General features: G+C 32.5%; 6 protein-coding genes, 2 long non-coding RNA genes, 2 other non-coding genes and 1 pseudogene across 11 annotated transcripts; 3 read left to right on the top strand and 8 right to left on the bottom strand.

The window, feature by feature from the left end:
* The first annotated feature begins 8897 nt into the window (after nucleotides 1–8897).
* LOC123660394 (CD82 antigen-like) lies at nucleotides 8898–10004 on the top strand. Its single transcript, XM_045595487.1, has one exon. The coding sequence runs from the start codon at nucleotides 8898–8900 to the stop codon at nucleotides 10002–10004; it is 1107 nt and encodes a 368-aa protein (XP_045451443.1).
* Nucleotides 10005–22803: 12799 nt separating this feature from the next.
* On the bottom strand, nucleotides 22804–67809 carry LOC123664650 (pseudouridine-5'-phosphate glycosidase-like). The gene is made up of 8 exons (XM_045599168.1): nucleotides 67726–67809; nucleotides 36241–36494; nucleotides 33478–33700; nucleotides 29486–29619; nucleotides 28489–28690; nucleotides 27002–27133; nucleotides 26388–26671; nucleotides 22804–22981 (listed from the first exon to the last, which is right to left on the bottom strand). Exons 2-8 carry the CDS (start codon nucleotides 36463–36465, stop codon nucleotides 22964–22966), a joined length of 1218 nt encoding a protein of 405 aa, XP_045455124.1. The 5' UTR covers nucleotides 36466–36494; nucleotides 67726–67809; the 3' UTR covers nucleotides 22804–22963.
* LOC123664634 (EF-hand domain-containing protein 1-like) lies at nucleotides 44209–118794 on the top strand. Its single transcript, XM_045599155.1, has 15 exons — nucleotides 44209–44396; nucleotides 45593–45809; nucleotides 53378–53533; nucleotides 92292–92455; nucleotides 102171–102267; nucleotides 103155–103242; nucleotides 107946–108096; nucleotides 109737–109806; nucleotides 110316–110432; nucleotides 114559–114781; nucleotides 115657–115817; nucleotides 116265–116473; nucleotides 116849–117050; nucleotides 117613–117765; nucleotides 118480–118794. Exons 1-15 carry the CDS (start codon nucleotides 44209–44211, stop codon nucleotides 118729–118731), a joined length of 2448 nt encoding a protein of 815 aa, XP_045455111.1. The 3' UTR covers nucleotides 118732–118794.
* On the bottom strand, nucleotides 81412–81485 carry Trnan-guu. The gene has a single exon. It is a non-coding gene; the product is annotated as a tRNA-Asn (tRNA).
* On the bottom strand, nucleotides 87374–89007 carry LOC123664657 (annotated as a pseudogene).
* Nucleotides 89444–90152, bottom strand: LOC123664643 (prostaglandin E synthase-like). The gene has a single exon (XM_045599162.1). The coding sequence runs from the start codon at nucleotides 90083–90085 to the stop codon at nucleotides 89633–89635; it is 453 nt and encodes a 150-aa protein (XP_045455118.1). The 5' UTR covers nucleotides 90086–90152; the 3' UTR covers nucleotides 89444–89632.
* On the bottom strand, nucleotides 91408–91481 carry Trnan-guu. The gene has a single exon. It is a non-coding gene; the product is annotated as a tRNA-Asn (tRNA).
* Nucleotides 115603–116989, bottom strand: LOC123664668. Its single transcript, XR_006744863.1, has 2 exons — nucleotides 116875–116989; nucleotides 115603–116453 (listed from the first exon to the last, which is right to left on the bottom strand). It is a non-coding gene; the product is annotated as an uncharacterized LOC123664668 (long non-coding RNA).
* Nucleotides 118795–119696: 902 nt separating the features above from the next.
* On the bottom strand, nucleotides 119697–138773 carry LOC123664619 (probable Golgi SNAP receptor complex member 2). Of its 2 annotated transcripts, XM_045599140.1 has the most exons (4): nucleotides 138479–138773; nucleotides 138242–138347; nucleotides 135610–135790; nucleotides 119697–120084 (listed from the first exon to the last, which is right to left on the bottom strand). In XM_045599140.1, exons 1-4 carry the CDS (start codon nucleotides 138607–138609, stop codon nucleotides 119876–119878), a joined length of 627 nt encoding a protein of 208 aa, XP_045455096.1. In that variant the 5' UTR covers nucleotides 138610–138773; the 3' UTR covers nucleotides 119697–119875. The 2 variants fall into 2 exon arrangements, 1 of the variants encoding a protein (XP_045455096.1); XR_006744857.1 differs by lacking the exons at nucleotides 135610–135790; nucleotides 138242–138347; nucleotides 138479–138773 and adding an exon at nucleotides 123865–124157 and having other exon boundaries at nucleotides 120043–120084.
* On the bottom strand, nucleotides 127258–129180 carry LOC123664628. Its single transcript, XR_006744858.1, has 2 exons — nucleotides 128732–129180; nucleotides 127258–127584 (listed from the first exon to the last, which is right to left on the bottom strand). It is a non-coding gene; the product is annotated as an uncharacterized LOC123664628 (long non-coding RNA).
* Nucleotides 138774–139571: 798 nt separating the features above from the next.
* On the top strand, nucleotides 139572–140492 carry LOC123660384 (neuronal membrane glycoprotein M6-b). Its single transcript, XM_045595478.1, has one exon. It carries the CDS (start codon nucleotides 139572–139574, stop codon nucleotides 140319–140321), a length of 750 nt encoding a protein of 249 aa, XP_045451434.1. The 3' UTR covers nucleotides 140322–140492.
* The last annotated feature ends 3687 nt before the right edge of the window (nucleotides 140493–144179 follow it).

The raw sequence follows: 144179 nt of genomic DNA, 5'->3' as shown, positions 1-144179 counted from the left end.
AAAATATTTAATCATTCAACATTTCAAGATTTATCACCATACCTTACCTACTTCCTGCTGATTTTTTCCAGCAGTTGGCCTGTTAACTTTTGGGTGTTTATTTGTATTCGTGTTTTATCTTTCGGCTTATAACAATATCATATTAAATTTGTATTCTAAAACGTGTTTCTGAAAATAGCTTACAATTATGTAATACTGTAGAAATCTGCGACGGCTGTTGCCCTATTTAGCAAACCAATGCTTTAATATTCACTGGTCGAGATCGACGCAGGAAGAGTTATAGTGGACAAAAATATGGATAACAGTCTTTTTTTCTATTTTTTTTTAGATGTGCGATAACCAAACGAGACGTACGTGCTAAGAATTCATAACAAAATCTTTGAATGCCTTGTATTTATATATATTAATATTTTCATCCCTATTTCTTTTTGTCAAGTCATAGCTTAACTAAATCTATTCAACTTTTTGACTTTTTTTTAAATACTGTGTATAACGGTGGTCCCCAACCTTTTTTTGGTCAGAACCACTTTTATATAATTCTTATTAGCAGGGATCTCTATGTAGGTATACTAAAAACAAACTGTAATAATCAAACTAAAACTTTAATTTAAAACTCAATAAGAACTTACCTTGCAGTTGCATATTCAGTTTATTTAAGTGTGTGAAAATATCCACAAAGTAAGCCAAATCTATCTGACATGCTTGATTAGCAAATCATTAGTTTTTTTTTGTCAGCCAGAAAAATCTCGACATCTGTTCTCAGTTGATATAATCTTCCCAACACTTACCTTTCGATAGCCATCGAACTTCTGTGTGAAAGAGAAATGCCTCATGATTCATTAAACTGTCCATTACAATGCACAATTTAAAAAAAAAAGCGTGTATTTAAGCAGCTGCTTTTGAAAACATTTCCAGCTTTTATGGTAAAGTGTACCATTAAGGTATTAAGGAAGAGTCTTAGAAATTAACGCCTGGTGATGTACTCGTTTCATACAGTGCGTTGTTATACCTTAGGATTTTTTTGTTTATTACCGTCAGAACGTGATCCTAACGTGGCCGGAGTACCATATATGCAGAGGGCAACGAGTTTATCCCACATAATATTGTTTCTCACAATATTCCGATAGTTCATGACGTCGATACCTTTTGATGTGTTACCAATTCCCGTGAAACACACCCGCGCTATTCTCACTCACTGCATGGCAACCAATGGCTCACTGCCCGTTAAATTTAAAATCACTCGCAGAAAATATTTTGGCTTCTTAAGATCAATGGTGGTCCGCGTACCACTTGTTAGGTACCATTGTTGTATGAGGATTTACGTAAAAAAAATACGCATAAAATAGGGAAATTTCAAAAAAAGTAACGATTGTTTCAACTTCACGTATTTGACCGTTAGCGGAACTGGACAACGTCTCTCATGTCAGTTCGTAGTCAATACTTTTGAGAAACCATTAACAGCTGAGAGCGATCATTTTTATTTTTAACTTACTTGAAAAAAGGAGAAGGTTAGTTAATTCGACCGTATATATATATATATATATATATTTATGAACCGATTTTGATAATTCCTTTTTGTTGGAAAGGAAATATCCTAAGTGTGGTACCATGATAAGGAAACCAGGATCTGATGATGGGATCCCAGAGAAATCGAGGGAAACCCTCGAAAATCCGTATAATTTTTTACGGAGTGTACCGATTTTGATGATTTTTAATTTAAGCGAAAGCCGATGTTTATCATGTGGTCACATTTAAATTTCATCGAGATCTGATTACAACTTTTGGAGTAATCTCTGATAAGGCGTATTTAGTTGACAATTTTTACTACCTACGTTGTATAACTTGTCGATGTAATTGAAATCGGTTTTTTTTTCGTTTGCCAGCAAACGCAATTATAAAAATGTACATTTTCAGGCAGTTTTCCGTAATCAAGTGCCCTTAAAACGAAAATAAATCTGTAATTTATTGTAATGGTGGAGAATGTTCATATTAGTTTACCTTCTTGAATGTTGACGTCACTATAAAAAATCATATTTCCATAGAAATTTTAGAGGTTGAAGTATTCAAAAGAAAAGTATATTTTCAGACTTTAATTATTAAAATAGTCGTGTATCAAGAAAACATTACGTTTTGGACTAAATTGTTTATATTGAATAATCTCCTGAGTATTCCCCTTAATAGCTTATACCTTTCCACGGAAAGCAGTCGAACATATTAAGGAACATTTAACGGATTTTACCCCTTCGCATTAAAGTAAATTATTATAAGTCAGTTTCAGATTAAAGTAGTCCCTAGTAGGTGATATTCCAAAAAAAAATCGCTGAAAAAAATGAAAGAATCTCTGTATTCATTTGCGTACAAAGCAATGAAATAAGCGTAGTTTCTTAAACAACGTTGGTAGCATTGAATGTCAAGTTGGTACTCCTGACAAATGTTTTTTGTTGTCGGGTTATATTTTTAGCGAGCCTCGGGGAATTGAGGAGTGACGGTATAGCGGGTCAACACTCGGCAACACTGACTTCTGAATATCAATAAAGAGGTGAAAAAGATGAGTGTCGCTTCGGGCTTCGTGCTTTGTACTATTTACCACAATTCTTGTGTATAAAATGTTAGATTGTAACAATTGGCACTTAACTTGTTTGATTTGACATTGACATTTGAATTTAAGGCCAAGAGATTTTATGTACATAATAGCCTTCAACTGCACTATTTCTTCATTCATCATCTTCTTCATCTGTACAAATAGAACTGTACTCGTGTAAACGCGTGTAACTTCCGAACGACTGTACCAAAAAATCAATTATTTTTTGCTTATTATTATCAGGACAAGGTTTGCATAAAATAAGTTAAAAAAGACCGAATTTAATGGTCACAAAAACGTATGGCGGTATTAATTTTGACGGGTAAGATTTATAATTTACTTTATTTGTGGATAATCTTTTTATTATTTTTTTTAAATTTTAATTTATTTATCAAATAAACAATATTGTACATATTTAATATAAATAGCATTAAAAATTATAATTATAATTTTAATTTAATTATAATTTTTATTATAATAAGTAATTTCTAAATATTTATAATATCAAAGACCTAACGTAGCTTGAACATTGCATATAACGTAAAAGTTAGAAATTATTTCGATAATTTACCCCACCATGTTATTGACTCCGTGCTCGGTACTTTATTCCCACTTATGCGAGTGACGTGGCTTTTACAAGATGACTCTCTTATTCCTCTCGACCTAAGCAGTTTGCAACTAATAATTAAATATAAATTAAATAATAATATACAAGCTTCACTGTCTTAAACCTTCGTTAGATAATTTCTAAATTATGCGTTAAATAAATGAAAAATAATGATTAATTAGATAACTTTTATTTCGTCATTACCATCACCTTGGAACTTAAAAAGCCGACCGGTGGCGGGATAACCATCCAACTGCTGGCTTTGAAATACACAGGCCGAAGACGGGCTGCAGCGTCATCGGTGCGACAAAGCCCGCCTGCCCACCATGGTGACTATAGACAAAACACAAGAGTTCGCGCAAGTTTTGGCGCGAACTTGGGGAGTCCTATGTCCAGCAGTGGACTGTGATGGGCTGAAGTGACCAGTTAGATCAGATCAGATCAGATCAGAATATGGGCTGAAGTGATGATGATGAACAAAAATGTATGTAAAAAAAAAAGCGTAACTGAGAAAGCGTTTAATTAATAATATTGTAAACGTTATTTAAGTTAAAAATTTCCTTTAAAACTGAGAAATATTACCAAGTAAATGTCAACTGAAATTCGTATCGAAGCAGAATTACATGGAAGCATACAAGTTTGGTACAATTTCGAGAGATAAACGCTTGCCCGAGACGTTGTGGCCCGCTTTCAATAACCCATTCGTACAACAAACTATCTACGATCTTGATCGTCCCAAGGTCCGCAATAGAAACGACGAGCTTTAACGTGTTGGCAACTGAGATTACAAACGCTTAAGATTATCTGCTGGTATAATGTCGAAAGTTTTATTAAATGTTACATACACATTATGATCTAATTTCGTTCTATCTAATTTAGTTTTACAAGTTTTACGATCATTTCCTCAGTAAATTTGTTATTTAATGCAAAATGGTATTTTTACACCGCACTGAAATGACAGGAAAGCAGACAAAATGAGTTGTAGGTGTCTTTATGAGAGAAACGGGAGCCAAAATAACTATATTTAGAATTTTTATTTATTTGTTTTGTTCCAGAATTACAAAAATTTTGCTGCGTGAAATTGAATTGAATTTCCATAGTAGTGATTCTGGACTTCTAAGTAAAAAGTATAATAAATTTGTTGTAGCTTCGTATGTTTTATTCTTACCTATGTATTCGTTTAAAATTGGAATTATTACTCCATAAATATTTATTTGTAGTCGTTTGTACATATGATATGAGTCAATCAGACAAAGTAGTTAGTTTAAAATAGTTTTCATATTGTTATTTTAAGTACATTTCGTTAAAAATGTTAGTACATATTGCCGACGATCCCAAATGATGTCGATTTTAAAACAGGGTTGGAAGAATTTTATGTTTATTTAAACCATATTATTTTGCTTTTTTTGTTATTGATTGTTGAAGGTCATAAGGCTGTAATTTATTACGATTCAATTACTTGGGTTTTCTTCCTACAATTATTAATTCCCAAAGTTGTCTAGTAATTTTTTATTCGTAATCTTGTAGCCGGACAGCAAAAACTTATGAGTTTCTGTTTTAAGATTATCAGGAACTTCATTTTACAAGATAAATCATACCGAAATACATGTATACATGTGTAATATCAAATACCTATGATGTTTTATGATGTATCCATGGTATAACTATATAGTATAATAAGTAAATAAATAAATGAATAATAATTTCAAAAATAAATAAATAGTAAATGTAATGTAACGGCGTTTGGTGTTTGTAAAAATAGTGATGTAGTTACAATAAAAATTGCGTATAATTATAATCATTATGTTTACCATAGCTACAAACAAATAAATATACATTTTCTTTTATAGTATTACACAGACTAGTCTCCACAGGATTGAGTATGCAAATATACCTAGTACGACTGAATCGCACTAAGTGGATTAAGTTGTAGTAAAGTACGTCATTTTACTAATACGCAGTGTAAAACTTAGTTAACATAATTACATATACATTACTTAGCTTTATATGGAATGTTAGATTTATTTAAACAAATGATGAATTCTAAAAATGAATGAATTCGGTCACACGCCGACACGGTCAGTCGGAGACGCGGGTTCGAATCCCGCTGGAGCGGTCAATTTTTGATATGATATTCAAAAAATGTTTAGAATTCCTAATGTGTGGGTACACAAAAATAAAATCGTACATATTAAATGATGAATTGATTCGTCATTAATAGTAGGCGTCGTTTTCATGTAAGATCTGTTAAATGTTTTACTCATTAAATTAATTACATTATTTCCATAAAAATTTAATGTTTTAAAATATTTTTTATGAAAACGTTGTTGTAACAACAAAGAACATAACAAAGTATTAAACAATTTAGATCAGTCGCTCGGATGTTATGCTTGTAAGTGTGATACATTTTTATTTATTTAGATAAGGTAAATATCAAATTTAGACATAGAAAAGCTATATGAATTAAGTAAATTTAAAATCCTTTGTCAATTTTTGTGTTGAAAACTTCTTAAACCGCGTTGGGCGCTTTTTGTCAGGAGAAAATCTTATGGGTTCGCGTACCCAAATGCTCATGAGTAGCGCATCCGTAGCGGCAGTGTGCTGTACGGGTTAGACGCTTTTTGGATGGGTGAAATTTAGTGCGTTCCCGTCACCGACATGCTTATAGCAGTATATCTGTAGCTATACAGCTGACGTACTGTGCAAAATTAGTGCTGTGTATATCTCATAAGTGAAATTAATTGGATTAAGTGAAAAGTTCAATGTGTATATACTGTGTATTTTTGTGTGATTATTATTTGAATTGTTTAGTTGTAAATCATTATGAAATTTCTAAGTTTTCACTTCTATCGCCAGCCTCTATAATTGCCATTTTTTTTTATTAAAGTTACTTATTGGTAGGTTAAAAAATTTCAGTAACTTTAATATAGTCGAAGTCTGGCGCTGACAAAATTAAATGTAAAGCACGTACCTATGCATCAATAATAATTTGCATATAAATAGTTTCAGTCTTTAGAATGGAAATTGTCGAATGATGTCGCTATCACTATCAAAATTGGTAACGGACATTTTTTAATTAAAAATGGCAAAAGGGATGATAGGAAAATACAGTTCCGAGAAAATTTCAATGATATTTGTCGTGATATTCTTTAAAATATCCTTATAAGCTATCTTCTTACTTAAATATTTAAATTATCATAACCTATAGTACTTCTAATAAGTATCAATATTTATACAATGATGTAACACTTATCAGATGTGTGTACATGTATGTAATAAAGGGGCGTTTTTTCTTGTTATAATAAACTGATATTGAAGTCATAACGAAACATGAGCCTAATCTTTTATATATCCAATCGATCACTATTACTTAACTAAGTCATTTTTATAGACAATATATGCCCCTCAGTTGTCAGATTCATAGTGATGGGGACAAGAAATAAAATAGAATTTTCACGCAATTGATTTATTTTAGCGATACATCATCATTTAAAAATACGATATTCGTCGATATTGACGATTTTTAAACATTTTCTAAACCAACGACTAAATTAAAACACAATCTACTTATAGGTAGCGATGCTTTCTAGTGGGGTCACTTAGGAATTTTAAATATTTTTACAGTTTAACAGTTGTAGCTAAACTTGATGTCTCGAATTTAGGTCAAAGTAAAAAAAAAATAGTATTTTTATTTTATTTTAATTATGACTTTTCATAAAAAAATATACTCCGCAGGTTTATGAGCATATCATATGCAGGTCATGCTTAGTTTTCATTGGTACGAAGAACAGGTTATATTACTCTTTAATGGAACCTCATCTTGAAAATGTACTAATAGATACAAACACTGACGCTCAGATATGACATGATATATGGTGATAGTGTTAGAATACTAAGACGTAAAATTTGTTTCAGGCCTCGTACTGGACTGGTAGGAGCATTTCAGAGGCTTTCGCGACCTCTTCTGTGACTAGCCAGGCTTCGAGCACAAGGCACGGGTGGCGGATTGTAAGAATAATTAATACCTCATTACAGCAATTATTTTATATCACTTTATAGTCTCAGTTTAGATTAGTTCAAGGATACCAGAGCCCAATAAACTATTTCTGATGAAATCATAATGTTTCCCGTTATTGCTAACAAAGTTAAAGCATAATGATTATAAAAAGTATTTTACACTATATTGGCTGCAAAATAAATTACTTTAATTTAGTTTTTTACACTTTAGTTATCCCTGGACAGGTTTCTCTGTCTATTATTCTCAGCAAATCCTTTCATTTGATACTCATAATGTAGGAAAACATATAAACTTAGTCCGCCATCTTAGAAGTCTGTTATATTTGATTTAAAGTAAAATTACTTTGTTTTTCGAGTTACTCAGCTCTCAGTATGCCTTTTTATTTAATACTCATTTTGTCGGAAAGCATAAAAAAATTAGTTCGCCATCTTTACAAGTCCGCCATATAGGATTTGGAATAAATTCATTTTTTTTGGTGAGTTATTCTACTCAAGCCCTATTATTTGGTAGCAATATTGTAGGAGTGCATTAAAAACAACTAGTCGCCAGCTTTAAAAGTCTACCATATTGGATTTATAGTGACGTCACTTCATGTCATCAGTTATTTTCAACAAGCCCTTTCAGTTGGATCAATGGTGTGCATTAAAAATAACTACTTCACCATTTTGGCTGTGGGCGCCATGTGGGATTTAGAGTTACGACACATAGATAAACAACTAAGGTTTAACTCTATCTACATAGAAATAATACATATATGAATAAACACAAATATATATTACACTCAGACTCAGACGGGAATCGAACCCACAATCCCCGAAGCAGAAATCAGGGCCATTACAAACTGCGCCGACAGGCTAGTCAAGATTAGAACATTATATATTAATTTGTATAAATATGGAACTAAAAGTAGCAGTAAAGCACGAATTAGATTTTTATGGAGGTTTTTATTATTTTGATTGTACCTGTTGCGCTGGCGGTTGCGGGTTTGATCCCCGCACATGACAAACATTTATATTGGCCATACAGGTGTTTGCCGTGGTCTGGGTGTTTGTGCAGTCCTTGTGGGTCTGCCCACCGTGCCTCGGAGTGAACGTTAAGCCGTCGGTCCCGGTTGTTATTATGTACACCTGATAGCGATCGTTACTCATAGTAGGGAATAAATCCGCCAACCCGCATTGGAGCAGCGTGGTAACTCGTGGTAGCGCGTAAGCTCTGATCCTTCTCCTGCATGGGGAAAGAGGCCTATACCCAGTAGTGGAATATTATAGGCTGCAAGCTTAAGCGTTTTATTATTTGTACTAGTGTAATACTTTTCGTGCCTGTCATTTGGACATTCTGTACATACAAATATACATACTTAGATACGTTCCTAAAATCTTCTTAAGACTATTTATCAAGATGTAAATAGATCAGAGAAATTCTACAACAGGTATAAATTGGTATACTTAATGAAGAAAAACGTTTAACTTATTTTTCTGTGGGCATTGATGGGTTAAAAAAAAACTTGTGACTTGATTTGTTATAACAAGATGCCTACATTTTTAAGACTTGTGTTGTTCTTTTTATAAGCGTATGTCAGTTGTAATTTTCTATTGTTCCTATTAATGAGATGTCTGTATTGCAGAGGCGTGGGGGGCGGCGCGTGGCGGCGGCGCGGGCGCGGGCGGCGCCATGACGCGGCGCCCGCCACCATGACGCTGCCGCCGCCCGCGCGCCCCGCGCACTACCCCGCCGCGCATCGCGCAATGCGCTATTACCGCATCTGGATCTACGCGTGCAACGGGGCACTGCTGCTAGGGGCGCTCGCGTTTTGTGCAGCAGCGGGCCGCGCGCTCGCAGATTATCGTCGCGCACTAGTGCCGGGACTAGGCGCTGCACAGCCTGGTTTTCTTTACGGATACGCAGCGTTACCCGCGCAAGCTGGCCTTCTGCAACTTTTGGGTTGCTTGGCTGCTCTGCGACTTTCAGAACGTATGCTGAACGCCTACTGGCTTGCCCTGCTAGCACTCCTCGTTGGGGACGTTGCGATTGGTGTTTACTGGGCATTTAGATTTGAAAGAGTTTGCCGTGAGTTACGACCTCAACTACGCATCCGGCTTGCAAGGGACTACGACTTAGACGCAGACTTTGCAGAAGCTTGGGACCGATTACAAAGAGAACAACGTTGTTGCGGAGTTACAGGTCCGGCAGACTTTACAGCATTTAATCGAACCACATTACCGCCTAGTTGCTGTCGAATACCCGCTCATACTCCCGCTGTTACTCCGGCCACATTAGCTACCACCTCTGTCACGTCGACTGTACCATTCACACCGGTGCACTGTGTGCCACACACAGCCGCTTGTGCTGAACGATTGCTTTCTTGGTTACGAAGAACTACGGATGCGTTATTTGTTTTAGGATATTGCGTTATAGCATTTTTAAAATTGTGCTTCCTTGGAATATTGCGCTACGAAATAAAAGAGATGATACAAAAAATCAGAATATTACGCAGTGAGCTCGGTGCGGGTGAGTTTTTAGAAGGAAGTCCGATGCATGGAGGACCTTTATCTCAGACCGTTGTAGTTAACGCTGTGAATGCAAATGGAGGTGTTCGCACTCACGGCGGTAGTCCAGAGCGAGCGGGAGAAAGGGAAGCCCTTCTCGGACGGGCATCGGAACCGTGTTCCCGACGAAGTCTACATGATGAGCCACTTGGGCCAAAAACAGTCAATGGAAACAATAATTGCGAGATGCGTGAGTTAGCGCGAGGAGAATACCGACCCCTGGCAGCTGATAGTGCAGCGACTCGAATCTGACTAAGATGTTACTTGGAGCGGTTGTTCGGGCGTCGATGGCGCTCATTTCCGGCAGATGGCTTTGAGGTTGAGCCCCCGATGACGCGCGGTGTGCCAGTGTGCGTGCGCCGATCGGGGGCTCGCGTGCGCCTCGACCACCGCCGTCACACACGCTCCGAATTCGAGCTTTAAGTGTGCGATCGTCAACCGATGCCGGCACAGCCGCTTCTACCGCGGTGTAGTTATCACCGCAGTCAATTGAATTAACTGTTCGTGTGACTAAGTGTATTTTATGTTTATAATATCATAGTATGTACATCAGTCCCAGTTATGTATGAAAAGTAAATGACATTACATGTTGTTACTTTAGAAGAATTGTGATCTGTGTGAACTATAAATTATTATTAAGTGGCAACGAGAATTTTAGAAATGGGATAAACCGATTCCACGAGCAAAGCTTGTGTTTAGTTCCTATGCTTGGCAGTTGAAAAATGTTATTATTTGAGTTTTAGTAATTATATATATATATATATATATATATATATTTGAATACTTATCGTAAAGTAATAGATGAGTGAGACGATACGCGTTTAGCAGTAAAAGGGCGGTAGTGTATGTTATTTGAGAGAGGTACGTATCGTTATACCCAAAATCGTAATTTGTACCAAAAACAAATATTAAATATTTATTGTATTATTTTAGGTATAAGTCAGCTTTTGATTGTATACCAATAATATATTTCAATTATGTGTACTTTAGCTAAGGTTTTACCAAATTATCTTTTATCAATTTAATTAATTAATGTTATTTAGATTTTATTCATTGTTTTCGTCTGATCATTAGTTGGTTCCTCCCCAGTAAAAAGCATTTGAATTTGATTAGGCTTTGTTAGCTACGTTAGACTTCTATAGAAATTACAACACCGTTGGGAGTTCATTGCGTTTCCTTATATATAATAGTTTAGTCGAACCAACTATTGATCCGAAATTTATTCCTTAATATCATTATAATAATATAATATCAATGATTGTAAATAATAGATCAAATATGTAATACGTGTAGTATGCGAGTTGTGCATGGAAAAGTTGACAAAATAGTACTGATATGAGCTTAAACGACGTAGTGCCTAAGTATAAAAGCTTATAAATAAACAGATTAAATTGAATAACATTTCTAGTAACAATTTTCAGTTCTCTCATTTTTTTAATAAGCAAAAATTTATAGTGCGATTTGGTTTTTATTTTGTTTTATCAGGTCATGGGAGCATTTACGTATTAAATGGCTGTGTAAATAGGTATAACCTATTTCTCCTTAATAATAAATAATTAAATCTTCTTGTTCGAAATCGTTAACTATAATTGGGTTGTTTCCCTTAAAACAATTATTTGTTCGATGAACGATAATTGTTTATTTTATCATTTATAAACTTGAAATCTCGTTTTCTTTTCAAGTATTTTTACAGTCCGTGTATTATACATTTTTATATGAATAATTATTACAATTTACATAGACGGAAACAATCCAGTTAAGAAATTGTAAATGCAAAATAGAAAGCGGACAAAAATGTTGGTTAAAAATGCGGATTTTAAGTAAGTATTTATTAAAAAGGCAGATGTTTAATGTTGTTTAAATTTATAGTAATAGTATTTGCTACGCAGTGCCATGAGTTAGAGAGAAGCGATAATTTACAAATAGCTATACACATACTTGGATAGAAAGAACTAGCATGACTCTAAACACATGTTAACATAAAATTTTGAATTTGTACGATTTTATTTTTGTGTTACCCACACATTAGGAAATTCTAAACAATTTTTAATATTATATCAAAAATCGACCGTTCCAGCGGGGATCGAACCTTCATCTCTGACTGACCGTGTCGGTGTTCTAGCCAATTAAGCTATGGAACGATGTACCCGCTGTCAACGATTTTCATTGTAATATGAAACTTTGAATAGTTACGAGTTTCTGTAAAGAGCTCACTATAGACGGCGCCACGGTCACTTAGACCGAATATAAAATCATCATATCAAAAATTTCTATCTAGCGGGTACATCGTTCCATAACTTAATTGGCTAAAGCACCGACACGATCAGTCAGAGATGCAGGTTCGATCCCCGCTGGAAGAGTCGATTTTTGTTATGATATTAAAAAAATCTATAAAATTAAGAATTTGTAAAAGAAAAGAACCAAAAATAAATACAACGTAGTTAAGTATTACATCGCTGACCTAGCTCTAACGACGTGCATGACTAGTTCTTTCGCCTGAAATTGTCCCGTGCGTTGTACCCGTTCCGCAGCCCTACACATACATTTGTACTATTATGATGTAACTTTTTAGAATGTATTGTAATGACTATTAAAATTAATGTTTACGTTCGCTTAGAGTAGGGATAATATTTTGTGAATTTATGCAGAAAGATAGTTTTTTAATATTGTTGTCACTGAATGTACCAATCTTAATAAAATTTGTACCAATATTCGGAAAGTTGGATAATTTGTAGCTAGGATCAAATCTAAATCCTGCATCTCTTCCAAATGGTAAAATACATGTGCCTTGGCTTATAAAATTCTATTACCGATTATGTGTTTGTAAAAAATATACGAAAAATACAAAGTAAAATAAATATTTGAACTTCATCGTTGACGTCTCTAACAATAAACACTTTCCACACCTTTTATATAAAAATAAGAAAACATTTTTAATATTTAGTGGAACTATCGAGCTGAATAATTCTTAATTTACCGTCAGTCTTGTTTAAGCACCTACTGACAATCAAAAACAATGTTTTTGTTCGATATAAAACTGTTTTAGTAATTGATTTTTTTTAATGAATTACACAAAGGATTTTTTTTTTGCAATTCAACAGCCCTGTGAGTTTTAGAATGTTTTTGATGTTTAAAATCGTAAATAAATGTGTGTTTCAAGGATTTATACGAGTAGTCTTGTTACAACTTTCCGAAGGTACGCACTAGGCGACTGAGAGCTAATATTATCATAATAAATGCATTAAATAAAATATTTGTTAAAACGTTGTATTATTTCTGAAGCCCCGCAAGTTTGTAATGTGATTTACGCATTTATTTATATTGTCACAAAGCCTTACGCATGTCTTTAATCCTTCACTCCTCTTCTATACATCTATACGATTAAATAAAATGGGAGTTTCTGTTTGTAATATTAAAATAAACCCTTTTTACTAAATGCTTATGTATATATACATGGTACATGTACCAAAATAACATTTTTTATAATTTTTGTCTGTCTGTTTGTTCGGGATATTCACTGAAACGGCTGGACCGATTTTCACTGGCAGATAGCTGATGTAATGAGGAATAACTTAGACTACTTTTATTTTTGATTTTGTTTTTATAACTGCGAACTGAACAATAACTATTTTGTTAATACCATGCTAACGAAGTCGCGGGCACAGCTATCTTCTATATAATACGTTAAACAAAAACTTTGTACCACTTTTTGCGAAAATTGCGCGGATGGAGGAGTATGAAATTTGGCTAGTTTATGTAGAGAAGGAGTGCAGAATGCTTATATCTTTTTTTTTTAAATTATGCATAAAAATACATTAAATCAATAAAAATATCAATGCACTCACTGCCATGTATTTGACACACACGCATAAGTAAGGTCTGTTTTTTTGGAATTGTCCTAATTGGTAAACAAATATGGCGTACTTATGACCACAGACAATTAGAGTATAGTGTAGCTTAGTGAAGTGACACAAAGAGCAAATGAATGAACAATATCAATAAGCCATAGACAAAGTAAAATTAATTTTACATCGAAATATTTAATGATACCATGTTGCTGAAATTATTTCAAAAACTAATAATATATTAAATAATTTTGTTAATAATTAGTAAAGGTACAGAATTACGAAAAAAAATATTAATCGAGCATCGAGCATAAAAGGCAACAAAGGGGACTGTCCATTTTGGCCCAAGGTGAACAGAATTCATACAAAAAAACAAATATACCAATAATTTTCATAAATTAAATCATGTTTATTCGTGAATTGCAGTTTTATCAATATAAACTGATGAAAAGTTTATTTAATAAGTATTTTAATTCATTAATTATATACTTCTAGTTTATTTTCGGTTGGTGATTTGATTACAACACGTTGCCAGTCTTAAACAAACAATTATTATTAACGAACAATTGATTTTAAAATATTTTTAAATCAATTATTTGTTAAAATCGATTAAAAGTATTGTTAAATCGAATTAATAAGAAAAAAGTCTAAAAAAGTCTATAAAAGTGTATTTAGTAAAAAAACATTTAACTTTGGTGAAAAATAAACTATTTTAGAAACATTGTTATTGACTAAATAAAAAGCAAGCAATTAATTATATTACATTCGATTATCGATTTAATCGATTTATTTGTTTATTGATAATATTATTTATTATGGCAACCCTAAACTACAGACTTTTGTTTCATACATTCATTTGACTTCGATGTTGCTTTCATGGTGATATAGCAACCTACTGTAAGGTTTTCCGTCAACCGAGAATTCATCACTACTGCGACGTAAAATACACAGTAGGCATATTCATAAGTAGGAAAATATATTTTGTATTTATTTTATATGTAAACAATAAAGGTCAGGCAGAGAAGCCATAAAAAAATATTATTGCAACTGCATGGTTGGTCGACGGACAGTAGGTTGTTGTGGCCATGTCATGAAATTATTTGGTTTTTGGGCTGAAAAAGGTTTCAAGATTTTATAAATCTACCTGCCTAGTTTTTAGATAACATTCTGTTAACGTACGAATCCGATTAGTAAAACAAAAATAACAAAACAATGATTTTTTATTTCAGAAACCTTCTTGTAATTATCCACAAAAAAACAAAAAATGAAACACCTGGATACAAAACTATATCATTTTTCTAATTCATACTTGTTAGTACTACTAACTTAATATATAATTATTATTCTCAGTGACTGTCCACTCGGGGTCGAAACCCCCATACAAAGTGGACAGTCCCCTATATATTTCGTTTATGTGGTATGGTCGGTAAAAAAAGCCAAAAATAAAATTTACAACAAAATAAAGGGGCCGCCTGTGTCTAAAAAAAGTCGACCCTATTAATATTATTGTCACATTATTTGTATTTACTATGAATAAAAAACCTTGCGCCGGCGGCACACTCTCTCTAACATCTAAAAAAAGGACTAATAACATTGTACTCCACGAAGCTCTCATTGGGTAATCTTAAGTCTCATCCTAAAGTCTCAAAATTTTTTCCTGTGAACTACAGTAAACGTTCATGCCGTTGCTATGTGGTATACTTTAATATTATATGGGATAGCATTAAAAATGTTCAGGATGAAATTGATATTCAGAAATATTCATAATATAAAATAAAACCTTTACAATGAACACTTTACCATAAATGATTGACATTTGCAATATTTTGTAAGCATTTTTTTGTGCGCTTAACATAAAAAAAGAAGAAAAAAAAAAAAACAATTAATAACAAAATACAAATAAATAACAAATCGCTTTACTGTAATATTATTTAACAAGTTATAATTCGTGAAATTTTAAAATATAGTTAAAGAATATGGCCTATTTTATCGCTCATGCTGTTCATTCACTTATACTCATTCACTTCTAAAAATATTATGACCACATCCCTATTTGCCTTATAAAAAAAAGATATTGAAATGTCATATTCGAAAATATTAGTTATCTGTGCTCTCGGAATTCGTATTTTGTAGTTTTTATGTGTTTAAAATGATAAATTGATATTTGTTTTTAGTGAAATAAATAGTAAATGGAGTTTTACAAATGTCCGTAAGCTAATATGTTGTGAAAGTGAGTGATAAATGCGGAAAAAACGTGAATTACGATTGACAGCGGTTTGTTTACCAATTAGGACTCTTCCAAAAAAACAAGATTTATATATACACTTTTTTTTATTATTATAGAGGTATAGTTTTTGACAACAGAAACGTAATAAAGTTTATTTATTTATTACTTTATTGTACAATCAAAAGTAAAATGCAAAGGTGGTCTTATGACTGGTAGTGATTTCTTACAATCAACCCGTTTATAAAGGTAACATTTGTAACAAATAACAGGCACACGGTGCACTTTATTATCTACATAATATAAGATTCATATATACATCATATGCAATACACCAAAACTATATTCACATATACATAAACGTACACATATACAAAGGGGTTGTTTCATTTTTGGCCAGGTCTTTGTACAGTATTCGAAAAAATAGTATAAAATCATAGAAATTAAAATAAAATATGCATTTAAGTAGTTTTACAGTTTAATTAATTTAGAGGTAGTTTATAAAATTGATAATTGGGTACATACGTAGAATGATAACTCTCGAAGTGCATCCACGCCATCTACCTATGTATTTTTGTTATCTATGTTAGATGAAATGTCACTATTTAAATAAATAAGACATTGAAATATCCGTCTCAGCCCCTTTTCACAACCCATTACTAGACACAGGTCTCCTCAGAATCGACTTGTTGTTGGATGCGTAGGTACCAATTGTTTTAGTTATTTATAATTATGTAAAATGTCATCATGACATTTGTGTACATGTCATTGTCAAAAAGGATGCCAAGTGGTTGCAATTTTAATTCTTAATGAGATGGGGTCTGCCTTCAAGTGTCAAGCGGGTTGGTTTGTTCTAGCAAACGTTGTTTCTTTCTTGGCATTTTCTTGTGTATACAGTTTGGTTTTTGGTTGTTTAGATTTACGTATATATTTTGTGTTGTCGCGGTATATTGGTGAGTGTTTATTTTTTGTTTCGTATGTTCTTTTTTTTCTTTTTAAATCATGGAGGATAACGACCCTCCTGATCCACCGGCTCCGCCAGACAAAAATGCCTCTGATTTTTGTTTTACCCCAATCCTGTCCGCTCCACTATCATCTTTTATAGCAGTTGAAAACGCAGTAGGCAAAAAACGCCCTCTTGAGTCTGTCAAAGATACAATACCAAATAAGCAGGCTAAGCAAAGTGATTACAGAATCCGCTATTCCAACATGGACAAGCCTCCTTATTTAGTGCATGTGTCTCGCAATGAAAGTGACCCAGCAGCTAACACTACTTTAAACCCTATAAAATTTGGTCAATTCCTAAAAACCCATAGCTTCCCAGGTATAGCAAATGATGGCTTAAAACGAGTGGGCCGTTACAGAGTCTCTGTAACCTTCAATACCCCTCAAGATGCCAATTCATTTATGTCCCATCCCTTAGCATTACAAAACGGATACAAGACTTCCATCCCCACCTACAACATCACTCGAATGGGTGTCGTAAGAGAAATTCCCGTAGACTGGTCCATAGAAGAGATTGCAGAGAATCTGGAAGTCCCACAAGGATGTGGTAAAATTATAAAAGTGCGTAGGATCAACAGAAAGGTAATTAATAATGGCATTCCGGAGTGGCAACCAACACAATCTGTGATTCTTACTTTTGACGGACAGACCCTACCTACCCGAGTTCTCTGCTTCTATATGGCTCTAAAAGTTGAACTTTATAAATACCCAACTATCCAGTGTTTTAATTGCTGTAGATTTGGACATACAAAAACCCAGTGTAGGTCAAAACCAAGGTGTTATAAATGTACCAAAAACCACACAGGGGAGGGATGCCCGAGCACAGTAGATGACCCCATTTGTCTTTATTGTTCAGGAGGACACACTGCTATAAGTAAGAGTTGTCCTGAATACATAAGACAATCAAATATTAAACTGATAATGGCAGAGAAAAATATTTCTTATGAGGAAGCATCCAAGACTATCCCTCCATCATATAGATCATATGCAGATATCGCAAAGTCTACAAATAGTTCCTCCCCTTTAAATATAAACCCACCTCATAGAACCCCCTCAATCCCTATAACTTCATTTAAGAAAACTGTTTTTGCCACCCGTAAACAACGCCCTGGTGTATCACCGGGCTATGATAAACAAGCGCACCAAGATATCTTAAACGAATTTAATATGCCTGAACCACAAAATGGATGTGCATTAAATAATACTCCTACAATAGATACTGAATCTTCTAATATTAATAACCTACTTCTAACATTATTAGTAGATATTATTAGTAAAAATGAACTTACAATAACAGACCACGTAGCAACCAAACTCATCTCAATTCTAAATAGTTACAATGGACCCACTCAAGTTTCTTCAGTGGAACGCTAGGAGCATCCAGAACAAAAAACACGAAATTATCCACCTCACAAATAATCTCAGCCCCGCCATTATATGCATTACAGAAACTTGGTTGAGACCTGATCATCGCTTCTTCCTTCAGGGTTTTTCATCATATCGTGATGATCGATTAGATGGTTATAGGGGATCGATGATCCTTGTTAATAATAAATTCACACCCACTCATCTTATCATCCCTGGTCACAATAGCAATGACATAAATATTGTTGGTATAAAAATAAAAGATATAAGTATTCTTTCTATATACCTCCCCCACCCAAACTCTTCTATTCTTCCTTTTTTACGCGATGTCTTTTTGCTCTTTCCTCCTCCGCTATTAATCCTAGGAGACTTCAATTGTCATAATAGTATGTGGGGATCAGACACAAATGACTCCTTTGGCAGTGAACTAGGAGAATTGCTCGAGGAGTTAGGTCTCTGTATCCTTAATGATGGCCGACCTACAAGAATGACTCCTCCTGGACAAAGGAAGAGTTGTGTAGATCTAACAATATGTTCAAACGATTTAGCAACTCTTTTACAGTGGAACATTCTAGATAGTACATTTGGTAGTGATCACTATCCTATTATTACTTGTTATCCGTTAAGATGTTACCCCCAACTTCCACTTCCACCCCTACTAAAATATAGGATGTCTGGCGCCAACTGGGACAAGTATAAAAAACTGTTGGAAAATAAAGTTCAATCATTACCTCAAATCACTCCAGAAAATCTTAATGTGTGCTACAAGGAGTTTTGTAAGGCTGTTTCAGATTCAGCTGATTTAAATATTCCCTTGAAAAACTCAGCAACCGGTAAAATACCATCTCCCCCCTGGTGGGATAAGGAGTGCACAGAGATGATAAAATCTAGGAAAAATGCAGAAAAGGATTATAAACAAAATATGACAGATAGCAATTTAATAAACTATCAGAGAATTGCTGCCAAGACAAGACGTGTTTTCCGAAGGAAAAAGACCCGCCGTTGGCGTCAATTCTGTGCATCTCTCTCACCAGATACCAGCTCCAGTATAGTTTGGAATCAAATAAATAGATTTAGGCACGGTCTCTCTTATCGAAATTCACCTGGCATTTCTGAAATTGTAGCAGGAAACCTTTTTGATAAAATAGCTCCTCCATTTGCTCCAAATCTTGATGATCTCTCTCACACAGATCATACCTTTTTAACATCATCGCATGCCATAGATCACCCTTTCACTATGTTTGAGCTCCAATCTATCCTCTCTCGTGTCAAAGATTCAGCTCCGGGAGTTGACGGTTTCCCTTACTTTTCCTGATAAATGCCGGCAAAATTGTTTTAAAATATTTTCTAAATTTAATTAATGCTTTTTTTGATTTTAATTACATTCCTAATGATTGGAAAACTCAAATAATAATCCCTATTTTAAAACACGGAAAACCACCTGAGATAAGTGATAGTTACCGCCCCATTGCTCTATCGTCTACCTTTTCCAAAATATTTGAGCATCTTTTAAAAAACCGTCTGGAATGGTTTGTAGAAAAAAACAGTTTACTTTCTTCCTCCCAGTTTGGTTTTCGAAAAGGTCTATGTACTACAGACAGTTTAGGCATTTTTGTTACTGACCTCAGAATAGCTTTCTCCAGGAATGAATATGTGTTGGCTGCGTTTCTTGACATTACGGCTGCATACGACAACGTGATTCTTTCTGTACTCAGGTACAAGCTACAACAGCTGAGTATCCCAGAAAAGATAGTACGGGTACTATGCAGTATTTTAATGTGTAGAGAGGTCATGCTACGGGTCCCGGGTCAGAACCTCGGTACACGCCTTGTATGGAAAGGCCTTCCTCAGGGATGTGTACTCAGTCCTATCCTGTATAATCTTTATACTTCTTCTCTCCATCTCTCACTTAACCCTGACTGCCAAATACTACAATATGCAGATGATCTAGTTTTATACATTTCTTCGACCTCAATCTCCCAAGCTTCATCGTCATTACAAATTTCCCTCGACTCACTATCACTCTGGCTGGAAGAGAGGGGCCTTCAGTTGTCGGCTTCAAAGAGTAACGTTGTAACATTCAGCAGGAAGAAAAATATACCTCTAGTAAGTCTGAAGATTGAAGGTCAATCTATCCCAGTTTGTGATTCGGTAAAATTTTTGGGCTTAATTTTAGATTCTAAACTAACTGGGACCAAACACATAGAGCACATAATTAAAAAATCAGAACGTAACTTAAACATAATAAAGGCGCTATCTGGAGTCTCCTGGGGTTCTCACCCATTTACTCAAAAAATTTTATATCATGCCATAGTCAGAAGTGCCCTGGACTACGGCACCTTCCTCCTAAAACCATCAAATAAATCCTCTCTTAGAGCTTTAGACTCCTTACAGTCTAGGGCACTTCGTTGTGTCCTCGGGTGTATGAGATCTACCCCCATTAATGCACTGCAAGTAGAGTGCGGTGAACCACCCCTCTTTATCCGCTTTCAGTTTTTATCTGATCGTTTTTTAATCCGTGTAAATGCTCGCTCCGATCATCCACTTAAGAAGAAACTTGAGTGTCTATACAACCTCTGCCTTACCTCTTCCTATTGGCATCATAAACAGACTCCACTTTTAATTAATAGTTTTAAAAAACTGCGCTACGTAGAACAGGACTCTCCTATCCAAACATTTCCGAAACTGTGTTGGCATGAATTTCCGTATGAGGTGATAACATATTCAGCTAACGTGTTAGTCAACCTTGGTTTCGCCAAAGAATCCCCCCATAATAACATCCTTTTTACTTCAGAGGTAGCCACTAGATGGAATAACAGCCACTTATTCTTTACTGATGCATCCAAATTGACAGAATTAGGAAAAACAGGTGTAGCTGTCTATTACCAAAATTCGAAAATTGCCCTACAATTTCAATGTCCTCCCCATTCATCTGTATTTACTGGTGAGTGTGTGGGTATATTAGAGGCTTGCCTATTTATAGAGAGCCATAATATATCTAGCGCTGTCATCTTTTCTGACTCAAAAAGTGCCCTGGAATCCATTATTATCAACCCTATTTATAATAAATTAAACAGTGATATCATCTTAAATATTAGAAACTCTCTACTCAAAAGTTCAAGTAAAGGCCTAAACATTACTTTAGTTTGGATCCCAGGACACTCAGGCATTAGAGGTAATGAGGTAGCGGATTCTCTTGCGAAGCAGGCTACTTTCCAGCAGGTGGACAATAAATACTATAGGTATCAAACTTACGACATCCTCAATCTTCCTCAGAGACAAGCATACCAATCTTGGCAGAACGACTGGGATAAGACCAACAAATTAAAAGGAAGGTTTTATGCCTCATTCCAACCCATCATTCCAAGAAAACCATGGTTTTCAAAGTTCAAAAAATTGAATAAAAAATCTGTCTCTATTTTATGTAGAATTCGTTTAGGCCATTGCTGTACCCCAGTCTTTCTAAATAAAATTAGAATAAGAGACTCCTCTCTGTGCGAGTGTGGTTTTGAAGAGGGGTCCCTCGACCATATTTTCTTCGCCTGTCGTAACAACTCATTCACTATATACAATCTTCTTCCTGAATTGAACATCCCTCTTCCTATGAATTTTTCCTCTCTACTAAACTTTTACAACAACCCCGAATTGGTATTTCTCCTATCCAAATTTATTAACATTAATGACATTAAATTATAATTTTTATGAATTTGAGGCAAAGACTGTATGCTATTTATTGCAATAAATAATTATATTACATGGTTAGATATTAATAATTATATTACTTTTTGTAGAGTAGAATTATGTTTAGACCCTACCCTAGATGTATAACTCCCTGATAATTACTAAAATATTTGTTATGTTTGTCTGCAGGTAACAAAACCCAAACAATTGTTCTTTCTTGCATCAAAAGCTAGTTTCCTCCGTAATTTACATAATCTCATACTTGACACTGGCAGAATGTTGCACAACGAACAGTTGCGACGCTGACTTGCCATAAATTAAAGAAGAAGAAGAAGAATTCTTAAAATAAAAACTACCTCGTAAAAAAGGCCTTTTAATGAGAAATAATGAAGAAATAATTACTATTTCATGAACCTGAACATTTTAAAATACTGTACAAATACCTAGCCCAGGCTCCATATAAATTTGAAACAACCCCTTTACATAAAAATATACAAGTTCAAACTTTTTACTTAAAATCGATCACTGGGCGACCACTAGTTATTATTAAATCACTCACAGATTATTATTAGTTCGTATAATCATAATCTGTATTTAATAAAAAAAAACATGTTTTTTCTTTTAAAAATAGATCATACAAAAGACAACTAAAATAATCTTGAATTAAGATGAAGGTTCATCTCATTTCCAAACTAAGCCAGGAATGTTTTCAGTTGTGGTATTTTTTAATTCTATGAATTGAAGAAACAAATAATGAAACTACAATAAGGATGTTGTATAAGTACACTACAGTACCGATACTTATCTAATATTGTGTGTACTATAAGCCCGTCTATTCACATAAACATACACCAGACCCCAATTTACAGGTTATTAAAACACTGATTTTTTAATTCCCTGTTTATTGTCAACTTCCTGAAACGATTATATATTTATGAGTAAAGTTGTTGAGTGCTTTATTCCACTAATACATATTATTATTTAGGAGTACATAAGAGAGACACAGTTTTTATGGGCTATACCGAAGTATGTCGTTATCTGGGCGTTTAAGTTTGTGTTTTGTGTTTCCGGACTTCGGGGAAACAGAATTCTTAGTCCTGGGCTGACTTCTTGTTAGGACCATGAAATAGAAGATTCTCTCTATATATTAGTTTATAGTAACGATGGAATAAAATAAATTTACTCTACTATTTTGGCGATTGTTTGCAATAGTTTAGCCGTAATATTTTTATGATTACACGAAATATTATAATATTAGCATGAATTAGACCAGAGTAGAAAATTTTTCGTCTTCTTTAGAAGGACCGGACCAGGCATACCTGATCAGGACTGGAGATGAGATGAGGTTTCCTGATCGGATTCAGATCAGGAAATCTCATCACATCCTGATCAGCCGGTTCGATCCGATCCTTTTAAAAAACACCAATGAATATTCTTGAAAAAATTGTTTAACAAAAAAAGCGAATTGATATTATAAATATGTTACTTATCATAATTCTTATGATATTTATTTCCGTTTATTTTTTCCAATGTACTATTTATTTATGTTTTTACTTTAAATATTAATTCTTTTTATTTATTTTTATGTCATTAATTAATTATTATTATTAATTATTTTTTTTATTAATTTCTAATAATTAACTATTAATTAACTACTTCCTACTACTTACGACTGCTCCACTGTGTAGAAATGGACTCCCTGCTAGACTGTCCTGATAACTGTATATATACTAAGTGCGCTTAAAAACATTAATAGCGCGATTCAGGCTCAGTTCGCGTAATTTCTTTCAGGCTATCCTGATCTGGACCGGACCGGGTCCTGATCCAGTAAGTCTTACCATACTTGATTATATTTTACATCAGGCTATTCTGATCTGGACCGGACCGGGTCCTGATCAGTATGCCTTACCATACTTGATAATATTTTACATCAGGCTATCCTTGTCTGGACCAGACCTGGATCTGATAGAGCTTGCCGGATCTGGCATGCCTCATTCTATCCTGATCCGGTCCAGATACATGATCTGGTTGAACCTGACCTTTTTTCTAGTCGGGGACTTACACATGAAATCACATGAAAGTTTCGTAAGAATGCAGCACGTGCAATAGAAATAAAAAAAAAATAGAAGTTTACTATGCTTTCTAGATTGAATATTAACAGATCATATCCAAGAGACCACCTATTAGTGACCACAATTTAACAATTATTTTTTGTCGAATTGATAAGTTCAACCAGAAGATATTTTATGATAAATTATCATCACATGTGCTGTAGAAGTATAAATGCAATCAAATGAATGCAACATTAACAATAAATAATAATTGTAATTTGTGATCAAAGAATTGCTAATATTTGAACATATAAAACATAAATCTTCGACCATACCGTGCGTGATCATCAGTCAATGTCATATGCAGTTGTGTTAATAAATTAATGTGAAAATATTGATGAATATTTGATGCTTGTGTTGAAAAGCTATTAAGTAAATATATTTTCAGCTTATCATGATTATTCGAAGATTTACCTAAAAATTTATAAATAAAAATTATACTCATTTTTTAGCTAGCCATAGAGTGTGCTTTTGGCAAAACGTGATGATCAGCGCTGAAATACTATCTATCGTAAAGTTATCTACACTAATATTATAAAGAGGTAAGTTTCTAACTTTGTTTGTTTGTAGGGGGTAATCTTCGCAAATACTGATCCGATCACGAAAATTCTTTCACTAACAGAAAGCTACACTATTCAGGAGTGACATAGGCTATATTTTATTGTGACTGAACAAAAAATTCAATGAAAAGTTTTTTATATAACATTCTCGTGTCACAATATTAGTTACAATACTCCTCGGAAACGGCAGGACTGTTTTTTATGAAATTTTGTATGCACATCGGGTAGGTCTAAGAATCGGCCAACATTTATTTTTCATACAGCTATTGGCTATTTGGCAAAACAACGTTTGCGGGGTCAGCTAGTCCTAGATAAATATAAAATAAATAAATAAATGCCTCACGAACTCACTACGATAGACTACGAGTCGAATTTACGACTGTGTCGGGGATCAGAAAATATACGCAATACATAAGCACTAACACCCAGAGTACTGAACACATGTATAATTATTAGAGTCGTTAAATACTATAATATACGCCTGATATTGGGGTATGTTTATGTCTACAAGAACGCAAGAACCAAGTCGGTTATGCAGAAACATGAACATCACGCAACATTAGAATGCACCTTAATTTTTTTTTTTTCAATTTTATAAATACTGCGTTTCGAGTACTATATTACATTTTAATTTCCCACATACCTATTATTTTAATTTTTAGTAAGTATAATATTTAACGTCCAATGTTGAAAATAAATGTATATTTACAATTTAAATTAATCTTTGTAAAATAACCATGTATGTAATGTCCTCATCGTGTAGATTTCAATCTTGCAAATAAATCTGTACTGTAGAAACAGTCTCTAGATTTACTGATGTTTAGAGAACTAGCTAGTTACTAATCAACGCTAAAGCCATGGAAACAACGAAACAACCGCACTAGCAGCAGATGCTAAATAGAAAATAGCCGTTAGCTTAAACTAGTGTACTGTGTCACCGAAATTAGTTTTGTTTTATTAAAGGTTTTAAAATAGTAACTCAAAGTACAAACAAATTAAATTTATTTGGAGTTTAAATGGAAGCATTACTTACACGTTAATTCTAAGAAACAGTTGTAAAATTTTAGAAGTAAAACTTCTTTAAGCACGCTTGACTTGGGGAGTAATTTGGTGAATGCGTGACGAGAGCGTTATGAAAAGTGTGATCGGGCGAGGCGACCGGAAGTTGTGAGGGAAATATAAGTGTAGATAGAAAATTTTACTTCAGTCATGTGTCTAAAGCACACTCGTTTTTTTGTGGAAATGTCAATAAAATGATTTAATGACACATCCACACTGTATATTATAATTAAAAAAAACTGATTTTATTTATGTTATGTATTATGGATATTTCTTAAAACTAAAAAAACGAACTACATGATAAATCAAAAGAACTCAAAATTTTTTTTTGCATTAAACAATTGTAGTGGGAGTTCAATTCATGTTATTGTAAGATTATTAGCATTTTTTTATAAACTTAACAATATTAATTAAGAAGAAAATACAATTAAAACGTGTGTCATCATTATCTAATGACATTTCTAAACATAATGCACATATTAATATTTTATTAAATTTCAATAATTGGATATTAACGAAAATTTATTTAGTATTTATTTATTACAAGAAGTGAGATTTTAATAAAATAATTTCATAAGAACATAGGGAAACATAGTTTATCGACAAAAACTAATTTACTCGCAACATTTTGACGAACCTAATAAAACCGCGTCCAATCCGTTAAAACGTTTCCTCTATAGTGCGAGCCAAAATTAATAGTAACATCAAATGTGCTCAAAATATAGCCTTACTTTTTCAAGTAAAATATAATTTACACTATGTCAAACAGAAAACTCTTAACTTACCTGAAGACGTTCTTCAGTTAGTCTATACGTCTTGTCTACATTAGATCCACCAATGACGAGTACATCTCCGGAGGTATCATTCGTTATCACATTCCCACTGCAACTGCTTCCTCTGGCACGACATGTGGTATGAAACTGTCTTGAAAAATTCGTCGTACATTTTCTCGATTTCTTTGAAGAGCCGTTATTAAGAGGGTTCTCTAAATTGTTGGCATTCCTCAGATTTTGAAATTGGACGGCAATATCGGCGCCGACTTTTGCGTTGTTCTTTATAAGGGCGATGTCTGAGCGTCGTTAAGGAAAGGAATTGTGGCAATTAGATTTACTGGTATCATTTTAGGGCCATTACGTTGTTACACGTTTAATGTACTACCTCCGATGAACGGGTCAAGGCAGTTAACTATTTAATAGTCTTGGTAATTATTTGGTAATGAAATCTGAATTATTTGTGTTCTATAATTACATAAACATAGCAACATTGGTAAACAAATATTATTTTGATATCTAATAAGTTATACTTAGTTACATGACTGTAATGTAAGCAACTTCTCAACTTAATTTCTTTTTAAGTTAACTAATTTAAATATAGATTGATGTTTATCAGTAAAGGATACTGGCAGCGAGCGAGGCGCCACCCGTAGCTGCAGACACTGCGGCTAGTAGGAATGGGGTCACTTCCTTACCCCGAATTCCTTGCTCATTTGCTTCAACCAGGGCTCTCTTAATGACTGCTTCGATTAAATCGCCTATTTTGTAACAAAATTATTGTATTAAGGTAAATTGTCAAATGGTTTTATTAATGTACAACAGCTACATTAAATACTTTTTAGTTTTTGATACCTTTCCTTAGATATAAATAATTAAAACAATTTAAAAGTACGTAATATCTTTTTGGAAATAGTTCCCGAATAAAAAGAATATAAATTTGTATGTTTAAGACATCAAAACGAACAAAGTAAGTGTAATAGAATCTAATTCACGAAATAGACACATAATAAAGTTATCCTATTAATCTGGTTCTTGCAGAACAAACGCCTTATCTCTACTAGCTTATAATGAGAGATTCAAAGGAAGATAAATTCGTTAGTGATGTCATATGAAGACTCGATAAGCAGTTTCGCTTTTATTTTTCCCTTAATCCGTTTATTATCTCAATAGTTGGATTTGCGGAAAATTTATTTCAAAGACTACTCCTAAATGTCATATCATTATACCCTAACCTTTCAACAAAAACCCCCACATAAAGGTTACGATAGTCGTAAGAACGATATTGGTCTATGCAATAGGCAAAAGAACCTACAAAATGTATGCAAATGGCCTACTGGTTCGCTCAGGTGACATTACAGGAAAATTTTAACACCTTTTCTATTTTATTTAGGAACTATTTGATTTTATCTACAACTATGTATTATTTATTATTTTTTATACTTCATTGTACACCAAAAATATATTACAAACAAAGCATGTATTTTTAGAAAGAAAATATTTATTATATTTTTATTTGAGTTATGGAGCTTTGCAGTAAACTGCTTTTGAAGTAACAATTCTTAATAAGAAATGACTCATATACCTACTGTTAACGACTTTTAATTTTTAAATGTTTAAATTAAAAGGAGTAAAGTAATCACGCGATATTTTAATAAAAATAATATGAGTACGTTCTAAAATGTTTTACTTTTTTATCATAAAACTAAACATTTTCAGTTACTTAGTTGTTTCGATTTCCTTGAGAATGAAACATTTTGAGAGTATTCTTATTCCTGAGTAAAGATAAATGTTGCTGACGTTGGTAAAATAAAGCAGTTGTCGACGTGATACTAAAAAGTTACGCGTAAGAATTCGTGACATGGGTTTGTGTGAATTGGTGACAATAAAGAAACAACTTCAGCAATAACAACAGTTGGTTGTAGCGTGCATATACAATGACTTAAGTATACTATATACTTTATTATGGAGCATTACAAAATGGTTCCGAATGTTAAAATATAATAAAAATATGAATTAAAAAGAATACAATAAACTGTGACAATAAATAGTAAGTGCAATGAATCAAAATTTTAGGACTTTGAAAATGAATTGGGTTCTTAAGGTATTCTCTCACCGTCCATAGCATGTTCTTTTGGCAGTGGAACAGCGACAAGGATCCCAGAAGAGAGTTGGAGACGATGTGCAGTCAGCAACATTTGGGCAGCTTGCGTCGAATTTTGGACACAATATGGCGCCTTATATCCTGAACGTGTTGTGTAAAACGCTGGGAACTCTTCCGATTCACCGAAAGAACAGACAGTTACACCTTGGGTTTCCTAGTTGAAGAAAAGTAATCATTTTAAAGAAATATAGTAAAATTAAAAATGTATATCAACTATCTTAATGGAATTTTAGTCGTACATTAGATGAACAAACAAATGAGTCAACATTTCTCATTAGACCTATAATGTATTTGAGTCTTTTTCTATAACATTGGCTTGAATATGGAATGTCACACTGCAAGGCAAAAGACTATTTTTTTTTTTACAAAAAATAAGTTGGACCGCAATCCGCCATGCGTCTCAAACTCGTGTTGATGTATACGCACCATTTTTTGATTTTCTTTCGAAACTTTAGTTTTTACGAAACAAATTTTTAGAGAAAATTAAAAGACGTTAATCCGGAAGAAAGAATCAACGTCTGGTATCGGCACCGACTTTTATATTCGGGGCAATATCGACTGAGGCATACCTATATTTATTAATACATTCTATTTCAGCGAACATACGCAAAGAACAATAAATTTACATCTGAAACGTTTCATATTATATTTTATTTTGACTTCCTCTTGTCAAAAGATAAAAATATATTTATTGCATGAAAATCATTCCATATGGAGGTATAATAGATTATGATAGTAGCACCAGCAGTAAGTATGTGTTTTACATAACATTTTAGGTTGTTTTAAATAGCTATACCTGCCTAGCCGCTAGTGATACATACACTTTTAATAATCTCTCACACTCAATATCTAAGAATTTCATCCACAATACACATAAACATGCTATAAAACACATCGGCTTATACAAACAGTTGACACGCCAAAGCGTTGTTGTTTTCATAATTCATACCAAGTATTCCAGAGTCCTTCCTATATCAAGTATGGACTTGACCCCGCTGCAAACGACTAAGGTTTTGCTCCGTCCTAGTTCCGTAAGGTCAGCTGACACATCCAAAGTGTCCTCGCCTTCACGATGAACTCCACCTTTCATAAATCATAGTGAGTATAATGTGAAACCTTAGAAGTATGTCTTGAAATTGAGATAAAGATATCCATTTTTCGTGCTTATTGTTTTAAGTGCATTTGATTTATGATAGTATGAGTTATGTTACTAAAAATAAATAAAATTACATACTTTTAAGATATTCATAAAATTAGCAAATGTAAACGTGAAATATCTTTAATTTTTTCAAATATGAAATAAATTTCTTTGACTATTTTACGTTTTAATTGTACAATGATTAATTAGATAGTGCTCTATGGAATATGTTTACTAATAAATTATCCTTTATATGTTTATAGCAGTAACTAAAAAAATTATGTAACTATTTCGAATGAAACCTCGACGATGGTCCGTGTACCTAAACTAAAGTATCAAAATCTACTAAAAATAGGTACTAACTTTAGCAGAATTATGCCTCTCAGCTTAAGGTACCGCATGGTTCAGTTAGTTAAGAACTAATATTAGTCTTATAGTACGAGTATATATCTTGTGTGAACTGAAAAAATGAGAATTATGTTCACAAGTATTTAAAGCGTCAATCTCGAAATCATTCAACGAAACAATTTAAGATTTTGTATGGACCTTAAATTATTTGCAATGAACGAGATTTGTGGTATGAAATAGCCGATGCTGTGGAATTTGTTATTAATTTCATCAACCATTCACCGCGCGATCGCTTTAATTGAATGTGATACTTGCCAGCGAATTCGTCCGAAAATTCAGTCATGCCGCTACATAACTATGCGGGTAATTAAGCACATATCGAATACATTAATAATTCTTTATGTGTTATATAAAGATTGTCTGCTTCTGAATATAAAAGTAATGTAAAAAATAAAAAAGTATGGACTTGAACTTGTATTTGAGTGGATAATATTTTTTTTCATTGATAAATAAAAAAAAATGGTACAAAGTATAAATCTGTTTTCTATCTATATAAGTACTAATAGACGTTGTTTTATTTCTCAACTTATTAAATAATATTGAACTAAATAGAAGCTAAGTAATATTATTGAACAAATTAAGGCAAATAAACACAATCGTTTTAGGTTCCTAAAGAAATGAATAATAAATAGGTGTAATGTAAATATTTTTTATGGTATTTAAATTATTTTTATTTCCTAGTAGTCGTTTAAGTGTGCTTCAAACTATAATACCTTTTTGTTAAATATCTACGCGACATTCAGGTGACAAATTTTATCATTAAGAATGTTTTATAGCGATAAATGGTTCTGAAATTAAAAACTTTGCGTGACTCTTACAGGTACCTACGACACGAGATACAACTGTGTACATATGAGTATACTCGTATTACTGTGGACATTTGAATTTAGTGGAGTCTGGGCCACAATTAATTGCAGACGTTCTTTTACTAGATTTTGCTTTTTAATGACTTTTATTGTTTTTTTAGTTTTTTAAATTACATTAATGAATTTTTTATCTTTTTGTTTAAGTTGGTACCATTCTCGGTTACTTACATTTGTACATACAGGTTTATAAGTGGATTCTATCATCTACAATTTTGGGTGTAATTGGTACTTTTTTTGTGGAAAATACTTTTAATATTTTTTTACTTGAATTGTATGTAAATATGTATGTTTGTAAGGTGGAATCTTGCAACTCAATTTTGAATCATATATCTTTAACCGTAACCGATTGAGCTGAAACTTTGTAAACACGTTTAGTTTGGATGACAATGCATGTTTAGCTAAGTGACGTAATGACGTCGGCATGACGGATTTAGAATGCTAAATCCAACATGGCGTCCACATCCAAGATGGTGGGGTAGTTATAAAATAATGAAAACAAATAAATAAAAGTGCTAGCTGAGAAAAACTCGAGTAACTCGAAAAATAAAGTGACGTTACTCTAAATCCAATATTGCGGACTTCTTAAGATGGCAAACTAAGTCTTTATGTTTTTCTACATTATGGGTATCAAATTAAAGGTTTTGCTGAGATGAGACTGAGAAACATGTCCAGCCATAACTTAAAAATAAAAAATATATTATCTATACTTTTAAAAACAATCTTTGCTTTTAAATACGCTAAACAGAATAAAATAACCTTTCACTATCAATGTATAACGACATTACATCTATACAAATAAATAAAATTGGAGTGCCTGTTTATATATGCTGTGTAATATTAAAATAACCGCTTTTTACTAAATGCATATGGATGTACATATACCAAACGGTACATATACCAAAATAATATTTTTCACAATTTTTGTTTGTCTGACTGTCTGTCTGTTTGTTCCGGCTAATCTCTGAAACGACTGGACCGATTTTGATAGGACTTTCACTGGCAGATAGCTGATGTGATAAGGAGTAACTTACTGTACTATTACTTTAGAAATTTATTTATATTATAACTCTGAGAACTGAAAAATAACTTTTTTGTTAAATTCCACGCGGACGAGTCGCGGGCGCAGCTAGTAATTTATATGATATAAACGTTTGTCCCGAAATTTACCTATATAGATAAACAAGTAAATTAAATATTCTGATCTAATGGATTTTAATTTTTGTAATTTGCAAACTAAGTAAATACGAGTACTTAAGTTATCGTAAACTAGATTGTTATAAACAAAGTCTGTGGAACTGCGGCACGAGCAAACTTTCTTCTTCAGTCAAATAAAACGTAATTTGTTACTTCGAGTAAAGGCTGTTGAATGCCACCGCAGAGCCTCGGAACTTAAAAAAATCACTAGACATGTGAGAGACAAGTACCAAATAGAGTTGCATTTTTATCAATGCCGTCATTAGTGTGTCGTCTCATGTACATACGTGTTAAATGGATATCTTATTGTAATTTTTTTCAAGATGCATTGGCTTAAGTCTAATGTTGTTAACAATTTAAATTTTAGACATAAAATAAAAATCTTTGTGAATTGCTTTAGACACTGAATTTTAAAATACACTATGATGCAACCTTGGTTATTTGAATCGAAACCTAAATAATAAATCACTTAAATTTATATATCTTCAAATTATTTCATATAGTAGGAGGTCCGACCTAGAGACGAATTTTACATATTCTTACTAAGGTAGGACACAGCAGAAAATTTCCTACTCAAAATATGGAGCAACCGACTGGGATAGTAGTACCTCGACCTTACAAGAGAGAAGAATAGAAGATCACAGCTAAATAATACTGTTTTCAAGCAGTGTTGTGTTCCTGTTGGTAAGTAATATAACCAAAGCTTCTGGCTTGTTCTGGCGTGCTTGCAATATCTATGGTGTTGCAGTCTGCAGACGTCTATTACTTACGGTAATCGTTTACCGTTAGGTGAACCGTACGTTTGTTTACTGACCTAGTTATGTATATATAAAAAAATCTCTTAATAGATGAAAAGTATTCTATATTTATTTTAGTATATTAGAAAAACAATCGCGATAGGGTTGACTGAAAAATAATTAATACAAAATTGATAAATTTATTTTTATTCGAAACACACCTTTGAGTTTAAAGAATAAATTTAATACCTACCGACAGCATAAAGCCTGTAGAAAATGCAAACGTTGGGTTGTCTTTTTTACTGCCATTAAAACTGGGAATTTTACAGCCAAACCTTTTGCGATTTATCTTTAATATACTAAATGATGCCGGTGGGTAAAGATCATGTCCAGTTCGTATCGTACACTAATATATGATAGCGAAACTTTAAATGACTCGACACAATTGTTAAAACATATGTGTCATTTTTTTTGTCACAAGCCTAAATAAACTTATATTTTATGTATTATAAACTTATATTATTTAATAAAATAATACAACTCTAGGCGATTTCAAGTGAAGTTAAATCAATAAAATGTACTTTTTATGGTCTTTTACCTATGCCTCCTGTAACAAAGACGGGTATGTCTGCCAACTCAGACGCAATTATTGTTCCTGCGACTGTAGTGGCACCATCTTTTTTAGCTGCCACTACGGCTGCCATGTCTCTTCTAGATGTTTTTATAACACCCTTCGCTTTGGCCAAGTATTCAATTTTTTCCTGTGTTAATCCAATTGTAAGTTGACCTTTTAGTATTGCAATAGTCGCCGGCGTTGCCCCCTGAAATCATTCTCGCTCATAAGTATGGAAAATATAAAAATGCATTGCTTATTGATAATAATAAATTTAATTATAAAGTAATAACTTTTGTTGATAATTGTTGCACAGGTAAGTATAGTAATAAATAAATAATAAAGAAATAAATAAATATCTACACAATACACACACGGTCGTTTGTTCCTAAAGTAAGAAACTTAATGCTCGTGTTATAGGTAACAGGCGACTGGTATAGCCACATATTTTTTTTTCGATAAACATACTTATAAATAATACATATATAAATATATAAATAAATATTTATATTACACCCAGACTCGGTAATATTCCATTGATGCTAAATAAAATAGTTTTTATACGTATCAGCATTTTAACTCAATCCTCAAATGCATAAGAAGATTGAGTTTAAATGCTCACTTGTTTAATTGACTAACAAAAGGGACACGAAGCGTTGCGTGACGTTCAGCGGATAAGCTAGACGAAAGCCGCTTTCACTCAATTAAGGGAATTGTAGCTCACAAGCGACAAACTCCGACGCTAAATTTAGTATAGGTACTTAGTTACATGCTTGATATGACGCAAAGGGCTTAAAAGATTTCATCGTTTCGATCTTGGAAAAAGGAATAGTGACGCTCGCTTCAGCTTGTAATATCCCACTGCTGGGCATAAACCTCTTTCCCCACGTAGGAGAAGGATCAGAGCTTAATCCACCACGCTGCTCCAATGCGGGTTGGCGGATATATTCCCTATTATAAGTAACGATCGCTATAGACTTAACGTGCTCTCCGAGGTACGGTGAAACACCCAGACTACGGCAAACACCTGTGTGGCCAATACAAATGTTAGTCATGTGCGGAGATTGAACCCGCAACCGCCAGCGCAACAGCCACAAACCAGTGCTGTAACCGTTGCACCTACGCATCGGTGGTGACGTTATAACTTAATTAAGGTGATGCCTTCATTTTTAAGTTCAGTAAAGTTATTGCATCTATGAGCTACGGTAGTGCAACCAAAGATATTACGTGAATCAAATTTACGAACTTTCTTTTTTGAGTTTACTTCTTTAGAAACGTTTAAAGCCTGTGGTATAAAAAATCGAGTGAAATAGCTGAAGGCTATGCTCAGTGACGCTGAGAATTATGTTTTACTGCACTTTAAGGTGTTCCTGTATGATATAGGTTTCAACGTGCAATGAAACGGGCTATGCTTGGGGTTTCTCTCAAAGGTAGGATTAGAAATGAGACTATCCGCGATCGAATGAAAGTAACCGATATAGTCCACAGAATTAGCAAGTTGAAGTGGCAGTAGGTTGGTCATCTGTGTCGCAGGACCGATGGTTGTTGGAGCAGACGGGTTCCGGAGTGGAGACCGCGTCTTGGCAAACGCAGTGTGGGACGTCCTCCGGCTCGTTAGACCGACGATCTACGTAAGATTGCCGGTGTAGACTGGATGAGGATTGCGGAAAACCGGGTTGTCTGGTTCGAACTTGGAGAGGCCTATGTCCAGCAGTGGATTGTAATAGGCTGAACTGACTGATAGGCTTAATATTATACCAACCGGCATTTATTGTAACGATACGATTTGCAAGCTTCGTCAACAAGTCGTCAACACTGTTGAAGATCGTGATAATTATGATCAAATGCATAGTTTACGATTCTATAAAGGACATACAGACAAACATTTGTTTTTATATATATAAATAGACTAGAGCATTTTATTTTAACCAAAGAAATCAATATGCTCAACTGTCGTATAGATGCAAGCAATTCAGTTCGTTAAATACATGACGTATACAATTCAAAGCAATACGGGATACTAGAATACAAATAAAAAGAAACGCCTGTTTCAGAGACGTCGAACGTGCTTTGCAAGCTGTTGTGTACGAGTTTCAATACATTGCGAATGTTACTTTTTTGAAATTAAATCTTCTGACTAAAACTTTACAATTTTTACTGTTTTGCTATCTATTTTAAACAAATGGATAGTCGGAAATGGCCTTTATGGTTATATTTTGTTCTTGTTTTTTTTTTTTTTTATAATTTTGCTGTGCTGTGTACTATCCCTAATAAATAAATAAATAAAAAGATGTAACTTTAAATGTTTGGCTTTGATTGAGTATTACCAAACGACAATTCAACAACCTTTACAGTGATAAATAACACGTATATATTATATATATTCATATAGTATTATTGTTTGTACGGTAAAATATATGTATGTCATTATCTATTTTTGTTTTGTTGTTTGGATTTGATACTTTTCTAACACACACGTTGACGGTATCTGCATTCTTAAGTTGAGTTCTTTTGTAAATGCTTTTGGTTTTTTCTTTTTTTTTATATCTGTTAATCTGTTTATTGATGTAACGATAAAAAAGTTCTTTTATGTAAGTGCCATAAACTTTTATTTTCCGAATATTTGAACTCTATATTGTTAATAGCAAATAAGTCGTTGAATTACCTTTATGAGAATGATGATGATATGAGAATAAATAATATTGACTATATATAAACATGCATAGATATATATATCTAAAAACTTACTTGTTGTCGGATGATGTCCTCAACTTCGAGCGCAGTTTCTAAATTTTTAGGGTAAGGCATTCCGTGAGTGATAATAGTTGATTCCAAAGCAACTATCGGTTTCCCGTCCGCTTTCGCATCCCGCACTTCGTTCGAATACACAAAAGCTTGGGTGGCGTATCGTCTCGTGATGCTAAGAGATCTAGCCAGCTGAACTCTCGAGGTAACTCTCAATAGACACGACATCTTGATACTGCAGACAAGACAAATTGTGTCTGTGGAATATAGTGGTATAAATGTGGATTTTTTTTTACGTGTGAATCAGATGCACTTGTAAGAAAACTGAATCCTAAGAAAAAGTTGGAAGCTCGAGCAAATTATAATTATTTAGAACAAACAAAAGTTTCCTTCATGGTAAAGTTTAATTTTAATAATTACGTTAAACTAAGAGCTATGATTCAATTGCTGTCAAACTTAATTAAAAGGTAAAAAATTAAAGGTAAAAGGTGATATTTTAAAGGTATTTAGACATAATAATTATTATCGTATTCGTAAAATTTATCAAAAAAAAAACAACACTGTTTATTCTACTTACTTCTAAACAAAAGCAAAACAATATTTTTAAATTATTTGGTTAAATTTTATACAAATACATATAAACAATATTATATATATTGCAGATAATATAGATTGCAGTTAATTGCAGTGTTTTTCGACGCTTAGGGACTATTAGAGTTAAACTTTTACAAAACTATGAAAAAGAATCAAAAGAAATAATGCGAGTATGAATATTCGAAATGAGTATTCGATTCTTGACAAAGCCAGACATCTAGACGAAAACTATTTACGATAACATTGAGCCAATATATAAATAATCTGATTATGTGTAATAAAACTTCTTTAAACATATTATAAAAGTATATAATTATTTTATAATTTTTCATTTCTGATGCTGCTCTGTCGCGCGACTGTCGTCGTGTGTGCGCTTGCACTGCGCGACTAGACGCAGCGATAAGAAGCGAGTGTGCGTGATTCTCCTGGCTTGTCGTTGCGATGCCAACTTTGTGGAGTTTTGACCGCAGCCTATTGTTACGTTTAGTCGTCTAACTGTCGCTGTTACGTGTCGCCTAGTGTGCACATTAAGCAATAACGCAATTATCCCCAAGACGATAATTGATAATAATTACAATTGACCGTCGATGACTACTGCAAATGTAACGACTAATATCATTTACATACATACATACTATATGTACATATATACATACACACGCATACATCAGTGAGTAATAATAATAAATAAAAAATACTAAGAGAGTCTATAATTTCCAGTTCTTTCTCTTCTTTTCCTTTTGAAATTCTAATTTGGTTAAAAGACAGAGAATGTATAAAAAAACAAAAAAATAAAATATTGGCCCATGATTTTTATGTTTTATGAGGACTGAAGCTGTAGATATATAAATATGTTTTGTATTTAACACGAAACGCGTTTATAGTTTTCAGGATCAGAAGTGTGCGCGGCAGGTTGTTCCAACAGTTCGTCTAACTACCCCGGAACGCTGCGGATCAGTGCAAGGGAACATTCGACTTACAGGATGATGCTCTCGTAGGGTAGCTTTATCTAGTACAACGCCAAATAGTAAGGTTGTTAGATGCAATTGCCCACGATACTCCATCTTAATCATTCGTGCGTTATTTATGTAAGGGTTAACATGTGCGCGAGGTGGTACATTAAAGCAGTAACGGATACAAGCGTATTGTACCCGTTGTATAAGATTTTTATAACGCGCAAGTAACCTAGTTTCGATTTCAGCATCAGCATAATTAAACTTAGGAAATGTTAAATGAATTAAACTTAGAAGAAGGATTGGAGCTTCATCTACTACGCTGCTCCACAGCGGGTTGACGGATATGTTCGCTACAACCGGGACCAACAGTTTAACGTGTCCTCCGAGGCATGGTAGGGAGACCCACAAGAACAGGCATCCAAACCCGAGAGAAATATTTGCACATTATTGCACAAATATTTCAAATATAAAATATCGAACCCACAAACCGTCGGTGGTTTAGGCGACTGCTAGTTGTACATATTAAAAAAAGAAAAACATCCCAATTTTTTTCAATATCACAGGGTTCTTATGCATTCTCATAAGGTCACATATAATTTTAAAACTTAGGACATACTCGTCGTTAGAAAGGCGAAAACTGTGAATTCAGCTCAATTCTTGAGCCCGCGTGTTATAATGCAAAACGAATCGAATCTTTTTGCTCAATCATCAATTTTTATTTGACTTCCATTGAAAATTGTGTAAAGATAGACTGTAGTGTTAGCACCAATCTGTGTGTATGTTACACCTAACTTACTGCTGCTGATTATTGTAAATGAAAGACATAAAAAAGGTTAAAATGTAAATACATTTTGTAATATTTAATTGATATGAGTGAGCTCATGAATGCGCTGTATGATGATGATACGTGAACTGATGTATGTAGCTAATAAACTGTGCAACTAATGTAAAATACTGATCGGGTGATATGTATGTGCGGCAAAATCGTACACTGTGTTTTTTGTTTATTTTCTTACGCATTTTGGTCGTGTTATATTTATTAACTTAGTAAATGAAGAAAATTATATTAATTATCGATAATTGATCCTTGATATTTATTTGAAGTCGATTTTTTTTCAATTTTTATGCATTTAAATGTTTAGGAATCAAAAACCTTTATATTTCTGCGTCAAAATGTAGAGTTTTATTTTTATATGTTTTTGTTTCTACTCAGCAAAACGATAGTAAAATCGCAAATTAATCTATACGTAATTATGTATCATGTATACATAATTACGTATAGATTAATTTTAAAAATATTCAATGGAAATAACTTTTCCAACCCTTTTTAAAATGCAAGAGTACTTAAAGGGCCATCATAAATTACGTTACACATTAATGGAGATACGGGGTTGACAAAGTTTGACGCCGTGTGACAGAGGGGGTGAATTAAAAAATATATAAAAGTACTCTAGCCTTACTGACTGACAGATTATTGTCAAGATAAAATTGCTGAACCAAAAAGACCCTTGTAATTTTGCCAGGAAATTACATTCTGTCCAATAAATATCTTTTAATTTTTTTTAAATATTTTTTTTTTATTACAGCTTGGATTATTTTAAATAGTAAAGAAAATGACGACAGTTAATTAGTCTACAATTTTTTTTTTTTTTTAAATCTTTCTATTACAATTCAAAAAACAAATTCTTGTGACAGACACACGGGCTTTCTTTCATAAGTAATGAAGTACACACTAAGTGCGACCGTAAAAATATATTAGTTGTATTACAATTAAAATACCAAAACTCAAGAGTTCCAAGTTTTCAAGAGACAAGAGTTTAATCATAAAAATCCCAAATGTTATAAAATATTTTGCTGGTTCAACAAATAACTATGATTAACTTTATTATGTTTTTACCTTTTAGTGTGTTTTATGTTTTAAAATCTCTTGGGAAAAATTTTGTCCTTATAATATTCCCAACATTCCAAACTTTCAAACCTCAGAATAATTAGGTCTCTTAATGTAAGCTGCAGTAGTGTAACAAGTAAACGATCAGGATGGCTTTGTTACACCGAAGACGCTGCTGCCCGTATTCGGCCTGTGTATTTCAAACTACGAATATAATCTATAATCTATATAAATAAAAATGAAAATGAATGTTATATATAAATAAAAATGAATGTTGCTAAGCGCATAACTCGAGAATGGCTCGACCAATTCGTTTAATTTATTATTTGTATGTTCTTTAAGGCCCACGGAAGGTTTTTATACTAAAAAAAAACATTTTTTTTAAATCTATATAATGAAAATTTATTAACTTTTGACAAAACGAACTTTGTCCGGGCAGCTAGTAAGAAATATAGTCTTTGAGTATATTTCGTACGAAATGTTAATAACTGTAAGCAGTTAAATTTATAACATACATTTTGGAGTTATTTATGATACTACGAGTATTTATAACACTAGATATTATTATTTCACAATATTTACAGTATACACAATATACACAGGTAAAAATATATTAAAAACTTTTTTAAAATGAACGTTTTTAATATAATTTTATCTGTGTACTAGCTGTAGCCCGCGGTTTCACACGCGTTAATTTGAAAAAAATAATACCCTAATAGCCTTCCGCGATAAATGGGCTATCTAACACCGAAACAATTTCTCAAATTGGACAATTAGTTGCTGAGATTAGCTCGTTCAAACAAACAAACAAACTCTTCAGCTTTATAATATTAGTATATATTATTTCACTCACACATTTTTACACAAAAAGTTGTATAAATAAATATTCATATAATTATTTTTGCTTGCAAACGGAAAAAAACAACTTCAATTAGGTACATCGACAAGTAATAGAACGTAAGTAGACGAAAGAATAGTCAAATAAATCTCGATCAAATTTAAATGTGAATACGGGACAAGCATTCGCTTTCGATTAAAACAAGAATCATCAAAATTATTTATAAATCGATTTTTGACTGAAGTAGTTTCAATGAAGTCAGATAGATTGCGTTAGCGTGACATGGCATTGCACCGTCTCACAAATACGTGTCATCATATTTAAATGAGACCACAGACAAGTATTAGCTTTTGATTTATAAGAGAAACATCAAAATCGGTGCACCCAGTAAGGGTTATAAGGTATAATATAAAAAACAGTCAAGTAAATACGCGTTATCAAAGGTTACTCAAAAACTAGTCAGCAGATCTCAATCAAATTTAATTAGAACTACATGACAAAGCTTTCGATTAAAGTAAGAATCATCAAAATCGATAAACCTAGTGCAAATTTATGCGGCTTATTACAACGTAGGTCGATAAAAAAACTGTACAATATGGATGCAATGCTCCTGGTATTGCAGGCGTCCATAGACTACGGTAACCGATTAGCACCAGACAGACGGACGCTTGTTAGTCAGCCCTACAGTATAAAAAATCTAAGACAGCTAACCTCAAGAGTAACAATGTCGCAGACACATTTATTCAAACTCATTATTACAGTCTATACAGTCCACTGCTGGACATAGGCCTCCACAAGTTTACGCCAAAAATAACGTGAACTCATGTGTTTTGCCCATAGTCACCATGCTGGGCAGACGGGTTGGTGACCGCAGTACTGGCTTTGTCGCACCGAAGACGCTGCTGCCCGTCTTCGGCCTGTGTATTTCAAAGCCAGCAGTTGGATGGTTATCCCGCCATCGGTCGGCTTCTTAAGTTCCAAGGTGGTTGTGGAACCTTGTTATCCCTTAGTCGCCTCTTACGACACCCACGGGAAGAGAGGGGGTGGCTAAATTCTTTAGTGCCGTAGCCACACAGCACATTCAAACTCACTGCTATATAAATGCACGGTCTACGTCAAACTTATACTCTATTAGATTGGCGGCAAAAAATACGTCATTTCTAGCTAAAACAGTCAATTATCTATACATATAATACAATGGTAGGAAAGTCAAAACTGTACATTGAATATTTTTTTAAAAGAATACTTGGGGTGCGTTCTACAATTGATACTGAAGCTATAAATATAGTTTTTAGAATTTTTGTCTGTTTGTCTGTATGTATGTCCGGGATAAACTCAAAAAGTACTCCATGGATTTACTTCAAATTTGGCACGAATATTATTAAGAAGTCGGGTCAACATAAGGGCTATAAATTATCACGCTATCACCTACTGGGAACGAGCAGTGAACCTTTATTTCTTCAACGCATTCCGTAACAAAGTGTAATCTAAAGACGCATATTTGAATGTTGTTATTATGTTAATAACCATGCTCTAAGCTAGCTTCATACTATAAATAAAGACATTCTGTAGTATATTTAGTATCAGCATTGCACCCGTGCGAAGCCGGGGTGGGTCGCTAGTTACGAATAATCACAAATAGTGAATTTGCTACTATGACGTATTCGATCTTTGCCTTTATAAGGATTTGTTAACATCCTTATACATTCTACACTAAGTTTTTATTAAAATTGCTAGCGACCCAAGTAATATTATTTCTCCTTCAAAAGTTGTACGTTTGATATAATTGATCGTATCACGGTCACAAACGTAAGACCTACTATATACATTTTTTAATTAAATACTAAGTTCTTGATAATGAAAAATGTTTTATAGAGCCATAAAGAAAAACGACATGTTGTATAATTTGAGTCAAGGAAAAGAGCATACGGGAATACACAGTATTTTGGATTGTAACAAAAACAAGGGGTACCTATCCAATGCGTTTCTATTTGTGTTGTCATTGGCAACCAAAAATGTTTTATCCTTGTCAAATTGTCCTGACAACGGTGTGACAATTGCATCCTTTATTTGAAGACATTTACTTTTCATAAAATACCACATTTTTTATATTCGTCATCGTTGACTTTTGGTAAGATACAATTTTAACTACAGTTTTAAATTTTATTAAAACGAATATTAAGAAATATAATAAAATATGCCCTTTTATACCACCCATGTAACGTCTTATAGGTCAGTCAATAGATAATATGAAGCTTGAGGGGTGATATGATATCCATTCCATTTTTTTTACAATAATCATTATCCGTTTATTTTCCATTATCCGTGAGTGCTTCAATCTCTTGGGACAAACGTGCATGCATAAGCCAATTATTCACGTAATTTATCATACAAATAAAGTTATTTTTACAATTTCATGACAGTCATTCGGTTTTTATTAACATGTATATTCGAAAGTTAAAAAATTATCTTACGCCATTAATATGCAAAGAATATCCTGGCGATTTTTAAAGTATTAGCATAAAAATGGCTTTGAATGTCCCTTCTCATATAAAATTACGTGTTTGGGGTGATGTCCCGCATAAATGACAATTATCATTTAAATTACAATATTTATTGCTAGAGAAAATTTTCTTATTTTGTATGTGTAATCAAACGAAGACACGTTCATAAAGAGATAATCATAATCATAATTATAGACTAACAACAGAGACAACGATTCGCATATCGTACCTATATTGTATTCGTATATATTTATGATTAAGAGAATTGAACTCAATAGACGTTACTTCGTCTGTAATTGAATGAATAAAGCAGCGGGCGCTCCTATAGTGCTTTTATTTTTTGTAATGACTAAGTTAGTATTCTAGCTTTATTCGAACTTAAAGTACCTTTAATTCTTTATATTGATATAATTTGTAAAATAGTATAGCCTTTTTTATTAGTGTTATTTAAAAATTCTTTCTTCTTTGATTTTCGGTTTATTAAATAATATCATAGGGGAATGAAATATCACTTTGCTTTAAAGGTGGAACATTAACCATTAACATAAATGCGATTCAAGCCACGCAGATCCTTTAGATATTAAAAGGGTTTCGAAATGCTATTAAATCTAATATTATCTCTTATTCGAAATGCTATTAAATCTAATATATCTTAGTGATATATCACTGCCGCATCAGGGACTCGATTCAAATAACAATTTCGATCTAGTCATATTTTGTTTTCGTATCAAAGACTAATGTTTACGAGATTGTTTCTATAGTTAAATTATAAAAAGGGAAGTTTTATATTTTTGTATTTTTAAATGTTTGTAATGTAGCATCCATAGGTACAAAAGGTACTGGACCGATTTTAAAAATTATTTCACTAAAAGAATATTACGCTATCACCGAGTGACATAGAACGGTAAAACTGACCCTTGCCATTATCAGACAGTAATGTTCAGGTATTAGGTAAAAATCGCTTAGGTGTAGTGATGCGTGTGCCGTGTAGGCGGCTAAACACCGGGAGGCCATCAGGGAGCCATCCGGTGGAGCAGCGTTGTAAATTAAGCTCTGCTCCTTTTCCTACACAGAAAAAGAGGTCTATGCCCAGTAGTGGGATGTTACAGACTGAATCGAATGTTTAGGTACTATTCTTACCTTCTATTTTTATTTAATGTTAATGTGGTTATCATTTTATCAGTTGTAAATATGGCATGGGGTCTACCAAAACTCCCTGGGTTAATATTCTCTGATCCGACGAAGTCACAACACCACATACGCAGTTCGCTTCGGTATTACCAAGGACATAGGTTTCCGGACACCATCATACGAGGACCTGGCGGAACCGCTACTGATGTGGATAGTAACGCGTTTGCTTTGCCTGATGATTCCGTCAAGTAAGTCTTTTTTTAAAACCTAACGAATAAGTGGAGTGTTTGTATTGTATTGTAGTGGGCTCGGTTTTCCGCATTTAGACACAGAGGTGGTCCGTTGTGCGTGAAAAGAGGGCTGACTAATTCAGCCAGCCCAGCTCCTTCCAGAAGCTCAGAAGCCTCCTGGGGCGTTCACAGGCTTCTCGGAGCGTCTTTATTTCATATATTTTATATATTAAGTGGAGTGTTATACGATTTGTGCCAAGGCCTATCTGTGGCAATATAGCTCTGCAACGGATGGATTGAATTTAATGCGGTTTATTTCAAGTTAAAGCGAGTTTCCTTTCGGTCAGCAGGGGGATGTTACAGGCTGAATCGTAATTCTTAGGTTTAGCTGAGGTAGGGCACAGCAGGTAATAGGGGGCGTCGTGGTAGTGTGGGAAAGCGATCCCATGGCGTCCCCACTAAGGTGGCGGCGAAAAAAGAAGTGGGTTTTAGTGGATAGTCCGGCATTGCACCTCACGCCGGGCGTTCCACACTCTCGTCACATTCGTGTGGGGGGGGGGGTTAGTTCGTAAATGCATTTCCCCATCTATAAAAAAGGGCACAGTAGGTAATATCCTGCTGAAAATTTGAAACAGCCCGACTGAGGAAGTACCTCGACCTTACAGAAGATCACAGCCAAACAATACTGCTTTGAAGCAGTATTGTGTTCCTGTGATGAGTAAAGTGACCACGTGGTGAGTCATACGCTTGTTTGACGACCTATTTGTTAGAATAAATTATAGTTTAAAAGAACTAAAAAAAACAGGCTTTTATAGCTAATAGAACTAAAAATAGAAAATAATTTTTAATTACAAAAAGTTTATATTACAGTAGTAGAAGATCGAACAATCAAATTATAATAAAATTTAAGTTATTAAGGGAATAATTCAATTCAGAGTAAAAAACGTAGAGTGCTTGATATAGAAGGACAAACAGCAAGACAGACAAATAGACAAAAATTTTAAAATAGTTGATTTTTGTTTTAGTATCGTATAAATAACTATATGCACTTGATAAAGCACAGGTACAACGAAATCACAGACAGATAATTCAATATTATTTTATGTATAAAAGATGTATAGATAATATACTTATTTAAATCACTAGTTTCTTTTTACTGTATTAGTTCGCATATACATAGATGGTTGGTACTAAAATATTATTATATTTTGTAGTTACGATCCTTCCCTAACGTACGGACGAGTGAAGCAGCCAGCTCTACCTGCGGTGATACCGCACTGGGTACACTACGACAAGAGGTGCTTGAACTTTACGGCGTTCTTTAAACAAACAGTCTATGACAATCCAGATGAAAACTACCGCGTTCGTGTTGTAAACATTATTTACTTTCTTGAAGATGACACGATGACTGTAATGGAGCCTCGAGTTAAGGTAGACATTTTATATTCATCTATGTACTTTTACACCAATATATTATTTGACTGGCTCGTTGGCACAGTTGGCCGTGACCATGCTGACTGCTTCGAGGGTTGTGGGTTCTATTCTCGTCCAAGTTCTTATATTATATTATTTATGTTTATATTTTTCAAAATTAATTAGTTCTATTAAGTCGCCTTTTACCTAAAACACAGGTATTAAGTTGCCTATCTTAGAAAAATTTGTATGTTAATCATGATTATTTATTATATTTGATTACGATAACTTCTGGAATTATATTTTTTCCGAGTTAGCTTTGGACCTTAATAAGCCTTACTTCACACTCCTTATCGAAACGTTGCAATAATGACAAGTGCCAACAATGACTTGCTTATGAGGAAACAATAGCAGTTCTAGACTTAGGAGGCTAAATCGTAAATAAAATATTAATTAAAATATTTGAAAACAAATATTTTCTCTACCATTTATTCTTCAATACTTTCGTATAATCATCTAACTCAGCAATAATGCAATTAGGCTGCAAATCCATTAAGCAAATGTTTCGGGGCTAACTTTGAGCTATTTGATTTTGAATTGCAAACTGAATACGAACTTTAACTGTGTTTGTTGTCTACAAACTTTCGTGTCTGTGCTTTCATATCTCACTGAATCTTTTTGTATGCTTAGCGCTTACGTTTGCTGCGATTCACAGAATGAGTGAAAGTGTGATCGGAACATTGCAAACTACAAAAGGCAAACAAAAATTACTTGTTCAGTATTAAATAAGTGAATATATGCACATAAATATAAAAAAAAATCACCAAGAAGTTCGAGTTAAGGAAAATCTTAGAATTTTCTGTAAAAGAGAGCTATTATGTACATAACATATCATGAGTCATAACCATAGAAATTTGATTAGAGTCTGCTTCTATTACTACGTACATTAATTGAGCTTACATGTATCCACTATTACTCTTTTAGGACCTTAAGATTTTACAATTAGGATTTATATGAGGCATTATTTTCAATTTGCTATTTTATGACAATTTATTTATTACAATCTAATAAACAGCACGTGTACAGAATATCTTGTCGTCGTTATACGAGGCTCATCCCAACAAGAGTCGTTAAAGATTCATATTAAAAAACACACTGTTTGCAGTGAGGCGAAAGACAAACAACTTACACTTTCAGAAAAATGTAGTTTTCAAGCCGTAATTTTAAATTATACTTATTATAGAGTTAGTAAACAGAATGTACGAATATTCTCTACTCGATATTTCGATAAAATCAACGTGAATTTGAAGAACAGCAGAAAGTAAATAAACCAATGTAAGAAAAAATGTTATTTCCGCAGCTATTCACTAATGCAAGAGTATTTCCTTTTGGGCTCTCAAGAAATCACCGTTGTTCACGGTAAAGGATAATGCAGGTTATTGGTTACGACGGCGAATACACTTGCCCTTTTATCCAATACATAGCGTCCTTAGAACAGAAGTTTTGTAAAAGGAATATAATTCTATACCGTTACATAATTCGTGGGGAATTTTAATGAAAAATTACATAACCTAGCATTAAAACTTATAACTGAAGGACTATTAAATTTCATTCTTTTTTATTTTTATAATGGCTTTAAAAATATTAATTTTTAAGCTGATTATTCCAATTTGATCTTAGAGCGAGTGAAAAGTTTAGGAAATTTCTTAGAAATGGAATCTTCCAAAATTATTTATGTGTTGTAATTTTAAGTAGGCACACAAAAAATAACGAGTCAATTCATACATATTTAGAGCAAAACATTAAGAACCTTAGGTTATTATCATTTGATGTAGTTAATTTATTATGTACTGTGTGGCTACGGTACTAAAGAATATAGCCACCCCCTCTCTGCCTGTGGGTGTCGTAAGAGGCGACTAAGGGATAACACAGTTCCGCTACCACCTTGGAACTTAAAAAGCCGACTGGTGGCGGGATAGCCATCCAACTGCTGGCTTTGAAATACACAGGCCGAAGACGGGCAGCAGCGTCTTCGGTGTGACAAAGCCAGTACTGCGGTCACCAACCCGCCTGCCTAGCGGGGTGACTATGGGCAAAACACATGAGTTCACGTTATTTTTGGCGTAAACTTTTGGAGGCCTATGTCCAGCAGTGTACTGCTGTAAGGATGATGATGATGATGATGATGTAGTTAATTTGTTTAAATCGTACATATCACCAAATTCATATTGTATTAAAAGTAACTTTGATAATTAATTAGTTTGCCATTTCTGGTATACATTTCAATTTCAATTCTGTGTAAAAGATTTTTCTGTTGGAAAACAACTTACGAATGTGATACGATTTTCTTTTGTTTGTTTATCACGCCTTTGTAGTGTTACAGTAGTGTGATGTAGGTTTTAATGGTAACATTTATTTACATAAAACCGCTTTCTTCACTACGTGGTCTCTGAAATTGAAACGCAGGCTTCCCTTAGTACAGTTTCTGAAGTTGATTCAACAGAATTATTGTTCAGCTTAAGCTGCAACGAGGTTCTCTTAAATGAAGCATTAATTTTGTGATTTCTTTTTCCTATTTTGTTTAACTGTAGGTTTGAAAGAATAAATATTATTACTTTTATTCTGGCCTGATTAGGCACTGAACTCTCTAAGCCCCTTTTTACTTGGATAAATCTTTTAAATAGATATACAGAAGATTTAATCTTGTGTAATGAATATATTTCACGAAAACTTGAAAAAAATGAAAAGGAAAGCATCCAATTGAACTATTTTACTTATTTTTTATCCGGACTGCCGGCGCCATGTCGGCATCTGGCCCAAAGGCAGTTGAGTTCATTGTCTCTGTTCATGTAAGCCAGTCCTGTATACAACAAAAGCGGGTCTTGCTTTTTTACATTTGGTATGAAATAAAAATATCTCTATAATCATAATAAAGCGCTAACATAATATGAAAACATTTTTTTTTTGTTGACCCAGAGGAAACCCCTTATGGGTGCCCGCGGCCCGCGGGTACCGCAGGGTATGTCCCTTGCACAGATTAAAATCACTGAGGTTTTCCGCCGACGCGCCAATTCGGGATCGCGGGGACGCTATATCACTTCCGCAATCTCACCAGCGCTTGCCCTTGCGGGCTCTCCGTGATGCAGACCGTTTCCGTAGGCGCACTTGAACACATAAAGTGCGTCTTCCTCCTCGGGGCCGATTAGCGGGGACGGCGGTTCAGGGGTCTACCCCTAACTGTACGTACAGTTTGCTTCTTTCATTCTTGTTTTTTCAAAAATAACGGAGGAGTACAATATGAAACACAAACAATTTTTGAAAGATTATTATCACTTTGACAACTACTACAACAACTACAAGTATGTACTTACTATAAGTACAAGTATTTAAAAACCTATTTTTTTTTGCATAAATAAATATCCTTTAAAAAGCATTAAATAGAAGTAATAGGTAATACATATCTTAAATACAAAACTTTCCTTAGTATAAATAGAATTATTTTTTATAAATCTCGAATTAGAATTTCGTGTGGAAAAATAGCAGTAACTGTACAATTTACATATAATAACACTTTTGTATATAAAATGTTTATAGACGTAAAGATTATTTTTATCGAGAAGATTTTCGATTAGAAAATCAATTTAAAACTAAGGTATTAAAAATCTTTGACGAGGCTAGACTAGATAGACTAAAGTTCATCAGTCATCATCATCATCATCATTTCAGCCTATTACAGTCCACTACTGGATATAGGCCTCCACAAGTTCGCGCCAAAAATGGAGTGACCTCATGTGTTTTGCCCATAGTCACCATACTGGGCAAGCGGGTTGGTGACGGGCTGGCTTTGTCGCACCGAAGACGCTGCTGCCCGTCTTCGACCTGTGTATTTCAAAGCCAGCAGTTGGATGGTTATCCCACCATCGGTCGGCTTTTTAAGTTCGAAGGTGGTAGTGGAACTATGTTATGCCTCTTACGAAACCCACAGGAAGAGAGGGGGTGGCTATATTCTTAATGCCGTAACCACACAGCGAAGACTGAAGTTATAATAAGAAAATTGTTGTAGGATACTTTTTAAAAGTTATATTAAGAAAATGCCGTGTTCTTTGAAGTCCTCTAATTACTCTCGTTGCTTATCCCGTAAATTTTCAAAGCAAGGTCTCAAACGTACACAGTTGGACCTGTTAACGATTTACTTTGTCGTCTGGTCGCCGCCGGCTCCCTTAATAACTTTTAAATCGTGGAATGAAGTTAGTTGTTGTTTTATCTGAGAACTTATTTATGTTGCTCGCTACAATGTGTTAATAGTCGTGTAGAATCTCATATGGAATAGTAATTAAGTGTTTCTATGAACATTTTAAAGTGAATTTTATGTTTTATTTAACATTGTTTTATTTATAATTGTGTTTGCTCGCAAACGAAAAAAAAAACCGACTTCAATTACATCGACAAGTAATACAACGTAGATCGACGAAAAAAAAGTAAAGCAACTACGCGTTATCAAAGATTACTCAAAAAGTAGTTATCAGATCTCAATAAAATTTATATGTGACCATATGATAAACATCAGCTTTCGATTAAATTAAAAATTATCAAAATCGGTACACCCAGTAAAAAGTTATTACGGATTTTTGAGAGTTTCTCTCGATTTCTCTGGGATCCCATCATCAGATCCTGGTTTCCTTATCACGGTACCAAACTAGGGATATCTTCTTTCCAACAAAAAAAGAATTATCAAAATCGGTACATCCAGTAGAAAGTTATGCGGTATAATACAACGTAGGTCGACGAAAAAAGCGTCAAGTAAAAACGCATTATAAGATATAACTCGAAAAGTAGTTGTTAGATCTCAAATAAATTTAAATGGGACCAATTGGCACACACCACCTTTCGATTAAAACAAAATTTGTCGAAATCGGTCTACCCGGTCAAAAGTTCTGATGTAACATATATATTAAAAAAAAAATATACAGTCGAATTGAGAACCTCCTCCTTTTTTGGAAGTCGGTTAAAAACTAGTTCTATTTAAAAATAGTAATAGGTATTTTTTTATTTGCAGTTTCTTTTAACAACATAACTTCTATACAAATAAATAATATTGTAGTGTCTGTTTGTAATATTAAAATAACCGCTTTTTCTCTCTGAAACGACTTGATCGATTTTGACGGGACTTTCACTGGCAGATAGCTGATGTAATAAGGAGTAACTTAGGCTTTATTTTAGTAATTTATTTATTTTATAACTCTGCGAACTAACATAAATGGAATTTTTGTTAAATTTCGCGCGGACGAAGTGGTGGACACAACTAGTAATAAATACAAATGTTCCATAAATAGTTGAGGCTGATTAACAAAAATATCAATATTAAAAATTATTTTATTCTAATAGGCTTCAAAGGCACTTCATTGTCTCGTCATTTTACAAATTAAAATTTTAAATTGATTATTATTATTTTTTTTATGTAAAGCTACCACTGATTGGGAATGTAGATTCTGCAGAGACAAACCGACAAGAAACTCCGCAGTCATTCTTTGTTCTATATAAAATGTGTTTTAGTATAAAATGATTATTTTGATTTTTAAATTATTATTTTTGCCCTGCGATCACCAACCCTACCTACCTAGCGCGGTGGCTATGGGCAAAACACAGGAGTTCACGCCGTTTTTGGCGTTAACTCGGGGCGAGGCCTATGTGCAGCAGTGGACTGCGATAGGCTGAAGTGAGTGAATATGTAATCACTACATATTTATAAATTCACGTTAAAATTAATATCTCAATTAACGTAGAGTTTACTGTAACATTGATTGCGATAAAGAAATGCACTCTAAATATGTGCAATTTCACTTTTCCTAGTTCAGGAAAACAAAGAAAATTGTTTGAATAAGTAAATTCTCATTTGTAAATTAGGTTTCATTACTGCAGAACATAAACATCGATATCACTGACTTTTTCCTCTTTCATATTTTTTCTCTTCTACTTCCCACCAATATTGTCGAGGGATAAAGGAAATACAAGCAATAAATCTTATAGCCGAATTATTTACTTTCCTGAAGATTACCATAGCCTGCAATTGGTAAAAATATGAATTGAGTCGATATATGTAGATACTTGATCGAATTTTAAATTTTTTTTTTTCATAAAGATTATACAATTTAATCGCATGCTGTATAACACTGTAGTAGCCGTTCCGTCGTTTTTACATTTTACTTGTTTTACAATAAAATAATAGCATTCATATTTCTTAATAACTATAGGTACGTGTCATGCTTAGTTTCTCGCTGTGGGGTTTTTGTTCCTTTAATATTTTTATTTATTTCATTTAAAAAGAATCTGAGCCAGCTCTAATTGAAATGGATAAGATAAATGGTTCAGACAATTAAGGTCTGACGGTAGAATGAAAAAAATTTCTAAAGTTTCTAAAGTTACACGATTAAACGTTAAATTCGTGGTTCAAAAGAATGTACCGGATCGTATGTCGTTTTGCATTTGCGAAAAAACTGAAATGCGACTGTAAATCGGGACTTCAGTAGTAAATGAAGATGCATTCGTCTACATTGAATGCGGTTAGTGTCGGAGGGAGGCTTTGTTCAACCTTTTGCCGACTGCTCGTTCGTTTCGTAGTATTCGCCTTTCTTGTTCCTTTTCCTTTGAAACTTTTTCATACTGTCGTGTATTGTTTTACAAGTTGAAATTAAATTTTATTAACTAAGGATCCATATCAATATAACTTATTTCCTTGTTTACGATATATCTGAGTAAAATTTAGTTAACCTTTATTTAGGCGCGCGGGTCTCCACGGCCCCAGTTAGTCTTTGGTCGTTGATATGTTTTTAGTTATTTTCACTAGTTACTTGAAATTTCTGGTTCCTAACTCGTTAGCCCCTCGTACCTCAGTGAGCTCTGCGCAGTGGAAGTTATTAGACATGGTGTATCCCTAGGGGTAATTGCGACCCCGCGCGACTACTATTGTAGTTAAAATTTAGTTCTACATATTTTTGTATTTTTAGGGTTTTTGATTTTATTTTATCAATTTTGACAGAGTAAAACTGTTTATTACTATAAATATGTAAGCACTTATATTCTCATAAAATTAGAAATAGAGGGTTTATTTCAAATTTCCATGTCTGTTAGAAGTCGTTTGTAAAATACTTTTGCAAACAAGGCGGAGGGGATTTTTGTTAAGTTGATGAAATGAGATGAAAAGGGTAGATAAAAATGTGACAATTACACTACATCATTTTTTTTTTTTTGATGAGGATAAAATGAAATCATTTATAGTATCCCTATAAATCATTTCATTTTATCCTGCCAAATTTATGTGTATTCGAAGAAAATTTATGACATATGAAATTTTGTTTTTTATAATATGTCAATTTATATGTTTTTAATGCCCGATAGTATTTTCTAAAGATATAATAGCTAATAAGTAAAAAAGGAATAATTAAAGTTGTACAACATTTCGTATGTTTTTTTACTGGCATCTATTTGGGGTTACTGGGGAGTTAATAGTGTTACTTTTTTGGCTCGCCTGATTAAGGGTTAAATAATGTGTTTTGAATACAATTACTACACTAATGGTTGTTTTACAGAACTCTGGATTATGGCAAGGGAGGTTAGTAAAACGGGGGAAGATACCAAAGAATGACCTCGGTGAGTTTTGGCATTGGAAAGATCTGGATATTGGCAAGGACATTTGTATGTACGGAAAAGTATTTCATACGGTCTCCTGCGACCTTTTTACGAAGGTAAGGATTTTAATTGAGTAGTTAAAATGCAAAACGAAGTATCGATTTTACGACAACGATACGGATTATGCTCATCTTCATCATCATCATCGTCACTTCAGCCTGTCGCAGTCCACTGCTGGACATAGGCCTCCACAAGTTCGCGCCAAAAATGGCTTTAACTCATGTGTGTTGCCCTTAGTCACCAAGCTGGGCAAGCGGGTTAGTGACCGCAGGGCTGGCTTTGCCGCACCGAAGACGCTGCTACTCGTCTTCGGCCTGTATTTCAAAGCCAGCAGTTGTATGGTTATCCCGCCATCGGTCGGCTTCTTAAGTTCCAAGGTGGTAGTGGAACTAACTGTGTTACCCTTAGTCGTCTCTTACGACACCCATAGGAAGAAAGGGGGTTCCTTACTGCCGTAACCACACAGCTGATTATGCTATTGTTACAAAATAACTAGACACAGAAATCGTTTTAACTGTCTCCTCTTTTTTATTGTAATTTCTTATAGTTAAGCTAAATGATCATAGATTATTTTAGGATTATAAATTAAACTGCTTACGAAATTATAAATTTAAAACTTCAATCATTTTTATCCTGTCCTTTATCGGAATAGAATTCTTTTATCCACAATTAATTTTGACATTAAAAGAATCCTTTTGAATCCAGAAAACTTGAGTGTCTTATGAACTAATTATAATCCAAAACAATAAAACGTGTTTAAATTTTACGTCTGTAAAAGTAAGCACTCGTTACTGTGCAACCATTACCGTGAACATAAATTGGTGGATCATGAGAACTGGTGATGTTTTAATGGATCAGTAAAAGCACTATCAGTTGGTTTTAATATCACAAATTGGGTATTGGGCAACGTGCCAGCGTCAATAAGTCATAAAAATAAAACAGGTCATTGTAAACACACTTGATAAAAAATTACTTAATTTTTTAAATTACTTGATACTGGAAAAATTTATTAATATTAACGATATATTTTTTACACAATTATATACGTTAGTAAAATATATTTTGTAACAACAAAGACTAGATTTTTTGGCGATGACATGTTACCGATTTCTTGCTTTACTTTCGGTCTAGACACATAAAGTTTCACTATTGAGACTGAGCGGACGCTTTATTTTAACTGGCTTTAGCTATCACAGTGTATGCAGGACTTTATTTTATTTTATTCCATTCTGTGGTCATAGAAATGTATGACTGCAACAGTTCAAGTATATTTATGACTTTTAAAGCGTTTTTAATGCTGTACTTTTAAATTAGCTTTATTAAAATTGCTTCGTTCCACGATTTTCCAAAATCAGTATTACGTTTTAAGATTTATTAATATATGATGTAAAATAATAATCTAAAATATTTTTAAGGCACTCAACGATGTATCTATCACCAGTGTTGATCAGACCTCAAACGAAATAAACCTACCATTTTTTCAAAAAGTGATTAAAAACTTTAATAAAATAATCGACATCTGTAACCTTAACGTTTATCAGATATCATTTTTCATCTATAATTTTCAAACTGAGCTTTTTTAACCGACTTCAAAAAAAGGAGGAGGTTACTCAATTCGACCGTATATATATATATTTATGTATGTTCGGGGATAACTCCGTCGTACATGAACCGATTTTGATAATTCTTTTTTTGTTAGAAAGGAGATATCCCTAGTTTGGTACCATGATAAGGAACCCAGGATCTGATGGTGGGATCCCAGAGAAATCGAGGGAAACTCTCGAAAATCCGCATAACTTTTTACTGGGTTTACCGATTTTAATGATTTTTAATTTAATCAAAAGCCGATATTTATCATGTGATCACATTTAAATTTCATGGAGATCTGATCACAACTTTTGGAGTACTCTTTGATAATGCATATTTACTTGACAATTTTTTCGTCTACCTACGTTGTATTACTTGTCGATATAATTGAAGTCGATTTTTCTTCGTTTGTCTGCAAACACAATTATTATTGTTAATAGATACAATGGAAAGTTGAATCATTGTCATATTAATTTATTCTTTTATTTTGATGTATAAAACAAAGTTCTTGTTGAAAAACCCTTTAGTTTGATCTTAATTTAGCGTTAGTTATATTGAGTTAGCGTTATCCGTATTTTTCCTGCGGCTTTTTTTTTATTTACAGAAATTTATTTCAATATGGTAACGTGGTTATGCAGATAATAAATAATCCATGACTACACGAGTGACAGATAATATATAACTCTAAATTCACCATCTTGTACGTTTTACATAAGGGTTCGCTGGGTGGTCCAGTGTAGTTGTAGCTGAATTATTAAACCAGCGACTTTATTAAGTGGCTATTTTTATTTTAAAAAATTTACAAATTTTATTTAAAATTCTGACGACATTGTGCCCTTACGCCTTTATTGCTATATACTGAATACAAGTTTTCTAACCAAGTTAATGTACTACAAAAATATATATTTTTTTGTTTTATCAAATCTTAACACTATTGATTGAGTTTGGATTTGAGTAAGTAGCTTAGTATATTTCATCTGTTGTTAAAAGGTGATATATAAACTGTTTGACTATTAAAAAAATTGGCAGTCATAGAGACTGTTGAAAGAAGTGAAAACTTAGAACTATTATAATTAAAATTTGAAATTTCATAATGTTTGAAATCAAATTATGTGTATAATGTTGCAAAATACGCCAGCTGTATAGTTACAGATATACTTACTGATATAAGCATCGGTGCTATAAGTATCGTCGGTGACACAAACGCACGAGATTTCACCCACCCAAAAAATGTCTAACGTGCACAGCGGCCGCTGCGCGTGATCGCGTGAGTCATGAGCGTATCGCTGACGCGAACCCATAAGATTTTCCCCTTCCAAAAAGTGTCCAATGCAGCCAAAGAAGTTTTCACTTCAAAAAAAACTAAGTATAGAGGATTAATCAACTGAGAACTCTGAATTATTTTACATAATTCATAGCTCGCGATCTAGTGGATTGGCCAATTTAACATTTCGACAATGACATCACATTAAGCTTTCTCTTATTTATAATATGCCGATGCGATTCAACGCTCTTTTCGCGTGACATTTGAGAAAGGTCTAAGAAGAGGACGGTTACTTGAGAATGAATGAAAAGATTTAGGACATTATCATTTTTTTACTGAAAGTGACTCCGAACGTCGTTAACGATAAAAATAGTTTATGGATATCAGTTCGAGTAAGCTGAGTGAGGGTACGTTAAATGTAGCGACGTATGTACATACCTAATATACATAAATGTAGAATATATGATACATACATCTTCTTATATATAAAATTCTCGAGTCACAATGTTAGTTACATCCTCCTTCGAAACGGCTGGACCGATTTTTATGAAATTTTGTGTGCATATCGGGTAAGTCTGAGAATAGGCCAACATCTATTTTTCATACTCCTAAGTAATAGGGGGGAGGGGGTTAAGGTGTTTAATAACATATATGGTAAAGCAATATTTACGGGGCAAGCTATATATCTTATAATAAATACTAAAATTTTTGACCTTGGTTTTAGTAGTTAGTAATTGAAGCTATTGTAAGTAATTGAAGTTATTTGTAACTTTGTACTGCTGTCGTTTTTGCTATCCGATCTTTTATTAAGTCTGTCGGATAAATACGTCAGAAGCACTTATAAGAAGATCTATCAATAGACAAAATTTGTTATTTTTAGTAATTTCTTTTAAATGTATCTTACAAATATTACATATTTAATATTCCTAAATTAATTTATAAAGTTCACTCAGAAGAGAGATTGTGATTCGCGAAAGTTCGTTAATGTTACTTCGTAGTCACATAGTACTATTATGTAAATTAAGTCTAGATATTGTAGCACTCTCTATCGAGCGTAGAGCGAGGAGATTCTCAATTCGATTTTATTTTTTTATGTGTGTTACCTTATAACGTTTTACTTGAGTTTTATCCGCCAATCCGCATTGGAACAGCGTGGTGCATTAAGTTCTGATCTTTTTTTTTATGTCACTAGGTCGGTAAACAAGCGTACGGCTCTCCTGATGGTAAGCGATTACCGTAGCTTATAGACGCCTGCAACACCAGAAGCATCGCAAGTGCGTTGCCGACCCAATCCCCAATCCCCCCAGGAGCTCTGGTCACCTTACTCACCAACAGGAACACAATACTGCTTGAAAACAGTATTATTTTGCTGTGATCTTCTGTAAGGTCGAGGTACTACCCCAGTCGGGCTGCTCCATATTTTGAGCAGGAAATTCCTGCTGTGCCCTACCTCAGTTACTTTATCCTACATGGGGAAAGAGGCCTATACCAGCAGTGGGATAGTGCATACAGGCTGAAGCGTATTTGAGTTTGCTGAATGTGATGGTTCTTTTTTAATCGAAATCTGGCACTTGTCATGTGTTTGATCGAAATCTAAAAAAAAAAAAACTTTCAGTTATCCGTAATAATACTTATTTAACTGAGTGACTTTACTAACGTCGACTCACCACGTCGTATTAGTATTATTGGTCGATTTCATTAAATTTTTTTTTTCGTTTGCAAGCAAAAGTATTGAATATGTACTAGTTGGGCCTCGCGGTTTCACCCACTTAGATTTGAGGAAAAAAAATAGCCAACATAGCACACCTAACCTTCCTTTTTAAATAGTTAAAATTTTTTAGTTGTAGATGCCGGTAGAACAAGTAATTATCTATACAATGATATATGATTTATGTGGAGTAATTGTGAGGTTTTATCTAAAAAGGGAGGCAAACATTTTAACCTAAGCGTATTAATATATATGATTAGGGTTAGGTATATTTCAATATATAGATGTAAAAGAAATTAATAGTTTCAAATACCTTGCTTAAAAGTGTAAAATATATTTATCAGGATGTGTATTCAATATATATATATATATATACATTTAGATCTAAATTAATACAAAAATTGTACTGTTTCAATTGGGAAATTTAGACGTCTTCTACATGTAAAGATAACGTTTCTAGTAAGTTTGAAAATGACGAAAAATCTATAATAACTGCTTTAACTGCTCACTTTAATAACGAAATAATATTTTTTTAGTTTGTATTGGGTGACAATATATATATATATCATTTATTTTTATTTTTATGTATGTTCGGGAATGCGATTATGATAATTCTTTTTTTGTTGGAGAAAGGAGATATCCCCAGGGTGGTACCATGAATAAGAAAACCAGGATCTGATGATGGAATCCTAGAGAAATCGAGGGGAACCCTCGAAAATCGTAGTGACGACTAGTGCGTTAGTTAATTTTTTTTCGCTAACTTACGTTGTATTATTACTTGTCTATGTAATTGAAGTCGGTTTTTTTCATTTGCGAGCAAACACAATTACTATATATTATGTGCGCGTATTTTTTTGTATTAACGATGATGAATATTTTTTTTAATATTTAACGCCTGGTATTTTTTACGAGCAACTTGATTGAAATGCTATATTTAAAACAAAAAGTTACACAAGATTGATAAAGAAACGAAAGAAGTATTAAGCATCATCTCTTACGCATTGTTTTTAGGCGTGTAGTGGGATATAAAAGTTTTCGTAATTTCCGAAAAAGAAATGTCGTTTGGAAATTTCGGTCGAATGAAACCTTTACAGAGTTCAATTAGTAGATAGCGTAAGAAATTGTACCCTTGTCACTTTTAAATAAGTAGATGTAGCAAGTCAAATAGACTTTTGATTTGATTTAAAAATAAAGTGACTCAACGTAAAAAATCAAGTCATTATAAGTACTTCATTATAAACCTTGATATTGTAACCTTATTGAGTTATTTATTAGTGAGTAATTTTAGTAAAAGATATTTGAAAATAAATTAAATTGTAGTCTGATACATGATGCTGGACTCAGTTAATCAAGAAATTTTTATGTGGCAATAAAATATTATAGAGGACATTGAAACTGAAGAATCGAGTTTAAGGATGTTTCATCATACTCAATAATGACATGTTCGAAATAAAACGGTTCGTAAGCAAATAGAATAGTTTTTTGAATCCGACAGCGGGCTTTTCATATCCTTATTAAAATCCGAAGTAAAATAATAAAAAGTTGAATAATCAAAGTTTTTAGACCAAAGTTAGTACGAGTATTGTTTTTATAATTCCTCGGAACGAATCAAACTGTATTAAAGATTATTATTATAGTAACGGTAGTAAATTATATATTTTTTTCTTGTGTTAGTTATAATCCATTTATTTTATATTTCAACTAAAATAACATATGGCTAAGGGCATGAATTACGTAGTTATGATTTTATATCTTTTTTCTTCATTTAATAATTCTCAAATTTCATTTATATTAGTTATATTATTTAAAATCAGTAAATAGTTTTTAATACATCGAAAACGTTTATGTGATTAAGGGTCTGTTTTAGTAGTTTTGGATAACGCTATTTGACAAGTGGTGAAACACACATTAGGGCCTATTCCACCACTTACTAAAAGCCGTGATTTGTTACCCAAATCATTGAGTTATCCAACAGATAACATATTATTTCGGTTTCACCATTAAACTTCTCATAAAATTAATAGTTAGAACCTTTTTAGTAAATTTTACAGAGCAGAAACAGCGCTTTTTTGCATTTTAAAATTCGATAATAACATATTATATTGCAAAAAAACATTATTTTGAAATCAAAACTAACATATTTATTTATATATATTTTATATTATATTAAATATTTATTTAAAGAACTGTACTTAAAATTTTAATAGCGTAGTGTTAATTTCTATAACAGTATAGAATTTTCACGTATACAATTTTACTAAACGCTGCCCTTTTACTTCGTTGATGTATAGATGGCGCCACATTTCACAACCGAAAATTGTCAACTGGAATAGAACCTTTTTTCGTTATCAAATCATCGATGGCGCTTTTTTCTTAAATTTTTTTAAGCCGAAACGCCCCATTAAACTAATCAATCAATCAAGCCAAAACGCAATAATTAATGTCTATGATCCCAATATTGATTGATCCCAACATTATTAATTAATTATAAAATTAAAATTATTAATTAATTAATAAAACTAGTGGTCGCCCAGTGGTCGAAATTCGACCATGATATAAATTTGAATAAAAAACAATAAACAAAAAATAATCCTCAAAAACCTTTAAAAAAAATCAATTTGACTACAGACTTTGACAATCAACAGAAGAGTATAATATGCGTGTGTGTGTTTCAAATACATGATAGTGTGTGTAATGTTTTTTTCATTCATTTGATATATTTTTTTAAAGAAGTATAGATGTGTTTGTAGTATTCTTGCGTACTAGAAATTATAAATTAAATGAAAAAAAAGCACAAATATTTTAATTTGACATGGTATATAAATATACATATAAAATTATAAATAATACATATAAATAAATATCTATAAATAGTAACACAGACTTAGCGGGATTTGAACTCACGACTCACGGAATAGAAAGCATGGTTACACATCACGCCAACGGGCTCATCAAATGTTTTGATTCGTCCAGTATCGTGTTAACAGCTACTTTATTAGAGGTACCTGTATAATACAAGCCACTTATTCCCAATCCAATATCATAAGTAAAAATCCGTGAAACCGAAAATTGTGATTTATAAGGCGGATAAGGCGAAAACAACTAATCCGAAACTCTTCGATCGTCAATCAACTCAGGGACCCGATATAAATACTTATCCCGCTATAGGCATAGGTTGTATTCTATTTACTAACATAGGGGGTGCCTGCGTTACACTACACAACACTGACGAACATTGACATTGACATGTGTTGAGCATTAAATGGAACAATAGTATCTAAAAATAACCACGGTCTTATACACGGGTCTTGCAACTACAGTAGTGGAGTACAGTTTTCAGGTACGTCGGCTTAATGGATTACGGCCACCAGATGGTTGTGCTGTACAACGAAGACAGAATAGCATTCTGTCTCATTTTCGAACACCAAAACGCATTTATATTTTAAAATATAACCAATTACAATGAAACCTCAATAATTATAACCAATTACAATGAAGCGACACTCAACCGGCGTGCGCAGAGTGAACCGCACCACGCGACCGCACACATCGATAGCAGTGACGTACAGCGGCATTAACGCGAACGAAAAGTTATGACATTATCTCTCACTAAACTAATCTGTTACCATTGAAATTCTGCTTAGTTTCATGACCTGTATATAAGACCCCAAAAATCATACTACATGCCATTTATATCGATCTTAATCAATATTTATTTATTTTACAAACATAACCTTTCAACAAGTTTTATTACTAGTAATCACTATTATTATAACAAAAAAATATATTTTTTAAGGTAATATATGCGAATAAAAATATCTCATAAATATAGTCGAATTCGATGGTAAAAAGAATAACGAATCAAAAACTTTTTACTGTCGAATACTGTCATCCGTCAAACAGAGTTATCTACAACTGGTGAAACAGGACCTTAATAGAGTATTGTCTTTAATAGATTCGATGTGTGCAGTAAATAAATACTTGGTGACAATTTTCAATGTTAAAATATTTCACTTTCATAAAAATTTTAACTTTATTAGTAAAGCAATTATTATATGCATACAGTATTCTTTATATTTTATATGACGAGGTAAAGATCTTGATAGGTAATTAAGAATTACCTTGTATATACTTTGTACAAATTTTATGAGAAGTTGTTATTGATATTAAAAGCTACGAGTTTGTAGTAGGTTGGTAAATTTCTATTTATAAAACGTTTCATCATCATTAACTCCCATTGAACAGTGTATGCTATCGCTATCAGGTTTTATCCTCATGTTATTCTAAATATTCTGTATGCTTTTAGGGATCTTTACCCATCCGTGTGTAAGAGCCGAGTGGCGTCCGTAAAGTATTTATTAGGACTTCACAGTCCGTTTATTCGTTAATTGATCTGCCTCAAAAGGGTATCTTTGGGGCCAAAACGATAGTAAGTTATGATGTATTTATGTACAATTTTCACGTATTGAGCTTGTTAAAGAAAAGACAGATTTAGTTTAGTTAATGTATAATAATTATACAGTAACTGATTTTGGAATAATAGTTCCTTTTTGCTGTTATTTATAATTATCAACATTACACGGAAGTATATAAATTAGAGAATTTTTGTACATCGTGTCCCGTAACCGATTGTTAAGCACGTTACACGCCGTTGTAATTAACACGTGCTGACAGCTGATCTTGATTGCGTTTATAAATGTGGGTATTTATTGAAATCGTTTAATAACATAAACTAATAAACGTTTTAATGTTGTTGACGAAATAATGATTGATGTTAGTGTTATTTTTTTTTTATTACCAAAAGAGTACTGAGGTTAGCCCTATTATTATAATAATTACATTACAAGTTCTTGGACAGTGTTAAAATAAAATTGGTTACCATGTGTTATTCGAGTTGACCTTTCTTTTGTCTTTTTATTTATATAAATTATAAAATTGGCTTTATTTAGTGTTAAGGGACATTGTAAACTTTATTGGAATATATTACAATTGGCACTGCAGCTCTCTTACTTTCAGACTTATATGGCCTATCAAATTTGATCCTCGGACATTAAAAGGATTTTGTTGTGATCTGCATATTTGTGATAGTGCTATGTATGTTTCCGGATTCCGGAAAAGAAAAATACGTTTATGTGTTTGTTTATATAATGCTATAATGATAACTATTTTTTATAATAATAAAAATATTCATTAATAATTTAATTAACTGAGGAATAACCTATATTGTAAATAATTAAAATTAACAATTAGTATTAACATTTTAGCTTGTTAGGTGTTGCTTAATGATTAGTAGGTACAGTTATATAAAGGTATGTACAGGTTTAATTAGTATTTCGAAAAAGAACACATCAAAAATACAAACACTAAGTTCATGAAATTATGTGTAAATTCTATACAACATTTTGTAAATAAAAATATTCAGTTCAATGGTAAAAGTATCGTTCGCACAACAGCCAGTTGCAGTGCTCAAAGCGTTAATCATTCGTCTTAATCCTTTTATGTTCTTCTTACCAAAAAAAATTACACTGTGTGAATGACTTAATCTCTTTTTATGTAGTCTTTTTATCGGAAAACGTTATTTTTCCTAAGAAATTAAATTTGCTCGTCAACTAAGTTCCTGCTTCTATTCCTTCAGTGATCCTGCTTTATGTCCAAAAGATTAATAATAATACTCTTTATTGTACACCATTCAAAGAATTAAAAAAAAAAATGAATTTGGAATTGTTCGTTCGCCGCGAATCTGGGTGTGATGTACCTATGTTTATTTAGATTTTAGATACATATTCTGTACACGTAGATTTGTTAAAAAAATGTATGTACATATATCAGCGGTCGCTAACAATAACATAGACATACAGCCTACTTTAGAAAAAGACTACCTACCGGGCGTGTTTAAATAAAATAACTAATAATAAAATAAACGGGGTACCAGGATGCGGCAAGACAACCCGCATAGTCAGGGACTTCGATGGGGACACGGAAGTCGTGATTACGACCACAGTCGAGGCGGCCAAAGATCTAAAAGAAAAACTGGTGCACCGCTATGGCAACAAGGTCAAGCAAAGGGTGCGTACTATGGCCTCCGTTCTGGTAAATGGCTTCCGTGAGGGTTCAAAAATCAACCGCCTAACGGTGGACGAAGCCCTTATGAATCATTTCGGAGCCATAGTAATGGCCGCCTAACTATCGGGAGCTGAGAAGGTAGTTCTCATCGAAGACATAAACCAACTGCCGTACATCGACAGGGATAACCTGTTCGAAATGCAGTATTGTAGACCAACCCTTATAACGACTATTTCGTGCGAGTTGTCGTGCACGCATCGTAACCCCAAAGACGTCGCCTTTGCCATCAGTGAGGTTTACAAGACCGTGTACAGCTCAAGCACAAAGATCCGATCTTTGCGAGTGGAGAGTCTCACAGGCGCGCGCATTCCTGTAGGAAGGGACCGAACCCTGTACCTGGTATTTACGCAAGAGGAGAAGAGATTGCTGACTGACCAGGGATACGGGTCCGGTGAGGGATCGCGCGTCTTAACCATTCATGAGGCGCAGGGCCAGACCTATGAGGACGTCATCGTCTTCCAGACAAAAACAAGGAGGCTCCAGATCCACGACAGCGTTTCGCACGCTGTAGTCGCGGTGACTAGACACACCAACACCTGTGTCTATTACACCGACGACCGTGACGACGCAATTGGTCGCTTTGTGTCGAGGGCAGCGGAGACGACGGACAAGAAAATCCTTGAGCATAGTCTCAAGATGGCCATTCACCATAGAGATGCTGCCGTCATTGAGAATGTGCTCAAAATGTTGGAAAATGTATTGGTGTGAAGACATCATTATATTGTAATTTTAAATTGTGCATAGATCAAAATGTAATGTACGTAATATAAATAATAAAATTAAATGTAATAGTATAGGTAGAGGATAATGTAATTGTAATTATAAGGCTTTATATATGTACTTAATAAGATAGGATTATTCATATAAAATATTAATAAAAATTAAAGAAAAAAGAAAGTTAAATGGATAAAACGATATCTAAGCACACAATAAAGTACCTAACTACTAACAATAACATAGGTTAAGTGTACTTTGTAAGTAGCAAATAAGTGTACATATATTGTAGCTAGAAAATAAGTGTACATATATTGTAGTGAGAAAATAAGTGTAAATATAATAAAAATAATTACTATATAAAAATATAAAAAAGCAATATGTAGAATAGTCAGGATCAGTGGACTCGCGCTGAGTATTAGAAATTTTAAGACTAGTTATTAGGCTTCTAGGATTCTAAAGTTGCGGTGATTATACCGATGCATGTTAAAAAAAAAGATATACCTACCTATTTATGGAATAACAAAAGCACGGGCATAATAAGCATGTGGATATACCACTAAAATAAAAAAATAAAAAAAAAATAACTAATTCTAAAGTGTTACTATGTATACTTGAAAGTGACATGCATATTACATAGATTATTATTATTGTTGTTTAATTTTATATATTTTAGGTTTGTATATAAGTATGTATGTTATAAGTGTGCTTTTTACATACAAAATAAATAAATAAACTTGTTCTGGCTGATAAATTAAATGACGGATCCATTATCGTCACATAAAGTAATAAAGGTAAATGTAGTTTGATTAGTATGGTGATCTATACAAATAAATAAAATTGGAGTGTCTGTTTTTAATATTAAAATAATTGTGTTTGCTGGCAAACGAAAAAAAACGACTTCAATCGACATCGACAAGTAATACAACGTAAGTAGACGAAAAAATGGTCAAATAAATACGCATTATCAAAGATTACACCAAAAGTTGTAATCAGATCTCGATGAAATTTAAATATGACCACATGATAAACATCGACTTTCGATTATACACTTTTCTCCTTTCCAACAAAAAAAAGAATGATCAAAATCGGTTCATAAACGACGAAGTTATTTCCGCACATACATAATATATATATAATCGCTTTTTACTAAATGCATATGGATGTATACACCGTACATATACCAAAATAACATTTTTTTACAATTTTTGTCTGTCTATCCGTCTGTCTGTTTGTTCCAGCTGATGTAATAAGGAGTAACTTAGGCTACTTTTATTTTAGAGATTTATTTTATACCTCTTCAAACCGAACAATAACTTTTTTGTTAAATTCCACGAAAGACGAAGTCGCGGTGTGCCCACGCTAGTTTTATATACTATGTATGTACGTAACTATGTATAGAAATTTTGGAATTTTGCTTCGATACTCCTGATAGTCCTACCGCTATACTCGTAGCTTTGAAATATGGGACGAAAGTTTAATAGAACACCATGAGTTAAAAATTAATAGAACACTAGACAATAAATAAATAATTAAATAAGATACTTGTTTCTGGGATTTATAAAAACTATCACTGATTCCTTGGTGTTTAATATACTTACTTAATTTATACTATATAAAGTTATTTGTTGATATATTAATAAAAAAAATCATCAATTGTGAATACACACATGTAAATAAACACAGGCTTAAAGTTTAATCTGATATTTAGACAAAAACACTTAGGTTATATGTATATATTTACTAGCTGACTCGGCAAACGTTGTCTTGCCGCTAAACGCTATTTAAAAATAGGGGTTGGTGGTAGAAGGGTGAAAATTTAGGGTTGTATATATTTTTCAACAGCAAATCATAATAAAATAAAAAATAAATAATTTATCTACAAATTAAGAAAAAAAATATTGGGGTGGACTACCCTTAACATTTAGGGGTATGAAAAATAGATGTTGTTCGATTCTCAGACCTACCCAATTTGCACACAAATTTCCATGAGAATCGGTCAAGTCGTTTCGCAGGAGTTAAACTACAAACACCGCGACACGAGAATTTTATATATTAGATTTTTAAAATGAAGTCAGCAGTAAGTAAAAAGTATTTATAGTACGTTCCTATATTACGTCTAATTTATGTAGTGGTAATTTATTAAAGCAATATCAACATTAATACATTACTTTTCAGTTTAGAATTAGTGAAAAATGTTAACATAACAAAAACATGATTCCAATCGCGTTCGTTGACCCGATTGGATAATTCAATAGGCGGCGATGACTGTACATGCAGACGGTCATTTAAAATTCTGTTGCAATCGAATAACTGTTTTTTTCACACTAAAGTAAGATAAATAAAAAATAAAAAGAACAATGTTTGAAAAACTTTAAATATTAAATTTTATTTTTTTGTTCCATTATAAACGTGATATTTTTTTAGTATTATAAATTTTTTTTTGTTCTAGCCGTTTACAAGATATAAGATCAGTTTTGTAGCATATTGTTTTGTTTGCACTTTTAAAAATATATGTATCACGAGAATAGATACCGTTAGCGATTAATATCTATTTTTATTATTTATCAGCTGGCAACATTTTGTTATTCGAACTCTATTGACCTTGACATCACGGAATATGTATAACTGTCTTTTATCTGTGCGAGTGAACGAACGAGACAGATGATAAGATCCCTCACTACACCACGCCAGTGACGTCATCTATTCCTACTAATAAAATTCCCTTTCATATTCGACAAACGCCAAACGTTTATCGACTTATTTTCTACTACAGTAATTCATAATGTTAAAAAGATTTGTTCGTTCTCGATTACGTCGTAATAGTAATTAACAAATGAGTAGGTACTTACATTAGGTAGAATTACGGCTTGCGTGTTTCTGCAGACTGGTCAAACTGATCGCTTCACTGTAGCGCTACCCTACGCTATAAATACATATTTATTTTATGTCAAGCAGGTAATCACGTTTCCTAATTTCATTATATTTTTATCGCCGATAAACTCGATTACGTTAAATATTAATATTTCATATTTTTATTGTTAAAATGTTTTCAATGAGAGAAAGTTAACTATATTCTAAAAACATATTAATTTTAATGTTGCAGATGGTTTAAAATAATCTTATCAGACACTCGTTTTTAAATTCTATATATTTCATCTATATATTTTTATACAATTTTAGAGTCCCTACAGCAAATAAATAATAATGACGTTATTTTAAAAAAATATTTATTTACTTTTATTAATATTAAAAAAGTTAATTTATTTTGACGATTCTGAACTTTAAGTTTTAAGTACTTTATATATATTAAAAATAAATAAAAATACTACTAAATACTCGGTTTACTTATGAATTTATTTTTGTTTTTTAATTGTCCATAAAAAAATGTTTGACATGTGGGGGAGAATATTCTATGATTTTAATGACCATTCCATGATTTAACCGACCGATGGCGGAATAACCATCCAACTGCTGGCTTTAAAATACACAGGCCGAAGACGGGCAGCAGCGTCTTCGGTGCGACAAAGTCAGCTCTGCGGTCACCAACCCGCCTACCCAGCGTGGTGACTGTAGGCAACATACATAAGTTCACGCCATTTTTGGCGCGAACTTGTGCATGCTTGTGTCCAGCAGATAGGTTGAAGTGATGATTTTAATTGTTGAAAATAATTAATTATATTTATAAACTAGCGGACCCAGCAGACGTTGTCCTGCCCGGAAAACAGCTACCAAACTTGATTGCTTACATACCGATAACAGCGCCACCTACCGGGTCTAGTTGAGATAAAAATTACCCTATCTCCAAAGTTGGACCAAATGACAGATGCTTACAAAATTTGATAAAAATTGGTTTAGTAGTTTCGAAATTTATCGCCTACATACACACGAATTTTTTATGTATATAAATATTGTGTTAGATAGATATTTTAATTTAAAATATCTTGTGTCTTAATTCGATTATATTAATAATAATAAAAAAGTATTACTACAGTTCACCCTGAAACGGGTAGTCTGGTTGCCAAATTCGTATTACATTTTCGGTTAAACTGAAATCGACCCTAATAGCAACAGCGCTGAAACAATTCAATTTGGTACTTATATTGTTTTATTTTAAACGCTATTCGGGCATCAACTGCTAGAATTTATTTACGTATATACGAATATTGTGTACACATTCGTTGTAGAGATTTGTCAAGCTATCCGTATGTGGAAGCGTTGTTTCATCAATCACCTCTGCTCGGTGCTGTGCTGATGGATTGCAATTTCATATGTTTTCTCTGTTATTATGATTTACTAGAATTGCTTTTTGGCTTCCCTCAAACTGATAACTAGCGAGTGGCGACTATTAATATGTGTATTAATCGGTGCACACTTGAGTGTGCTGGTTTTACATACTGTTTTATTAGCTAGTAATTCCTTGGGTATTATTATTCAAGCATGTTTTATACGTATGTATGTATTATACGATTAAATTAAGAAAACATTGAATCAATGTTTAAACAGAATGTTTAATTGATAATTGAATTTGTAGAATACCAAAACTGTCGGAAACAGCAATTATGAAACTAATGATCTGTTTTTGTTCGACCATAATTGTAAAATCAGTCCGCTGATACAAGACGTTTTTTGTTCATATTAAATACTAGTAGCTTTGTGAGTAACGTTGTCCAACTATTAAAACCTTAAACTGGTAACATTTGTTGCAAAACTTTTCCTAGTTTGTGGATGTAAATTATCTTGCAAAGTTAAGGTTGTTACTAAAATTAGCTTTTATAAATGTTCTGCATCAAATTGGTGCTTTAAGCTAAATCTAATTTTATATATTTTGTTTATTTATCTATTTAGCAAATTACAAAATTCAAATTGATTTTAAAATATTGTTAAATTCATCGAATAAATAAGCAATCATACGACCTCTATCAATGTTAAAGTGTTTTCGTAAAATGTAAATTAGTGAAAACTTAACCATATGATAAGGCACGTGACACAATAATTATTCAACTAATTCGTAATTACATTTATAAGTGATTAAGCTACTAGATGTGCTTGTGAGAGGCAAAAATATGTTACTATTTAAATTTTGTGAATATGTTTGAGCCCCTTGTATAACGATATTAACTACTTTTCTAGTGTACCTACCCCTAAAATTTAATTCGTCATCGTTACCTTTTAGACAATAACTATCTATCTATAAACATAATGCTTTTTTTCGGCCATCGTATAAAAAGTCACGTATATATTTAGGAGGAAGCCATACATCTTCAATCGTTATATAATACAGCAATAATTCAGGCTATCATAAAAAATATAAGTGCAGTTTTATAGAAAAATAAAATGTAATCGTAATGTGTTGTGTCGTAAAACATCAAACTGTTTTAGAATAACTTAAAGGAAGGTCATAATGACCTATAAAGAATGAGATAGCACCGACCTACAGAATGAAATATGGGTTATATTCTTAACATTACTTTCTAACTCTCAACGATTCTTAAAAATACTTGACTAAGGGTCAAGCGGATTTTGAGGAAAATGTTCGTAACTTTAAATATTAATATCTTATTTGATGTCGTCGATGAATAAATTCATATAGATGAGGATTTATTCTTGAAAAAACGGTAAAGTGCAGATTTTACAAAGAGATTGCAATACAGAGATAGACATAATATTTATTATTCATACAATTTAATAATTGCATTCGCAGTATACAAGAAACATAACTATTATATAACCCCTTATCTACATCGATGATTGCTGTCTGGATAATTTGAAGGTCCAGGTATCGTCTGGTAAGGATTTTCAAAACACCCGAATAAAATTCGTGCATTGTCAGAGTAATCTAGTCAAATAAAAAATTAAATTAAAAATATTTAAATTGAGTATTTTGATATTTCGTAATTTTTTGGGACAGACATCGTAGTTAAAATGAAATCTCCTAAAAACTTGTCTAACTTTAATCATTTAGTATGCAAGCTTCTCTATAACCAAACATTTAATTACAATGAAAACAAATTAAAGACATACACAAACAGTAATGTGTCAAGACTGACATCATTCAGCATTGAGTTTAAATTGTAAAAATTATGTGCATTTTTTATTAATTTATCGAGATTTATTTATTTATTTATTTATTTATTATTAAGATAATAAAATGAAAAAGTCGTAAAAATCGGGGTTCCGTAGGTATAGATAATGTTTCACGTGAACAAAAAAATCCTAGTCTTTTAATTTTTGTTTGTGTACGAGTTACTCTGGCAAGGTACTTCTTCTAAACCTCTATTATAAAAGCAATTTTAAAATGTTACGAGACTTGGAGAACCCATGGAGAAATAAAAAAAAATCTTTATTGGAACGGACTTGGCAGGCTTGACATTTGGCTGGGCGACCGAACTGAAAAAAATGTGATACTAAAACCGTAAGAAAAATATATAACGGAAGTGACGTAATATCAGTCACACGACTGTATAATATGACGTTTGTAAAACTAAAATATTACCAGTAAACTTTTTTTTAAATTATTTATGTAATTTTATACTGTCGACAAAAATAAATAAAGACACATGTTTTTTATTTCACTTAATAGTTTGAATTATTATTATTATTATTTTGTTTGATTTATTTTATTTTACGGTATTTGTTATTTTCTAAAATACTAAATTTCCTAAATACTTTTATGTTCTTAATTAAAAACCAATCAACAAAATTTAAAAAAAATCAAGAACTAGAAAATATATATTAAATTTAACATTAACATTTTTTAAAATTGTGTTGCTTCTATACTATCCGAAGGAACTTCGTTCCGACTTGGTGTCCCATGACATCACATAATTTTATTTGGTCTTTCTTGGTTTTATCCGTAAAACTATACCTATAGATAATAATTGTTATTTATTGTTGGAGATTTAGAGTGTCCGATATTTTGGGCGGGCGAGGGGCACTATGGTCACGGGGAATTTCTGATACTGTATTCAAATAAATATATAATAATAGTGTTAAGGGTGAAAGTTCAAACAATTATTTTTGAGTTTGTTCCTTTTTCTTTGTCATAAGTGGAACGAGATAAGTAGATACTAGAAATTTTTGTTAGGTGTTTGCGCCTTGAATGGGCTGGTTCCAAATAAGTTCCTTTTTTTAAAATTCCCACACTTAATACTTAAACCGATACAGATATCACGTGATCTTTCCCTAGTAACCAATTACAAAAAAGTAACGCAGTTCATTAGTTTCGCTCTAGCCATTTTGACAGTGGCTTTATACATAACCTCAGGTCTGGTCAATGTAACTCAATTTATAAAATATGTCGATTTAATTTTACGTTGATTAATAATAAAATATAAGCGATATGCATTCCGCAATAGTAATGATAAAATACTATCAGAACCTGGATAGAAAGGGTAAGTTACCAATATTATTGTTTTTTATCTCGATTTTATTTGATTTTTTGAGGACATGTCTAATTCCCTAATAAGGTCTAGTTTACTATCTCCAAATAAGTGCCAGGCTTCATTAGGGGTACGATGATTTAAAAACGATATGATTAGTTTTGACATAAATATATCATTATCATGATTATAGTCATACATTAACCATGGAACATAATAATGGAACCTTCGCAAAAAAACAAAATAGAGCTTAGGATGGTATTAAGCATTAGCTTGAAGATTACTTCAAAATGCTCTATATAGATGATATAAAAAAAAAAAAAAAAAAAAAAAAAAAAAAAAAAAAAAACTAATATGACTTTATTTATACAAAATATTATACATATTTACAATTCACAACTTAAGAACTAAATATTTACAGATAGTTTTGGTATAAATCATGTCCGCGTGGAATTGTGCCAAGAATGCTGGCAGCATTTCCCCGTTGAATCGCTATGCCGATTCTCTGGGCAAAAAATGCACCAGCCCTCTTGTCACCAGTGGAGGCAATAAGGCGAGGTGTTATCTCATTTAAAAATTTTTTAGCACTGGGAAAAAAAAAAAAAAACAACCAAATGTCTGAATGTGTAGCAGCTTTAAAACGCAATGTACCAAGGCGATGTATAATTACTTTGATTTATTATGTTTATTATATGTTCTCCTACAAGTTCAATTTAGTTTTTAGTTACCTATTTAATGAATCAACTAAGTATATCTGGGTGAAAAATCAGATATTTCTGACACACGACGCCCAAATTTTTCAGTTCACTTGTGGACTAAAACAAGCCCTTAAAAAACTTTCCTTTGACAGTAACTGTCAATAGGTCCCTTTGTTTTTTTGTACAATATTTCTTTTTCTAATAAACTAACTTTATTAGAAAAAGGAAAGGTATTTTTTATATCTTATAAATTAACATTCTTTCCAAAATTTATTTATAAGGATCTCCAAAATCTCGGTCCACATTAGGCGCAATTACTTTATACTACTTATGTCGTACATAACATGTACAATTTTACTTATACAAAACTTACTGCGAATATCGCCTGAGTAGCTCGTTACCATAGCGTCTAGAACATCGCCGAAAATTACATTCACTTTAAGTAAAAGTTTTAATCGTGTACGAGAATGTTAAAAAGTGATTCTCCTATGTAATACTATGATCACTAGAAATGACCACAAAGAAATTAAAGGAAGTTCCGCACTGCACACGAATTCTATTCTTACATTGTCTACGTAATAAAGGCAGGTAATTGTCACACTACTAATTTAGTCGTCTACTCAACACCACGTCATTTAATCCCCTTTCTTGAAATGTCAGCTCAGGTAGTATTTACGTTGTTGTATTTATTATTCTTTCAAGAAAAAAAAAAGCTATAAATACTCAATATAGTGTCGGTACAGTTCGGTTACTATTATTTCTTTGAATAATTTAGAATTAAAACTTTTAGTCTAAAAATAACAGTTTCTGCTTCAAACATAATTTAAAAAAAAAACCGTCACCTTACACATATTAGGTACAAATATATATAAGTGGATATATTTGAAAATGTAATGATTTTTTATAGTAATACACCTTAATTAACGCTGACTAGGTATAAAAAAATGTATTAATTCCTCAAATAAATAAATAATCATAATGTATAATGTAACTTTATTATTTAACTAGCGACCCGCTCCGGCTTCGCACGGGTATAAAATATAATTATAGCCTATGTCATTCACTGAAAAAATGATTAAAATCGATCCAGTAGTTTTGATTTATTCATTACTGCCCGTGGCCCGCACGCGTTAGCTTTAGGGTAAAAGCTGGCCGGAACCGCTGCAAATGCTAAGTACCGCAATTTTTAAATCTGTAATATCTTCGAAAATATTCATTGAAATCATATACTGTAAAGGGCCATATAGATTTATATTAAATCAACAATGTATTTAAGGTATTTAATTAAATAAAAATTAATGCTGTATTGGTTAAAATCGCTATGAAAATTAGGCATTATTTGTCGTAAAAAGTAAATAACAAAAATGTTATTGTGGGATATCTATAAGAGACAGACAGACATATACCTAGCGGAGTTTTCTGTAGACCTTTTCAATGTGTACAATACTTAGTACATTATTTTGATAAATCTCGTAGGGTTCACTCTGCATTTGCAATGTAAGCGGAAAAAATGTAATTATTTACGACATCACATTAGAAACCTCAAAAATAACAGTATTTCTCCACTATTTAATGGATGTTATTAAACATATAAACCTTCCTTTTCAATCACTCTATCTATTAAAAAAAACCGCATCAAAATCCGTTGCGTAGTTTTAAAGATTTAAGCATACATAGGGAAATAGGGACATAGGGACTGAGATAGCGACTTTGTTTTATACTATGTATTGATGATGAAGTGATTATAACTCTTTGATTAAAAGACGTAAGATCGTTTTACGTCATCTTACAATATATTATTGAGTAATTGTTGTATCGTTGTTCAAGGTTAACCAGTTGGATAAGATTGTTCATTTTTAATTGTTTAATAATAACAGATTAAGTGTACAAAAAATACAAGAACCGACATCGTTCTTTAGACTTAGTAGCGCATTATAATCTATTTTCTACAGGATTCATACTGCCGATAGTTATTAAATTTATTGTTATAGCTCGTAGGTGGTAATATTCTTTTTTTAAATGTTTGAATTAAATTTTCTGGCCAAGTTACCAAGAATTTATACTGTGTGGTTACGGCATTAAAGAATATAGCCACCCCCTCTCTTCCCGTGGGTGTCGTAAGAGGCGACTAAGGGATAACATAGTTCCACTACTACCTTGGAACTTAAAAAGCCGACCGATGGCGGGATAACCATCCAACTGCTGGCTTTGAAATACACAGGCTGAAGACGGGCAGCAGCGTCTTCGGTGCGACAAAGTCAGCCCTGCGGTCACCAACCCGCTTGCCCAGCGTGGTGACGCCATTTTCGGCGTGAACTTGTGGAGGCCAATGTCCAGCGAGTGCCTGCGAGAGGCTGATGTGATGTTCAAAATTTTTACCCATTAGGCAGATCGGTGAAGATTATCTCTAGTCCGGATCTCCTTCTATTTATACAAACCTTCACATGACAATAACGAACGGAAAAAAATATGTAGTTCTACTTCAGATATAGTAGTCGTTCCAAAGTTATCCGCTTGCGTATATAATGAAGATTATTTTTTATATACGTAACTAGCAACCCGCTCCGGCTTCGCATGGGTGCAATGCTGATACTATTTAGTAGCAAATATAATACAAATATTTGCAATGTAAGCGCAAAAAAATGTGTTTATTTACGATATCACATTGGAAACCTCTAAAACTATTAGTGTTCCTCTACTATATTATGCGTGTTTTATACATATAAACCTCCCTCAAGGAAAACGGCACCAAAATCCGTTGCGTAGTTTTAAAGATCTAAGCATACAGATAGTGGGAAGCGACTTTGTTTTATACAATGTAGTGACAGTGACATAGATAGATAAGCCACATTGCACATGACGTGCATTTTATAAGGTGGAAACAATTTGCAAGTCATGGTGATGTAAACTGCAAAGATAAATAATAGTTTTCGATATAAATTGAAATGACATTGACCTTCATTTATTATAGTAGCTTCTATGATGAGTTTTATAATAAACGAAACAAATACTTTTTAGCACACTGCGGTTATAAAATACAGCAAGGGTTGAGAACTTATGTTTCGTTGGATAAGATAGGAGTTGATTTATTATATTACTTGCGTTGGCTGGGGAAGAGGTATAGCTAGTTGGCTACGCCACTGTGAATATTTTGGCCTACAGTGTACACACGGAATGGTCGCTGTAAGATATCCTGATGCCCGATACGAACGATTGGTCACTACACCAGATTATTGTTGTTTTTTTATTATTATTTATTATCATTATTTTATACTATACATTTTTCTTTAGGTTTTGAATGTTTCAATTTATAACAGTCTATTTCCTTAATGAACTCATTTATTATTTTCTTTTTAAATATAGGCACAGATTAAAAATAATACTGCAAATGGAGGAACTATTGTTGCTCTTAGAGCCCAACCTAAGTTGATCTTCACCGAGCTGATAATAGATTGAAACATACTTTATAATAAATTTTGTATATTAGAAAATAATATATTAAAAATGGGTTGCCTTTAAAAACCCTGGACTGACTATTTTTAATTGATTATTTAGATATCTTGATTCGTCATTTTTTATTATTTTGTTTTAAATAATTTTATTGATCTGTCGGAGTATAATTGGTTGTGAACATAAACTTTAAATAAAGGTAATAAAGTCTATTGGATGTGTTTAGCTCCGCATGGCTGTGGGGCTGTGGTTTTAGTACATATACAGCCAATGTTGCATCGCTCGAACATTCGGTTAGAACTATATACAGTGAAATAGGAAGTAAGGCTTACATAAGACTAGTTCCTAGACAGGGAGAAAAATATACATTACTTCAAGCTAACCATTTTATTATAAAAATTATCGCTTGACGCCATTCTTAAGCTAGATACTCACCTAATTTCGCTATAAAAATTCTTTAGATACCATATGTCCTACTGTTATACAATGGTCTCCATCGCTGAATAGGAAATGTGTTTAAGTATATATATCCCGTCAAGTTTCCCCGTTGCGAGTTGAAGGATAATTTTCCTTAATGACTTTAACCTACTTAAATCTGAGTGTCTTCCGATTGATCAAAAAAGCCAGGGAAATGATACGAGGTGTACGTGAATTCCATTAGCAAATTTAATATTAATGAGTAAACAACGGGTAATCGAACGATCGGGTTAGTTAGAGAAATCAGAAATCAGAGTTATCATCATAAATGTGTGTATAAATAAATAAAAAATTGTAAACGTTTTCTTAGAACTCAGTTATCCAAGTTCTTATCTGGGGGCACGGTAGTGCCCCCGCCAAGACAAGCCAAAAAAAAAAAAAAAACGAAAAGCACTACCTATCTTTTCTCGAAGTGCTTCGTCGTTTTTTTGAACCCCCATAACTTGGGTTTGGATTATACTAGATAAACAAAATTCTCGGAATATAATTTCGATAGTGAACTTATTAAACATATAAAGTTTCAATTACATAGCTGCTATACTTTAGATTTTATTGACATCTAAAAAACCCCGATTTCGTCACTCACTGATGATCATCAAAATTCTTAGAGTACTTCCTGAAGTCCCAGAAAGCTGAAATTTGGTATGTAAGCTAGTATTAGTACACAAACAAGAAATAAATTCTAAAACTTTTACCCCCCAACCCCTTAAACTAGGGGATGGAAGTTTGTATGAGACTTCCGCAAATTTTGATGCTAGAGGTCTGAAAATTGATATAGGGACTCCTAGTTACTCCTTGTTATAAATAATAATAATAAAATACATAAAAAATAAAAATCGGTTATTAGTTTAGGTCGAAAATTTACATTGTGTAATTTTGGTATTTAAGTTTTGGTGGAGGTCCGTTTGCATATCAGTTCAACATAAAATCAAAAACAACGTACTTAAACCGAATATGGTGAAGATTGGATGATATTTATGGTATAAAATGTGTCGGAGGTAAAATGCAGCTATAATATTGTCATAAGCAACTTACAAAAAGAAGTGAAATCCCACCAAAAACATTTTCATGTAAAATGTTGCCAAGACGAGATCATATGGCTCGCACTGTCAAAAAGTTATCAGATCTCATGTAGAGCCAAGCTTCTAACTCTACACGTCCTAACTCTACAAGCCCTAACTTCACAAACTCTACACCTTAGTCAAAATATGTGGCTTGGCCGTTTCGTTACTACCGGCTGCCGATGTTGTAGATGACGACTTTTCTGTCTCATTTTTATATATATATTTTCTCTTTTTATTTTTATTTGTATTATATGTATATCAATTATTCTTCTTCTTTTTATTTTTTCTTTAATAGAACTATTGTACAACAGAAAAGTAATAAACAGTGAATAAATTTTTCATCTTACGCCCACGTGAAGGTAGCGAAACGGCCAAGCCACAATTTTGACTAAGGTGTAGAGTTTGTGAAGTTAGGGCTTGTAGAGTTAGGACGTGTAGAGTTAGAAGCTTGGCTCTACATGAGATCTGATAACTTTTTGACAGTGCGAGCCATATGATCTCGTCTTGGCAACATTTTACATGAAAATGTTTTTGGTGGGATAATAATTATACGGTTTATATATAAAGTTTCTTAAATCCTTACTCGACAACTCGACAAATATCGGGAAATTTAAAATGTCAAATGCAACTAAGTCTCGTAAAAGTAAAAGGGTCGATAGCAGCCGTGAAAGCCTCGAACTTATATCATTCATATATTCATTCAAGTATCATCATTTGTAGCTACACAACCGTCAAAAATGTAGGGTAAGATATAAGTCCTATACGAGTAAATTTAGTCATGATCCGCGCCACACGCGAGCGCAAATGATAGTTATCCCAACATACGCGTGGTAAAATAACGCACCACACTAATACATAAAAAAAATAGGCGTAATAAGTTGCCGGGTTTTTTCGTAATAGTTGTCTATTTTCTCACACATAGCTTATTTATAAGCCGAGATCGAAGGCCGCGTTTCAGAGTACCAGGACCTTGGCCCTATTTAATTTAAATTAAATAAATGTAGCACAATTTGCAGTGAGAAGCTGATGCACTAGCGCAGGTTCGTTTCACTTCAGCCTGTAATATCCCACTGTTTGGCATAGGCCTCTTTCCCCATGTAGGATCGATCCGGCTCATAGCTAACGTATAAGCCATACAGATATTTGTCATGGTCTGGGATTTTGTGAGTTGGACCCCAATCACAGTATTCTTATCTTACTGGCGAGTTTGAAGCGTTTATTTATTTATTGTTTATTTTTAAAATATACAAAATATTAATACACACAATAAAATAAAGATAAGCATTATTTTTGTCACGTAGAGCAGACTAAAATGCTAAGTTATGCGAGGAAAGGCTACAAACACAAATAATGTTACCGAGCTCGTGTGCCTGAAATCATTTGTTAATTCAATGGTTTTCAGAGCAGCGAAACGAGGAAACTCAATTTACATAGCAAACACAAAACTCGGTATATTGAAAGTTGTTTTTTAAAATAGATATTTATGTAGATTTGGATCTAAAAATACAGAACGGTTTATGGCGTTTAGTGTTCGTAATCAAACATTGAAACTATTTTATGTTCCCATCGGCACGTTCGCACTGTTTTAAATCTATTTGCATAAAATTTACATGTAGCTATTACATTGCAAGCTACAGTTTTATGTTTGTCTTATAAGTTCATATTTACTTATTAGTTAAAATATTAGTTTTTCATTCATGCAATTCGTCGGATGTCAAAGTTTATTGAATTGAAGTACCTTCTAATTTTTCTAACATTTTTACTCTTTTTCTCCATAATGTACTACAATAAAAAAATCGAAGACAGTAATAATCCCTCTAGAGGGCTTCGTATGAGCGGGTTGAAGTTTAATCCATTAGATCCATAGATATAATAGTTAGCTCTCAATTAAATTTATATGGGACAACATGACACGCACCAACTTTCGATTAAAGAAAAATCATCGAAATCGGTCCACCTAGTCAAAAGTTCTGAGGTACGTACATAAAAAAATACTATCGAATTAAGAACCTCCTCCTTTTATGGAAGTCGGTTAAACATATATCTTAATAAAATATACTTTCAAGAATTATCATTTTGATGAAATATTTATTGTTGCGTTGTTTGTCAAGTAATTTTTAACCGACTTCACAAAAAGGTGGTTTTTAATTTGATTTTTTTTATTGAGATATTACAAGTACTTTTCGAGTTACATCTGATAATGATATTTACTTGACCATTTTTTCGTCAGCCGTGGGTTAACCGATTTCGATGATTCTTTTAATCCATAGCTGGTGCTTGTCGTTTAAATTTCATTTTGATGACTATGTCGATATAATTGAATTCCTTTTATTTCGTTAGCGAGCAAATACAATTATATAAACTACGTTGTAGAATATAACGCTTCGAAATGGAACATTATCCCTAAATATTAACCAAACATACAAGTGTCTGATATATACTGAGTTACTTGGGATATTAAGTATTGATTAAATAGAAAACGATTTAAATGTTTTGGACAAAAACCTGCCAAATATTTTCATTTATCTAAATTGCTATGCGTAGGAAGTTTATATACACAAAAAAATAATATCTTAATATATATAAATCTCGTGTCACAATGTTTGTCCTCAATGGACTCCTAAACCACTTAACCGATTATAATAAAATTCGCACACCATGTGCAGTTCGATCCAACTTGAAAGATAGGCTATATTTTATTTTGATATATTAATTATTATATTTAAGAAAAAAATAAAGAAGGCGGTACAAAGTTCGCCAGGTCAGCTAGTAATTATATATATATATATATATATAAACAAATAAATTATATGTGTGTGAACTTTATTAACGATGAGTCCAAAAAACTAGACACAATGAGAGTTTGTACGTTTTTATATTTAAAAAAATCGTGAACGAGGATAGAGTTATAGTGTGTGTTTTTAATCTATGTGGCAATGCATCGTATCGATTAGTGGCGTACTGGTTAGATAAGTGTTATCAGTTGGTAACACCTGCTGTTATCGGTAGGTATCTACATAACGAAAGAGTTATAATGCGGTCATTACGAGAGGTGGCATCATTTGGAAATAAGTACAGGCCAACACTCTGTGTACATTTTATGTTCAAAAATAATTGCTACTTGTGATGTAATTGTTACAAATGAATGTGCCTAAGCAACATTTTTTTATGATTTTTGTTGGTTCTTTTGTTCGTACTGCTGCTATCAATAATCAAATCATTTTTGGCGTATGAAAATCATTAACATTAAGACTCAAAGAATTTATTTACAATATTACTTTTAGATTTAAAGTATATCTGCTATCTCTGAACTACATATAAATTGCTTCAGATAAACTAGTAATTGATATTAAATAATATAGTTTCCAAAATTTATAAGGATATACTTTTTTTTACCCATTTACTCTAAAATTACTACGTGTATAATAATCACGTACTTGTTCTAACTAAAAAGAACAAAAAAGTTTCGCCCCCGGGTGGGCTCGAACCACCAACCTTTCGGTTAACAGCCGAACGCGCTAGCCGATTGCGCCACGGAGGCCCTGGACAAGACAAGCCAAATTAGCCATCGGAAGCATGTTCAAAATAATATATTAATAAGCTACTAAGCTAAGTTTTAGCTAACATTAATAACATATAAAACGTTATTGAAAATAATTTAAGCTAAAGTAAATGGGTAATCATTGTAAAATATTAATATTGAATTTACGTGACGATATTATTTGTAGTTTTATAGTAATTGAATAGTAGGTAGTCATTAAAGTAATGTTCAATTACTTTACTTGAAAACATGTATGCCATTCGAAAGGTCATTTGAAAGGTCATTGCGCCTAATAAGAGCCGGGTGTTTAGAAATCCCTATAAATCTGATTAGAACACTGCCAAAAAGGTTTTTTAAAAGCTTCTCTATGATATTTCTAGGGCACTAGGTATCTAAATAAGGTTCATAATTTAACTGTAAAATGTTTGGCGTTGTGTGTCAAAAAAATCTGCTCTGTATTAAACTACTACTAAGTTCGCGGTTTTTTTTTTAAATAATGGAAATTCATACAAATATTATAATATGTTATATTGACTAGCCCGTTGGTGCAGTTTGTACTTTCCTGTTCTGTTCCGCCCTGCTTTCTGTTCTGCGGGTTACGGGTTCGATTCCCGCCTGAATCTAGGTGTCATCTTTGTATGTGTATTATTATATATTTATATTTCTATGTATATTTATAAAAAAAATTCGTTATAATAGTCGGCTATTACTTATAGCACAAGAATTAAGCTGGTTACCTTAGAAACAGATAACCCTGTGTATGTTATAAGATATTTATATTTAATTTATTATTGAAACTGATCATAGTTTTATACTTTATTTTATTAACTCTAGTAATAAGAATCACAAAATATTAATAATCAGTAAGTTATCAGTCTTAGCCCTTGATACTTATTAAGTAATACACTTAATATGTACGATTTTTATTTTTGTGTTACCCACAATTAGGAATTCTAAACATTTTTGAATATCATATCAAAAATTGACCGCTCCAGCGGGATTCGAACCCGCGTCTTCGACATACCGTGTCGACGCTCTAGCCAATTAAGCTATGGAACGATATACTCGCCAGAGCGAAACTTTTGATATGATGATTTTTACTTTCGGTTTAAGCGAACCGTGGCGCCGTCTATAGTGAGTTCTTTACAGAGACTCGTAACTATTCAAAGTTTCATATTACAATGAAAATCTTTGACAGGAGACGACACCATGCTATTTTTAATATGTACGATTTTTATTTTTGTGTTACCCACAATTAGGAATTCTAAACATTTTTGAATATCATATCAAAAATTGACCGCTCCAGCGGGATTCGAACCCGCGTCTTCGACATACCGTGTCGACGCTCTAGCCAATTAAGCTATGGAACGATATACTCGCCAGAGCGAAACTTTTGATATGATGATTTTTACTTTCGGTTTAAGCGAACCGTGGCGCCGTCTATAGTGAGTTCTTTACAGAGACTCGTAACTATTCAAAGTTTCATATTACAATGAAAATCTTTGACAGGAGACGACACCATGCTATTTTTAATATGTACGATTTTTATTTTTGTGTTACCCACAATTAGGAATTCTAAACATTTTTGAATATCATATCAAAAATTGACCGCTCCAGCGGGATTCGAACCCGCGTCTTCGACATACCGTGTCGACGCTCTAGCCAATTAAGCTATGGAACGATATACTCGCCAGAGCGAAACTTTTGATATGATGATTTTTACTTTCGGTTTAAGCGAACCGTGGCGCCGTCTATAGTGAGTTCTTTACAGAGACTCGTAAGTAATACACTTCCTCACACAGTTTGGACTTTACTAAGAGTTTGAAAATAACAAATATGGAAATCACTGCAACATAAGATTAAAAGATAAATATGCACATATATGCATAGTGTATATTATCTTATTCTTATTTCATTTTTTTTTCAATAAAAAATAATATAAATGTAATCAAATGAAATGTATATAAGTGAGACAATAGTAAACGTATATAAGTTGATTGATCAAATAACTAAAAACTAAATTAAACTTGTAGGAAAAGATAAAAATAATTTATAAAAAGTGAAAGTAATGAACCTCGCCTTAGTACATTGTATTTTATAGCTGCTACACTTTTTGACATTTGTTTGTTTTTTGTTTTTAATTTGAGACCGTCCTAACCCTGTTCTGTTTTTTGCGAAGGTTCCATTCTTATATTTACTGAAGACAGCTTACATTCATGTATGATGATGACTATAATGATGATAATGTATATATAATATTGGTAACTTTCCTTGTCTATCCACTAGTATTTGTTGTTTTGTTATTAATATTTTGGACTTACAACATTCTGATTGGATTTTATAACTAAATCACATCAAATTTTATAGATTGAGTCACGTAGGTTGAAGTGAGATTATTCTCAGGGGAGTTCAAAGCATAAGCACAGAGCCACTGTTAAAAAGACCAGTGCGAAAGCAATGAATGGCAGTGCGTTTTTCTAATTAGTTACCAGGGACAGATCACGCGATATCTGTTTTGGTTTGTGTATTAAATTTAAAGAGATGGACGTTATTTGGAACCACTTTAGTAGGTAATATGATTTTTATTTAATGTAATTGAATGTTGATTACACTTATATATATTATACATAATTATGTCAAATATTTACGCATTGCAAATAAACTGGGTTACAATGCGTGACGTACTAAAATGTTAAGTACATACTAAAAACCAATCTACATTTACCAACATACTGGAAAAACTACGCATTTTTATTTATTTTACATTTATTAAGCACATTAAAATATTTTTAAATAGTCTTTATTTCATAAAGCTATAGGTCTATTTAAGATATTTTAACCGACCCTTTTTCTTCGCGGTCCGGTACAATATTGTAATGTACAGATATACAATATTGTATAATTATGAGACATATATGTATATAACATATTGTATGTATGTATATATGACAGAAGAATCAATAAAGAAAATTGCATTCGATTTAAATATTAAATTAAAATGAAAATTTATTTCATGTTTTTCGTTTTCATCCCTACCTTTTCCGAATAAAATAAAATACACTCCCGCGAACTTGTCATTATCAACAACGGTTGTGAACGTATCATCATATATGTTAATACGCTAAGGTTAAGATGTTTGCCTACCGTTTTCAAAAAAAGCCCACAGTTACTCCATATAAATTATATATCATTTTATAGATAATTGCTTGTTCTACCGGCATCCACAATCAATCTACAAAACAATTATTAGTGCTTTTGTTTTTGTAAATTAATTAATTATTAAAATTATGTATATGACGGCTTTAATTTTGAAACAACATTTGATTTTTCATTAAAAACGGGATCTTTTACAACTTTGTTAGCAGAATCTGACATAAATTGCATAAAGCTTTAAACATAAACTTTGTTTTGAATATATTGTTAAAATTAATTTTAGTGAACATAGACAATAGATTTCATTAGCATTGTTGTCTTTTCATTCGCACTGAAAGCTTTCGCAGCATAATGTTGCCAGTATTGCTGCCGTGACAACCGTTTTAAGAGGAAGGTGTCTAGACGCCAAATTAAAGTTTCTAGGTGTCTAAAATAAGATAGAAAACCATTCACCTTTGACCCCGCGTATCTCATTCAGCAAAACTCAGATAAACGCGTACTTTTAACAGTTTTATTAGTACACCAATTGAAAGCCATTTTCTAAAATCCAGATTTTTACGATTTTTAGTTGATAGCCAAGCTGTAGTTATATCATGATTTGACTATATAGTTTTACGATAAATATAATATATATTATGTATGTTCGGGGATAACTCCGTTGTTTATGGACCGATTTCGGTAATTCTTTTTTTGTCGGAAAGGAGATATCCCTGGTTTGGTACAATGATAAGGAAACCAGGATCTGATGATGGGATCCTAGAGAAATCGAGGGAAACTCTCGAAAATTCGCATAACTTTTTACTGGGTGTACCGATTTTGATGATTTTTAATTTTTTCGATTTAATCGATAGCCGATGTTTATCATGTGGTCATATTTAAATTTCATCGAGATCTGATGACTTTTGGAGTAATCTTTAATAATGCGTATTTACTTGGCATTTTTTTGTCTACCTACGTTGTATTACTTGTCTATTTAATTGAAGTCGGTTTTTCTTCGTTTGCCTGCACACACAATTATATAGGTACATAATTGACATTAAGTTTTATTCATTCGAGCTTTTTCTTACAATCTCACGTTGTAGTTGATGTATGTATGTTTATTTATACCTTTTTACTGGTAAATGAAAAGCTATATATTTACATAGCGATAGTTACATACTCGTACAAAGACTCATAAATAAATAACTAATAGTCACAGTCGTCGGTTTCAGGATAAACACCTGTTTAGTGAATCTAGAAAACAAGAAAAGAAAATGTAAATAGAACTTCACATACCCTGACAAACACCAGTATATCCTTTAGAAGTAAACAAACCTTTCCAATAATACATACTTACTATATTTATAATGAAGTATTTGTTCTTAAAATCAGTCAATCTTTGCCAGGTGTTCGCCAGATCAATTGCATCTATTCTCTGTTGACGTGAATAACAACCATACAATGTTGTACCCAGGGAAAGGGTCGATTTGTGTAACTCCATAATATTTGTTTGAAACGTTTTTACCATCTTAAAGTTTGACGATAGAAATGTGAAGATCGTACTACAAGCTTGCTATTTATTCAGCAATCATATCTTTTCAAATTTTTATTTTTAATTTTTAATAACATTCTAATAATTTTGATAGGTACAGTTAATTATATATAGATATATATATATGATTATATATGATATAATTATATAAAATGGAGGATAAATGTAGGTAGGTACATATATATAGACACAAAACTAATTAGTAATTATATTGTGGAAAATTATGCCGAAGGCTAAGTGAACGCAATGCTACCTAATGTTTATTTATAGAATGAAAAGTCACATCATGCATTTTTTTTAATTAAAATTCGTGGATTGTTTCATTGCTCGAATTCAATTATCAACTTATTTAATTTTTAAACCATTACTATCTAAGTGGATTTGGCTTGAAATATTATATATACTTAGATTTATTTATTATTGAAACGTTGGTGTATCTTATTCAGTTTTATTGATACTCGTTACATATACGTTGCCTGTTATGGAATGTTTTTATTATTACTCCTTAATTATTATGGTAACATACAAGGTTATAATCATGTCGTACAGTATAATAATGAAGTAATGGCGGTGACTACTTACTGATACAATGAAAATTTTACACAAGTATTTACACGATATCTTTATAATGGAACATTTACAGGGAGTCATCAATGTTATCTATACTAGAGACTAGCATCCCGCCCCGTAGTCGCACGGGTATTTAACAAAAAATTTAAAAAAAAAATTCCATACATACGTATGAATCAACTATAGATAAGCAACTATTTAATCACTCTTACTCCATTAATAACTAAAATTATTTAAAAATAATGTGGGATTTAAGCTAATATATAATATTAAAACACCTCACAGTAAACTCAGGGTTTAAGCAGAATAAATAGCCTTGGACGTCAATGCTGTTGGAATCGCGGAGGCGTCAGTTGTAAACACACACACTGTAGTCAGGAATAGTAATGACGTCATATATATTATCCCATATAGTTATCATTATCCTATAATTTGATGTGCGGGATAAGTAAGTATACTTGGTAGGTCGTATTTCCTACAGTTCTTTAAATATTACAGTTTGTAATAAAAAACATTATAAAAAAGAAATTAAAAATGTAAAAAAAAATAGTTCATATTTCATTTTAAGTTAATTTAAAAATGTTATCTTCAAAATATTAATTTAACTTACCAATATCATAAATGAAAAACTCAATTTAATAAAACAAAACCTTTAATTTTTATAATAATTATGCTACCCAATTACACAAAAAAACTATATTAGGTTACCGTATGTTAACATTCCAGTAAATAAATCTAGTTCTAGAAAAAAACACATCTTCCAATAATAGATTACACTACTACAACAATTTATTTTATCACATTAATAACAAACAAAAAAAAAAAATACACCATTGGTACAAATTACAACGCCCCAATAAAATGTGTTACAATTTTCACTCCCATGTACCAATTAATTAAATACGGGATACCCCACGCGATGCCGCGCGCTGGTTGTGGGAGCGGTTTCACAGCATAAACAATAGTGTGCAAGACTCGACCCGCCGTGTAAACTCTAAACAGCGTAGTCGCCAGTTCGCTGGACGGTCCAGTGGTCAGATACAAAGCACCCAGTAGCCAAAACGCAGGGATATTTTCTAAATCGTTTAAGTGAGCTCGTCTAACTCTCTCGACGTCGGGGTCATCGTACTTCACTATTCCCTTCGTCCCTTTAGTATCCTCCTCGTTTGCGAATACTTTCTTCCTAAATCGTACTCTTGCTGTCAGCACTGCCATGCCTAGTACTTTTAAAGCCAAAACACTTGAATAAAAAATATATGAACGCACCGCCGGTTCAGCTATCGTAACAGGCACCATTTTAAACTACTTGTATTTGTGTCAGGAATAAATGAGACGGAGCGTGTTATCTTCGCGGCGAACGAATCTTGAATGTGGTATAGTAATGCATTAATAATAAGCCGAATAAGCGTATTTTGAATGACACGTATTATTATGCCAGTAAGTTCACCAATGTATTTGTAAATTAAACATTCCAAATTAACCTGCTTAGACTACTTAAAAGAAGTTTGAATGAGTTATCTTTTTACCGTTTAAATTTTCAAAGTATTTGCATTGTTAACTTTTAAAAGGGTAAAGATATTTGGAAATAAAACAATATTGTTAAATAAATATTTCTTTATTTATTAAAATATAAAATAACCAACCTTTTTCACTTTATAGAGCTGTAATGTAGTACAATATTACTTGAACTCCCATATACCACTTGATTGAATACGGTATAGCATACGCTATAGCACGCGTTGGTTGAGGAAAGGGAATTATTGCGTATACTACTGTGTGAATGATTCGGCTCACGGTGTATATTCTAAATAGAAGCGTAGCCCACGCCGCTGCCGGTCCAGTGGTCACGTATAGAGCTCCAAGTATCCAAAAGGCGGGAATATTTTCCAAATCGTTCAGATGAGCGCGTCGTGTCCTTTCCACTGCAGGATCGTCGAACCTTACCTTTCCTTTTAAAGTCTTAGCATCTTCTGGATTCGCAAAAACTCCTCTTGACATTCGCACCAAAGACGTCAAAGTAGACACAGATAGTAGTTTCAATGCAAGTATTGCCGAATATAATATGTACGATTGAACTACCGGGTCTGAAATCGGTATAACAGACATTTTTTCAACAATATTTTATCAACAAGTTTTTAATATAAATGAAACACTCGCCCGGACTGATATTGCGTGAATGTTGTAGTTGTACATATAATAATCTGAGCTTGAGTCGCTGACAGAGGTGTTGACGCCGCGCCGGTTCCATAACGGTTTAATCAAGTATCAGTAAGCGGTTAAAATTGTCTACGCTTGTCACATTGCAGCACGCTATATATCAATATATCGTTTTATACATTCGCAGCAATGTACATCTCACTTAATTATATTTTTTTCCCTTTTACCTTAATGTAGATAACACATAATAATAAAGTTATAAGGTCAAGAAGAAACTGATTAAATTTATGTCCAGATGTTTTATAGCAAAATATTCTTATTCGCACAACAATTATTTGTTAACTTTATGAAATAATCTATTGAATTTCCACATTTAGTTTTAATTTTATTAGTAATAATTAACGCCTAGTAGTCGGAGTCCTGACATATAGAAAAGTGTTATGTTTAATCTAAAGGTTCTAAAATATTATTATTAGCTTTTAAATAAAATTTGTCATAAATGATAAAATGTAAAGGAGTTATTTTTAGAAATTAAAGACTTAATTTCATAGAGCAAAACATTTAATATTTGGATTTATTTAATATTAAGCAATCGAATAAATAGTATTACAAACTTGCGTATTGTATTAGCGATTTATCGAATTCTAGAAACAAGGACCACAATCGATAACAGATTACACTTAATAAACATTTAATTTTATCCAATTTAAAAACAAATCTAGAGTGTTGATAAAAATTAAAGCGCGCCAATAAAATGAGATATAATGCTCGCTCCCATATACCATTTAATTAAGTATGGAATCCCGTACGCGATGGCACGCGCTGGTTGTGGAAGAGGTTTGACTGCGTATACAATAGTGTGCAAGATTCGACCCGCCGTGTAGACTCTAAACAGCATAGTCGCGAGTTCGCTTGATGGTCCGGTAGTCAGATACAAAGCACCTAGTACCCAGAACACAGGAATATTTTCTAAATCATTCAAGTGAGCTCGTCTGACTCTCTCGACATCGGGGTCATCATACTTCACTATTCCCTTCGTCCTTTTAGTATCTTCCTCATTGGCGAATACTTTCTTCCTATACCGTACTCTTCCTGTTAACACTGCCATGCCTAGTACTTTTAGAGCCAATACACTTGAATACAAAATGTACGAACGCACCGCCGGTTCAGCTATCGTAACAGGTACCATTATTTATTTGTATTTGCGAATGGAGTTAATGAAGCAGCACGTGTTATCAACGCGATGACCGAATCTCGAATGGAATGTGGCTCCGGTTGGCTGATACACGTACTATTTGTATCGTTGAACATTTAGTAATTTTTTCTTATCTACAAGATTTAATTCAAAATTTTTAAACTTAATTCCTTCATGTTTAGAGTCTTAATTGCCATACTTTGTTAGTTTTGATTATTTTTTATCACCTACTAATAGTATAGTAAATAATTGTACGATCCTCCTGATAGTAAGCGGTTAGCGTAGCCTATGAACGTTTGCAACAGCAATACTCAATACTCAGCAAGAGTATTGCAAGAGCGTTGTCAACCCCAAGTGCTACTTAGTACAGAAACAAAAAACTAATTGAAAAGTTTATTATTTAACCTTTGCGCTTCTGTCGTCTCTGGTACTTCTTCAGTTAGGCTGCCCTAGAATTTGAGATCTTTATTGTTTCCCGCGATACCCTATAATGCAATATATATGAAGAAAACTAAAAATTAAGCAATGTCAATTTGGTCATGTTTTAGAGTGGTAATATAAATATGAATTTGTATTTAATTAATGATAAGGTATCGAGTTTTATTAAAAAATCGTGGTGTAGACATAAAATTATACTCTCAAAATTACGTAACAATATTTGGTTTCCATTATAAATACATTGCCAACCCCTCCTCTAATTACAAATTCAGAGCCGGCGTTATCGCCCCGCTTAGGTAAGCCTTTTATTATTGTTGTGATCGTATATTGCTTCCAATCCATTCGATTGAGCAATCGGCTCTATCTTATGGTATCGTGTAAACACGGTCTCGAGGATGCTTGCTGTACAACGATATGACCCATATCTTGAAGGCGAATCTGCTATCACAACATTTATTACAGTGACATTACAATTTACATTTTAACAAGTTTTGTAATCTGCCACATTTAAATTTACTAGGGATTTTGAAGAAAACTGTGGACCAACTGTTATTAGACCAGTGATCGACTACTGATTGACTCAGTTTTAGGAGCAGGCTTAAATTCCTCGGTTTTATGATTTTAATTTAATTTTGTTGAGTTAGTCGTCGCAATAAAATTATGTAGGTGAAAATGTGTGATTATATTAAGTAGGATAGTATAATATTTTTGTTTATGATATCCTTTTGCTAGTTTATCATTGAAACTGTATTTAAAAAAAGGTAAAGGCATGGAATATTGAAATAAATCTAATCAAAAAGTAAGTTATATTATTTAAAAAAAAATGATTTAACAAATTCAAAGAAACGTGTTTTTATTTTAGAAAAGTAAAAAGGGATCGCCCCCGGGTGGGCTCGAACCACCAACCTTTCGGTTAACAGCCGAACGCGCTAGCCGATTGCGCCACGGAGGCTCTTGCAAAAATGGGCCAAATTAGTCATCGGGAGCGTTTTACAGTACTGTCAAAGAACTACGTTTTTAAAAATTAAATAATCTTTAAATGAAATATTTAATTTGGAAATCAATTTTTTCCCGGACGTTGTGAAACACCCAATGACCTTTGATTCTAAGTAGTAACATATCCTCTATATCATCATACTATTGTTAAATTTTATGTGTGAATATGATACGAGTATATGAATCTCGCATAAAAATAATTAGACGTCATTTGACCCTCTAACGTGCCAACAAGCCGTTTTAGATGTGTTTAATAGTAATATATTTCGTAAACAAGAAGAAACACGCTTGCGATGCTTCTGGTGTTGCAGTTTATAGAGATAAGCTACGGTAATCGCTTACCATCCGTATTCTTGTTTGCCGACCTAGTATAAAAAGAAAATGATAAAAAAACATTCATACTTGAAGCTTTATATTAATTTTACAACAACGTAGTTATATTTGAACCAATCTCAAAAAAAGGAGGAGGTTCTCGATTCGATTCTATGTTTTTTATGTGTACCTACCTCAAAAGTTTTTACTGTGTATACAGATTTTGATGGTTCTTCTTTCATTCAAATGCTGTTACCTGTCAGTTCTTGTAGTAGCGTTTAAATTTGAGCGAGATCTGACGATTAGTTTTTGAAATATCCCTAATAATGTATATTGTACTATACTTGTCGATTTAAAGTCGGAGCTTTTTTTCTTGTTTGAAAACAATTACAATTAATTATGTCTTCAAATATCATATATTGGCAATCTAAATCCAAACATTATTTTGTTCCAGGAGTGGCTCGAATCACAAGGTATAGAGCTATCAAAGGAGGAGGAGTTACCAGTAGATGCGTATACTGAGAAGGAACGCTGGAAGTCCGTACAACCTCCTAAGAGGAGTAAACCTCACGACGATGCATTGAGAAGATTTCTGGAATACGAGGGAAAAGTATTAGCGTAAGTTTTAAAAAGTCGAAAACACGTTTATATTTTAAAATACGTAATTATATAATTACTCGTATAAAAAATAAAATATATTTAAAACGGCAGTAAACGGTTAATATAGTAGTTAGTATACTTTTTGCGCTTTTCTGTCCCACAGCTGGTCAAAAGATCATTTCTTATTAATATATTTTAATCGTAATCATACACTCAGTTTTTTTAAAGTGCTTAAAAATTTGACATTCCTAACTCGGTTTCGACTACGTAATTTTTTAGTAAAGATCCACAATTTTGATCAATAAATCAGTACCTACGGCGGTTGTGTTTTTAATTGTAGTATAATCATTATAGGTAAGGTTATTATGTTTTGTGTTGTTTATTACTTTACCCAAGTGACATGTGTAGAATATCTGAAAGATTTTTTTTACTTGGCACAAAACTTTTTTAATTTTTGATTCACTACAAAGGGTTGGCGAGATTAGTGTTTGCAGACACAATGGTTCGTCTAACTTCGCACTAAATATTTAGTTCAAACAGTGCCTAGCGGAGTTATATTGTGTTCAGGGCAAATAAATCATATGTAGTCTGACAAACTTAATCTGCAGTTTGAAAGACAACCTGAAGTCTAGGGAGTTGGAAATTAACAGATGGCATTTAATCTGGTTTATTGTTAACAATTGAGATCTTCTTTGGAATTGAAGTATTTTATACGTTGGTCTTATGAAATATGTTTTTATTAATTTATCATATTATTACAATAACTATTCCGTGATTCGCGTTTTTTGTTGTCTTCCAAAAAAAGGGAAAGTTATCAATTCGATTGCAATATTTTTAGTGATATCTAACAAGTATTTTTCGAGTTATATCTAATAATACGTAATTACTTGACTATTTTTTTGCAACCGACGTTATATTATACCGCATATTTTTTCACTGGGTGTACCGATTTTGATGATTTTTGTTTTAATCGAAAGCTGATGCTTGTCATGTGGTCCCTTTTAATTTTATCAAAATCTGACGACTACTTTTTGAATAGTTTTTGATAACGAGTATTTATTTAATTATTTTTTTATGTACCTACCTACCTAAGTTCTATTTACTTGCACATTACATTTACGTTTTGAATCAATGATTAAAATCATATTCCATAATATTTTTTCAGTGTTATATGTAATTTCAAATATTCTTATAAATTTTGATTATAAATTGTGAAGTGTAACACTTATTAATCTCCATAAAATTAGTAATTTGTTAAATAATATTAGAAGTTAGGACAATAGACCCGTGCTGTCAGCTTAGGGGTATGCTAATTAATGACTCAGACAAAATCTCTACAAATATCAAATTTTGCTCGGGTTTATTTTGTGACCCAGACGCGATAATTAACATGTTTAAATATGTAAAGTTCTAATATCTAAATAAATGTATTTCAAGTTCAATGATTTCTCATTTTAAATTCATATTTATAACATTCGTAAAGTAAAAGTTCAGCCACGTGAATGCAATAGATAAAAGCCTATTCAGCAATATATAACAGCCGTCGATCCTAACTATAAGTTGAGAGTCTAAAGCCGGACGAGAGTTTTTGTTTTGCAGGTGCATAATATTATTATTTGCATTTCATCGTATGTTTTACATTTAAGGGTACTCGTACTTTGATACAAAAACGAGTGTCCTTTAGACCACACAGCTGAAGTAAAACTTCTTTAGTTATAATAGCCTCTACAGTAATATGCGAAACGTAATTCTCTCTCTCTCTTTCTATCTTATTTATTTATTTATTTAAATTCTTCATCTTACAATAATTACACTAATACAAGTGTGTACAAAAGGCGGGCTTAACGCTGATGCATTTTCTACCAGCCAACCTTGGTATGTGCAAGAAAGTAAAGTGAGTAGGTATCTTCACTTACTTATATGTCCCTCTCAACTTTCGTTCGCCTCTCCTTATCACACTTTTCGTAACGCTCTTGTCACGCATTCACCAGCTTACTCTCCAAGTCAAGCGTGCGTGAAGAAGTTTTATTTATTTATTTTATACTTTATTGTACACCACATATACATATTACAAACAAAGCATAAAGATAGTTACAGACAGTGAAGTACAATGGGCGGACTTATGGCTAATTAGCCATTTCTTCCAGACAACCCATAAAGTTTTACTTTAAAAACATGTTTATGCATTATGATTTTTATAATATGGAACAACAATGTTAATATTATAAGCAAGTATGAAAAAAGAGTTACTAATTTTTATGTCTATGTATTTGCTATTTTATTCTAACAACACAACGGATTTTAAGACGGTTTTTGATACTGCTTTTAAGGTTATTGGTAGATAAATGATTCGTATGCATTTGTTGGTAGCATGATGTAGATGATATATATGCATCTCGCTTTTGCCCCCATTTGGCAACATTGTGGACCTGTTTTACAAGCCGCTTATAAACTGATATCTTTGATAAAATAAAATATTTGGAAACGGCCAGACTATAATAGAGATCGTATCGTATGGCCTATACAAGCATTTCTCATGTTCGTTCTACCTGCAATGAAAGCCTAGATAAAAAAATTGTTTGTATGCATAAAAATATACCTACTTACCTAGTAAAATTACCCCTATTATTAATCATTATTAATCATTCAACTACAATCTAGTAAAATTACCCCCATTATTAATCAGTCAACGCCTATTTATTATTATTCCTAGTTTACTAGTTACTTTGTATTAGTAATGATTTTTCAATAAACCATACCCGTTATAAAACAGTTCAGGATTCAAGTACTAAGTTGCCATAAATACACACTATACGCACAGTGGCGTAGCTACAAAGGGGCAAGGCGGGACCCTTAGCTCAGGGGGCCTCTCAGACTCTGACTTACAAAGTATAAATTGAAGTAATGAAATTTTCTCCCACATTCGGAATATGAATAAACCAGTTTCCATGAACGCGACCGACCTGTCGAGACCTGGACTGTCCTGGACTCTCGGCAGAGATTTCATATCTACAGGCGATATATCGCAATCAGCCACGAGGAGTAGGATGAGATGAGATTTTCTGATCTGGACCCGATCAGGAAATCTCATCTTATCCTGATCAGGTCCAGACCAATCATCTGCGTTACATGCCTTATCTAGTCCTGATCAGGCATGCCTGGTCCGGTCCTTCTAAGGAAGACGAAAAAATTTCTACTCGGGCCGTTGCGCAAACGCGGCGTCAATATTTGAATATATAATAATACTAGCTGACCCGGCGAACTTCGTATCGCCTAACACAAACTTTATCGTATGGTATTAAAGTTCAAATTGACTTTTAAGTATTATCACAAATCTTTTATATGGGAGTATAGAAAAGTGTTGTTTCTAGACTTTTTCAGGAAATTTTAATTTTTTTTTTTAGAATTTTTCTCTCCGTAAGAACCATCCTCGTACTTCAAGGAATATTTTAAAAAAAGAATTAGCGAAATCGGTCCAACCGTTCTCGAGTTTTGCGCTTAGCAACACATTCAGCGACTCATTTTTATATTATAGATTTAAATATTTGGCCAAGATAAGCTATATATAGCTTATCTTGGCCAAATATTTAAATCTAATACTAATACTATAAAGCTGAAGAGTTTGCTTGTTTGTTTGTTCGTTTGCTTGAACGCGCTAATCTCAGAAACTACTGGTCCGATTTGAAAATTCTTTCGGTCTTAGATAGCCCATTTATCAAGGAAGACTATAGGATAAATAATATTATAGTACCTCTTTTTTCTTAAATTAACGTGGGTGAAACCGCAGGGCACTTCTAGTGCTAGATATGTATGTACTAATGTTATCCTTGACCACTCTCGTTTAATTGAATTTCCATTGACCCCGTTCTTCCGTAATTTCACTTACAATATTTCAGGATCACGTCAAGACGCCTTTACAAATTTAATTAGCTCTATCAGCCATTAAAACTTTTTGTTACCGCTAAAGGTCATAATTATAGTATTTATCAATATACTGTGTTATAGTTCATTTTCATGCAAAAGCAACAATTTTATTTCCCTGTTATTAATTTTATATATAATAATTATGTACTCGTATAATTAGCATTAAGCTTAAGACATTTACTTTCTAACTATCGTCATCATCTCAACTCCTTTGAATGTTATAGTAAATATTTCTAGAAATTTCGAAGTAGTTGGGAGTTTGTCTGCGGAATTTTCAATTTTATTCGATCACTATGCTGCTGATAAAGTTTGTGAACTATCAGGTTTGTGATTGTAAAACACAATTACTACATTTAATATTAATTAACAACACTTACTCCCTTTTTGTGCAAAGATAGGTTTCCACTTTTACGTAATAGTCATTATAATAATTTTTATCTTTAGTTGTTGTAGTTGTTATATATATTAATAAATCAATTTACGAAATGAAATAATTGTGTTTGCTCGCAAACGAAAAAACCAACTTTAATTACATCGACAAGTAGGTAAACGAAAAAAATTAACAAACGCAGTAGGCACTACGATTTTCAAGGATTTCCCTCGATTTCTCTGGGATCCTATCATCAGGTCCTGGTTTAATTATCATGGTACCACACTTGGGATATCTTCTTTCCAACAAAAAAGAATTATCAAAATCGGTTCATGTACGACGGAGTTATCCCCGAACATACATAAAAAAATATATTATAAGAAACATTGTTACTAACACTATATGTGCTAGTTCCGAAATAAAGATTACAAAATAAAGATTATTGTTATATTATAAAATAACAAGCTGACCCAGCAAACGTTGTTTTGCCAATAAACTATCTACTATAATTGTGCGGGGATTTACTTATAATCAAAAGCGTTGTTGACAATGAAAGTATGCTTTATTTAGTGCACAGAAAAATTAAAATAATACGTATAACAGTCACTGCTACGATCGGTACACAAATAAAACAAAAAAAAAATGGCCGAAAACGGTATAGTGAGTAAGACAGGAGACCGGCTTCATTCTCATTCCTGCTCCGTGATGTTTGCTGGATGAGAGGTGACAACAGTAGACATTTAGCGGGGTCTAGCGGGGATAACTGATCGATTGATAGTTATCGACCGGCGAAGGCAGGAGATCAAATTGAATTGAGAAAAAAATCATAATTAAAGGAAATTAGTAAAAATAATAAAAAATAAAAATTGCGATGGAAAAATGCGATGAAAAATAGGGGTTGATCGTGGAGAGGTGGATAAATAAGAGTAATATAAAAAAAATATTATAAGTCAAAATATAGAAGTTGATCATAAAGGGGTTGAAAATTTAGGGTTGTATGTATTTTTTAATGTTGTATCATAAAAAGATAAAAAATAAATAATTTATCTAAAATTAAAAAAAAAAAATAGCGGTGGACTACCCTTAACATTTAAGGGGGATGAAAAATAGATGTTGTTCGATTCTCAGACCTACCCAATGTGCACACAAAATTTCATAAAAATCGGTCCAGCCTTTTCGGAGAATTACTGTAACTAACATTGTGACACGAGAACTTTATATATAAGAGATTTATATATATATATATATATATATATATATATATATATACTGGGTTACAGGAAAAGTCGACCTAGATCCGTTAAGGGCGTGTAGTACACACCATTTCTGAATGATTTCACTATGGAACCCCCCATACTAAACTTATTTACTATTACTATTTTCGAGATATTCGAGTTTCAATTTTTTTTATGAAAATGCCCAATTTTTCGGCTATTGAATTGAATATTTTGAATTTTTTTGACTCTTATGATTATTTTTTTTGGTTTTTTACATGAAGAATGAGATGCTTAATTACCTCAATGACTAAAATTGCACGTAAGTTAACTAAATAGGTCGTTGTAGACGACCGAAACTTAAGAAAATAAGTACAAATTATAAAAAAATATTTTTCTTTTCTGGATATCTCAAAAAATTATTATGGCACTTGCTCTGCAGATGTGCTTAAAAACATCACATTTTATCAGCTATCCAACGAGGTATAACACTCTAGGGTATTTCTTAACCTCAAAGGTAAAATTTAGTTTTTAAGGCTACATGGCAGTCAGAATAAATAGCGCTTATTTAATCTAATTAATTTGACTTAAGTTCAGCATCATCATCATTACAGATCGTCGGTGATTATAGTAAGCTAAATGAAACAATAAATCAGTTCAAAATAACATTTATTCAACTAATGTTTTTGAAGTTCATGTTCTACGTGTTGACCTCTATTTCGCACACATTTTCTCATTCTTTCACGTAGTCCACTTTTCACTACACCAGTGGTTAATGTTCTTCTTATGTCGTTAGCAGCATTAATTATTCTTTCTTTGAGAACTTCCACTGACGATATGGGGTTGAGCTCACTGTAAACGAGGTTTTTCATGTGCCCCCATACATAAAAATCCAGGGGGGTCAGGTCGGGACATCTGGCTGGCCAGGGTAAAGGCCCACCTCGTCCAATCCATTTTTTCTGTATACTAGCTTTCGTTTGTAACTTCTCTTGCGTGTTATACACGATTTCGGCTGCTCTTTTATCTCCCGTTATTATATAGACGATGTATGTCACACAATTATAACGTAGCATTCTTTTGGAGAAAGAATTTTTATCTATTGCAAACAAATAAACAAATAAGAGCTCTCTTCTTTGTAATATTAAGTATAGATAAAATTAAACTTATCCAGGCATGGTTAAAGAAGCCAGTAAAGTTTTCGTGTTTTACGTAAAGTTTATAACACAGGCAATCGTGTTTTGATTCACCATTACTTATTCAAGATGACGTATTAAGCTTAGACCCGCAACAAGGGTAGTATCGTATTAATAAATCACTAAGCCTGGATGGCCCTTGCTTTTCATAACAGGGCAATCCCTAATGACTTGTATATTTTTTATAGCCATTATTATAATGTTAGTTTTAAATTAGTCGTAGACTGAAGTGACTTTGTTTAGTCATTAAACAGTTTTTCATGGTGTTATATTTTTATATGAAAACTTGTAACTTAGTTTAGTTTCGATTTTGTAATTGACACTAGCTTTTGCCTGCGACTTCGTTCGCGTGACGTGATCTTGGGCAGCGTATCAAATTTTTAAGATACCTACTTATTTTAAATATTAATAATAATTTTCACGGTTTTATATTCAACAATAACGAACTTCTGTAAAAACTTGACTTTTATTCATAAGGGATGACCCTTATGAATAAAAATGATCTTAAAGGGTTAAGAGATTTTGGCGATAAATTGTAGCTTAAGTACCTATATCTTTATCTAAGATCTAGTCTATCTCTGTCACAAATTCCATCAAATGACCTGAAAGTGTAATGCACAAAAAAGCAAACATAGTTATACAGTATACGTTTACATTTATAGTATTAGTGGGAATTATTTATATGTTCTAGTTAAAAAAATGCTTGTTTTTATTTATACTTGTGTTATCTGTGTGTTGTGTTTTGACTAATTTTTGCCTGAGGTAACTGTCTAACAATAAAAGACAATTAATTGCTATAGACAATGCCTCGTGATTGACAGTTGTAATTGTCCGTTTGCGAGTGCAAGTGAAGCCTTTGTCAATTGTATTTACGTCATTGGGGGACATTGATGAGAATTTTAATCGGTGTTCATTTACAGGCACCGTTGAAAGCCTAAATTGATCATTTATGTGGTGTATTTTTTAAATTATTGATTATCTATATTCGAACGAATGATAACAAAACATAATCAAACGCAAAAATACGATTACAATTACTTGCTTTGGGACATATAAGCCCCAACGTATACCCCCAAGTTAGGCCCTCAAATTAAAATGGTTGATAGAATATATCAATGTCTGTACACAAAGCAACAAGCATGTATAGCACACACTAACTTAAAATATATTCTATGAAGATTTAAGTCAATATCACACGGTTTATTTTATTTTCAACCATTATGCGAGTTAAAAAGAGTTTGGAAGTTGTAAGAAACCCTTATCCTTCCTGAACTTACCGAGTCTTTTCTTATAAACAAATAAAAAACATTTCTCGTTGTTCTTTAAGTATTCAATCTTTAAAGGGTGAATAAAAATCTACAAAAAGTTTTGTGACAAAAATGACATTATAAAATATTTTATATTATACAAAAATACACAAACGCACTTTGTAACAATGTCGATGGTGATTTGCTTATTTTACTATATACTTATTATTATTATGGAACTGGATGTCACTCCACCCGCTTAATATATATACTTAATAGATACATATATATTATAATAAATAATTATATAAATAATATAGCAAATTTACTTATACTTACATTACATATATAAATATAAGCGGGTGGAGGAATATGCCCCGGCAGGAAGATCAAACGGCCGGGGGTTAGGGCTGTAGGCTGAGAAACCGACGGACAATCCTAGCCGAGTCAAGTAACACCGCCCTCTGCATCCTGGCTGCGAGCGAGCCGTCCCGGATCTCCAGTTGCCTCAGATGGTGAGCGAGGCTAACCGGGATCAAACCGTTGGCAGATATTACGATAGGAATGATTTCAGCGGATCTCACATCCCACACATTGTCGAATCTCGTGCGCCAGATCCAGATATTTACGTTTTTTCTCAGTTTCGGCTTTCACGAGGTTCTCGTCTTGCGGGATGGTGATATCCACTAAAAACACCCTCGACCGTACCCTGTCCATCACCACGATATCAGGCTTGTTCGCCAGTATCGCCCTGTCCGTGGATATAGGTAGGTCCTAATAGAGCCGGACTCCTTCGCGTTCGAGTACTGGCACCGGTGAGTAATGGTAATACGGCATCCTCTGTTCCAGGGGACCGTACATAAGAGCAAGCTCTTGGTGGAAAATCTTGGCCACTTATTATTATTATTGTTATTATTGATTTAAATAATTTATGTTTTTTTTTGAACAAAAGGTAAAAAGAGTTATTAATAATCAATTTGCTAAGTAAATATATATTATTAGTCATTTATTAAATCAAAGTTGATCTCGCAAGTCATCACGAAGTGCAAATTTTGCTAGTTATTAATTTCCGCTAGTTAATCTTCTTTAATACCAGTTTTTCACCTCAGCTTCGACCGCGTAGTCTTAACGATTTTGACTGCTCCATTTTCTCCTGATTTTGTGACGTATTACAGTCTGAGAAGATAGTCAATATTTTTAGAATACTATTTTGTTTAAGCACTTGCGAACAAAAATTTAAGAATAAAATATGATAACGTTTTATTCTGCTGGTGGAAGGATATTTAAAATCAACAAACAAACAAATTGTGTTTGTTATTAAACAACAAAAAATCTGTTCTCTAGTTACGATTGTTGCAGCCGCAGATGCCAAAAAAAAACAATTTACTTATAATAATTTATTAATTTAAATTACAATTAAACTTATAACTAAAGAGAGGTGATTCCCTACTGATGTTAAGTAGAAGAATGATTTAATAAAACGAAGTTGAAGAAAGGTTTCCACGGTGTGGCCGTCGCTGCGGTGGTCTCTGCGGTGGTCGCTTTCCGTTTCTTGCCATCTTCGTTCGAAATGATGTTGAAATCTTGCACGTGTGCCGTACAGAGAAAATAAGGCTGTGGGCACACCTGGGTTTCTTATATTCAAATATATTGTTTAATTATCTTCGTATGAAGTTAAGTCGGAGGCACACTGATACCGTGGGGTTAGGCTAGTGTAACACTCTAAATAATATTAGTATAGATAATAAGCCCTCAGTAGATTAAAATAAGTATACCTTTTTACAGCTTCAATGTGGTGTGGGATAACAGAGACGTTGAATATGGAGAACTCACTGAATACAAAATGTTCTACTTTTTGCAGGACGATACCATCGCTATTAAGGTAATTTAGTTATTACTTTTAACGAGGATTTTTACCGCACATTTAAAGTCATCTATTGGATTAAAACATGAAGTTGCATAAAGAAATAATAGTTTTTAGTGTTTAAATGAATGTAGTCCTTATTACGAAAGGTTATGGCCCAGATTTGAAAAACCGAATTACGCTGCAGGTTTTACCAAAGAAAGAACTTTATTTTTGCTCCGTCACCTATAATGTCGTGTTTAGGAAAATGAGGTTAGAATAGAAGAGGGAGAATAGGTTGGAATATAGTGCATTCACAGTGCAGTTAATAGGCACGTTTATTTTTATTAAAGCATTACAATGAAGTATGAACATAATGTTTAGAAAGAATTAAAATTTATACAAGATGATAAAATTACCTAATGATGATAAAGTACCTAAGGGAGAAAAACTGTTTTTTGTTTAAACACGCGACGGAAACTGTGGTTTTAATTAAGTATTCATTTTATTTGTTATCGCAAACGAATTTAAAGTTTTAACCGCTTCTATGTACCGTTTAGTCCCGTTATTTGAAGTTCGGAATCATTAACACTGCAGCAATAAAAGCTTTTGATAACAATGTAAACTTCAGTTCTAATTTCGCAACACTTCGGGTCTGTACAAAATCAAAGTAATAAATATTTATTGAAAGGATAGTCAGACCAAAACGCTCAAATTACGAATCTAAATATAGAATTTTTTTTATAAGTATGTAGGTACTTATTTATATAAAATCAGAGACTACGTTTGCATGTAATTTGTAATGAACTGACGACTGTTTTGTATGAAAACTGACTGTTTTGTTGTAGTTGAATTTCGATCATAAATTACATTTTATTTATTACTAATACACATATAAGAATAATTTACATTTCATATTGTCCCAGGAGTTGCACGATGGAAGGGGGGGAAAAGATCCATTCCCTTTGCTACTTAAGAAGAAAAAATTACCAAAAAAGTGGAAAGAAAGACCAGGTAAGTGTTTATCTATTGTAAGTTGTAATCATATATAAAGTATGTAATTTATGTATATAACGAGATGGTAATTATGTTAATACGTTGTAAAATATAGTAAATTTAAAAGTGTTCATATTCTTTGACACCACCTAAATAGCTTTGACCAAACTCCGCGAAAAAATTCAGTCTAAAGATTGCGGAAAACCGATATGTCAGGCGCGAACTTGGGGAGGTCTATGTCTAGCTATGGACTGCTATAGGCTGAACTGATACTGACTGAATCTCAGGCGTCGTTTTCAAAAATATAAAAATTCTGTGGACGAACTAGAGTTGAGGTTATTAAATTCATATTGAACCCGTTTAGCTATTGTTGGTTATAATACATAAGTGATTCGGAAAAAACCTTAAATATTTCTGGGCATATGTTCAAGCTTATCGTGATGGCATGAGTTCTTACCCGATTAGTATGACTTAGTATTATTTATTTATAAATTTATTTACACTTTCACACACCAATACAAGGTGTTAGTAGTGTGACAAACGATATATAAAAAATAGAAGTTGCATCAGATGCAACAGGCGGCCTTATCTCTAATACAGCGATCTCTTCGGTCTCTTCCAGCAACCTTTGAGCAGAGGACTAAATAAGGAGTGTGGGGTGGGACGCAAAAATGTATTTTTATATATATTATTCTATATATATATTATTCTTACGGTATCTATAAATTATTTACAAATGGGATTTCACAAAACAAAATACAATCGAATTGAGTTTTTCCTCCTTATTTGGAAGTCGGACTGTGTTTTTTTATGTATGTTACCTCAGGACTTTTGACTGGGTGGACCGTTTTCGATGTTTTTTTTTTAATTTAAAGGTAATTTATGCTATGTGGCCCCATTTAAATTTATTGAGACCTGACAAGAACTTTTTGAGCTATATCTAATAATGCGTATTTACTTGATTTTTTTTTTTTTTCTATATCGCAATACATTTCACAGGATATACCGATTTTGATGATTTTTAATTTGATCGAGATCTAACGACTACTTTTTGAGTGATTTTTGATAATGCGTATTTTTTTCGTCTATCCACATTGTATTACTTGTCGATGTAATTAATGTCGACTTTTTTTCGTTTGCGAGCAAACTCAATTATTAGTTTCTAAAATTTTCACCAATTTATTTGATGGCCCTCAGCTATTAAATAAATTTAATATACGTGTACTAATGAGGTAATAACTTCAAATAAAATAACTTCCCTCTATCGACCACCACCGAAAAAAGTTTTTGGATCAAATTCTCTTGGTCCTAGGCTTTGCAAGGTGGGTTAATGACTACAGTGACCTATTTGATATGAATGCTGATTCAACCAACAAGATTCGATTACTGTTAAAAACCCAAACTCTAATTATCTTAAAAATGAATAATTGTGTTTGCTCGCAAACGAAAAAAAACCGACTTCAATTACATCGACAAGTAATACAACGTAGATCGACGAAAAAATAGTCAAGCAACTACGCGTTATCAAAGATTACTCAAAAAGTAGTTATCAGATCTCGATAAAATTTATATGTGACATCAGATCATATGATAAACATCAGGTTTCGATTAAATTAAAAATCATTATAATCGGTACACCCAGTAAAAAGTTATTACGGATTTTCGAGAGTTTCCCTCGATTTCTCTGGGATCCCATCATCAGATCCTGGTTTCCTTATCACGGTACCAAACTAGGGATATCCCCTTTCCAACAAAAAAAGAATTATCAAAATCGGTACATCCAGTAGAAAGTTATGCGGTATAATACAACGTAGGTCGACGAAAAAAGCGTCAAGTAAAAACGCATTATTAGATATAACTCGAAAAGTAGTTGTTAGATCTCAAATAAATTTAAATGGGACCAATTGGCACACACCACCTTTCGATTAAAACAAAATTTGTTGAAATCGGTCAACCCGGTCAAAAGTTCTGATGTAACATACATAAAAAAAAAAAAAAAAAAAAAATAATACAGTCGAATTGAGAACCTCCTCCTTTTTTGGAAGTCGGTTAAAAAAATATATATCTATATCATATTTGTAGTTTTTGCATCGGCTCGCGATTAGAAATTTTATTTTATCTCTCATCACATCATCATCATCACCACATCAGCCTTTCTCAATCCGCTACTGGTATAAGTTCACACTAAAAATGGCGTATACTCATGGGTTTGCCCATAGTCACCACGCTGGGCAGGCGGGTTGGTGACCGCAGGGCTGGCTTTGTCTGGCTGCGTCTTCGGCCTGTGTATTTCAAAGCCAGCAGTTGGATGGTTATCCCGCCATTTGTCGGCTTTTAAGTTCCAAGGTAGTAGTGGAACTGTGTTATCCCTTAGTCGCCTCTCACGACACCCACGGGAAGAGAGGGGGTGGCTATATTCTTTAATGCCATAACCACACAGCATATTTTATCCCTATTAAGCATAATTTATCTGCCTGTAAGTATTTGTTACACCTAGATTAAGTTCTGTATACTATTCACTTTTTTTATAAACATTGATGGATAAATAAATAAATAATTATAATAATAGTAGTTCAAGAGTCAAGAAAACGCTTTTTAATATTTAAAATTTAGTTTAAACCCCAGCAACAACATAATCTGAAAAGTTTAGAGGAGTTATAACTTAAACAACCGGGAGTCTAGTCAGTTTTAATCCTCAAAACGCTACTCTTAATCTTGTCGGTAAATAAGCTCAAGTGCCCGACGTCTACTCAAAATTTCATAGCGTAATCGTCTTAGGAGCATCCTATTAATATAAGTTTACGACGACTCAAAGATTAACCGTACCGTTTATTTACTGGCTTTTATCCGTCAGCGATTTTCAACATCTCATTCTCAAGCTGTAATTAGAATGTATGTAAGTACTGATGAACAGGTAAGTCGGTAATATTGTACACTAAACTATTTAGGTGAGCTTTTAATGTCCTTGACTAGAACAATTTACTAGAACGAAATGAATCAAACGGTCATTTTGAAGTTGAAGCGTATTGAAACTGTATGAGTACTTATGTTAAAAACTGTAAACGTTCATTTATTATTTCTCAAATAAACTTTTTATATTAGAAAATATTTCATTTTTAAGTTCAATTGTGTACGTTTTTTATTGTAAGAGAAAGACTTTTTGCAGATTTAGGTATGTATTAGTTAATTCTATTTTTATCTTTAACTAGTTGTGTAATTAGCGTTGAGTTAGAACGTCAAATCATTACGCAATTATAACGCGGAAGTTTTATGTTGTAGTACTACATAACAATAACAATAGAATACACGATTTACAAACATGTTAGATTTAATATATATTATTTGACATGTTAAAACAAATAATTAATTTTATTTACTTTTTATTAGAGCTTTGCCCTTGAATTTACGATAAAGTTCCAAAATTCCCTCACCCTTTTATTAACGGAACTTTAGTAATTTATTACAAAGACTCGTTTTCGAGACTACTTTATTTCCCTAAATATAAACATTTATGCTTTGCTCGTGTCATTTATAGACGGAAATTATACCCCGAAAACAAAATTATCATAACCAAACTTTATCGCATTTTTCAATATTTTAAATTGAATATTTAGGTAATACTGTAATAGTATGTAAAAATAATACACAAAAGCAATGAAATATATTAATTGTTAAAATAGAATTCGAATCCCTCACGATATAACCTAATATTTTTTACTGCTGATAAGACATTAGCAATGAGAGAGCATCAATGTTTTAAGCAATGCTCTACCATTACTGAAATCCTACTAATATAATAAACGCGAAAGTTTGTATGTATAGATGTATGGATGTTTGTTCCTCTTTCACGCAAAAACTACCGAATAGATTTTAATGAAAGTTTACAATAATATAGCTTATACATTTGAATAACATAACGCTATAATTTTTAAAGATAGTGTGTGAATTGTACAAAATATAACGATAATTTTCAAGTAAGTCGGAAAAAATCTGCCATCTGCGAGCTATTCTTGCGTACGCTGCAAAAACTGTAGAGTTTACACTATATAATTTACTAGCTTTTGCCCGCGGCTTCGCTCGCATTGAATTTTTTTTTTTAATAAAAAGTTACCTATGTTACTTCTAGTACGTCCAAGAATATATGTACAAAGTTTCATGATGATTGATTAAGCAGTCTTTTCGTGAAAGCGTAACAAACAAACATTCACATTTATAATATTAGAAGGGAAAAGAGAAATGTTTATCTTAATTAGTCTTACAAAAAAGTACGCGACAGCATATATCTTTTATAAGTAAGCCATAATCGCAAAAACAGTAAACCATAAATATAATAAAAATTGATAATATATTTCTAATGCACATTTGGTAGTAACAAATTGGTTTTTGTGTCGCAGAACCAATTTTGATGAATTTTGGTATAAAGATAGATATTGAGAAGATAATAATAAGCTACTGGAAGTACTTACTAATCCTGCGCAGACGAAGTCGCGGGTACCAGCTAGCATTATTTATAAATTAATTCCTACAAAAACTAAAATTCCAGACCGAAATTAATTAGTACCATTATTGCCACAGTCTGATAAATCTGTTGTCCGTGGCTGGCTATCACAGTATTAACATACATTGTGCTACCGAAATTGGTTTTATTCACTTATTCGCTACACGTTCGTAGTCAATATTTATGACACTGATTAAGGCTAGCAGCTTTATTTTTAATTCAGTGTCATTCCCATCGATTGCGATGGAAACAACAGAAGAGGAGATAACCGAGTTCTACGCGCCGAGGGACCTTATTGTTGGAGAAACGATTTTCGTTCTCGGCCGCCGTTTTCTTATATTTGATTGTGATAGCTTCACCAGAAAATATTACAGGTTAGTACTCTATAGATGCTACAAACTTTTACATTACTATAATACTATCCAGACTAATTTGGATGGATTGTCCAGATGACAAACCATCCTTTATCTGTATTTACTGCTTTGGAATTCACAGCGCATTTATTGTTTTTTTTGCAAAGATTATCATATTTTTCAAAATGTATTTTTTTTAATTTGAATAAATAGAACAGTATGTTAGTTGTTACCTGAGAGTATGTTATTATTTCGATCACTGCACAATTTTAGCTTGCTCTTTTAACATTACTTCTTACTTCCGCGGGTTGAGTAGAAGATATATCTTCTAGAGATAAGTTTCAAGTGTCTTATTAATATTATATGTAAGACTGTATCAAATTTATCATTATAAGTTATAAATTAATGTACTATTTCAAGACTTGTTACACTAATATCATATTATTAGTTACATTAATATGTATTGTAACGCTCTTGTTTACTATCGTAGAGCAATTTACATCGATATATAATTTAATTAGTTTCGTAAGTAATGATCTGTGTGACGTTATGATGAACCGAAACCTATTAACCATGTATTGCTATTCCGTTTGTAATAAGATAATAATACGGCCCACTTGATCACATGACGACGACTTGACTTGACGACGGTACCTACTTGTAAGTTTGTTTGACGTTCTGGGATCACAGGATACGCCCCTTCAGAAAATTAATCATATATTTATGTATGTGTTTGTCAAAGTATCCATTGATCTGTATAGAACGTCGTTTTGATGTGCCCTTAACGAGTAAAGTTATTTACAAGTATTTGTAATTAAATTTCAACAAATTTATATCTAATATTAATAAATTATATTATAATTATCTAATTATATTAAAATAATGAACAATTTAGCTCGATGCTAATATATAATAAGCGTACTATTTCATATATTAATTAAATTATGATATACCACTATTAAAGGTTTTATTACCGAAATGAGCAAATATAAAATGGTTAATAATTGTAATTAAATAAGAAGGTTTGCTTTGTTGAAAAATAGTTTGAGAAGGTAGTCACAATATGTTATTGATATAATTTTATTTAAACGCGTGACAACAAAAATTTAAAAATGGAATTAAATAAATATGAATATTGATATGTATAAAAATATATTTATAAATAAATGTTAGCATCGTTAATAAAATTTAAATTAAGGATATTATATTTATTTTTAAATATAATTTGTTTTACTGTCGGTTCAAAATATTTTTTTAAGTCACTAATTCGAATTAAGTCTATTAATTAGGCTGACGATATTATGTTATAAAACATATTTTTGTACGACATACCTATACATACACACAGGCCGAAGACGGGCAACAGCGTCTTCGGTGCGAGAAATCCAGAACTGCGGTCACCAACCCGCCTGCCCAGCGTGGTGACTATGGGCATCACACACGAGTTCACGCTATTTTTGGCGCGAACTTGGGGAGGCCTATGACCAACAGTGAACTGCGATAGGCTGAAGTGACTGATACCCACTATATCGCTAACAATACAGTTTAGTTCAAAAATTAAACTAGGGGAAGTAGTTTCAAAGCTTAAATCATATTCTAGTCATAGTATCTCATACTTTACAATACTTTGAAAGCATACAATACTCAATGTGACTCTTCAGGACAATGCTGAACATAGAACAACCACCGCGCATTGAGGTCCATCATGAAAAGAAGAAAGAGTTTCCTAAGGTACGACAAAAAGTCACACACAATTACGAAAAAGTATTAAAAGATTTATTCGACAAATCATTTCGTTTAGTAAAAATATTCATTGAATTCATAGAACATGTGGTTGAGCTTTTTTTATATAACTAGGTTGGCAAACAAGCGTACGGCTCATAGTAAGTGATTAGCGTAGCTTATAAACGTGTAACACCAGAAACATCGCAAGCGCGTTGCCGACAATATCCCCAATTCCCCTCAGGAGCTCTGGTCACCTTGCTCAACAACAAGAACGCAACACACTGCTTTAAAACAGTATTATTAACCTGTGACCTTCTGTGAGGTCGATGTACTACCCCAATCGGCCTGCTCCAAATTTTAGCGGGAAGTTTCCTGCTGGGTCCTATCTCAGTTTTATTTTCAGGGTTGTCCCTGTTGGTCTGTGAGGTTTTTTTTTTATTATATTTACTGTGAAATTATTTTCTCAGTATCAAAAAAAAATCTTGAGGAAGATTAAATAGAAATATATGTAACAGAGTATTCCGCCTCATATTGGTATCGGCACTCCCGAAGACACCTTGCAGTCCTGTTACGGTTTAATTCCAAAACCTCCACACAAAGACATTATCAAGTACAACCTCAATGCTAATAAGGTAAAGCATTTGTATATTTATATTATGTTATATTTATTATAACTATTTATGTTATATATATATCATTAAATAAATTTACTTCAAACTATACATTATATACAAAATTCTACCTTCAGTGTATTATAAAATTCTATTTAATATGAAGTCTTTCGACTGTTGGAAGCTTCTTTTCTATATTTGCAGAGCGCGGACGTAGGTTATACTCGCACTCTTTACAATATTATGTAGGTAGTACTTAAAAAGATTATAACAAAATTGTAACGTACACCGAACACGTGTATGCGTGCAAGCTCTTCGGAGTTCCGATCGAGTCTATCGTGTGGCGGAGGGAGTAACTCAGAGCAGTGCCTAGGACTTGCGACCCAGGTGTAGGTTTAAGGAGGCCCCCTTTGAGATACGTATCAACGCTCACCTTCACTGCTCGAGTTATACGCCTCGCCTAGCCAAATTAATCGTAATAGATAACAATTAATTCGTTTGCACAAATTAATTATTGAACGAGTCTAGGTTAAGCTACTAGCAGGATACAACAAGTGTATCGTGCCAAGCCAGAGCCAAGACCACAGACAAGACTGCCTTAGCGGCGGTTGCACTGTTCGTTTTATACACGTCAGAATAACTCGAGTAATATAATAAGTGAGGGTAGTTGACTATCGAACGATGTGCATCTGTTGTTTATAAATTCCTTACTAATTGCGTAAGACAGTACTATTGCTGACAAATATATTATATGCAATGCCTATCATGCACTTGAGTTTCTAACTTCAATACTAAGTTGCATTTTGCTACACGTGATGTGAAGTCATCCGAGAGAAAACAGAACTAAACTTTCAACTTCAATCCATTTCTGAATACAATAATTTTATGAAATGTTTCTTTCTTTAAACAATATGCACGTTCATGCATGCATGTTCTCAGTTGCGACATTTTACCCTTCCACTGGGTTCTTCGTAGAAGTTCTTTTGTAATATAACTTTAATATTTATATTTTACCAACTTTACACAGATTTAAAAAAAAATCGAAATAATGTACCTATTTTATTGCTATGATTATTTAAATTGTTATTTTTGTCAATTGTGAACTAATTATAAATTTGTATTTTACTAATAAAGCATATTTCAGGTGTAATAGAAAAGTGGACCTTGTTAAATCGTAATTATTAAATAATTTATTAGTTTTTTAAAATAATTATTGATAGAATACACTTATTACATAATTTTATAGATGTCGTCAGATCTAATGACAAATTCTAGAGAAATAGGATAAATAACTTCTTAATGGTTATTACTAAAACAACAATAATTTAAGATTGGTGCCGTTGGTTGTTATTAGTTTTCCAGTAAGTGTCATTCACACATTTTGATTTAATACATTATAGATCACTTTCTATTACTTCTTTTCATAAATTTTGAAAATACTTCTCTCTCGATTTTTCTTCTCGACAGACTATAAACAGGAAAGACCAGTCTATAAATTATAGTAAATCACTAAACTGCCCCGAAAGCATATATGTAAGTACGATTCATAAACTGGAACTTAATCATAAATGTCAACGTGAGTGAAACCACAAGTGACATTTAGCAAATAATTTAAATTGTGTCTGCATATAACCAAATATGTTAATCTATGTATACATATATGTATAAGATCGTTAGGACATTGGACTCATCACGAAATCTCAAAAGCCCCTGGGCGTATAAAGATGAAATTCAGCAGGTTGGTAGTTTATAGTTAGGAGACGTCAGCGATAAACGGATTTTTCGAAAAGGCCGGATTAAAGGGGGTGAAAATTCTTCATTTTTTATGCTACAAGCTTGCAATTTGGCAGGAAGATAGTTGATGGTTTTATAAACATTACAAAACGAATTGTGTAACAGAGCCCCATTAAGAAGGTCTAAAGGTTCCGATAGATTTTATAAAAGTCCTAAATTTTTTATACTACAAACTGAAGTTTGACTCATACGTGTTTTATAGTGATTAAAATTCCGCTAAGAACGGTTTTTTCGATAGGGCCGGGTTAAGCTTGTCTTAGGGCTATCACAAGTTTGTATAAAAGTTCGTCATTTTTGTGCTACAAATTTGAAATTTGACTAAGATATAATTTAGAAAAAAAAAATACCCCTAGATATATCTTAAATGTTTTCTTGTCATGTCGGAAGTAGAAATTTCAGAAGCATGAAATTTTATTCTTAGGGTTTTGATTGCACATAACATAAATTTGTTTACTTCCTAACTGCAGTTTCTATTTCGTATCCTATACCCAAAGGTTGTCTAGAAGAGATCGCTCTTTCAGCGATAAGACCGCCTTTGTACATCTTTCATTTTATGTTTTTTTCTCTGTTGTTTATTTTAATGGTGTACAATAAAGAGTATTATTATTATTATTATTAAATAAGTTTCCTATCGTTTACGGAAATTTTGTATGGTAAAATAGAATATTAGTTCGTATTACTGAAATTACTTAAAAATGGCTTGAAATATCTAAGAGAAAACTATTTTTGCGCGACTGTTCTATGAAGCGTGATTGCAAGAGTTTCGCGAGCGGTTTGGTAGTTCTAATGCAGGAAAGGCGAACCATAAATGTGGCACAAAAAGGTCATGAATTGTTGTAATATAGTGATGATTATATATATATATATATATATGTGATATATATATGAATATTTGTCTGTATGTCAATATATATGTCTGTAAAGGTATAGAATCGTAAACTATGCATTTGATCATGTCATGATCTTCAGCAGTGTTGTGTATGAGCCCTCAAAGGTTTCTGAAAAAATAAAAAATAAATAAAAAAGCATAGCAACGCGCGCAAGGTAGGTACAGCTAGTTGTTTTCATAAAATACTAGACGAAAGTATTAAAACCAAATGTTAATAATTCTAGCGAACCAGAATAAAGTGTCCAGATGTCAGGGCTTAGTAGTCATGCAAATTACATGAAACAAAGTTATATGAGCCATAGTTTGTGTAGACACAACTACTTTGCAACTTAACGGAACACAACATCGGTTGGAATTTAGAGATGTATATCTCAAGCGCACCGGCATGAAGTTTGTCTAAATAGGGGTTTTAATTATTATGTTATCCTTGACAACATGAAAAGCGATGTGTTCTTTAAAATTTAATTACGTCATAGAAACTTGACTTAACCTAGGATATTAAATATGTTTTTTTTCAGTTGTTACGTTAATAATACTTTATCTGATATTGAGATAAAGAAGAAACAATAGATTATTATTTATATTTTAATTAATTTAAGCGCCGCGTTGGCGCAACGGTAACAGCCATGGATTGTACCTTTTGCGCTGGCGGTTGCGGGTTCGATCCCCGCACATGACAAACATTTATATTGGCCATACAGGTGTTTGCCGTGGTCTGGGTGTTTGTGCAGTCCTTGTGGGTCGCCCTGCCGTGCCTCGGTGAGCACTTTAAGCCGTCGGTCCCGGTTGTTATCGTGTACACCTGATAGCGATCGTTACTCATAGTAGGGAATATATCCGCCAACCCGCGTTAGAGCAGCGTGGTGGATTAAGCTCTGATCCTTCTCCTACATAGGGAAAGAGGCCTATGCCCAGTAGTGGGATATTACAGGCTGAAGCGTATATTTTAATCGATTGTTTACTTTGTTTGTTAATTCATTTAAATAATAGGTAAATAATATTTATTATTATTTAGCACCAACGAGATATATAAGTTCTTTTATAAATGAATAAGATAACAGATAAAATTCATTATAGTGTAGTCCATGAATCAGCATCTACTTATTTAACCGCTCTAAAAAGCTTACAGACACTTAAAAGGTTTATTTTATTTTATTTGTTGCTAGTAATCTTTTTAGCTGGAAAAATACGAATGACGTCTTAAATAATGTTCGAATATTTTATTTGCATTACTAGTTTTGTGTCTACCATAACAAGAAAAAGCACATTCTCTTAAAGTCACGTCTGGGTCTGAAATGAATTTGCAATTTTATTAATATTTAGGACTTCGATAAATAAATAAACGTAAAATTTACGAAATCTTTTTTAAATAATAATTTTGTTCATAATTTATTATCACTTATAATACCTATAACGAAAAAACTTTAGCCCCTAACATGACTACATAATACTTATTTGATTCAGTATTTGCGTTACCTCTGCGAGCTGGACTGGATTCACCCAGAGGACAAAGACCGTAAGTTTGTCCTGTCCTACAGCCTCGCTGATGGTACTGTGAAGATAGGAGAAATACCACGTCGCAATTCAGGCATTCGCGAAGGAAAATTTTTGAGTGCGATGCGCTTACAAACACCAGAATCAGATCCTAACTTTCCGACATACTTCACACCAGAAAGATTTTACATTGGTAAGTGTTTTACACTTTACGTCGATACCTATAGAATTCTGAGCAACACTGAAATATAGCTCTCGGAATACTAAAGAAACTTTGTAAAAGATCCTTATATTCTAAAGGGAATTCAAAGGAATCGTAGCATATCCGTCAATGTTTTCTATAATAAAACATCGGATATAATATATTTCAATAATATTCTGTTGTAAAAAAAACATATATTATAATATGTACGATTTTATTTTTGTGTTACCCACACATTAGGAATTCTAAGCATTTTTGAATATCATATCAAAAATTGACCGCTCCAGCGGGGTTCGAACCCGCGTCTCCGACTGACCGTGTCGGCGCTCTAGCCAATTAAGCTATGGAACGATGTTATAACATATATTATAGTAAAAAAAGTTGTCAAATCCAAAAGTGCACGCCCTAGGTTGTATTTATTAGATATTAAATTATCAAGTTTATACTCATAAAAATACAATTTATAATTTAGTTTTCATATAGTTAACAAGTGAGTTACAATCCTGAAAAGAATAACGAGTGAAATGATCGCATACTATAAATGTTTTTAATAAATTTGCCTACCTCCGTCTTTAATCCTCCACTAAATATTATTCAATTGAATTCAACTTGAATCAAATATTGCACGACTCGGACCGGACACGGACGGAGCCAGGGTAGTTTTTATATCATTGTGCAGATAATTTAATGGAGAATAATTCTGTAGTCTGTAATGTTAAATGATATTTAGACAGAATAGTCTTTATTATTAAAGTAAAAAGGACAGTAGTTAGATAATTTAAATGCCTGTATTTGTGCTTCCAATATTTTAGGAATTCAAATTTTAATATGCAGATACTAACAGATGTCTTTTTCTGTATATAAAGGTGCAACAGTCCCCGTCTTCAAGCATCGTTTTAAAATAATCGGTTGCGACCTCTTCGTGTACCGCTACATGACTGCCAACCCTGAGAAGTTTCCGCAAGAAGTTATTGATAATGTTCGCAACTATCACATGAGAGAAGGCAATTTGAAAGATGAACTCGAGGTTAGCAAATGAATATTCCATAAATTTGGTTGCATATTATTCACAGATCATAGTAACTAATGTCTAGCATTAATTACTTCAAATGTACGAATATACATACAGTAGGTACTAATCGTTATACGAGATTGCTGTTTAAAAAATATAAATCAGAAACATGTTTAATCTATCTTTATTGAAATGTATTTAAAAAATTTAAGTCGATTATTATTGTTCTTGTTCTGAATTCGAGTATTGCTTATTTACAAATTTAATGTTATCTTTTACCGTAATATACTTAACTGTTGTTACACTATTAAGTTATTAAGTTATCAAACTATCAAAACGATTACAGTATCTATTGATTAGACCACAATGACCACTCATCTACCATTGCGTTACAATTACAACAGCATACTCAGGTGTTTGGTCTATTTGAGCTCTCAATAATGTATAATGAATTTTAAACAGGATGCAGTTCGAGAGGAACAAGCAGAAGAGATGAGAGCGCATTTGGCGAAGATTGGGCAAGCGGCGGTAGCGGAACCGAACGCCATGGAGCGGTGTCTCACCGCGCTAGACGTGGTGGAAGGGAGCGCAGCGCCGCCACGTCCTCCCACACCGCCCATGACCACGGACCGTATCTCTTATGACGACTCCCTGCGTATGGTTAGACAGAGGTGATTTAAGTTTTTATATGGTTCTTATGTTATAATAATTATGAAGACGCATCTTAAGGTACCCACCTGACGAACTGCTGTGATTGTTGCAATTGACAGGTCATTAAGATAAAACAAAATTAAGAGTATCTACCAATAAATATCTACGTGAAAGAATATAATAAAGCTAGAAAAAGATATTAGATTTCGTAGTAATCGAACTTTTCAACTCTACTGAACCGATTATAATAATTCTTTCATTTTACATTATTATAAAAGATACATTATGTAAGACCAATACATTTCTAAAGATGCTTAAGTAGATAAGATTTAGAAAAATTCTAATACAAAATGTAACTACATAATATAATTTATATATCTCATTGTTTTTCGCAGTAAGGCAACATGCGACAACGTAGTACCGTTGAAGGGTATACTCAAATCGGGGGCCGCTCGAGATGATCATCAGAAGGTTGTCTGCTTCAGTGGACCGGCTGTCGAAGAACGACGCGAGCCCGCTAAACACTCGACGTATCCCCCAGGACAACAACCACATTATAATGAAGATAAGGACTTCTGCGATAAATTTAAGGATGCAGTGAGTTATACACTGACAATAAATTCTATTGGTATAGCAATATCCAAAAAAAGTTCATTTTTGTTCGTGGCTTATACTTGTATTTGTACTAGCATTTTTTTTAAGTCTGTGTGTGTCCTAACCTAATGGGTTTCCCCAACGGGGCTCGGAGAACACGTCCCACTTACCTTTCGCTTATATAGAAAAAAAAAAAACGTTTGCTTAGCATTGTGGTATTTTAAAACTTTTTCAGAGTTACCTGTATGGTTGTAGTAATATCAATAAAAACAATCTTAAAAACTTACAAGCGGGAATATCCATTATTGTCGACATCTATTTAAAGCTGAACTTGGTTTCGGAAAATAAGAATGTACCTACTCCATCTATTTATTGAAACAGACCCTATAAATCTAAAGCACGTACTTCATAAGCGTTAACATTATCGGGGTATCGGTGCCAACAGTTTATTTATAGAGAAAGTCAGTACCATGCATGCTCATTTGTCGGCAGAGATTGATCAATAATATCCTCTGCCCCTTATCCCATATATCATGATCGATACATGTATATTTATTAACATTAGGACGCAATGGAACGTGCGGAACGCCGCGCTGGAGATTTATGCCCGTACGAAATCGTTCCGAGCGAACAAGTACAAAACGCAACGGGCGATGAAGCCCCGGCGAAACCTCATTTGCCGGGATACCTTGGCTCGTACGGCGTCGATTGTAAAGAGGTGAAAATGCATTGTTTTTAATTGTATTATGTAGTTGTTAATGCAGTAGTTACTATTGAAGATTAAACAACATTTACCTGATTTTTTTCGTTTATAGCGTCCATTATATTTATTGAGTAGATTATATATTAGTTCTTCAGTTAATGATACCTAGCATTTTACTTTAGCCAACAAACATAATTATACCGCCAGCCCAGGGTGGTGACTATGGGCAAATCACATGAGCTCGCGCTATTTTTGGCGTGAACTTGTGGAGGCCTATGTCCAGCAGTGAACTGTATAGGCTGTAATGATGATGATGGAATGATGATAATTATGCATTTTCACATATTACCTTCTTCTTCTATGCTACGCCTACGAGCAAAATCTCTTATAATGTATAGACTACAAGGGAGATATTTAACAAAAAATAATTAAGCTACTGGGATCTGTATGAGATAAGTAGGAGCCAGAACGTTTTTGTCTGTTTGTTTCATATCCATCAAAATGTACTAGATTACCTCGTTTGAATTAACAAACAACAAATTACTAAAGTATTTCGTGCTATACATATGGATATTAGGGTCAAAGGTTGGATAACAAACTGTTGTTAACCAACCTTTTCCAGTTTGGCATTGACATACGTAATTAAACTACATTCTACAGATTTTGTAAAAAGTCATGATTAGAACCTACTAAATTTATTTTATCAACAAAGTTTTAATACACATTTAGGTACCCGATTATATGCGTTTACAACCGGACGCCTACGATAAGGTCAAAAATCTTCGTCGTGAGGTGCCGCTAATTTCGCCAGCTGCAGTACGAGTCTCCGCCTATCCGCAAGAGGCAATGCCTCCCCTGGACGCCTGCAATGAACCTTTAAATGAAAAACCGTGTGAGACAAGGACAGAAGATGTTTCCTTCTCTTGCCCGCACGTAGAACCAGGGTTGCCATTCTGCGATCCTGATAAACGTGGCCAGTAGATTAATGGTGATTCAAGATTACATTCACTGCCATTTTTTTAAATAAATGTTCTGATGTTGTGAGGATGAGTTTTATTTCACTGCTTCTCTTATCTGTTGTATTGTTGTATGAAATTAAAAATGCATGAGGGACGGCTTACTAATCTACGTTAATCTCTTGGTCGCAACATTTCATGAAACTTATGGCGGTAAGATTATATTTAATAATTTAAAACGAAATCTAGTAAAATGTTTCTCTTGTTACACTTTCCATGTCAATAAGGTAAATAAATAATAAATACAAAATACTCAATTGCTCCCAGTCGGATAAGAATTCTTTTGTGGAGTCCGAAAAAAAAGCAGCGCTCAGACTACAATAAACATCTGGTTGACCTATACAAACAACTCGTTACTTTGACCCCTACCTGTCATCTTCTATATAAATAAAAATGAATGTTGCTAAGCGCCATAACTCGAGTTCGACTCGACCCATTCGGCTAATTTATTTTTTGTATGTTCCTTAAGGCCCACGGAAGGTATTAATACGAAAAAAAAAAAAAAATTAAAAAAAATTACAATTAACTTTTGAAAGAACGAAGTCTGTCCGGGCAGCTAGTTTTTGATAAAGATAACATCGATGTCTTAATTTTTTTCTACAACCAAGTTCTTGAAGATCAAAACTTTTTAAAAGGTCTAGCTAATAATTATCAGATATTATGATAAATGGCAAGTAATCGGCACTTTTCTAATAATTTAATATAATGGTAGTAGTTATAATAATAGTTACTCCTAACAGTCAATTTCAATAATCTCTCTAACTACTTACTTACGTTTAATAAAGATGAAATTTTAAATTGTTAATTACTACCTACTGCAAGGTTTGTTACTTTTCTAGAATTCCAATTATATTCTCTACTTATTAAATAAATAATACTTTTTATTGTTGAATCAAAGTAAAATACAAATAAAGAAATTAAAGTCATAGATATAATAACAATACATTTTAATATTTCCTCTTCAAAAACTATGAATACTTAAAGCTATTTCAGTTTCTTTGTAACGCTATGACGCAAATATATCCTATACGTTTATATAATTATATTAATAACTCTCCTTTAGCAGAACTTTAAAAAGATTTTATTTCGCAAATACTCATAACTATACATTATACAAGATATATGATCACCAGTACAATCACAGCTAGAGTGACGAGCATTCCTCCGAAGAGGACGTATTTGTCTTGTGAGACTCTTCTTTCTATGAGGGATATGGTGGCGTTGGAAAGACCTAAGGTGTTTGCAAGGTCTATTAGCCTTCGATGAGCACCTTTTAATGTTTCACGATTATATCTCAGCGTGTCCAAAATGTTTGACCCTGTAACAGAAAATTTTTTCATTTAGCTGTTTTTTACTTTTATTACATTTAGATTTTTTATTATGTATTTCTTCGAACAAATACATTGACCTTCTTGGTTAGGTAAAAAATTAGCGTTTGTCGAACATGTTTGCTTAAAAGGCGAAATATATAAAACTAATCATTTTAGAAACCAGATGTATTTTTTTTTCAAGCATTTTCAAGCAAAATGCTTGAATTTTGATTTGTCTACAATAAATACGTCAATACAAAAATTTATATATTCCAGTCCTCTATTTTGACTTTTGTACAGTCTAACCCAAAGATTCCCAGTGATAAGTTTTTATCAGGTGTCGATATAAATAAAAGCTGCAGTTTTTAAATTTGTATTAATAATTAATAGGAAAAAAAAAATAAGTGACGAGATTTTTAAAGCTATTTAACTATGAGAATCTAAGGTATCAGTTTGTTTTGGAAAAGGGGTATTTTGTCCTAAATAGTTTGAAAATCGCTGGTCTAAAGGATGAACATATGGTAATTATATTTTTTGTAATAAGCCTGATTTGGTTTTAGGATGTAAAAATAGGGCGCCAGAAAAATATCAAAATATCTTGCGCTAATAATGCCTTTGCAACTTATAACATTTTCAAAGGATGTTAGTAATTACATTTTTTTTAATTACCATCCACGGGCTCCAAATGTCTATGCCTTTTGTTAAACATGCATTATAATTATATTAATACCACAGGCGATCTACCATAAAAACTACGGATCGACAGTCCTGTGACTGCCTAGTAAAACTTAGGACGTGGTCCGACGCTGCCGGTTCTTTTTTCCCTTACAAGTACTTTTTGATCACTTATCATTCATTCATTTATAATTTCTGAACATTTTATTATTTTTATTATCTAATCTACTGTCTAAATTTACACTTATTTCCTAGTTACAATATATGTATACTTATGTTCTACTTACAATATACACTTATGGCCAGTTTCAATACTCTATCTATCTCTAAATTTGCTTACTAGAGATAGAATTTTGACGTTAACTCCATATAAATTGTGTCAAAAATCTATCGCTAGTAAGCAAATTTAGAGATAGATAGAGTATTGAAACTGGCCATTAGTATATATATGTTACTGTTAGTAATGGTTTTTTTAATATATTTATTTATATATAGTTATTATTAATATTTATCTATTTATAATAAGTAATTACATTTATATATACCTGCGTGCCTTATTAAAAGTTATATACCCTCAGTGCTGTCTGTCGCAAATATTACAATATACGATATATAACCTAAAATAATGTTAAAGATTTGAAAAGTCAATATTACTCAATCGACAACTTCACCAGTCTCATAACTGCTAAATGTGGACATTGTGGATGTATTGATATTTGAATGAAATGAATGGTAAAATAGTGTTACACTAATCTATATAATTAATAAATTGGAGTGTCTGTTTGTAATATTAAAATAACAGCTTTTTATTGAATGAATATGGATGTATACACTGTACATATACCAAAATAACATATTTTACAATTTTTGTCTGTCTGTCTGTTTGTTCCGGCTAATCTCTGATACAGCTGGACCGATTTTGACGTCACTTTCACTGACAGATAGCTGATATAATAAGGAGTAACTTAGGCTACTTTTATTTTAGAAACGTTGTCAAAATCAAATTAAATTTTAGATAAGAAATATATTTTTCGATTACAGTTCATGACAAGCTATACCTAAAACTTTAGTTCCTAAATTCAAACCCCAATTATGGAATTTATTGTTATTTTATTCTTTTCTTTTGTTATTTAGTTAGTAAAATACTAATTTTTCTGGTGTGCAATAAAGAGTACATTATTATAATACTTAATTACATATTATAACTAGCTGACCCCGCAAACGTTGTTTTGCCATATATTTTATCAACCTTCTCTACCCTTATAACTTAGGGGAATGAAAAATAGATGTTGGCCGATTCTCAAATCTATCCGATATGCACACAAAATTTCATAATATTTTATTAACCATCTTAACCCCCCCCCCCCCCCCCTTATAACTTAGGGGTATGAAAGATAGATGTTGTTCGATTCTCAGACCTACCCGATATGCACACAAAATTTTATGAGAATCGGTCAAGCCGTTTCGGAGGAGTTTAACTACAAACACCGCGACACGAGACAAAAATCGGTAAGTTCGATACCACTGGTCAGCCTCTAGCACGCCTCTAGTCATAGCAGCTGACTTTTGCTAATCGTCGTGAATGATGATACTCAAAACAAAAAATTCCATAAGCCATAGATTTTCGACTTGATTGGAACGTTATTGTACGTTTTCCAATTACCCTAAACGGGATCTTATCCTACATAAGTGACTTTAACTTCTAACCGTTAAGTACGACCTCACACTTACTTTCATGTACTATTTATAAATAATGTATGAAAAAATATAATTAACATGTACACCCTGTCTTTTGTTCCCAAAGTAGGAAATTTAATAATGCCTGTGATTCAAGAATCACCCGGCTTATACAGGTACATATTTTTTTCTTATAATAAATGTCCTTATTTATTAACACATATAAATAAATATTAGTAGTGGTAAGCACTGCCGCAAGGTCACTGTAAACTGGGTAGACCGATATGGAAATTAATAAACTGCATCCACCCGCATAGGCTTTAGTACACTAGGTACCTAAACCTATATTTTAATCCATGCAATCATCTATTTATATACTAAATTTAATAACAAGGTTCATTAGTTTAACGCCAGAACAGAGCAAACAACCACTAATCCTTACAAACTTGGAATTATAATATTTATAAAGATACGGTCACGAAAATTATGACTAAAATTCTTACGTATTGACATTGACTTTATACAACAACATTAGTTCACCAATAGTTTTATACCAAAGGGATCGTTCTATCAAGGTCTAAGCAACATTTTTTGATTTAATTATAAAACAAGATTTCATTGACGCTGGATATGACGATATCTTGTAGATAATGTAAATGCATACAAATGTGTATATATACTATATGTATAAACTAGTTAATACCCACGGCCTTCCGCGTTAAGTTAGTTAAAATAACAATAGAATTGGATTTCGATTAATATTTTTGTGGTACTTATTTTTATGTTGTCGTATAAAAATATTCCTTCATGAACATAAGGCGTTTAAAAAATAATAGTTTCATTTTACTTGCATCTAGTAAAAAGGAAATCTGATATTGCTAACAGTCAATTTCACTTTTATGTACAATAATATTTAAAAAAAAAATCTTAAAGATAATACGTATACAAAAAATGTATCTATCTGCAAGGGGTAGTTTACATTTTAATTATAACAAAACAAATTATATACCTGTTAAATATAAATCTAACTAAAGACTGATTACAAATCCAGTTACACAACTAAAAATGTTGTTTAGTAAAAAAAGCCAGCACTAATTAATTACATCCATCAAAGCAAGGTCTCTCACGACACGTGGGAACACTCGAATTGAAAACTGACAACTGATAAAATATGAAAATTGTTTTATACTTTTCAATCGTATTATCAGCTGCCAGAACATACGACTATCACTATACTAGCTCGTACTTAAATAATTAAGAATTAATTTGTCTTATGATGTTGTTTAATAACATAACTACGAGTTGCGAGACGCTGTGCGCGCTGATCTCATGTGCGGTGACTTTGAAATCTAGTATTTTATTTATATGGTCAATATATAGTTTAATTTTTAATAAACGACTACTCTACGTAGTAGAAAAGACATAAAAATTAATACCTGGTTTACGAGTGAAGTGTCGTGCTGAAATCCGTCATAGTGGCCCATCAAAAATGTGGTAAGTCTTTTAAAGTTCTTACACTACACATAACTCATATTAGAGACACTTTTAACTATTAAATAATTAAATAAATTAAAAGAAAACAACGAGCTAAACATACACGGCCTTGCCACCTGATCGCTGGTGGATTTATGACGGGACCTATATATTTACTTTTTTATAATACCGTATACCGTTCTCGTAATATTACGTACATACAATTAACATTTACTATTTAATCTACCTACTGAATAACACTAAATATTTATAGCATTATTATAGCATCGCATCATGTTTGGTAAATTTTCGAAAGGTCATTTAAAAATGCGTACTTTGATTTATACATACTTTAATTTTTAATTGTACCTACAAGTAGCGATTACTTATTGTATTAAGTTTCTTTTGAATGCGAAAAATAATATGCAATAGTCGTTTTTGAAACAATAATATTTTAATTATTTAATGTTTTTATATTCACTTTAAGTTAATTTTTAACTTATCATTGCGTTTTTAAATATAGTTTATTTTGAAGTTTTTATAAAGACTCGTAATTTAGGAGACTTGTGTTATTAATGGTGGGCATACACGCAACTATGAACCTATATAATATAACTGAGACATCAACATCCTTGAGTAAATCGTTGCTTCACGATTTAATTTCTAGATAAAGAAATTTTAAACATTTTAAAGTTCCAAGACTCGAAACAACTAATATCACGGTCCCCAGAATGACTTTGACTTTTAGACACAATATTTTTAGGTATAGGTACGTAAAATAGGCGTGCGTTTAACAACAATCAATGCGTGAAGGAAATCAAAAATGAGGCCAAAGTAGGGAGTGTGATTACCTTAAAAATATCTATTTAATTTAAAGATAGCAAATTTACAAGTGGCAGGAAGTAAGGATTCTGACAAGGTGTGACAGTTTGACACACGGCAGTGCGTATCAGACACGCTAATGAAAAAAAAATTATGAGAAGTTTTGACATCGACATAATCAACATATCTAATTATAATGTTGATAAAGATGCCATTAGTCGTGGTCTTGTCTTTCTGTACTAGAAGAGCGAAGGAAAAAAAAACAAGACCCTAAGTTCCTAAGAACATTTCCTATATTATTTTCTGTAACTAATCGCTTGACAAGAAATATTTTCGATGATTCTTTTACAATAACCTATATTCCGACACAGTTACGAGCGCCACGATCAACTCAGTTTAGTGTTTCAAGCTATTGTTTGGTTTAATTCAAGTTTTCGCTGTAGTGATCAAATTGGTACCAATTTTTTTATTATTACAAAATTGAGCTTTGTTATCACTAAAAAGTTTTAAGCTTTTGTTTAAACCTACACGGTAAAAAAAAAACCTTTTTAAGAAAAAAAAATTCACCCGAATATAATAATAATAATATATAATAATTGTATTTTGTGGCATTTTAACAAAAGCTGTATAATCCAAGAGTTATGGTACAATTAAACATCTATAGTAACGGTTATCCCTTTTGTCTTTGACGCGTATACTATACGACATATACAGTAAAGGAGCACATGAGTAAGCACATTGTGTCAATGTCAAAGGGCATCTGTACAAATATTCGAGCGGCTCCCAAGCTATGCGGGTCTCTTCATTGAAAAAAAGAAATACACGAGACAATTGTCTGAAATAAAGGTCATTTCAAAAAACACATTCAAGTGAATTCACTTGAAACTTAATTTAGTAAATTTAATCTTTGTCCATGGATTGAAAATATTTATTTATTTTCATCCGCGTAATTTATTTTCAGTTAGGAATGACGGAATAGAAAGCAGCTTGAGTTATTCTGCCTTTGCCATCTAGATTCTGCCATCTAGATAACTGATCTACGTACGGGGTTTCCGAGTTATAAACATACAATTTTAAATACGCAGGTCACATAGTCAGAGAGACAAATAGATCTATAAACCCAAATACGATTTTACACGATTGTTATTCTTGGTTAATACGAAGTCTAAGATTAAATTAATTAGTTATGTTTCGTAATCTATCGTTTAGTAAATAAAACAAAAATAATTTTTAAAACTTAATTAAAAAAGTAATTTGTTCTAGGCGAATGAATTTAAAAACTGTTACTCTTCTATGAAAGAAATGTAAAACTTTAAATTTTAAGATTTTCTTCTTCTGTCATTAAAAAAAAAAAACAGATTATCCTCTTTTCTCTTGTTAGACTTTCGATTATACGAAAACTGAAAATAATTGTTTTGGCTTCTAATATATTTAGAATGACTGCTGTACTTCGTATTTACTAAATACATATCTCTCATGTACAGGCATTGACTGGTTACAATTTCATTTACATATTTTATCAATTAGATATAACAGTATTTTTAATAGCAATACAAATAAAAGAATTAGTAACGAACAGATATACTTGTTTTTATAAAAAGAAATAAAAACTTTTCACACCAGATTCGAATTATAAAAAAAAGCAGACTGGTACCTCCTACACTGTAAATGAATATTTCGACTGTGAAAAAAGAATTCTCAAGAAAGAAAAATAAAAAATAGGATGATGTATATGGATATAAATATATTTATTATATATATTATTATATATATTATTTATATAAATATATTTTCCATTATATCTACTAATTTTGTAAGTCGCGCAAATGTCATTTAACCAGTTATTGGTTTTTATAAAATGACAATGGAGTTGTCGTAAATTAACTACAATATCATATTTTATTTATTAGCTTCAGCCTGTAATATCCCACTGCTGCGCATAGACCTCTTTCCCCATGTAGTAGAAGGATCAGAGCGTAATCCATCACGATGCTCCAATGCGGGTTGGCGGATATATATATCCCTACTATGAGTAACGATCCCTATCAGGTGAACATGATAGCAACTAGGACCGAAAGCTTAACGTGCTCTCCGTGGCACGGTGGGGAGACCCACAAGGACTGCACAAACACCCAGACCACGGTAAACATCTGTATGCCCAATACAAATGTTTGTCATGTGCGGGGATCATACCCGCAACCGCCAGCGCAACAGCCACAAACCAGTGCTGTGACCGTTGCACCAACGCGTTTTATTCATTACTTTATTTATAAAATATTATATTTTCCTTTTCTTTCTATAGCAGTTTTTCGGCAGGTAAACACAAAAAAAATCTGATGATCGAAAATTGTATAAATGCGTTAGTAATATATCCCTAAATGTGTTTACGGAAATGATCAAGCGTTTGTCGCTCTTTGTAAGCTATAAGCTTATAAAAATCGTTATACGTAATAAGAATATTATAAAACATCAAATGAACAGTGAAGGTTGATACGTAGTCAATAAGTGGCAAAGGTTAGATTGAAATAACTTCATAAATATACAGTAAAATATATTTATTCTAATTAAATATTCAAACAAATCTCATTTTATTATTTTCGCGTTTTTGTCATTTTAATGGCATAATTTATAAATGCCATAGCCAGAGTTAAGATAAACTGACAATAGTACAAATTAGGCTGATTGTGAGAAGAATGAAATGAATCATTTTTACCACGCTTTTATTATCTTGGGTTGTATGTATGTATGTAATGGAATCTTCAAAAAGTAGCGTATTGCAGGGACGTATAGCGTTCGGGATGTGAGCTTATTACTCGTGCTTTTTTTTTACCTTTCCCGAACTCGTGCGTTCTCTTTCCCAACTGTCAAAATAATGTCTATTAAAAAGAAAAACCAACCATGAAGTTTTTACTAAAAAAAATCATAGAAGTTTTTATGATTCATATATATATATATATATTCATTCATTTTTATGCAAATACGTATATTTCTAAAAAGAAGCTACTAATTTGTTTCAATTTTAGATTTAATGATTTCATTGAATGAGTTTGGTTAGGTTTCATTTCATTTCATCTCATTAAATTTCATTTTCATTTCATATCAATAAAAAACTTCTACTGAAGATTTGGGCATAGGTCCCTTTGCCTGCCAGAATGGGTGAAGAAAAAAAAAACTCTGCTTATATTCTACGGTTGGCGCCATTTTTCAGAAATTTTTTGTATTAAATTGCTTCATTTTTTCGCAACTGTATTAACGGAACCGTCATTGTAACTTGTTCCTACTGTCAACCCTCGCCTTCGGCTGCGCCTCGGCTTTGCAATGACAGCCTTTCCACACTTGTAATGAAATATACTATTTCCTTTCATTTTCGTTGTATTCTCTTTCTTTTCCAATGGGTTTCATCCTAGTAGAATTTTTTTTCACTTTTACCATTTTCAAAGGCTTAAAAAGCCCTGATCTAATGTAGATTTGTAGTATCACATTTTAATTCAATCGATATTAAAAAAAAAACAGTATACCTTAAGGTATTCAATTCAACTCAACGTTGCAAATTAGCGTTATATGAAATACATTAACAACAATATTAGTATAGTGTTTATTTGAACGAAAAATCATGTATGTAAATATTACGTTTGAAAAATGACGGAATATTTATATATACTCGTCATTTATCTTAACGCTCTTGCCTTGAAATATACTTTAAAAATTTGTAGGATAAAAAAACATTAAAAATGTAACTAATAAATGCGAAATACCTAATTACAATCGAAACTGTATACATCTGTAGTAGACGTTTTTATTGCTGTTTCTATGTACATAAATAGAATTAAAGATCGTCCATTGATCATGTGATTTTTTTTAGCATTGAAATTGATTTAAAGCTAAAATACTATTTTAAATTTTGAATAAAACCAATTGGTGAATGAATATTTATTAAATGTCTGTGATGTAAAATGTAAAATTATAGTTTCCCCAAAAATAGATGTGACAATAATAATAATAATATACCAAATAATTTTAATAAAATAAAACTTTTCCATTCATGGTAAATAATAAATAGAATACATTAAAACTTGTGAAGTAAATATATAGCTTGACGTTGTTGTTCAATTTGACAACAATCGATTATATCATTGCACGGTTCGCATATGAAAAACACGATTACGGAGAATAATATTTATCATACATACTAATATTGATCGCAGGTTTACAGGAAAACGATGTGTATAAAAGTTAAAAATCAGTCACTTAAACAGAAGTAGTAATAACACGTTCTATACACGAGATATGAGCAATTAAAACGTCATATTATTTATATTTCCACTAAACATATATTAAAAACTAATTTATGTGCTTTAAGTATATAAGTCATGTTTGTATGCATGTGTATATTCGTTTATGTTGTTTTATCACTGCGACTAAAACTGGAACTTAGATAGAGAGAAAGGACTTTGCCCAGCAGTGGGATGTTACAGCCTGAATCTATCCTACCTGTCATTAAAACTCAAACAGTACTGACTACTATTGGTATTTGAAGCAACGTATTTTTTGAGTCACTACTAATTTGCTATTAAGAAGAAAAAACAAATTTAAATTTGGATAAATACTTTTACCTACACATAAGAATACACTTTTAAAAATAAGTCTTTCGTAATTTCATAAACATAGTTATTTTTTTTTTTACTATTATATTTCTTTTTTTTTTATCACTTGCATGATTTGAAGATGTAAATTTATATCTACAACTTTGTAACTAATGCATAGTAATTAAATACTACAACACCATCTATATTGAATATTAGTTATTTATAGAACCTATACATAGAAATAATGTATTATCATACTATGCGTAAGCAAAAACTTTTTGAAATTTTCCTTTTGAAATTCCATAAACCATGTTACTTTATATTTATACTTATTTGTATATGTACTAGCGACCAGACAAATGTTTTCCTATCTGGCAAACTTTCAAATGCGTGCAATTTAAATGATTGTTACGTTTTCTAAAATTTTCTATTTTGCTGCACAATTTTCATATTTTATCTATCCCGCAAGAACCTAAAAATTATTTTAAAAAATCTAAAAATTTGGTCCAGGCATTCTCGAGTTTGCGATTTATTTTCATGTATATACTATATATACTAGCGACCCACCCCGGCTTTGCACGGGTGCAAAAACTATCAGTGTTCCTCTACTATATTACTCATGTATCATACATATAAACCTTCCTCTGAAATCACTCTATTTACTAAAGATAATTGTGTTTGCTTGCAAACGAAAAAAAAACGACTTCAATTACATCGACAAGTTATACAACGTGTAACGTATAGACGAAAAAATAATCAAGTTAATACGAAGATAATTCAAAGGTTACTCTTAAAAGTTGTAATCAGATCTCGATGAAATTTAAATGTGACCACATTATAAACATCGGCTTTCGATTAAATTAAAAATCATCAAAATCGGTGCACCCAGTAAAAAGTTATGCGGATTTTCAAGGGTTTCCCTCGATTTCTCTGGGATTCCATCATCAGATCCTGGTTTCCTCGGGATATCTTCTTTCTAACAAAAAAAGAATTATCATAATCGCTTCATATATATATATATATATATATAGGGTCGAATTGAGTAACCTCCTCCTTTTTTGAAGTCGGTTAAAAAACCGCATCAAAATCCGTTGCGTAGTTTTAAAGATCTAAGTATACAGACAGCGGGAAGCGAATTTATACTATGTAGTGATAAGATGTACTGGTTTTTATATTCATTATTTTCATGTCAGGTAAATTATATTGATAGCGATATCCACAACTTTGTAGTGTCTAATATCTAGAATCTTTGTAATTATATACAAAAAAAAAACCGACTTCAATTACATCGCAGAGTAAATACAACGTAGATCGACGAAAAAATAGTAATACTTTGTTCGTATTCCATATAACGTGACATTATAAAATTGTAGAATTATATAATGTTCTACTGTTATTTCTAACATTTTGTTAGCGATTGTAGGCAGAAATTTCATAAAAGGCCTGTCGTCGATTCGCGCGAAGCGCTGACATCGCTTATTACGGCGGGTTTTTTAGTTGAAGCGGATTTATATTGAATTACGGTTTATGTTTTTTTTATTAAAAATATGTAATGTTCATGTTTTCACACAGCTCCGATGCACGACTGGAGTTTACCCCTTCAGATCAACTGTCTAAATAGGCACAAAAAGGCTTACTAGTCTAAGAAATATATTATTACTATATCAAATTGTAAATAAATGAATCCAATAACGCCATCTGTCGGAACCTAATTGCGTTATTAGAAAACGCCTGAACGCCATCTCTACCAAGGTCATTCGTTCAGTAGATTTTCTGTTCAATTTTTTCATTCCGGAGCCTTAAATGAAAATCGATTCTTAAGGAGAAAACTCCAAAAACAGTCAAGTAAATACGCCATATCAGATATAGCTCAAAAAGTTCGAGTCAAATCTCAATTATATTTAAATGGGACCACATGACAAGCACCACCTATCGATTAAAAAAAGAATCATCGATATCGGTCCACCCAGTAAAATAGTAATGAGGTTTATATAACGTTGGTCGACATAAAATAGCCAAGTAAATACCCAGTATTAGCGATAACTCAAAAATTAAAAGCTCAAATATATTTATAACGAATAAACTGCTACTCTCTACTCTAGTGGAATATTGTAATTTGATCGATAGTGAACGAAGTAATTTCATTAAATTTTGATAGATGGCGTTGTGGCAAAGTATTGAACATGACCACAGTCGTCTTAACATCGTCATGTAAATACGTGTCATCAAAGATTACTCAAAAATTGCTCATTATATCTCAATCATATTTAAAACGGACGACATGACAAGTATTAGCTTTTAATTTATACAAAAAAGATCAAAATCAGTGTACCCAGTAAAAAGATATAACGTATAATACAACGTAGGGTGACGAAAAAGCCGTCAAGTAAATACGCAATATTAGATATAACTCACAAATTACTAATCAAATCTCAATTAAATTTGAATGGGACCACGGACGAATAGTAGCTTTTAATTTATATAAGAAACGTCAAAATCGGTGCACCCAGTAAAAAGTTATGAGGTATAATACAACGCAAGGTGACGAAAATAATGTCAAGTAAATACGCGTTATCAAAGATTAATCAAAAAGTAGTTATCAGATCTCGATAAAATTTATATGTGACCACATGATAAACATCAGCTTTCGATTAAAGTAAAAATTATCAAAATCGATACACCCAGTAAAAAGTTATTGCGGATTTTCGAGAGTTTCCCTTGATTTCTCTGGGATCCCATCATCAGATCCTGGTTTTCTTATCATGGTACTAAACTAGGGATATCCCCTTTCCAACAAAAAAAGAATTATCAAAATCGGTACACCCAGTAGAAAGTTATGTGGTATAATACAACGTAGGTCGACGAAAAAAGCGTCAAGTAAAAACGCATTATTAGATATAATTCGAAAAGTAGTTGTTAGATCTCAAATAAATTTAAATGGGACCAATCGGCACACACCACCTTTCGATTAAAACAAAATTTGTCGAAATCGGTCTACCTGGTCAAAAGTTCTGATGTAACATACATAAAATATATATATATATATATATATATATATATATATATATATATATATATATATATATATATATATATATATATATATACGGTCGAATTGAGAACCTCCTCCTTTTTTGGAAGTCGGTTAAAAAATAGCATACAACCAGTTTTGATTATATTGTATTATCATTTATTTAAATTTTACTATTTTATTTCAGACAAATACACATTTTCTATTATTTATCTTATCTTTTTGACTACATCAATTGTTTGTCACATGCATTGACTTTAATAAATTTATATTACACTTCAGCCCATAACATCTCATCCCTTGGTATAGGCCTCATTCTCCATTTAGGAGTAAGATTGGAGCTTAACCGTCAGTGTTTTAGGAGGCTACACACACCACTACACCAGAGCAGTTGTTAACAAATTTATATTTTTCTCTGTATAATTGTATGTTATACTGCAATATTTAGACAGAATGATAAACACAGTAATAGATGTCTACTTCTTTTTAACCGACTTCAAAAAAAGGAGGAGGTTACTCAATTCGACCATATATATATATATATATATATATATATATATATATATATATATATATATATATATATATATATATATATTATGTATGTTCGGAGATAACTTCTTCGTTTATAAACCGAATTTGATAATTCTTTTTTTGTTGGAAGGATATTCATAGTTTGGTACCATGATAAGGAAACTAGGATCTGATGATGTGATCCCAGAGAAATCGAGGGAAACTTTCAAAAATCGTAAGGGTGACTAGTAAATTTAATCATGTTTTCATTAAGTACTATAAAGCACTACTATTTAATAAAGGTCCTGGAGTCGATCTGATGATGGAGAAGAAAGATAGTCGAGGGAACTCTTCAACAATTTATAGCAATTACCTTCTTTTTGAACTTAATTCGTTTCTATTGATAAGAACTTTGCACCTGTATGAGTTATAAGTGCTATTACAATCTGATGATGGAGACAAAAGTTAGTCGAGGGAACTCTTTAACGATTTATAGCAATTACCTGCTGTTTGAACTTAATTCGATTCTATTGATGAGAACTTTGCATATATATGAGTTATAAGTACCATTTCAGTCTGATGATGGAGACGAAAGATAGTCGAGGGTACTCTTCAACGACTTATAGCAATTACCTGCTGTTTGAACTTAATTCGTTTCTATTGATGAGAACTTTGCACCTATATGAGTTACAAGTGCCATTAAAGTCTCATGATGGAGACGGAAGATAGTCGAGGGAACTTTTCAACGATTTATAGCAATTACCTGCTGTGTGATCATCTGTGTCGCAGGACCAGGTTTGATGATGGAGCCCATAAACACTCGAGGGAATTTCTCAACAATTTACAGCAGTTACCTTTTGCTGTTTGACGACCGCTTTGATATAATGGTGCATGTGCCGTGTCGGCGGCGCTTAAACACCGACGGTCGCAGGTTCTATTCCCGCTCGGAGTGGATATTTATGTTTATAAAAATATTTATTTTCGGTCTAGTTGTTAATCCTTGTGATTCTCCCAACCTAGCCTCGGAGAACACGCTAGGCTGTCAGTCCCGGTTGTTATTACGTACACCTGATAGCGAACTTTACTCATAGTATGCCGACGCGTTACCGCAGCGGTCACAGCACCGGCTGTTGCGCTGGCGTTACTGGGTTCAATCCTCGGGCACGACAGACATTTGTATTTGCCATATAGATGTTTGTCATGATCTGGGTGTTTGTGCTTGTGTATTGTGTATGTTTCCGAACCCCCGACATAAGAGAAAAAGCATCCTTGTTAGGTCTACCCATCACTAAAAATTGTAAAATAAAATAATTTTTAACAAAAAAAAAAGGGACTTCAAAAAGGAAACTAAAAAGTGATAAATAAATTTACTTAGTACAAAGTAATTCGTATTTTGATTTAGTTAACCAGAAATGATTAAATAAATATTTTATAATTTTGAAGTTGGTGCCAAGTAAATACTACAACAACCTGGCTACAATAACAAATACAAACAACACACACACAGTAAACAAGTACAAAAAATATTATAAGATATGTCAAAACAATAACAGTATTCAACCTAATAGTCAATGAAACAAATTATGAAAGAAAACTGAATACAACTTACGAGTAGATACTAGAGTAGTTATTGTTTTATTTGGCACCGACTTCAAAATTATAAAATATTTATTTAATCATTTCTGATTTACTTAATCAAAATACGAATTACTTTGTACTAAGTGAATTTATTTTTCACTTTTTAGTTTCCTTTTTGAAGTCGGTTTTTTTTTGTTAAAATTATTTTTAGCAATTTCTAGTAATGGTTGAATCGCTTACATTTCTCTCTCTCTCTCTCTTTCACATACAAGGATGATTAGACTTTGAAAAAATTTCTATTAATTACAAAACAATTATTTCATTATACTTAAAGAAATTAAAATAAATTTTATATTCTAGGAATATCATATAAATAGCAATTCAAAACAAAATCAATATTTGTGCTTACTGTGATAAGTGATATAAGTTCAGTTATAGCCTTTTGTGATTTTAAAGTGGGCATTAAAAAAAATATAACTCAAAAAATTTTTTTGTACCTAAGCTAATTTTAAAGTAAAATAAATTAAAAAAAAAATTAATAAATTTTTGAAAATTTGTTTTTGCTCTCCTGTAAAATGATGATTTTAGACTTGTATCACTTATCAAGGGCAGGGAGATGATGATCACTTATCACAGGAGGCACGGAAATAAATTGCACAACAAGATAAGAATATGAACATCGTTTCTCTATAGCACCTGTTATTCATTTAAAGCAATCCATTAAAAACTGGCATCATTGCTTTACATATTTCTCAACATAGAATTCGAAGTTGCTTTTTAAATTTTTTTTTCAATCTATTATTTATATTCTATGTCCCAAAGTGAAAGAAAAGTATATAACCTTACGTGATATTGTTTGTTATATTTAGCATAATCACTAATATAATAACTGAACTTTATTTCATCTCTTACATGTATTGGCTATTAATATCAAACACATCTAAATGGTTTTGAATATTTAGTAGTGAATGTGAAAAGACAAATTCATCAAAATACATGTGTTTTACTGTCCAGAATCATAGGTCTGACTCCTGCTCCAAAATAATACTAATAGTTTGTATATCACTTAGTTATTGTTTACATATAGACATTAAAGTTGCTTATTATAGGCACAGAGTGTATCAGTGTACACTGAATAAAAAAACTTACTAAGAAATGGAAATGTATGAAATTCAAACCTGTATGCAACATTTCGTCAACATTCCTATGTGAATTATGCAAGGAGTTCTGTTCCTGAGCCAAGTAGTCCACAGTGATAGCTGTGTGGTCGTGACCAAACCTTCTGCTCAATAACTGTTCTCGCTCTGCCTTCTCTTGCTCACGTCTGCGTCTCTTGTTCTGAGCATTGTTTAGTGACGCCTGTAAATAAATAAAAATAACCTCAAACCACATATAAATAATATGCATTAATAATTTTGCATGTTGTAATTACCTTTAGTTAAACGTATAATTATCTTGTGTATGATAATATTTTGAACAAAAACAATTTAAATTGTAAGATCATTTTTCTTGATAAATCAATATAAATACATAAAAATATTTTCGATAAGTTTAGTAGAATATTTATCTCATAAAGGTATAAAGTTTTAGTACAATATTTATTGTTTAATTTTAAATAATAACCTAAGTTTGTTCGAAAGAGAGGAAGTGCAGGTAGAACATACGGCACCTTCCATGGAAGAGAATATAAAGGGTGAAAGTGAGATAAGCATGGATGAAATAGTGAAAGCGTTGAAAAGTATGAGATTAGGTAAGGCTGCAGAGTATGACAAGTTTAGCGTCGAAATGCTGAAAGGCTGGACATGGCATAGTGGCGGGCCAGCTGTACCGCCTTTTCAATTTGTGCTGGCGAAATGGGCTAGTACTGGAAGACTGGTGCAGAGCCGTAATCGTCCCATTGTACAAGGGAAAAGTGTCACAGCAGGACTGCAGGAATTACCGCGGTATAAGCCTCCTCAGCGTTGTCGGTAAATTGTATGCAAAAGTGTTGATTGAGAGGGTTGTGAATGAAACAGACGATAAAGTATGGGATGCACAAGCGGGATTTAGAAAGGGAATGGGATGTACGGATCAGGTCTTTTCTTTGCGGTGCATAGCCAAAAAGTGTTTGGCCAAAAACAAAAAAGTCTATTGCGCGTTTGTGGATTTAGAAAAGGCTTATGATAGAGTGATGAGGAATGAATTGTGGTCAGCATTGTCCGTGAATGGTGTGAGCAGAGACCTCATACAAGCATTGCAATCTTTTTATAGGGATTCTAGTGCTTGTGTGAGGATAAATGGGGCATACACTGAATGGTTTAATATCGAAAAAGGTGTTAGACAGGGATGTGTAGTGTCACCGTGGCTGTTTAATCTATTCATGGACAATTGTTTGACAAATTTAAAAGAGAATGAAAATGGGTTGAGAATGAATGAGTTACTTGTCAAATGTCTTCTCTATGCTGATGATCAAAATTACTTGCGTCTTCGCCCGAGGAGTTGCAGGAGATGGTAACTGATATGAGTGGAGCTTTTGTAAGAAAGGGAATATAGATGAACGTAAAGAAGACGAAAGTGATGGTGTTTGAAAGAGATGAGGCAGTGACAGGCTGCAATATCGTGATTGCAGATGAACAAATTGAACAGGTAAATGAGTTTGTGTATCTGGGTTCAAATGTTACATGAGATGGAAAGTGTGGGAGTGATATTGAAAGAAGAGTGAATGCACGAAACAGGGTGAATGGAGCTTTGCACTCCTTTATGAGCAGTCGGAGGGTGACTAACAAGGCTCGTTTGGCTGTGTATGAGGGGGTGTTGGTTCTGACACTCATGTTGAATCAATTGAAAGTGGGGTATGGCAAAAGAAACATGAAAGCAGAATACATGCAGTTGAGAGGAGAGCGTTAAGAATTATGATAGTAGTTAAACTGAGTGACAGGATAAGAAATAGTGAGATAAGAAAACTTTGTGGTCTGAAAGAAGATGTAGTGACAAAAATTGAGAAAGGTATGCTATAGTGAAGAATAGATTGACAAAAAAGTGTATAAGGCGAGTGTGGATGGAAGGGTTGGAAGGGCTAGACCTAGGTGGACGTTCCGAGACCAAATAAGGGACATCTTGAAAAAAGGCCAGGTCGAGAGTACCCTAAACTGAAGAGCATGTATGAAGGGAATAATGAAAGTGAACGAAGTGAAAGAAGCATGTAAGGATCGTAGCAAGTGGAAAGAAGTGGTCTCTGCCTACCCCTACGGGAAAGAGGTGTGATTATATGTATGTATATATGTAATAACCTAATAGAGACATTTAAAAACATAGTCAAGGAAAATGAAAAACAAAATCACAATTGTTTATAATATTTGCAGCGATATTAAAATGTACATATCTGTCATGTTGCTATTGACTTACAACTTACAGTTTATCTTATTATTAAAAAGATTATAACAATTATAGAAATAGTACTTTATACGTATCATTGATTAATATGAAGTAAGTAAATATCACCATGATTGAATGTAGAAGCACTCATGTAACATTTTTTTTATATAAAATACACATATATATGTTTATATACAACCTATTTAAATAAAGTGTCTTTTGAAAAGTGCAATAGATCCTAAAATAGGTTTCATGACCTTAATGCAAATATTTTATAGTGTATTTTTATTAGAACGAAGTTCCTTTATTATTTTACATATAAATGCAAATAAGGAATTCATTTTTCTTTTTAATTATATTTATTGATTGATTGGTTTAATGGCTTTCAGTTGTGCCAAAGTAGCACGGTTGATTATATTTATTACAAAAAATATTAGTTTTTAAATAAAATTTTACCTGTATGTGTCTATTGTCATATTTCAATTGATCCACTCTCATTTTAGCCATTGGCCTCTGATTTATAGGAGTTTTAAAGACCATTACGTCCAATTTCTCACAGTTTCTGAAATGTTAAACGATAAATAAAGTTATTGAATTAATATATCTTTATAAAACATATAAAATAAAATTTATAGATTTAATATTACATTTATTTTATCTATATGGTAAAATATTTAAAAAATCGAAACTTACGCACTAATTGCATTAATTTTTGACTGGATAGCAATTTCAATTTTTTCCCCATCTGGTTCGTTGTCTAATTTGTGAAACAAATCCGTAGTTTCTTGTATTAATTGAGTTGTTTGAAGGTATAAGGTCTCCATTTTTTGAATACGTTGTAAACTTTGTAACCATACCACTGATAAATTATTTACATACCACTTTAATATTAACTAAGCAATAATAGATGGAAAATATTTCAATTGATTACTTTAATGTTTATCAATCAATCTGTCATAATCATAAATGATAGTGTGTATGTGTCATTTTAACGTGGCAGTTGCAATAAAGCTTGGTTACACAACATTTTTGGCAATTATTAAATGTCACGTAAGCGTCGTAAGCGAGCTAAAAATCTAAAATATGTAGTTAGCTAAAAAAGATTGAAAGACAGAGGTACTTATTAAAATAATCAGAATACTTGAGAGATAGAAAAAATACTATCAAATTTTAATTTTTATAGACAAATACTTAAATTAAGTTTAATACATAAAGTATAACTTTAAAACATGTTTTATGATTTTTCGACTCATGCGACTTGTTTTCTTATGTTAAAAATCAAAGACAAATCGTTTTACATGCTACATGCAACTAAAATATTATTCAAGACTCTATTAAGTACAACCAGCCTATGACAACCAGCCTTAATACAAATAGATATTATAGAGATAAAGATACTACCACAGATTATTAACAGCATAATCGTAACGTCACTTAAAATACTTGTACCAAAATATATCAATAAAATATTGTAAATTCTTTTTTACAAAGAGTCATTATAAAAACTTTAAATAATATAAATATACACATTGTATAATAAATTACAGTGTGACAATAAAAATAGCTGAACATGATACTTAGAAACATATATTATCATAGATATATTTTATTATTGTTGAGATTTTCTTATCTGTGTATTTGTGGCACTTTGTCTTTCAACTTTCAAGTTTCACAACATTTGACTCATTCGAAAGGTATTATATTGAAAATACGTTTTACGGTGTTTTAAAATATAGTAATTATCTATGAAGTGAAAGTGAAAAAGAGTAAAAAAGTGGTATCAACGATGGGTGATGCGTGTCAAGCATGTCTTACGAGGGTTCCTCATGCCACTCTTATAGCAACGATAATGTGCTGTTTGGGCGTGGGGGTATTTTGTGGTACCATGTACCGTGGATCAGCGCTCTCAATATTGATGTTTGACGAAGTTTTTCACTTTCGTTTAATATTCATAGAAGCACTTCAAATGATATTCATCGTAGGAAGCGCTTGTATGGCAGCACTAGGTTTCATGTTGTTATGTTTGGGATGTCTTACAACAGGTGCTACAAGACAAAAGGTGTACAGAGCATGGAGAGCTCGAGTCGGCGGAAGGATATCTTGCGCAGTCTTTATGATTATAACGTATATTTTAACCTTCATATGGCTGATTCTCTTGGGCTTTTTAGTCATAACAACATTCCTATTTACAATATTTTGGAAACTGTGTTCGAAACCGAAAAATATCGACTTATCGACATGCATCGATTTTACCCAATTTGACTTCATGTTTCCATCTTCTGTTAAACAGGAAGACATGAAAATTTGCGAAGCGCACAAAATAAAAGTATTTTGTAAGGATTACGTTGAAAAAGCAGAGTTCATGTTTATCTTAGCGATGGTATCGTGTTTGCTAGTCATATTGAGTTTAGTCCATTACTTGATGTGCTTATCGGCTAATTATGCTCATATTCGAGACCATGGAAAATTCCAGGAATTACAAGAACTTCAGTATCTCACCAACCCGGACCTACACGCATCTAAGGACAGATTCTAGTATATGGCTCGCGCACCATTGTTGCGCTCCCTGGAAGCATCTACTAAAATGTGACATAGCAGTAAAATAACTGCATTTTAAAATGTCATAATCGTGTGTTCACTGACTAAACAATATCAAAAGACTGACTCAGTGGATGATTAATCCTAGATTAAACATAAAGTCAACATATCTTTTGTCCACTGCAATAATTATTTATTTTCGACAACCTGACATTCCACTAACTTTAGTCCTCTATACCTTATAAATTGTTAAACAATACACCTATATAGTACTTTATCTAGATTTCTTTCAGATAATTGTGTTTAAATATGCTAAAGCATGATAATATTTGTTTGTTAGACATATTGTCCTCATTTACTTTGTTACGATCTGAACTAGGCTAATAGTCTGCACTGTTGATCTAGATTCTTCCATTACTAATAATTCTTTAAATAAGATTTACGTTATATTTCAATTATAATTTTTATTCACGTAAAAATGACTAATCTTGAATTATTTGAAATAATAATTAAATATAATATATATTTTTTTATATTAAGTTGATATGATAGTATTGAGGCATTATGTCACATTGTCTTTTGTAAACAATTGGAAAAAAAGTGATTTTTATTGATTGTTCAATGTTTAGTACAATAATATTAGTATAAGGCTGCACAATTTATATTTCATAGTTTTAAGGACAAGTAAAGTGTCTTTTTAATATAAAGCAGACAAGTAAGCTTCAGAACAAATAATTGTTAATTTTTTTTAATAAAAAAAAAATACAACAGTAACATTATAAAAATTTTGACTTGTCTTTTTATATTATAAAGTAAAGTGACTAGTAGTCAATTATGACAATTTTTTATTGTTGTTATGCAGAATGATTATTTCTTTTGATAAAAGGTTTACAATAAATTAGCTTTGGATTAAAAGAAAATATTTCATATCTCTTTTTGCATTTTAGCCCACCAATAAAAAAATTAATTAGCTGTAAAAATTTGCTCACCAAGTAAATATAAAGGAAAATGTTGAATAAACATTAATAATTAAACATATTGATCTTTAATATAAATTTTTACGAATTGTCTTTAATAAAAATACACTTAGTAATAAAAACTATTTAGCATATTTTATAAGAAATTTATATATTTTTGTGCCTAAACAACATATAATTAAGTATCTATAATATTTGATTTAATATTAAACTCGTCATCATCATCATCATCACTTCGGCCTATCGCAGTCCACCGCTGGACATAAGCCTCCACAAGCTTGCACCAAAAATGGCGTGAATTCGTGTGTTGCCCATAATCATCACGCGCGGGTTGGTACCATAGGGCGGGCTTTGTCACACTGAAGACACTGCTGCCTATCTTCGGCCTGTGTATTTCAAAGACAGCAGTTGGATGGTTATACCGCCATCGGTCGGCTTTTTAAGTTTCAAGGTGGTAGTGAAACTGTGTTATCCCTTAGTCACCTCTTACGACGCCCACGGGAACAGAGGGGGTGGCTATATTCTTCGCTGTCGTAACCACACAGCTAATATGTATGCAATATTAAACTGGCAGAACTAAATCAAATTTAATTTAATTTGAAAACAAATGATTGGCATTCATATACTTTTTTAAAATGCACATCAAAGTTTTTACATACTTAAGATTTTAGAATTCTTTATTCATAAGATGTAAGCACTTGAATATAAGTTATTGACTGAAAACAATTTTAATATATGACAAACTTACATAGTTCATTTTATACAACATTTATAATTAATAAACATACAGTTAGTTCCGTATATTATTTAAGTTAAAAACATTTTTAAAAAATCTTGGTGTTTGTAATCAGGTTTCCTGTTAGTATTTTTGTAGCTATTTGATGTGGCATAGGTTTCATTAAATAATAAAAAACTTGTAAACATTTCTTTCATTTTTTAACCGACTTCAAAAAAGGAGGCGGTTACTCAATTAGACCGTATATATATATATATATATATATATATATATATATATATATATATATATATATATATATATATATATATATATATATACATACAGGGTTACAGGAAAAGTCGACCTAGATCCGTTAAGGGCGTATAGTACACACCATTTCTGAATGATTTCACTATGGAACCCCCCATCCTAAACTTAACCGTTTTCGAGATATTCGTTTTAATTTTTTTTATGAAAATGCCCAATTTTTCGGCTATTGAATTGAATATTTTGAATTTTTTTGACTATTATGATTATTTTTTTGGTTTTTTACATGAAGAATGAGATGCTTAATGACCTCAATGACTAAAATTGCACGTAAGTTTACTAAATAGGTCGTTGTAGACGATCGAAACTTAAGAAAATAAGTACAAATTATAAAAAAATATTTTTCTTTTCTGGATATCTCAAAAAATTATTATGGCACTTGCTCTGCAGATGTGCTTAAGAACATCTACATTTTATCAGCTATCAGAGCAAGTGCCATAATAATTTTTTGAGATATCCAGAAAAGAAAAATATTTTTTTATAATTTGTACTTATTTTCTTAAGTTTCGATCGTCTACAACGACCTATTTAGTTAACTTACGTGCAATTTTAGTCATTGAGGTCATTAAGCATCTCATTCTTCATGTAAAAAACCAAAAAAAATAATCATAAGAGTCAAAAAAATTCAAAATATTCAATTCAATAGCCGAAAAATTGAGCATTTTCATAAAAAAAATTGAAACTCGAATATCTCGAAAACGGTTAAGTTTAGGATGGGAGGTTCCATAGTGAAATCATTCAGAAATGGTGTGTACTACACGCCCTTAACGGATCTAGGTCGACTTTTCCTGTAACCCTGTATATATATATATATATATATATATATACCGACCGTATATGTATATATATACTAGCTGTGCCCGCGTTGAAGTCAGTATGTCACAAAGTTTTCCCGGCAAACTTCCAGTGAAACTCTCATCAAAATCGGCTTTGCCGTTCCTTAAACCTTCCTCCTGAAGCCCTCTCTACATTAGTGAAACCGCATGAAAATCCGATCAGTACATTTTGAAGGAAACGCTCACATACACTTTTGGGGGACTTTGTTTTATAATACACTAACTGTTGCCCGCGACAATGTCGCGTGGGGCGCGCGTCGCGTCGAACAAAATAGTTCGTTGAATTCGTTAGAATTGTAGTATGAAATAATGTAGTAATAATGTATTGTAGTATAAATATGCTTAAAATATACTGCATGCAATTTATATATACACACACATACATATACATATTACAATTTTTTACTGTCTGTCTGCCAGTCTGTTCGGGTTAATCTCTGAAACGACGGGACCGATTTTAACGGGACTTTCACTGGCAGATAGCTGATTAATAAGGAGTAACTTAGGCAACTTTGATTTTAGTTTTTTTTTTTTTTAATTCCAAGTGGACGAAGTCGCGGGCACAGCTAGTATTAAATAAAATGTTCATTGATATAGTGATTATGATCATGTAAAGTATTAATTAAAAGAAACAAAGCTATTTTTATATAAAATTCTTTCATTCGTTATATGAAACAAAAAATAGCTTTTATTACATGAAAAATCTGAATGTAGGTCAAATGGATCCTCGTCGACGGACGACGGGCTTAAGACTATCCATATTCCAGCTCATTATAATGTAGCGTCATACCGTGGAGTGGCTGAGTTGACCCGATTTTAACGTTTGTAATTAAATTTGAACGTGTAGGTAGGATTACAATTAAGCAATTTATTAACGAGCGCAACTATAGTGATTCAGAAAATGCTGTGTTACTTGTAAATAGATGAATATAAGAATAATTCAATACTTTATCTATGAATATTTTTCGGGAGTTTCTTATTTCGTAACAAAGAATTTT

This window comes from Melitaea cinxia, chromosome 2 (assembly GCF_905220565.1).
Source record: "Melitaea cinxia chromosome 2, ilMelCinx1.1, whole genome shotgun sequence".
Lineage (NCBI taxonomy): Eukaryota > Metazoa > Arthropoda > Insecta > Lepidoptera > Nymphalidae > Melitaea > Melitaea cinxia.
Note: the sequence above shows the minus strand (reverse complement) of the source record. Positions and strands in the feature narration are given on the sequence as shown.

Excerpts from the sequence above, each read along its gene's own strand:
- LOC123660394 (XM_045595487.1), top strand. The coding sequence starts at position 8,898 with ATGACGCTGCCGCCGCCCGCGCGCCCCGCGCACTACCCCGCCGCGCAT.
- LOC123664619 (XM_045599140.1), bottom strand. The coding sequence starts at position 138,609 with ATGGAGACCTTATACCTTCAAACAACTCAATTAATACAAGAAACTACG. Across the intron at positions 138,348-138,478 it reads AAAATTAATGCAATTAGTGC|AAACTGTGAGAAATTGGACG; the intron begins GTAAGTTTCGAT and ends TTAACATTTCAG. Across the intron at positions 120,085-135,609 it reads TGACGAAATGTTGCATACAG|GGTCAAACATTTTGGACACG; the intron begins GTTTGAATTTCA and ends TTTCTGTTACAG.
- LOC123664650 (XM_045599168.1), bottom strand. The coding sequence starts at position 36,465 with ATGTCGTGTCTATTGAGAGTTACCTCGAGAGTTCAGCTGGCTAGATCT. Across the intron at positions 29,620-33,477 it reads CTTTGTTACAGGAGGCATAG|GTGGAGTTCATCGTGAAGGC; the intron begins GTAAAAGACCAT and ends GATTTATGAAAG. Across the intron at positions 26,672-27,001 it reads TGGCGCCTCGCTCGCTGCCA|ACATCGCCCTTATAAAGAAC; the intron begins GTATCCTTTACT and ends AACGACGCTCAG.
- LOC123664634 (XM_045599155.1), top strand. The coding sequence starts at position 44,209 with ATGGCATGGGGTCTACCAAAACTCCCTGGGTTAATATTCTCTGATCCG. Across the intron at positions 92,456-102,170 it reads TACGAGGGAAAAGTATTAGC|CTTCAATGTGGTGTGGGATA; the intron begins GTAAGTTTTAAA and ends ACCTTTTTACAG. Across the intron at positions 114,782-115,656 it reads ACCAGAAAGATTTTACATTG|GTGCAACAGTCCCCGTCTTC; the intron begins GTAAGTGTTTTA and ends CTGTATATAAAG.
- LOC123660384 (XM_045595478.1), top strand. The coding sequence starts at position 139,572 with ATGGGTGATGCGTGTCAAGCATGTCTTACGAGGGTTCCTCATGCCACT.
- LOC123664643 (XM_045599162.1), bottom strand. The coding sequence starts at position 90,085 with ATGGTACCTGTTACGATAGCTGAACCGGCGGTGCGTTCGTACATTTTG.